Below are 137,909 nucleotides of genomic sequence, written 5' to 3' on the forward strand. Positions count from 1 at the left end.
CTGGTTCTGTGTAAATAGAAACATTGAACTGTACATTTTGCAGCTTCAGTTGTACAGCTTTGCTGAAAAGAAATGGCCACCTCCATTGCCGAGTTTTACAGTAAAAATAAAACGTCCCGCTGTTTGAAGTTTGAACATGAACTATAAATCTACATTTCAGACTGTGTTTAGGATTGCACAATGATAATCATATCAGCCATACAAAAAACATTTCTCACTGAAAATAGCAATTACCTCAGAGAGCCACTGGCTGCTCATAAGCTCTACCCAGCCACGGATCTCTGGATTCCGCAGGTAAACTAATGGGTTTGGTCCATCCAGATTAGCTTAGGTTCATTGAGAAAGTGGACGAAGTTGGTCAATTTCGTTAAGTTTTAGTGCTGCCTGAGAATGCTACCAGGCCGACTGGCATTCCGACAGTAACAAGTGTACCCCTTCGGCATGCACAATGCCAACCTTGACAGGGTCAAGGGAAGGACGCTTAGCGACTGCATGGCTTAAAACACTGGGCCCCCCTGCCCGAAAAAGCACCACTACTACTTTGATTGTACCAATTCACAAAGAGCTCTCAAAGAGGACAACAGACCAACAAGGATAGCAGGGGTCAGAGGAAAAACTATGCCTGTGTGTGTCTGACAAATCTACTCCATCATCTATAATAGAGATGCAGCCCTTTTGGCTTCACATACCCCTGAAAACATCCAAAGAAAACTCAAAACATTTTAAAGTGAAATGACATGGGAAAGCAACACAAGACAAATATAGATAAAATCTAAAATGTGGTTGTGACACAATATAGCCGCAAGGGGGGCATGTCTGGTGGCAGTTTTAAATTCTAAATTCTTCTTTTTGAATCAACAGCAGGGAAGGAGGTATTCTGATCCACAATAAGGCTTCTTTCTCACCTCCCACCCCCACCCCACACAACCCCCATCATTGTCAGAGCCATCTTCCCCGCTGGGCTTGTCTATTGGTACCGTATTGAATGTAAGATCTCAACGGAGAATAAAGACATGTCTCCACAGCCTCAGCACGGACAGTAGAGGAGTCCAGGGAGCACAGGAGAGTGAAGGAAAGAGAGGGAGACAATGAGAGAGAGAGAGAGAGAGAGACAGAGAGATGGGATTCAGAAGAGTTTATGTTTCAACCGTCTGTTGCTTAGTCTCGCTCGCTCGCTCCTCTTCCCTCTCCTCTGTCTCCTCCTTCTCCTCCTGCTCTTCCTCCTCCTCCTCCTCCTCCTCCTCCTCACCCTCCGTGTGTTGCTCCAGCTCTTCTCTGGTGATCATCTCAAAGTCGTTGCCATTGCTGTGCTGTGATCCTTCGTCCTCCCGCCGCTCGCTGTCTGTGTCCGAGTGGCGCTCTGCCCCTGTACCGGACGCTCCCGCCTCCTCCTCCTTGGCTTGATTCTTCTCACCAGGCTCTACCTCCCTGTTCTCCTCATCTTCTTCTTCCTCCTCCTCCTCCTCACCGTCCCTCTTTTCGCCGTCAGACTTCTCGTCACTGTCTGACTTGTGGCCCTTGGCTGAAGCGTCACCATCGTCCTTGTCCTCGGTCTTGTCTGAGCCCTTCTTGGATGCTGCCCGCGGGCCCTTGTACTCGTGCGTGTAGAGGGGCCTGAACGAGTCAATGAAGCCCACGTCGGCAGTCAGGTTGGGGAGGAACCAGAAGTGGTGGCGGCCGCCCGTCACCACCCAGATAAACATGAACAGGATGCAGCGAGCTGGAGGGAAGAAACGACATGAAAAAATGACTACTTTAACGACACATAGCTCAACTGATTTTGTCATTACATCTGTAACCCAGTACAAGAACGGGTGTACCACATTACAGTCCAGTTAATTAATTTATATATATATATATATATATATATATATATAAATATATAGATATCTGAAAATCTCTCTTTTATCTCTGCCAGGACGGAATTATGTTTCCGCCCCTGTCTGTCTGTCATGTAATCTTGGCCACCACTGGACCGGTGAAACTTTGTACGCACAATCCCAGTAGGCCAAGGAATAACAAATGCCATTTCCCTCCGTAGTTTCCTTGTGTTCCGGTTTGAACCGAAAAAAATAAACATTGTATGGCACCTTTAGATGAGACACCTGACACTCAATTAAAATGAGTGCAACAGCAGAAAGCGGTTAGGTTAGGTTAGTTTTTTTCATCAAAAGTAACAATGAACATTTTGTGACATCAAATAGACATAAGCAATTCTAAATTTGGTTTTACTGGGAGTACTTACCAACTGCTAGAAGAAGTATGCTGGCCACGAAGCAGCCTGCTGCCACACTGAGATAGTACACTCCTACACGCATCTCAGCTGGCCAGAGAGGGAACAGGGTGGCTGCTATCACTGCAACTACTGTACAGAAAAAAAACACACACAAAATGGCCTCGTGAATTGGCGAAATCAAATGTGATGATGATTAACAAAACAACCCAGGCCTTTAATTCTTTGTTTGGACATTCCAAACAACTCACCCAATATCAGCCCCATGGCAAACGTTTTGAAATGGACCGGATCGTAAATCCACACGTACACCTGACAAACAGAGAGGAGACACGCATTTAGGCATCTTTTGAGGGCCGTGTTGTTTACGATACACTGCTGGTGACAGGAGCAATGCTTTCTGCTCGCTCACCTCGTTTCCGTCCAGAAAGACCTGGTCCTCGTGGGGCTCCAGTTTAAACTTCTTTTTCGCCTCTTTCTTCTTCTTGGGAGATCCAGGGCTGTCATCCTGTGGAAATAAGTTTGTTCTTTATTTTTTTTATGTTTGAATGAAATAGTTTTAAGTGGTAGGAGACACCATCATATATCTCAAACGAACAGCTGTTCAGGTGGCGAGATATGGCGATGTCACGCTGTGATTCAGTTTCAGCAATCAAAACAAATACTGTTGGAAGTGTGATTACTTACACTACTAAAACTATAAAATGTTACGGTACAGCTGTGCAAAATATGAATCCTAAGTGTGATTACTTTATCTAAGGAATGTAACTTTTCATTGTTACATTCATGAGCATAACTTCTCTGCAAGTACCGTTCTAATCTACTGCGTTGTCACTGCTGCCAGTGACTGATAACGTACGTTCTTCTCTTTTTTCGCATCGACACAGTCTGAATCCTTTTTCTTCTCCTTTTCTTTCTTCCCCTTCTTCTCGTCCTCCTTGCTGCTGTCGCTCTTGGCTTTCTCTTTGTCTTTTTCCTTCTCTTTCTTGATCTCCTTCTCTTCCTTCTCTTTCTTGATCTCCTTCTCTGGCTTCTTCTTCATGACCTTGAGGGCCCGGTGGTAGAACTGCTTCTTCAGGAGTCTGGAAAAGAAAAACACACCTCAGCTCTCGTTTTGTCACTCCTGGAACTTGTTTGCGATATTAGATGCGGAAGGACACACATGGACAAACTGAATGCATGAATCTTGAGCAGAGATTAATCAGAGAACCTTTGATTATGTAATCCATTACATAATTCCATCCATATCTACAGTATATTATATCCAAGAGGTATGGTAGAGGCTGGTAAAGTAAAGTGACTGACCTGTTGCAGTAATCCACTACAGACTCCCTGGTGGTGAAAAGGGCCTCCTCTCCCTTCTTGGCCTTAGCCCACTTCGAGTCCAGCAGACAGTCGACCGCCTTGGAGGCTAGAATACAAAGGCACACATTCATGCATGTTGACTTTAGTAGGGACATCCACAAATATCCTTCTATAAATCCTTAATCCTACTACAAAACTGGGAAAAAGAGTCTGCATCCATTTTCTTGGCCAGTCAATCTGAAATTGCACATGGGTATGGAGAATTGGCAATGGCATAGGCAAGGATTAACAAAGCACATTTCAAACTTTTCTCAAAAGTAAGCCATTTATTAGCATTTCTGACAGGCCTGCACTCTGCACAGAGTGGGGAGGCAGTGGAATGTAGAGCAGCCATCTGGGAAATGGGAATTGGAAGGTCCCGGTTCGATCCTAGGATCCTCCAGGCTTTTGGAAGGTCCCCGGTTCGATCCTAGGATCCTCCAGGCTTTTGTCGCTAGGTTGAGTATTGCTGGACAAGACACCCAACTCATCAAAATGCTCTCCTGTCCCGTGTGCACATTTTGAACACCACTGCTGGGTCAAAGCAGACAAGTAATTACCCCTCAGGGATCACTACCAATTACTTTTTTACCAGCTGCTGTGTAAGCACAGCTGGTCAATGTTCTCTCTTGCGGTGCTTTCACGCACACTTGCTGTAGTTGAGACCTATGTTTCTTATTGGCTGTACTGACAACCTATCGTCCTGATTGGCTGCCTCGTCTCTAGGCAACCACACACTTTTTGCCTCTAGCTGACCTCTCAGCCATGGGATATAAGGCATTATAGAATTGATGTCATCAATTCTTGTTTCTTTTTTCTTTTCAGTCTGCACATCTGCTGGGATATTATGAGTCCTTTCATACTCATAATATCCCCTAAATAAAAACCCTTATATAGTAATCCACCAACTATGTACCTCGGGATGCTCTTTGTCACCTTGGCCTAATCAATCATTACAAGTAAACCATAACACAATGGCAATGAAAAGGTATTGACTCTGCACAGCAGGAATTATTGTATTGATGCTATGTATATTGTTGTGTATGTAAGTAGCTGTGTATATGTATGTTTATATATATGAATATGTGTAGATGAATGTATATATCTAAGGACAACATTAATGTATGCACTGTGTAGGCAGATAGGCCCCATTTACACTGGCAGCCAAATCCAGCCTGAATCAGATCTGAGCCACATCCAGATTGGAATCTGATTTGTCTAAATGAGTCATGTGACCATTTAAACCAATCAGATTTCAATCTTGATGTGGCACAGATCTGATTCAGGCTAGATTTGTCTGCCAGTGTAAATGGGGCCATAGATGTCCCATCAGTCTGCTACACGTGCACCTTCTCCATAGCCCTTTTTCGGATATCGGACAGGACATAAGCAACGGACACTCAAAAGGAGTAGAAAAAAAGAAAAAATGGAAATGATGTGTGCCATGTATGAACTGTATGTCCACCATTCCGAAAATCAAACTGAACTGAACTGATCTGCCTGTTGGCAGTGTTGGCAGTGTTGAAAATATGATGGTCTCAGTAAAACAACTTGATAGACCTGGCACAACCACATTATAACCACATTTGGCATGTTGACACTGTTTTCTTGCACCACAAACCCACAGTTGGTTAAAAATATAGTATACTACAAGGCTTTTGCACTGAACATGCAGCTGCCGGACCTAATACGGCCTTTAAAGCAGCACTGTGCAATATTTTCACAAGGCCTGAAAAGAATATAGACTGTATGTCATTGAGACCGCCGTCCTTTCTAAAGTGTGCCGTTAAAATCTGAGTCTCACTTTATTAGTTCACTACTTGAGTAGGTACACCCATTTTTATCACAGCAATCAGGGTAGTCATGGTAACAGAAATGGAAGAAGCCTTGATAGAGATCTCTCCCTCTCTCTCATCAGCATAGGGCTGTTAACATTCCTCAGAAATTACATTTGAATATTGTTCTTAAAAATTGGCCCGCTCAGAATATCTAATATATTTGATTATTATAAACACACACACACACACACACACACACACACACACACACACACACACACACGCACGCACGCACGCACGCACGCACACGCACACGCACACGCTTTTGATAGTGCAGGCCAAAACGTGAAGTGATCCGTTATAACACCACCATGGAGGCAATTAGAATGTGTATGACACACGGCCACACACAGACGGATGGACAGAAGCAAAAAAACATTGTACAAATCTGAAAGGTGAAAGTGCAGCACTGACCGGTAAAGTAGTCCACTCTGTGGCCCATCATGTTAGTGGACTTGGTGGGGGTGTTGAAGCGGAGGTACTTGGCCACTGCCTTCTCATCCTTGGTGGGCTCACTCACCTCCTGCAGTGGATGAACACACAGATAAGGTTGATTTATCCCATTTTGACCTGAGATCAGATTCTAAAAATGTCTTCTACATCCTGACAGTTTTCTGAAAAAGCTGTTTCTATGTCAGTCGTTCTTCGATTTTTCAAAAATAGCAGACCTACAAGCTCATAGCGCGCCACTCGGTGGCGCGCTATGAGCTTGTAGATCTGCTATTTTTCAATAGCCAAAGCATAACATAATGTTAACACCAAAAGGGGTTCCCGCCCAAAATGGGTTAATTTACAGTGAGAAAAAAAACGCACACACAACAACAACTGCACAATTGTATTTGTGGTTTGTGCAGTGTTCAAAAACAGTCCACAGGTCTTAGTCTGGCTGTTATTTAGCCCACTGACTATGACTCATGCCACGGTTTGTTTGATTTTCAAAGAAGTCACTGAAATGTGTTCATTTCAGTGGTATGAAAATCAACTTGCAGAGACTTCAAACTTGCTTGAAATAGATAATAAAACAAGGCAAAATCACTGCATTCTTACAATTTACAATTTAGGCATTTAGCAGACGCTCTTAATCCAGAGCGACTTACAATAGGCAAGAACCAAAAGCATGGGAATACATCACATATGTAACAAAATGCATTTATCGCGAAACATGCGTAAGCTAAGACCGTGACTAGAACATATCTATATAATGACACTATACATATAAACTATAACTAGAACATATCTATATAATGACACTATACATATAAACTACACATATGTGCTATACTATGCTGTACATATATACTATGAAGTGCTATGACTACATACAATGCACTTATTGTGCTGTCTACATGACATGCTATAAGTCTGTTTCAAATGCTATATAAGTCTAAGAAGTGCTGTCTAAGGGGGTAGGGTAAGTGCTATGGGCCATGATGGAGTCTGAAAAGGTGGGTTTTCAGACTACGGCGGAAGATCGGGAGTGATGCTGCAGTTCTGATTGCAACGGGAAGTGCATTCCACAGTTTTGGGGCCAGAAGGGAGAAGAGTTTGGGACGTGTGGAGCGTTGTCCCGGCGTTTTTAGTGAGGGTACTTCCAGCTTCCCTGCGTTGGCTGATCTGAGTGCGCGGGAGGGTTTGTAGGGTTCAATCATGCTGGCAAGATATGGGGGAGCCATACCTTTGGTTGCTTTAAATGCCAACATCAGAGTTTTGTATTCTGTGCGGGCAGCGACCGGGAGCCAGTGCAGGGAGCGGAGCAGGGGGGAGACATGTGAGAATTTTGGCTGGTTGAAGACCAAGCGAGCTGCGGCATTTTGGATTTGGATTGGATTTGGATTTGGATTGTTCTTAGTTAGTGTTACCAACTAAGAATGCTCATTATCCATGAGGGAATAGGACTGTGGTACTTTTTAAGACACAGGGGAACTTACCACAAACATACTGTACATGCTACAATGTACACAGGACTAGAATGCCGAAATGAGAAACAAACCTAAAGACGGACCATGTGTTTGAGGATTCTTGGGAAATCTGGCAATGTGCTTTCACAAAGACCATTTCATCAGTGTATGTGCTCGTGTTGAGAATCTATTAATAAAAGAATGTATCACCCACATGTTTCAAAATACATTTTGGACTCATAACTAGGGATGTGAACGACTCGTTAAGTTGCTAGTCGCGTGTCAGAGGCATTGACCGATGCAACTTTTAGCGTTTGACTGTCTTTATCTTTACATCTTTACATTTTGACACCTATTTTAACTGAATTTGCATCAAAGGCCTAATGTTTCAAAGCCCTAATGTTTCCCAAAATGAGAGGCATTATTTAAAATAAACTTCACAATTCCTAGTCAATTCCTAGGGGCGACTGTGGCTCAAGAGGTAGAGCAGGTCGTCCAATGATCCATGGGTCGGCGGTTCGAATCCCGGCTCCTCCTGGCTACATGTCGAAGTGTCCTTGGGCAAGACACTGAACCCCAAATTGCTCCCGATGTGCTGGTTGGTACCTTGCATGGCTTCTACCGCAATCGGTGTATGAATGTGTGTGTGAGCACAATCTATGTAAAGCGCCTTGTTTTGTTTTTTTGTCAAGTGTATGCATTTTTATAATGAATTTCTTGTTAGAATAATATGGTATTGCTTAAATGTCGGTGAGAAATTGAGAATACTATATCCTCCACATCTGCATGGGGCTCCACGGTGAACCACCCAATGCTTTAGTCGGAGTGAGTCCTATCTGAATCGGCATGGAGCAGACTCAGTGGGCATGCGTTGACAAACTTGACACGTTGTAAGCTTGTAGATCTGCTATTTTCGCCAAATGTTCCCCCACAATAGGGACACTAGGGTTCATGATGTGGTGATACTGCAGAGGAGTTGCACTTTCCTTCCCGACTTCTGCTGTGATTATGGGAGATACATGGTCTTGATACGTCAGAATTTCAAGTTCTATACTAGGATCCCTACCATTTATCTTTGCTGAAAATAGACAATCTACAAACTCACAACGCATCCTGCCTTGTGAGCTTGTAGATTGGCTATTTTTTGCAGAATGTTCAACCCAGAATAGGGATGCTAAAGTTCAAGTGGCCACATAGTTAATGTGCAATCCAAAGACAAATTAAAACCAGAAAAAGTAACAAAATCGTCGCACTTCCTCCCATAACCTGAAGCTGATTATAAAAACGCCCACTTGAACGGTATAATAACGTATAATATGTGTTCCAGGGTTAAATAAGATCAGCAGACACTTCTGTTGGAGATGGACTAAAGAGTCTCTGATGTGGTTTCCACCAGAGTTGACTTGACACATCTCATTTTTATGGCTTATAAATTCAGTGATTCAACACATTCCGTGAGTAGAGCAGCCAAATCCTCTGCTACCTTTTTATCCGTTTTCAACAATATATGTTCAGTTTTGCTTTTTTGCACGGCCTTGGCTGGTAGTCTGTCTGCCAGAGGCAAGGGGACAGCATGCCAACACAGAGGAGAATGAGAGTATCAGCACAATGAGATCCAACGCCGCTGTCTCCTGCTCAGCTGGCTCTAGCTGCGATGTACTGTACCAGCAACACGAGGAAGGCACGGCCTTCAAATGTCCCTTTGTTTCAAGCACCAGGTTATCGCTATTCACTAAAGCAACTTTGTTATATGAGACCTCCCCGATATGATCTCCCATGGCTGGTGTGGCAGAATGACTTAGCTCTTCTCACTGTAAGACTAGTAACCGACCAAAAAGAAACATCCTCTATGGGAAACTCACTGGCCACACTTTGAGCTTAGCTTCTTGGATTTTGGATGAGGCCTACTTTATTACTGCTAGTAGTACTACTATTATCTACTATATTACTAAATATTTAGCAATAGCATCTGAATAATAACAAATTAAAGTGCCCAAAGAATGAGCCAAGAGTTGCATAACAAATAGGAGTATGCTTTGGGACAGACTGACCACATCCAGGAACAGATAACCTGTTTACATATTGTCACACACACAGTTGGGTCACGGAAACCTTCTATGTCCAAAACAGTTACTTTTCAGAAAAGCTGTCTAATGGATCCAATCGAGTTGTAATTTAGTCACAAAGATCTTGTTAATACTTTTCATTGGTTCAAGATCTATAAAACCACAGACGGACATAAGCACTTTAATTTATTTAAAAAAAAATAGCAGATCTACAAGCTCACAAGTGATGCATCGGCTAGCTATTGTAGATTGGCTATTTTTGATACCTTTGTACTGACACTGTAGTATGACGAATTAGGGTACCGGAAATTCACACAAAAAACATTAAAAGGTTTAAATATGGAGATACAAGGTTTACTGGCAACAACAACTATATGGCCATTAAGAAATAAGATAAGCATCCATGACCATGCTGCTATTATGCAACAGAAAGGTTTCACAGGAATTTTTTATGGTAAACTGTAGTGCAATGCTGGATTGTTGCAACTACTAAACTATGCTCGATAAAGAGTTCCCAGAACTAATTCATGAAATATTTCCATTGCCAAAGAAACAGTGAAAACAGTTTAGCACATGGTTCCTTGTTTATCTAAATACTGTCCGTGACAAAGGAAAACAGTAACTACTGTAAGTGCTGGCGGACTATGGACTCACTCAATCAAGGATGACTCCAATCTATGTTGGCTGCACACAGGTGGTTCCTCAGAAAACCGATACCCCACTTTGAACCATTATACTCAACACAGTCTGAGTTAAGCCAGACAACAATGGATCAAATATCAATTCTTCATCATCATCATCTTTTGTTCTACTTCCTAGTTCTACCACCATCTCTCACGACAGATTCCCTAATCAAGTGATGGCAAAATGTTTTTTGAAAGCTGACGTTATTCTTTGTAGCTTATATCAAAAAAACAAATATCTTTGCTGAAAAAAAGACCATGGCCCACACAGGAAAAGACTTGTAAATTGTCTGCCATTCACAAGACAGAGACAGATCAAGCAAAGGTAGCTAAGCTTATTGCCATTTATTTTCAAATGCTTTCCACTATAGAACCTCTGCTCTTTAAATGTCCCTGACATGGGATTATACTGTACACACACACACTAGACTACACAATGTGCAAACATCGCTCCGGTGTTCTCTCCACTCATAACATAGGCAGTTTGGGGATGTAAATTAAGTTTAGAGCGGATATGGTGAAAGCTGACGCAGCTTAGCAAGCCGATGTTAGTTAGCAACTAAATTAGCCTGGAAAATGTGTGATTTTGTAAGCCAACCGGACAGACTCATGTCACCGACCTAAATATAACGAGAATATAATTACATATTGATTGACGTCGGCGAAACGTGTTCGTGTTCTGCATCTGCACCAGCAACTGTGGAAAACGGCTTACGAAAAAGCTTTGAGAATGAAAATATTGACATCTGTTTCGCCTGGCCAGCTAACGCTAGCTTGTGATTATAGCCATGGTGTTTTCAGTTGTAACTGCTGCCGTGGATGGGAATTTTCCTCTAATAAAGCACACAGCAGTACAGCGTCCATTGTCTGTCTTCGTATTTCCACGAGCGACATTCTGTGAAACAATTGTTTACCTGGATCCGTTTCTTGTGCCTCCTGCGCTCCGCCATGATCCTCCAACTCAGCTCTTCCCAGACACGTAATGCGCCTGCGCAGAGAGCCCGATGAGGAAAGCCTACGTTGTACTTCGTCGTATGCCGGTGTCACGCAGATCAACTCCTGTCTGTCCATTTTAGTCCAGTAATAATGTAATTTGACCTCTAACTAATTGCAAAAAAACCAAACTCAACTGATTTTGCATCTTCAATATATCCTGAATAACAGAAAAAAAGTTGCCTGGAATTGTCTGAGGGGAAAGTGTTGAAAATGGCCTGTACAGTATGGCCACCATTGACATCCTATTATAAGGCAATATTTTCTAAATTTCCTTATGCTTTAAGTAGCATGTGACATATCAAACTATGGGGTTTTCATGATGCTGAATCCATTCCAAGCATTAGTTTTGCGTAAAAACACTAATTGGGCTAAATTTGGCCATAGCAACTTGCCCAAGTGTGCTGACATCATCACAGTTTGGCAAGTTGCTATGGCCAAATTTAGCCCAATGAGTGTTTTTATGCAAAACTAATGCTTGGAATGGATTCAGCATCATGAAAACCCCATAGTTTGATATGTCACATGCTACTTAAAGCATAAGGAAATTTAGAAAATATTGCCTTATAATAGGATGTCAATGTTGGCCATACTGTACAGGCCATTTTCAACACTTTCCCCTCAGACAATTCCAGGCAACTTTTTTTCTGTTATTCAGGATATATTGAAGATGCAAAATCAGTTGAGTTTGTTTTTTTTGCAATTAGTTAGAGGTTGATCCTGTATTTTCCATAGATTTCCTGTACTATTTGGTCCCATTTTTGCTACACCCTCGTACGGGGTTACAATTTAAATATATATTAATTTGGGCCCCAAATTAAATTGTCCCCATTGAACCACAAAAGTGGTTCTCAAATGGACCCCCACATTTTGGTATTTTTTTTGATTGATTGATTGAAATATTTATTAACAGTTTGCAGAATTACAGTACATTTCAAGCACAAACTCAATACAAAGGCCGTTAACTGTGAGTGGACGACCCAATTAAGCATTACACTTGTTTACAAGAGGGTCCACACCATGTTCAATTCATCAAAACATTTGAGAACCACTTTTGTTGTTCGTTTGTTCAAAACAGGCCACGGAAACACCTGCAAAACTTTAGATGTCAGTCAATCTTAGCCAACCACGATAGAATATAAAAACATTGCACATATGTTGATCACATGGACTAATATTTCACATAAGTCGGCCTCCTGGTGGCGCTATAAAAGGCAGATTTGGAAAAATGCAGGGAGACGTTTTTCCTTGGCTCGTGTGCATACAAACTATTGCAGATCGGTGCAGTTATAGACTAGAAAAAGTGCCCCGAGGGGCACAGGTCTCCATTAGGTTGTGGCCTCCTGGTGGTGCTATAGGCCTATTAGGCCAATGTGAAAAGGCTGCCATTTCTTCTTATGCCTTTGATGGCAATTAGCCCTTCACTAAATCCCACCCCAAAAAGCGATTGTCCAATGCCAATCCAAATAGTTTAGCAACGGTTGCTATGCAGGTCAAGCTTTCTTCGCTGCTAACGTGCCTATTGGACAAGGATGGGTTGGGGAGGGACTTAGTGAAGGGCTAATTGGATGATTTGAGGCATTTGGTTCCAAAAATCCACCTGTTGGTGGCGCTATAACAGGCCAATGTGAAAAGGGTGGGATTTGTTCCTCAGCCTTGTAGGAAAGTGTGTGAAAAATGTCACGCAAAATTGCACGCCTGTGTTCATGATTTGAGACTTTTTGTTCAAAACGGGCCAATCCTGCAAATTTATTTGGAAGCCAATGTTAACCAATTAGGATGGCATATGAAATATCGGACAGATCTGTCTTGAGACTGACACATGACTATATAGATACTGTGTAACGATTTGCAGGACTTTTGGACAGAATCTGGAGGAGTAATATCAAAACGTGTTTTACAAAAGTCGGCCTCCTGGTGGCGCTATAAAAGGCAGATGTGAAAAATGCTTGGGGAGTGTGCACAGTTTGGCAGCAACCGGGCCAACGATGATCTTCCTAATACTTTCACCAGTGAGTGACGTCAGCGGGTTAGGGAGCGAACCGCTACTAGACTGCGATGGAGGCGTGCCGTCTCAAGCGAACTTGAGCTGAGCTGACTCAGTTTGCTTGAGCTGACTCGTGCTTGATTGATTGATTGATTGATTGAAAAATGTATTAACAGTTTGCAGAATTACAGTACATTTCAAGCACAAACTCAATACAAAGGCTGTTAACTGTGAGTGGACGACCCAATTAAGCATTACACTTGTTTCCAATAGGGTCCACAATGTTCAATTCATCAAAAACATTTAGAGACGTACAAATAGACACTTCTATATAGACAAAGGACAGAACAGGAATTCATCATAAAGGAGGTAAAAAGGGAAAAGAAACATACAGTGAGGGAAAAAAGGGGTGGGCGGTGGGGGGGATTCACGTTCAGCTCCGTTCATTTGTTTGTTTTCCTTGGAGGAGCTGCGTTGGGTCCCCAAGTCGGCTCCGTGGCCGTACCTTGAGTTGGCTGTGTGGCCGTGACCATCTCTTGTGTTGTCCTTGTGTTGGGTCCCCAAGTCGGCTCAGTGGCCGTACCTTGAGTTGGCTGTGTGGCCGTGACCGTCTCTTGTGTAGTCCTTGCGTTGGGTCCCCAAGTCGGCTCAGTGGCCATACCTTGAGTTGGCTGTGTGGCCGCGACCGTCTCTTGTGTTGTCCTTGCGTCCATGTTTGAGGGATTCCGATTTTACAGGGGCCAGTTTCGAATTGCAGCCGTCCGTAGGTGCCCTTTGAGAGCGGTTTTGAAGGAGTCAAGGGATTCGCATGTCTTAATGACTGTTGGTAGGGCGTTCCACATTTTGGTGGCATAGGAGCGAAAATAATTTAGTCCCTTGTTTGTGCCGAATCTGGGTTGTACATGGTTCGTTGCACTCCCTCTGGTGTTGTGGGTGTGGACTTCGTTAACATTAAGGAAGTATCTAGACAGGTACATGGGTATCTTGGTGGTGTATCGAATCTTGTGGACCAGACCCATTGCAAGATGCTGTACTCTGTCGTCGACCCTAAGCCATTCCAGCCTGTCGAAGTGGGCAGGGGTGAGGTGGGTTCGGGGGGCGAGGTCAAGTAGGAGCCTGACCAATTTGTTTTGGGAAGTCTGGAGCCTGGTTTTAAGGGCCTTTGAGGTGCTGTGGTACCAGGAGGTGCATGCATAGTCAAAGAAACCCTGTACAAGGGCTCCTGTTAAGGTCTTCAAGGTGTTTTTGTCGACCAGCGAGGAGATCCTGTAAAGGAATCTTGTTCTATGGTTGACCTTTTTGATTACGTTGGTGGCCATTTTATCACGGAAAGATTAGCCTCCAGGATGGAACCTAGGTAGGTAATTTCATCTTTACGTGTGATAACATTGTCACCCACTCTAACCAAGAAGCCATTTGCATTGCTGAGATTACTATTAGAGCCAAAGAGAATGGATTCAGTTTTTCCCAGGTGTAAAGATAGTTTGTAATCAGCGAGCCAGGTGCAGATTCTACCGAGTTCCGAGCTGAGGGCCTTTTCAACCTGCAGTTTGTTCCTGTCCGAGACTAGCAGTGCCGAGTCATCTGCGAACAGGAACAAGTTGCAGTCACAAGCTGAAGTCATGTCGTTAACATATATTAGGAACAGTAAAGGCCCTAGTATGCTCCCTTGTGGAACGCCACAGCTCACTGGGAGGGGGGGGGGGGGGGACAGTGTTCCATTCACCTCCACCATCTGTTCTCTCCCATCCAGGTAGGATTGCATCCAGCTCACTGATGTGCTATCGAAACCAATTGCTTTTAGCTTGTTAACCAGTATGGAGTGGTTCACGGTGTCAAAATCCTTTTGGAGGTCCAGCATGACCATGCCGCAGTATTTGCCAGCATCCACCTCATGTTTGATGTGGTCGCTCAAATAGAGAAGGCATGTGTCAGTGGAGTGGGACGTTCTGAAGCCAGATTGGAACTCGTACATTAATTTATTAGTGGCAAGATACTTTTCAACCTGTTCATAGACTATTTTTTCCATCACTTTCGAGATGGAGCTTAGAATAGAAATAGGGTGGTAGTTGCCGGGGTCTAATTTACTCCCTTTCTTGTGCAAGGGGGTTACTTTGGCCAGTTTGAAATCTTGGGGGACCTGTCCCTGTTTGATGGAGAGGTTTACTATGTGGGTGATGATTGGAGCTATAGAGATGGCTGAGTCTTTGAGAAATTTGGAGGGAATATTGTCATGGCCTGTGGCCTTGTGGGGTTGGAGGGCACTCAGTTTCTTAATTACCTCATCAGTTGTTACCATAACTAGTTTAAAATCGTCTTTACAAACACCTAGGTTTCTGTAGAAGGCTGTAATGTGCTCTACACCAAAGAGCCCAGAGTGGGAGGGCAGTTTGTTAACCAGAGTTGTTGCTATGTTTGTAAAGAAGATATTCAAGTAGTTGGCCACCTCAAGCTTGTCAGTGATGAGAGTGTCGTCCGATTTGATGTTTATGTTTGAAAACCTGGTTTTTAGTTTCTGACCGCAGCCTAGTTGATTGTTTAGTAGCTTCCAGAGCTCACAAGGATTGTTTTTGTTTTCCTGTGCTTTATCATTGATGAAGTTACTTTTAGCTGATTTGGTCATGGCAGTTACACTGTTTCTTAGCTTGGTTCGTTGGGTATTTAGGTTGTCCAACTGAGCTTGGCGATTACTGTTGAAGCGATTGGCTAGCTTTGACTTGCATTTTAGAAATTCAGAGCATTTTTTTGTCTCTGGCTTTCATTGCAGTCAGTATGTCCGAATTCATCCATGGTTCCGAGCGGGTTTTGCCCCTGGTGGTTCTCAAAGGAGCCATGTTGTTCAGTACTGATGTAAATTTGGTTCTGAAGCCAAGCCAAGCTTCTTCGAGTATACTCTAAGGTTGCAACCCGATAGTAAGTCAGAATAGTAAATCCTCGTCCTCCCTCCTACATGCGTGTGGTCGATCCAAATTAACACAGCGAGCGCTCCATAACCCACTGACGTCACTCATTGGGAGGAAAAGGCAGGTCGCTTATTTGACAGTAAAATAACTTGTATTGCTTCCATACTCTTTGGTGACAATTTTATGTAATGGGGTGTGCCAGGGAATTAGGAAATAAACCAAAACTCATGTACATTCAGTGTAGACATTAAACATGACATCTGTTACCTGCAAACACACGTACATGATGATCAATGATCCGTGGGTCGGCGGTTCAAATCCAAGCCCCGCCTGTCCACAACACATGTCCAAGACCCAGTGTGCTTGGGCAAGACACTGAACACTACATGTAACGGACCCGCAGTCGAGACTTTTAATGTGAAGGGGCTTTTCTTGGTGGTGTCATATATGCAAAAACATGGAGCCCAAACTGGCCCAATCTTGTCATGATTGGGCCAGCTGCAGAGAATCTGGTGATGGGGAATTAGGCTCAGCTGTGGTGCTGGGGTTTAAATGCTGCCTCAGGTTGAGGAAGGGACACTATGGCAACAGATATGGCAGCAGAGTAACAGAACAGAAGTGTTCAAATGGTTTGTGGACCATGGACCGTCACCGGATGGAAAGGCCTAAGGAAAGGACTCACGGCCAAACTTTATGAAACAAATGGACGCCATGCAATGAAGCACACGCCACTTTAGCACCCAGCTGGAAAGGGGACAAGGTGAATTTCTTTAATGGTTATTTGGTCTGACTGGGTCTTCTTGTGGTTTATTGTCTGAGGTTTATTGTTGTGGTTTTCATATTGCATTTTGATATGGTAGTTTTAAGCTATGCACTGTATGGCTTTTATTGGTTATGTAATTATGGTTTATGGGAATGTTTGTTGCTGATATTAAGATTTTTGATATGTTGTCTATTGATTATTGTCTGATTTATGATACATTTTATGCCTGTTTCTTGTACAGTTCTACGTTGATTACCAATAAAAACTTCAAAATCATCAGTTCAGTCTTCAACCTTTCATGGCCAGCTGGGTCCGCTACACTACACATTGCCTCCAGTGAGTCGTTTTAAGCAAAGCGAGTAGATAACATTAGATAAGACATTTGAATAGACTATAGAGGCTATAGCTGCCTTGAGTGAAATAAAGTATGCTTGTTCACTGGTAGAGTATCAGTTTCACACTGATTAAACAAACTGACAGAGTTGTGTCTTGATGTTATTGTTCATAATTTCATTGAATAAAATAAAGAGCTTCCTTGCAAAATGCTATAGTGATAAAAAAAAAAAGAATAATCGTTATAGTTATACTAGAGCACCTTTCATGCCTAAATGCAGCTCATAGTGTTTTGAAAGAGAATTATACAATATCTAGCCTACACTTAATATTACTAAATATCAAGGAATGCAGGAAGTAAAAAATAATTGTTAGCCGTTTTATAGATTGTTTTGTTTAGGACCACAGTAACTGACAGGCATCCTTACAACACCACCACAAGCGGGAAGAAATTAATATACTTATTTGTTATTACAGTGCAGCATCATGCCTGTTTTCATACAGCACCTACAAACCACTGGTTCGTTTGCGACTTAAAGAAAATGCATGTGGTCTCCGAGGCTATATTGACTCAGACAAAAGCTATGAAAGCACATGTTCATACTAATATAGCTTGATTCCTATGGTTATGGCATTTGGTGAGTTACTTTGGGCCTAAATGTGCACTGTCAAGCTGGATTTATACTTAGTTGCACACCACTGTCACGCACAATGAAGTTGGTTCTCCAGCTTAATCCCACAACATAAAACACCTGCAATTCAGTGAATTATTTAATATATTGGTATTATTTCAAACCAATTACATTAACTGCTTGTTCATGGTGCAAATAGTAGTTCTATTGAGCATTTAAATTATTGGCTCTCCTCCCCTCCTCTCTTCTCTGTCTCTTTCTCCTCCTCTTTCTTCCTGTCCTATCATTTACGTGCACCGTTCAGATATTGTGCACTGTGACACTCTTATCCTACCTGCAAATACTCCCGGGACACGTGCATCATTATCACTGCTTTATCAATAAGACATTTGAATTGAGGCTTCTACAGTAGCTCTCTTGAGTGAATGAACCTCTTTGAAATAAAGTATTATCAGACATGACAGTTGACTGAGTATCGGCTTCATGCACATCAAACAAAAGATAAATGCACCTGACTTGTCTTGATGCTATTGTTTATTAACTTTATTCTTTCAATAAAATGAAGACATTCATTACAAAATGCTATCTTATTATAAAAGGACCGGTCGCTGTCTTTGGACCGGTCATTGTCTTTCTGTATAGGCTACTTCCTTAGCATAGAGCAAGACAGCTGCTCGCTTCGAGAGCCTCCTCACAACGCCACGACGCACGGACAGCCTCACGGAACCTAGCGCCGCGCAGCCCTGTCCTCCAACCTCAATCTGCCCTGCATTGCACATGCCAAACATTCTAACAATCATCTTAATTAAATTAATTTGCGTCAAAAACAACTCATCTCCCCGCAAATCACATGTCACCAGTGTCACCAGTTAAATGCATGTTGGGACAGACACAGACCCCTTGCATTCTCTTTTTTTTGTTATCAAATGTTTTTTATTTAAGACAAAATAGCACAATAAAACATATTAACACCATGAATGAATAAAGAAAACAAAACAAGTAACACGTACAACAGCAAAAGAAAGGAACACAAAAACAAACAACAAACAATCCCACCCACCCCTCCCCCCCGGGACCAAAGATGCCACAAAATGCACACCTGCGTCAAGATTCCTAACACTGTGCAATGGGGGGGAAAAAAAAAATAATAATAATAAGACTAAATCATGTCCTTGACCAAATCTGCAATACCAGACCAAATATTAATGTTTTCCTCTTTCGCTCCGTGTAATCTTGCCGTTGACATTTCCAGATAGATGATATCTAGAAAGGTCAAAGCCCATTGGCGAAATGTCAATGTATGAGGCGGTTTCCAGTGTAGCAACCATCTTCTTTGCGGCCATTACGCCAGGAAAGAAGACACGGATACGGGTATTATTTAATGGCAATTGGGATACATCGTTTAATATGAATAGAGATGGGGAGGGTGTAATGTTAATTTGTAAAATAATCAAAAGATTAGCAGCAACCAAATTCCAAAATGTGAGAACACTCGGACACTCCCAAACCATATGAAAGAATGTACCTATGGTGTTCGAAGTGCAGAAAGTGCAGTTGGGATTATTTAAAATCCTCATAGCACACAATCTACAGGGGGTCAAGTACGTCCGATGAACAAAATTTAGATGAATTTGTTGATGATCCGGATTCCTAGAAGACAGCATAACAATAGACCACACTGTATCCCAGCTCCAATCTGGATCTAGATTTGGTATGTCATTCCTCCATACAGTATCAACAGGCAAGGTCCCATAACTAGATTCTAATAAAAAAGCATACATTATGGAAACAAAACCTCGTGATCTAACATCACAGATAAGTCTATGCAAAGGGTGCATTGCAAGGGGGGTCTGCCATGGAACCCCATAAGTCCTCATGGCAGTTCTCAGTTGTAAATAGAAAAAAAAGAGTTACCAGGCAAGTTAAAAATATCACATACATTCTGAAAAGAACGTAAACCATTGTCATCAAATAAATCACCCAAAGTATGAATCCCCTTGGAACTCCATCTGGGAAAACGAATAGGACGTTCATCCAAAAGCAAACCATCATTGTTGAACACTGGGGAAAACAAATTCCATTTCAAATCAATCTTGCACAATTTTTCAGCCGCTCTCCACACTGTTACTAACTGAGAAACGATTGGTCCAGACCGAACTTTGCATTGATTATTCGATATGTTTGAATAGATCAGATCTCTCAATTCAATAGGATGAACCAAACTCTCCTCAAGCTCTCGCCAACAGACCTCTATAGTTGAGTCGAAATATCTTAAAAGGGGGCGAAGGGTGAAAGCCCAATATAGTATAATTTGAAGTTAAGCAACGAGAGGCCGCCATCAGCCATTAACCCTAGGGAGGACATTCATCTTTATGATTGATACTCAAGCTTGAAGAGAGTTGGGCAATGACGACCATCTGCCTAAATCAAGACAAATTGTTTTTAACAGTAGCTTGAAGAGATGGGAACACATCTATGCCAAGATATTTAAATTTGTTCACTACTGGGATTATGGGTGGCAGAACAGCAGATCTCATCTCCTCATTTAGCAGCAAAAGGGCCAATTAATTTTGTAGCCTGAGATGGCACTGAACTGATCAAAAATTTTAAGAATGTGTGTAATTGACTGTGGAGCATTCTCAATAAACAGCAGGATGTCGTCCGCATATAAAGAAATACGATGTTGTGTGTTGTTAACCGAGATAGGTGTGATCGCTGTGGACTGACGTACTGTCTGCGCCAACGGTTCGAGCGAGAGGGCAAAAAGGAAAAGACTAAGGGGGCAACCTTGCCTCGATGACCTGCCTATCGTGAACAGCGGAGAACAAATCTTGCCTGTTAATACCATCGCTGTTGGATTTGAGTACAATACCTTAATCAACGTGATGAATGTGGGACCAAATCCCATCTTATCTAGCACCGCCCACAAATAAGGCCATTCCAAACGATCAAAAGCCTTCATAGCATCCAGCGACAGCACCGCAGCAGGAGACCGGAGGTCACTAGCTCTGTCAATAATATGCAACAATCGTCTAACATTATCAGTGGCCAATCTGGTACCTATAAAACCTGTCTGGTCACAATGTACCGACCTAGTCATGTAACCCTGCAAACGACGTGCGAGCACCTTAGCAAATATTTTTAGGTCAGCATTCAAAAGTGAGAGCGGCCTGTAGCTCCCACATTCTGTGGGGTCTTTGTTCTTCTTCAACAGCAAAGATATAATGGCTACATTAACATCTCTGGAGAAGGAGCCCCTTTCAATCGCAAACTGAAACATATCATGCATGTGCGGACCCAGATCTTCCCAAAACAGAGAGTATAGTTCAGGTGGTATCCCATCCAAACCCGGTGACTTGCCTTTGCGCTTCCTTTAATTTTGCTCTAGAGATTGGTCTGGCTAAAGCCTCTGCGTCGGCCTCGCTGAGGGTTGGTAACTGAATTTTAGATAGAAAGTCATTACATTTCCCTACATTATGCACAACCTCAGAGGTGTAGAGCTCATTATAAAAATCACGAAACAGGGCATTGACCTCTTTAGGTTCTGTAATCATGGCTCCAGTTGTTGACTTGACACTTACAATATCTGCAAAATGCTCATTAGATTTAAGACGTAGTGCTAGTAGATGGCTAGGTCTTGCACTATTACTATTGCACTATAATAATTTTGTCTTGTACGTTTCATTTGAAACTCCGAACGACGTTTAAGAATGGAGTTAATTTCTTTCTTAACTAGCTCTCTCTGGGTTGCTGTGCGTTCATCAAAGCTATTCTGGAGAGCGGAATCCAACGTGGCAAAGCGAGCCTCTAGTTCAACCAGTTTGGCTGACCTTAACTTTCTCACAGTAGAAGAATAGAGTGTTGAGTTACTTCTGATAAATCCCTTAATTGAATCCCATAAAATTCTGGGGTCATCAACTGAGCCCACATTAATATTTAAGAATCCACGTAACCAGATTGGAATTGCTCTACAAATGGTGTAGGGCCTACTGCGCAATAGTGTGGTATTAAACCACCACCTAGGTGCCCTATCCATCACCTGCAGTAGAGATGCGACACACAACACCGCTTTGTGATCCGAGAGAGACATTGGAAGCAACTCAACTTTGTTTATTTTGTGAAATAAATCCCTGGGGGAAAAGATGTAATCAATCCGAGAGAACGAACCATGCCTTCCAGACAGAAAAGAATAATCTCTAGCTGTGGGATTAATTAATCGCCATATATCAACCATGCCGGTTGAGTCAGCCCAGACACGAAGTTCTGCAGACGTTAGTGCTTGTTTCTGCTGCAGTGGATCTGTCCAAGCCATAGTTCCACGCCGCATTGAAATCAGAACCAACTATGATTTTAAATTCTGTCAAATCCAATAGGGTTTTAGTTAGTAATTTGTAAAATCCTTTGTCCAGAACATTGGGAGCGTAAACAGACACTAAAGCTAGCATTTTACCCCTTAGATTCTCCAACGCACCTCTCCTTTTTCACACTGCCCCCAGGCAGGCATTAAACCTATGCATCAGACCCAAATGGGGAAAACAACTCGGACCCATACTACAGCGTCAGTCGACATAACTTCTTCTTTGGGGAAGCATCGCGGCCAACACGGGGGTTGCGTGGCACAGGCACCTGAATTATTATAAATGCAGGGAATCTGTACGTATGTAATACTTCTGTAATACACGTATCCCTACTACAATTACTGAAGTGGTGCAACTCCGTGTGGGGGTCCCCGGGGGGTCCTTGGGGGTCCCCGGAACATCCATACCACCAGGAACGTGCCCAGGGGGCTGGCCTGGTTGCGAAATGGTCGAGAAATGACAGTTACTGTGTGGGGGTCCCCGGGGGTTCCTGGGGGTCCCTGGGGGTCTCTGGAACATCCAGACCCCCAGGAATGCTGCCAGGGGGCCGGGCCGTTTCCGACGAGCCGCCCCGCGTCCAAAATGGTTGAGAAATGGTGAAAACCAACCAATCTGTTTTCCTACTCGGACAGACCAGCCCAGGGACAGACCCAGGGACACACATAGCTGTGTAATGGAGTGGTGGCACCACTCAAAAAGCAGGAGGGTTCGCCAGGGTCTCATAGCACACAAATGCTCGAATAATTCCACTATTTCCACGAATATTCCTCAGTATTCTGACTTTTTCCCTACTACTAATTCACAACAGCCACTATGGAGTTCGGAAGGAGGGGTTTGCCAGGGTCTCATAGCACACACATGCTCGAAATAATTCCACATTTTCAACAAATATTCCTCAATATTCTGTGCAGTTTTCATGAAACTCCATTATTGCACAATTATTGCACATATCGCTGTGATGCAAAACACATCACATTGTCCATATTCACCGGCCCCTCCCTTTTCACTGCACACACACACACACACACACGCGCACGCATAGAAGGGTGTGGCCAGACAGACAGATACAGAGATCTCCATATATGGGCACAAAAGGGACACAGACAAACAGACTGTTACAATGGGTACTCTGACAACGGGTATACAGTAGCCAAACGATTATTACCATTACATAACAGGGTGGGTCATTCACTCCCAACTTGCATCGTCCTGAGTTGGCCGGTGCCCAGCCAGCGGCACCTGTCTAGCAGTTTAAAATGATGAGCTACACTATCAGAGTGCATCCTCCAGGCTCCTATACACATTTTTAAGATGTCAAATATATTTAATATGACTTTTACTTTCACATGGCTGATTTGGCATATGAAACACACCTCAGGATAATAAAAGCATGTTGTGTGTGTGTGTGTGTGTGTGTGTGTGTGTGTGTGTGTGTGTGTGTGTGTGTGTGTGTGTGTGTGTGTGTGTGTGTGTGTGTGTGTGTGTGTGTGTGTGTGTGTGTGTGTGTGTGTGTGTGTGTGTGTGTGTGTGTGTGTGTGTGTGTGTGTGTGTGTGTGTGTGTGCTAGTTTTCACCAATGTTTGCCCTCAGAATAGGTGAAAAAACAGTCGTTTGCATACCTGCAGAGGTCACAGCCAATTGGAATAGTGGTGATAAAGTTGGACGTGGTGATTGGTTGGTTGAAAGGCCGATAAGGTAGTGTGACTGCACTTAAAACGACTACACTGTCCCACCTGGAGGACAGTCACTGGGAGATCAGTGACCAACATGACTCCGCTCATGTTCCTTCTGCTGTTGTGGGCTGGTGAGTATTCAACCATGGTGACCATGTTCTACTTTATAATGATGATTATGTTTTAAATGTTTCATCTGCAATTATTGATATGTATTTCATGACCAATCGGACTGTGCACACTACACAGCACAGTGTATGTGCCATTGTATCATTGTATTGTATTTCAACGTTTTCAAATCAATACGTACATACAATAATCATACAATCCTCAGCTTCCACATCACCTGACAGTAGCTCTGTTCTCATGCATGAAGTGCATGCATTTCTTTGTCAATATGAGGAAATCAATTGATGGTGGTCTTTGTCATTCTCCTACAGGTGTCACAACAGGCAATGTAGAAAAGAGGATCATTAATGGTGCTGACTGTAAGGTTGATGAACGTCTGTACCATGTACAACTTGAAATGACTGATCCGACGGATCCAACGAACGAATACTTTTGTGGAGGCTCTCTGCTCAGTGATACATGGATTCTAACAGCAGCTCATTGTTGGGAGGATGGATGGTGAGAGGATCACTGTTGATTTTAATATTTATCTACTCTATATTGTTCACAAAAGTTATTGTGAAATTGCTGTATTTGACTTTATATCTTTTAGACATTGGCTATGCAAGACAACTCAATTACATGATACCCTGATCTTGATGTAATAATGATTCTCTCCTGAATATAGAATATATGCATAGAAGGAAGCATGAGGTCAGTCCGCTGCCCTCCCCAGGTTGGCAGAGGAAGTGTAGCGTCCAGGATTACATTAGATAATTGACACTGGGTGAAAAAAATGGGTTGCAAAATCATTAAAAAAAAGAAAAAAAAAGATGTGATGTGTATCTTTTCACTGGATATAGTATTTAATGGAAAATTAAAACCTTCTTATCTTCTATTTTGGCAGGGAGCATAAAGCAATAATAGATGTGCACCCAGGGACAAACCGACAGTCTGAAATAATCAAGGACAAGCACCATCACATCTACAGTCCAAAAGGCCAGCATGACATCATGCTACTGCAGCTACAAAACATCAAAGGGACCCATAAGATTGATCTTCCACAAATCTGCCCTTCAGTTGCCCTTCAGTTGCTCTATGGGTATTCATATCCACTAACCATTGGTGAGATAATTCAGGTAGCCGGCCATGGTTATACTGAACCTAAAACAATTGGAGATAGTAAAAGTGAGTTCTCAATCATCTTCAGATCGTTTTGCAGTTCTAAATACCAGTTTTACTGGTTGAGAATTTTGTATATGTAAAACTAAAATGATCTTTGAAAAGTTACAATATGACTGATTTGAATATACTGAACTGATTATCATTTGAGTCAGTTTTGATGTTATCTGTGAATATAAACTGATTCTGCATGGCTCTCAACAGAAGTTCACGGACCAGGTTCAGAAAGTGACAAACTTCAATGTGCAGACATGAACGTTGTCGACTGTGCAGGACGTAAAGATAAGGCAAAAGACCACAACTTCGATGGAGGATTTGGTGAAACACGTGTGTTCTGTGGCGAAGGCTTTGGTGCCATTCCTGCTGATATATGTCCAGTATGTGTACATGTTAATATACAACTACTACATTAGTTGTTGTTCACCAATAACTGATATACATAATATAACTAATATTTAGTTTATATTTTAATACCTCCAAAGTCCAAACAGGTCTGAGGTTACTGTAAAGTTTTGTTTGGTCATATATTTTAAAGTTGATCTGATCTCTCTCTCTCTCTCTCTCTCTCCCCCGCAGGGTGACTCAGATGGAGCAGTGGTGCATGACAATCAGATTTATGGGGTTATTAAGGGAGGAGATGATGAAACATGCATGCGTGAAGCATTCTTCATTAACGTATGCTATTACAAACAATGGATAGTGGACACCATGAAAAAATAAACATAGCAAAGTTGTAATCTCAACTGACAAGTGTTGGTTTCTCTGCATGATAACCAATAAAAGGATGAGACCTAAGATCTCCCTATAAACATGGTGTATTTTCTTCTTTATACAAATCTTTCCATGGGAAATAGGTAACAAATAAAGAGAGAGTGTGATAATTCTCCAGACAGATGTTCTACAAACATGAATTGTCTGCTGGCTCCATTTGTCAGACTTGCTTGACTGAAATAACCATCTAATAAAGTCAAACAAAGCATATCTTCTGTTTTGAAACGCATACAGTAATTGCCTTGAATTGTCTGCAGTGACTCAGGGGGTAGAGCGGCCAATTGGGAACATTTCGATCCCAGACTCCCCCAGAGTGCCTTGCAGCATGGTTTCCTCTGCCATCGGTGTACGAATGTTTGTGAATTGGTGAATGGAATGCTGGAACATGCTGGACGTCCAAAAGGCATTTGTCACCGTAAATCACTCTATTGATTGACAAGGTAAAAGCAATCGGCTTTGATAGCACATCAGTGAACTGGATGCAATCCTATCTAGAGGGGAGAGAACAGGTAGTGGAGGTGAATGGAACCCTGCGCCCCCTCCCCTTCCAGTGAGCTGTGTGGTGTTCCACAAGGAATCATACTAGGGCGTTTACTGTTCATAATATATGTAAACGACATGATCAGCTTGTGACTCCAATGTGTACTTGTTGTCTTGTTTGTTGATGACTCTGCTCTCCTGGTCTCAGACAAGGACAAATTGCAGGTCAAAAAAGGCCTTAGCTCTAAACTTGGTCAAATGTGCACCTGACTGATGATAACAAACTATCATTACACCTGGGTAAAATTGAATCCATTCTCTTTGGGTCCAAAATAAACCTCTGCGAGGCTGATGGCTTCACAATAAAAGTGAGTGACAATGTCATCACAAGAAAAGAGGAAATTACCTACCACTTTTAGAAGTAAATCTTTCCAGTGACAAAAATGGCAACTAAGTAATAAAAAAAAAGTAATCAAAAAAGATGTTTGTATAGGAGCACTCATCCAATGTCATCTAGTGATAGACATGTTTCTATATTTGGCATCTACGGTACTACTAATGACTAATGTCACCAGGAAGCTGCTACACGGGTGCAGGAGCGCCCCGACGAACAGTGAACACCAACGATTACCCCGCTTCCCTCTCCAAGCTCTCAAGTTATAGGTGCGTCTCCAGCTGAGAATGTAAGCTGTGTTCATCAATGCAGAAGTGGTGAAGCAAGCAATGTGTCCGTTGTGCATCTGTCCCCCCTTCGTTTTTTTCCCTATTCATTTTTATTATTATTGTTTTTAACGTACGTTTCTCTGTCACAACCTCCCGCCCGTTGTTTTCGTTCGTTTCCAACGTTCTTTTGTCGGTTCAATCACTGTGTTTTGGTATATGGCTTTCCTGTTGCTCCAGTTAGCTCATAACATTAGCTGCTGTTGTCACTTCACTCTGTGTTGCGGCCATTGAGTTATAAAGGATAGAATGAGGACTGGGAGCGTCAGCCCCACCTGCCGCTATATACATTTCAATGGAAGTTGCTCAGTGGCGTTTTCAGAGTATGGGTTCAGACTCCCATTGGCTTAGGGGCAGTCAATCATTTTTAGGTTGTGACTAGGTCGCTAAAGCAAAAAGAGCGATGATAGGACAGGTTTCACCTGCAAAAAATGTGTTTCACATAAGTCGGATTCCTGGTAGCCTCGGTACCCAGGCTTTTATTTTTGTTCGCATTCGGCTAAAAAATGAAAGCCTGGGGAAATGCATTGGAAGCTGGCATACTGCCTGGGTACACTTGAACTTCCATGCGCGGCCAAAGGAAGCTGTCTTTTGCGCCAGGTTTTTAGACAGCTGGTGGATGGAAATGAAGCTCCACCCACAAAGCAGATTGCCGCGTCAGCCAGATTCCCGGAAAAGCTTGCCCCAGCGGCATTCTGCCGCGTGGGTGGAGCTTCATTTCCATCCATCTGCTGTCTAAAAAACGCGAAATTACGCAAAAGACAGCTTCTTCTGCATGGAATCATAAGTGTAGACACTGCCATAGGAAGCCCACCTCCTTATATTCTGCTAACCAATAACAGTGCAGAGGCGTGCCGCTACAAATTTGGTGACATCCTTGTTCTCCGCTGTTTTCTACAGACATGCCGTCCGACATGGGTGGCCTGTTAAGACTCACCCGTGGCTCCGACATGCGTGGCTGGTTAAGACAAATGCGTGGCTTCCGCATGTGGTTATGGTTAGGTTAGGGTTGATTATACGTTAGGGTTGGTATGACATTGTTTTCATTGTCTGATTGTCAATGGGAATTTAATGTTTGTGTAAAGACGAAGTTTGTGGACGGACACTAAACGCTGGATATAGGAGGGGCTAGCGCCCCTCAAAAACAGAGAGATGTGTTGGGGTGAGCGGTGAGTCGCTTATCATCACGGCTTCAGTGACATCATGTTGTATTAAGTAAGTAGGTAGCTTCACGTGGCCAGACTCATTGTATTGTCTGTATCTCTTTGGGCATAATATTAATTGACCACGAGCTCTTTAAGAGGATAGGGTGGGGGTTGCAATACCTTCATTCTTGCAATTATCTTGTATACAGATTTATTTGATTGTATAGTAGTTGGTCTCTATACTCTGTAAAACTAAGAAAGAATAACAGAGACAGAGACGGTGACTGCTTAATCAAAGGACCACTTCATCACTTTTCAACTTAACTTCATAGAATTGGTCCTCTCCTCACTAATGTTCATGATAAAATACCACCATTTTGTTCTACTCAGTCTATGTCTCATAGGAGGGCTTATGTGGGCAGTTCAGAAACCCGTCCACCAGTCATCGTTAGGCAGATATTTTTTTAAACAAGATTAAAAAATATATATATTTAGATTTGTATTATCATGAGAACGATGGCTTCCATTATCATATTGCAAACTTTCAGGAATAGAAAGCCTGCAGTTTCAATTAGCTTGGATTCCCCATCAATGATGTCACTGGTGGACGGGTGTCTGAACTGCCCACGGCCCTCCCATGAGACACAGACCGAGTAGAAAAGAATTGTGGCATTTTATCATGAACATGACTGAGGACCAATTATAGGAAGGCAGGTTGAAAAGTGGTGAAGTGGTCCTTTAAGTTAATTTAGGACCTTCTAGCAGTTACCGGTAATTTCGTTTTATTAAACACATTTCTTCCATGTAGCCCATGTTTGTAATGGCATCATCATGCTATTATGCCCGTGGATATACAGAGTGAACTTAACAATGATAAATTAATATAATAATACCTTTTATATAATCACCAACATGAATTATGTTTGTTATTTACAGCTACAGTAGGTAGAGTAGTGGGGCGAGATGGAAAAGGGGCGACCGTACCTGTTACCCCTGCAGTAACGGTCTGTCAACCACAGAGATGTGTTGGGGTGAGCGGTGAGTGACGTGAGTCGCTATCGCGGCATCAGTGACGTCATGTTGTAGTTTTCCAACCACCGCAGACGTGAACGCACACGTCTTATTTGACTGAGGCCCAATCCCAATTGCCTCCCTCAAGCCCTGAGCCCTGAACCCTCATTGACTTTAGTGACATCAGCTGTAAGTGCTGAGGGTGAGAGGCTGCAAGGGCTCCAACTTGTTGTGAAAGAAAAGGGACAGCACTTTGAAGATGAGTCTGCCATTCATGACACTTTGCATCACTTTATAAAAACTGTCCTTATTCACAGCCAGTGCCTACATGCTTGGCCTATTTATACATGTCTATTTTAGTATTTAAGCTGATTGTTTTATTATTAGTTTCATAAATACACTTTCCTGGGGCACGGTGGCACAGTTGGTAGTGCTGTCGCCTCACAGCTAAAAGGTCCTGGGTTCGATTCCCGCTCGGGGCACTGTGGGTGCTGGCGGCGTGTTTCCTCCTCCGCGTCATCAGTGCCCATACCCGAGGCGGGGTTGGCGAAAGGGCCTTTCTGTGTGGAGTTTGCATGTTCTCCCTGTGTCCCCTAGGGTAGGTACCCTCACAAAAAACATGCAGTAATCCTGGTCTCTAAACTACCTCCCCCTGGCCAGCTGGTGCGCCTGATGGAGGGGAAAGGAACTGGTCGGAATAACGTGTTCCTTCCACACGCTAGTCCCTATAGCTACATCCAACCAGGGAAACTCCTTTACCCCTGTCAGGTGTAAAGGAGCAACTTGGACACTCAGGCATGAAGGAAGCATGAGTTCAAGTCCGTTGCTCTCCCCATGTCCCCCATATATGGGGACTAGGTTGGCGGAGGGTGTGTGGACGTGGGCTGAGCCCTCACTGACTTACAGATTTCAAATGGGACATCCCTCAAGCCCTCGCAGACTTCACATGAAAGTCAGTGAGGGCTCATTGAGTCAGCAAGGGAGCGGATTGGGATTGGGCCAAAGTCTGGCTTGACAAAGTCGCTCCTCCTCAGCCTGGCTTGACGTTCATGGAAACCAACCAGGCAGCACTGACTGAACAGACTTTGTCAAACCTGGATTTGTCAATACATCCAGGATGATTTAATTCTGACTTTGCGAAAGGGGCCACCCTGGTCATTTACGACCCGACCCGTCCTGGAATCGTTGCCATCCCATGAGAAGTTGACGTTTACGCTGTTTCAGCTAAGCTATAACTGCAACCTGGATTCGAACATTGCATTCAATCTGTGTGCTAGTGCATTGGAGATGATATCTAAAGCAGCACCCTCTCACTCTAAAAAAAACTTATATAAATTTGCAGACAGTGTCTGTCTGTCCTCCTTCCATTTTCTGGCACTGTGTGTGTGGGTGTGTGAAAGCCAAGGAAGTTTGGTGAAGGCCAAGTCTATGCAGTGTAGGGGCACTGGCTAGAGATCCCATAGCCTGTGGGGCTGTAACCATGAAGACAGATCACTTTGCCCAAACTCCTCTCCGGTCGGTGTAGGGGCCCTGACTAATCTATATCACAGTAAAATCTGAAACTACAACTAAGCCTTTTCAAAAATCAAAAAGCTAAGCTGAAATTGAAAACAAAAAGTAAAAACTAAATCAAATTTAAAACAATATGGTAAAAGCAAAAGCAACCTTGGCATGTGCGTTTGACTGGAGTGGAATGTCCAGACTCTAGACTCAAGTATAGTGGGGGTTTGGGCACATAGTCCATAAAAACTCACTCTTACAGCCGATTTAGCAGGTATGAGTGGACAGGTGTCTAAAACAAACACTTCCCGTTAATAGAAAAAGTCTTTATTTAAAACCCACAACATTAACAAACTTACAAATGTTTCTTTCAAGCTTGTTCATCTTTGATAAGTAGAAAACATATCAAACATTCTTTTCTCAAACATAACTGTCATACAAAAATACTTATCCTTTGTTGAAATTAAACAGTGTACACATCATGCACTACACAGCAAAGAGACACTTAGCAGCTTAAAAGGGTAATTTACCCAAACAGAATTATTTTCTAAATTCCACGCTTGTTCTTGTAAAAAGTCTCTTTGATGAAAAACAAGTCTTTGCAGAGATTTCTCAAAAAGGGATTTCTCCATTGTTTTATATACATTTCAACATTTTACAGCCTCGAAATACAGTATGTATATGTATGCTGTCACATACAATACTAGGCCTATAGTAGTCCTTATATCAAAGCTCAAACAATACATTCCTGTATGAGGAAAAAACAAAACAGCAAACTATTTAAACAACGCCAATTATTAGTATCTCAACAAATGGTGTTTGGAGACTGATCTGCATTGTTTTCATTTTTGCTCCATCGCAGGTGCAGGGAGCAAAGATGACCGAACACGACACGCGTAATTGGGGAACCTAGGCCAGCACAGATAGATTCACGTAGCTCAGGCCGTCTCACTGCTGGCATCTGGAGGGGAGTTGTTATCTGTGTCATGGAGGTTTTCTGTAGATTTGAGAACATCAGCGTCTCTGGGACTCCCCATCGTCTCTTCGCTGTTACAGTTGACAGGCGAGCCGGTCTCAGAGGAGCGCTCCCCGGGCTTCTCAGGGGTCGCCTGTAGGCCGGGATTGGGCAGCGGTATGTTCATCATGTAGAACATACTGCCCATGCGCCTAGACACCTTGAAAAGACGGAACGAGGAAAAAAGATGATACAGGCCTGTAGATAGCAAAGATTGTCTGTCTGTCTGTCTGTCTGTCTGTGTGTGTGTGTAAATGGTGCATTTATATAGCGCCTTTATCCAAGGCGCTTTACATAGATTGTGCATTACATTCACCCATTCACACACACATTCATACACCGATTGCAGCGGAAGCCATGCAAGGTACCAACCAGCACATCAGGAGCAATTTGGGGTTCAGTGTCTTGCCCAAGGACACTTCGACATGTAGACAGGAGGAGCCGGGATTCGAACCACCGACCCATGGATCATTGGACGACCTGCTCTACCTCTTGAGCCACAGTCGCCCCTGTGTGTGTGTGTGTGTGTGTGTGTGTGTGTGTGTGTGTGTGTGTGTGTGTGTGTGTGTGTGTGTGTGTGTGTGTGTGTGTGTGTGTGTGTGTGTGTGTGTGTGTGTGTGTGTGTGTGTGTGTGTGTGTGTGTGTGTGTGTGTGTGTGTGTGTGTGTGTGTGTGTGTGTGTGTGTGTGTGTGTGTGTGTGTGTGTGTGTGTGTGTGTGTGTGTGTGTGTGTGTGTGTGTGTGTGTGTGTGTGTGTGTGTGTGTGTGTGTGTGTGTGTGTGTGAGTGTTTTCATACCTGTGACCGGAGCTTTAGTGCAGGCCCCAGCTTGAGTCCCAAGGTATCCAGTAGATGCTCCTCTGAGAGGAGGGGCAGTGTCTCTCCGTCTATCATGTGGTCCTTGAATGTCTGAGTACAGTCACCGCCATCAGCAAGAGCAGAAAACAAAAAACAAAAACAAAACTATAACTCACGACATGAGCTTAATTTATACTCCATCACACAACGGTACAGTGCACTGAAATGTTCCAATTTAATTTAAATTGACTAAGTTCTTCTCTCGGCACCGTTGTCTAGACACATTTGCGGGGCATACCTGAGCATATTCAGAGCAGGTGGGTATGCTGTTGACAAAGTTGTAAACATCTTCCACTGTCCACTTCCTGACGTCCTCTGAGACGTCCTCCCCATTCAGGAACAGATTAGGTGTGCCTGTTCAAAAACAAAAGATAAACGATTCAATGCACATTTTGACTAAATAACCGATTTTAAAATATATGTATTTGCAGCAAGCCCTATTGTCTTTTGAACGCACCAGGTGGTAGAATGCCATTCCCTGGCCCTGGTAACATGTAAGGCATGCCTGTGAGAGGCCCTCCTGAGGAGGGATACATGAACTTGTCCTGGAAAGCAGAGCACTGGCTCGGCATGTCTTTGTCACCACCGCCGCTGCCGGCCACATCTGAGCAGCCATCTTGACTGCTGACGCACACTTTACGCAGCCCTGGCTCCCCGTCCTTGTAGTTCTTCCTGTTTCCTGCGGAGAGCTCGGACTCCATTTTGGCTTGGTGAAGCATCTTGCAGCTAGCCGACTCGTCTCCCATGTCCCCCTTCACTTCGGCCTCCTTCTCCTCCCCCGAGGCGGCTCCGGGACTCTGTTCCACGCCCTTATCCTCTGACGGGCCCTTCAGGTTGGACACGTGGGCCTCTGCGCTCTTGTGAGAGGCTACTCTCCTGCCAGCCCTGCGGCCCCTCTCCCTATGCAGCGTGCTGATCTGCGGGTAGGGGCTGGCGGACATGAGGAGACTGCTGTTGTGCAGATCCTCCAGGGTGGGGCGGTGGACGAAGACGTCGTGTCCGTCGGGCATTCGCTGGCGACCCCGGAAGGCCATGGCGTTGGCCTGGTACATCTGGCTCTCCATCCCCATCAGTCCCTTCTGGTGGGCGTTCTCCAGCTCCTTCTGATGGAGAATGGCATTCATCTCCATTCTGAAATATACCGTGTGCACAAAAACATGTCTGAGATGTGAATCACAATCACATGCAGGAATGCTCAGATGGACATGACATATAAAGATAATGAGGATATAGCATTGGTGTTCTTTGGATAACTCTCGACACTTGAGAGAAGTAAAGCGTTGGAGTGCCTCTTTGATGGTGTCTCATGGCAATTCAGCCACTCCCAAAACAGAGGTTGGTGCATTAAAAACTGTTATGGGCCATTTCTGGACGAATGGACTTATGAATCTATGTAAAGCGCTTTGGATAAAAGCACCATAAAAATGCACGATTATGTATAAATGTGCCACATCTCTGCATGTCTGTAATCCACGACACGTAAGAGCCGTTCGCCCCACCAACTTCAAATTTGACACACACGTTTCCCAGTGTGCCCGGTGTCGAGTCCGTCGGACCCACGGTTGTCCAGAACCAGCACAAAAGCCTCTGCCCAGGCTCTGGACAGGGCCTAAATCCAGATCATCCCTAAATCTCCATATATGGAGCTGGCCTGTTCTGACATCACAATGATGTTCTGACATCACAATGATGTTCTGACATCACAATGATGCGCAACCTCACCCTTTATTAGCCAATTGATCACCCCGCAACGGGCAATAGTTTATATAAATACATTATTTATTTATTCTGAATGATGAAATAGATTTTGGCTGTTGAACAGTTTTTTTATGGTGTGGCTCTGCAGAAGGCTAGCCATCTATAAGAGTGTCGGTCTATGTTTGTTTGCGTGTGTCTCTGGAGCTAATCTCACACATTTCTTTCACATACGCTTTATACTTTGACATATTTAATTTTATAATGGAAGTCAATGTGGCTCGGACAGGGCTGAAACCTTGTCCAAATGTTTTACGTTGGATTGCCGTCTTGGCATTTGAATAAATAAACTGCAAAACCACAACACTGACCAGGATGAAAGTGAGGGCACTGAATGAACACTGGGGAAAATGCAGCCATCTCTCTGATATTCAGATGTATTCAGCTGTGTATTCAAGCAGTCCTTGCTACATCACTGATGTGAAACAACAGTTCAGCTGCGTGACAGTCCACTTTTTTGGTACAGTACCTGGCGATATTCTGCTTGTGAATGAGCTCCTGTCGCCGGGCAACTGTTTCCATAGGCTCAGAAGGCAAGAAACCATAGCCAGCTGGAAGAGAGACAGTAGAAATGGTCAGATAGAGAAATGATCGGAGGGGTGTGTGTGTGTGTGTGTGTGTGTGTGTGTGTGTGTGTGTGTGTGTGTGTGTGTGTGTGTGTGTGCGTGCGTGCGTGCGTGCGTGCGTGAGTGCGTGCGTGCGTGCGTGCGTGCGTGCGTGCGTGCGTGTTTGTTTGGGTGAGAGAGAGAGAGAGAGCAAGATAGAGAGAGTGCAAGAGAGAGAGAAAGAGAGAGAGAGAGAGAGAGAGAGAGAATGATGATTATATTAATTATTGTGACACAGTTCGTATGTGTTTGAGTTCCCCACTTTATCAATGTTTTGGAGTGATAATTATTATTATGCTCTCCTCTGAGACAACCAGGCAGTTCTCTCAGGATGTGAGCGTGCACTGGTTCCTTTGATTGGTGCCTACCTGCTCCGGGGAAGCTTCTCCCAGGGATACCATGTTGGGGCATGGGTGGACCCAGGTGGGTCCCCATGTGCATCTGTCTGGCCTCAGAAGATACCATCTCATTGGGGTCCCTAAAGAGAGGAATTGGTGGATGTTATAGCCTTATTTACTCTGGTGTCCCTATTTGGGGCAAATTCTCAAAACGTTAAAAATAAAATAGAAAGAAAAACAAAAAAGCATAATAATGCACAGAAATAGCTGGAAGGACCATTGGAAACTTGTCTTTATGTATGACTCTACCTTGTATGACTAGCTATTGAGTTGACTCATAATCTATTGCTGGCATCATCATTAGCCTATATCGAGCTCATACTCTGCCTAGCATAATTCTTGGTAACTATACCTGAAGCAATTCACAAGGAGTTTTCTTTCCCTGAAAAAATGCATTCTGTTTTATATTTGAGGGTGGAGATAAATGCAGACCTGTCCATGAAGCGGGGTTCAAACTGGGTGGGGACCCCCTGTAGTCGCTGTTGTCCCTGGGCCAGGATCTGAGGAGCCATGGCCATCTGGTTTCTCATCATCATCTCTTGTCTCTGCCTCAGCTCTGGAAAACAACACCATCCATTACACATCGTATTGGCAATATACAGTTGGAAACACAGTATCTTATTCCCTGTGAAAGGGTGGGTTTTTAGGTGAATGGGCACATTCTGGGTTTATGGGAATATTTTAGTGTGCAATCCAGGAAAATATGTATTGGATAGTTATGATCATTGTTGTTTCTATATTTACCCCCCTTTTCTCCCCAATTTAGTCGTTATGGCAATTAATTCCTCCCCCCATACATTGTGTTGTCACTGCTGTTGTATCCTACTGACTCACCTGCCAGTAAGGAGCCCCCACCGGTAGAACTACTCCTCCAGCGCAACACTCCCTGCTGACAGATACCACCCTAGCCTGTAGTGACCAATATCACCCTTCCCGCACGGCTTTCGTCCCCCGAACACAGGCCAATTGTGTTCGCATAGACGTAAATCAAATACAAGAACAGCCCCATACAAGAGCGGTTAACGTGAGGTCGGCGGGAAAAAATGAAGGGGGGGCGTGTTTTAAGGCGAGCATTCCGGATACCGTAATACCTCTTATGCAGTGTAATCATATACTGTAGATATGTGTATTTATGACACCACATGCTCTCCTTTATCTCAAGTAAAACATCACTATTGAAGTACACTATTGAAGTACAACTGTTTCTGTACAACAGATTTTTCTTTTTTTTGCCTGCTTTAGACTTGTTCAAACTTATGTACTTATGTACATATTTATGTACATATTTATGTACATATTTTCTTGCAGAAATTCAATTAAATCGAATGACCAGTCAACACCTCCCACAAGATTAGAGGATCACAGCAGAGGATTTCTAGATCACAGCAACCATCCATCCATCCATCCATCCATCCATCCATCCATCCATCCATCCATAACCGCTTATCCGTAGTCGGGTCGCGGGGGCAACAGCTCCACCAAAGAGCTTCAGATTTTCCTCTCCAAAGCAGCGATTCTACTCCGAGTCTCTCTCACGTGACTGAACTTCTCACCCTATCTCTAAGGGAGATGCCAGCCACCCATCGAAGAAAACTCATTTCGGCCGCTTGTATTCACAACCTTATTCTTTTGGTCATGACCCACACTTCATGACCATATAGGTTAGAGTAGGAATGAAGATTGCTCGGTAGACAGAGAGCTTTGCCTTTGGCTCAGCTCTCTTTTCGCCACAACAGTGCGGTACAGCGACTGCAATACCGCCCCTGCTGCTCCGATTCTCCGGCTGATCTCCTTCTCCGTCCTCCCCTCACTCGTGAACAAGACCCTGAGATACTTGAAATCCTTCACCTGGGGTAATGTCTCATTCCCTACACAGCAATCATTTAGTTACTAATTACTAACTGACACTTATCACAGCTGTGTCAAATAATATCTGCAAATATTTGGTAGTACTCTTTTAACGTAACACAGAGGCCTGGATGAATGGCGAGTTAATGTGTTTAACCCTGATAAATTCTGATAAGTCAGATAAGACTTATTTGTATTAACTTACCACTGTATATAGAACTAATCTTTGCACAATGTTTCAAAGGTAAATAAAGATATCATTATAAGACTTCCAAGTTATTTTCTTTTTGTAACAACTGAGAGGAGCCACAGAGACAGAGAGCCTCCATTATGTATTTATTTTCTCAACAGATGTATTCTAAAATGGAATAAAGTTGGATATAGAGCAGGGGTGGGCAACTGGCGGCCCGGGGGCCACATGCGGCCCCCACCCTCACTTAATGTGGCCCTCAGGTTAATGTCAGAATGCTGATATAATATTGGTTTCAGCTGTTTACAATTCCACAACATGCAAACATGACCCGCTTTAATTACTTCAGTCTAAATTAGTAGCTCAATGCTCAACACAAGTATAATTAAAGGCATTTGAAATTACATACAAATTTAAATTTTCAGGATTCCAATTCAAAAAGAGCAAAAAATAATTCAAGATTTCAATTTGAATATAGCAAAAATAGCCGATCTACAAGCTCAAAACGCGTCGCATCAGCTATTTTTGCTACGACAGTAATATATGGCCCTAGGGAGTGAGTGTGGAAATATAGTGGCCCTCTCCATCGTCAAAGTTGCCCACCCCTGATATAGAGCATCACAGTCCCGCCCCCCAACATATTATTTTGGGGGGTCCCCAGATAAAAAACAACAACATTATTTTTTTCTTTTTTTGGCAACTGAATGGCTGGAAAATGGAAATTAAGACTTTACATAGTACACATAGTACATGCATAAACTTTCCTTAATGATTATATCTGGTTTCAGTATTTATATACATATGAATTGTCTCTATAATTAAGGTTACTGTAGCCAAAGACGTTGAGAACCCTTGCAGTAGAAGAATAAATATGTTTAGTAGTAATGGTGAATCCCCTCCATTCCTCACCTCCGGCTGACATACCGTTCACCAGACGGTACCAGTGCTTCTCATCCAGTGATCCCTGTTCTCCAAGCGCTGTCATCTTCCTCAGCTGTTCCCGTGGGGTCATGACAGGACCTATATGACCTCTGGATAAACTCTGTGGAGGTAAAGAAAGAAAAGAAAAGAAAAAAGTTAAATACTGATATATGCTGGCTCAGTCAGAATCAGAATCACTTTATCTGTCATTTTCCTATGTACTTGCATACAAAAGAACATGAAATACCGTTTCTCCTCAGTCACTGGCAGTGCAACATAAAACTTATTTAAAAAAACATGCTGGCTCAGTATACAGTATGTGACTGGATTTAGCATATCTAATGGATGATATTTTAAACATTTTTGAAACTGGAGATGTAGGCTAGAGTCAGTCAGTCAGTCAGACAGTCAGTCAGTCAGTCAGTCAGTCAGTCAGTCAGTCAGTCAGTCAGTCAGTCATCTTTCCCTCCCTAGCAGTGAAATATATAATGAGTTGCAAATCTTCATTCTACCCATCAGGCAAAGACAAAAACACAAAAAAAAATCCATTTACTACCACTAGAGTGCAGTACGGGCCTGTCAGTGCACACTGCATAAATAAGTACACACCTTTCAGTGGCCTACATTTAATATTCCTGATAGGTATAGAATAATATAGGCATCTAGAGTTTGCCTTCAAAAACAAAGAATAAAAAAATGAACTGAAGCCCACAGGGTCTATAATGCCTAATGTATGCCTCATCGTCAGATGTGTTTCAATTTAGGCAGGTATCATTTGGAGATTTAATCTTTGAATATTCTCCCTGTAACATAAAAATCACACCCGTGTGAAGTGAGGGGCGCTAATATATTAAAGTCTAATGTCTAACTCATTTTGATTAGGTGATGTAATGGTGATGTAAAACAAATGTTGCCAACACAAACATTAAATGCCATTAACAATAAAAAAAGAGACAATATGACGTAATGAGGGACAATATGACGTATATTTCCCCTTCATGGCATTTTTAAAACAAACATTGAACTAAAAACAAACATTAAACCTGTATATGTTTATTTATTTATCACAATTCTCATTTATACTGCAAGCTCCATAAAACTGGGCATTTTTACAGACAGCATTGAAAATTATAATAATAAGAAAGGAGTAGCCTGAATTCTTCTGCAATTGGCAACTATATAACACATCAAATCTACCCGGTAGAGAGTTTATACGGTATATATAATACAACAACTTAACTTGTGAACTTCAAATAGTTTCAGACAAATTCCAATAAGGATAGCTGAGATAATTGCCCTTGGTTCAAAAGAAGAAAGACTGAAAGTTGGTTCTCATCTTGATTCCCTTTATATGAAGCCTAAAAACAAATTACACAGAAATATCTGTGTAATTTTTGACTCCTCTGAATTTTAACTCCCAGTCTCCCACAAAGTCTCCTAGTTTGTGGGCCCCCTAGACTTCTTGGGTAATCAGGGAGCAGACAAATCATTATATTTTCTTTTCTTAATACTATTTGTATCTGTTTCATGTGACGCACTTTGAATTGCCTCTGTGTATGAAATGTGAACTAAAACTTTTTATAATTCATCTTTACTGTCATCTTTACTGTGCAGGTGTAAACTTAGAAATGGTAATATTAAATAGGATAAAAAATGGGGTCATCCTCCAGTAATCTGTGTAAATCTTAGTTTATTCGAGTGGCTTAACAGCAACAGCAGTACATTCGATGTAGAAGGCAGGGATGCAGCCATGAAATGTGTTGACGGTGATTAAGAAGAATTGGCAGAAAAACACTTGTTTGTCAGAAGAACAGAGGGACTTTATTCCTCAGAAAAGCAGAGCTCTGAGGACAGTAAGCTGGCCAATATCTCGCACACGCACACACACGCACGCGCACGCACACGCACACGCACGCACGCACACACACACACACACACACACACACACACACACACACACACACACACACACACACACACACACACACACACACACAGTTATTGGCTAAGCCAAGAAGTTCTTGGCTAAGCCAAGAACAGTATGTGATGTGTATTCATAAGCCACAATCGACTTAGACACCTCCAATTAGCCCTCTACACTGCAGAAATCCCATTAGCATATATGATACTGTAAATGACAGCATAATCCAACTCTGCTAATCCGAGTCCAGTGAAACAATGCTTATGAATCGAGAAATATTAAAGTCACATAGACAGACACTTCTGCACAATCTCTATTCTAATCTCAACCTGTGGGCCGGTGACCACTGGTGGGCCGTGAGGGTATTGCAAATGGGCCCCCAAATAATTTCCAAAGAACTAAGATTTTAACCCATTTAGGCCTGAGGCCGATTCTAAAAACGCCTTCAAAAGCCTGACCTAAGTTTTCTGAAAAACTTCAAATATTTATATAGCAGCATAATTTATTTGTAATTTTTTAATACTGTACATACTGTACAGAACCGAAAAATGGGTTCCCGGCCTGAAGGGGTAAAACACCAAAAGGGGTTCCCGCCCAGAATGGGTATAATATTTTGAAGTTATGGAATCTTTTTATTTTCTTTAAAACCTTCTATCTTTGTGATACCAATAAATATGAACTATATATGCATATGCTATGTTAGTTCCATTAATAGGGAGTGTTGGGTGGGATGACTAGGAGGTCCTCTCGGTGGAGGCTCCTCACTGACAGGTGAGCCAGTAGGATACAACAGCAGTGACAAGGCTACAACACACCGAATAGTGTGTGGGGAGGAATGAATTGGCATAATGAATAGAATAACTTTAATGTGCACTGCCATTGGGTCTTTAAAGGCAACCACTGTTTGTTTTATTTACAAAATTAATGTAAGTATTATGTGCTTGCATACGCACCTGATATGATACCAATGCTTACTTGGATTAATTCTTCTGACTGTCCCCTCCCTCATTCATATGTCCCTAAGGTGCTGTGTGCATTACCAAAAGTCCATCATGTTCAGTTAGAATCCCATCTAATCTGAAGGCTGTAATCCCCTGTTAGTCTGCAGCAGTCTGCTAGCAACATCTGCTGACCTAAGTGACCTTCTTGTGGACCCCGCCTGTTAGCATGGTCAACACATACCCAACAACCCACAAGCCCCCCACTGTGCCCCTGCTACCCCCACGATCCTATTAGATAAGTCCTGGCTATACAGCACTTTAAAGGGATGTGTTGGAGGTAATCCTGGCATTTAGAGTTTTACCCCCAGCAAACCTTGCCTGTAAGCATCCTGGACAATACGCCCTGAGTGCTAAGCCTATTAGCCTCCATTAGCCCCAGAGATGTCCTAAAAACACCTTGGGGGGGTACAGCCTGCACACTGACTCTCCGTCTCCTCCCCTCTCAATGTCATGATAGCCAGTGTCAGCAAATAGGAGGATATAATAAATGTGTTGTAATGTCTGTGGCCTTGTAATTCCCAGGTGCATTCTGACCTCTGTGTTTAATGTTCTAATGATATCCCTAACATTCTGACACGCAAACACACATCAACTAGTATTCTAGTAGGTCATATAGCTTCCCCCACTTAAAAACATGAATATAACTAGAGCCAATCTTACAAAACTATCTGTGACACCAAATCGGTGTGTATGATTCGAACACATGACATGGTCATCTTCTAACCTATGATAGTACTGACATGTGTTTTGTAAAAAATATTCATAGAATATCCACGCAAGACTCATAATGAATGCGCTGGGGTGAACTGTCATTCATGAGAGGGGTCAGGTCTGACAAGAGCTCTGGGTGAAGACCAATGTCTGACAGTACTGACAGTCAGTTCACCAAAATAATTTTTGGATTAGGTACAAGTTGGAAAACCCCTAGTGTAGGGACTACAGTAAGAGTTACTAAGAAATGTCAAAGCTTGGAAACAAATCATATCAGTTAGCCAGTGGACGCCCTACTTCTCTTATAGCGCCGTTGCTCAAATCGAACACATGGTCCTTCATTATTGCGACTGCAGGTCGCATTTACTATGAAATTGTGCATTTCTCGTCAGTTGTTTGTTTGGTTGGTCACGCCCCATATATGGCCATGCCGTAACATCACGTGATGTCATCAATATTAATCAGTGCAAGTGGTGCAGTGCAAGTGAAATGTTTGTGGCTGCAAGACTTTTCAAGCTGTTCTCCAGAACTTAATGCATAGATTAATGTGTTGCTTGGATGAGTCTGTGAATAGCATCATCAGTATAAATAACCCTGTCAAAAGTTGCACTCCTCTAGCCTTAGAAGACATTGGCTTAAAAGCCTGAATTTATAACTGTCACAAATGCCTGTCTAACATGTACATTTGGACAGTTTTTATTGGATGTATATTGTATTTTGTGTTTTGTATGTTTTTCTATGGACCCTGAGTCTGCAATAAAGGCATTCATTCATTCATTAATTAATTAAGCCCATATATGGAGATCCCTGGTATCATCAATATTGGCCAGAAACTCTACATCTCACCTCAAACCTCAAACCCTTAGATTTCCATATATGGAGCTGGCCTGTTCTGACATTCCATATGTTGATCCTTCCCCATCCATCCTTCCTCTTCGATGTCACCCTTTTGACTGATACCTGTCCATTTAAACTCTAGACACCCAGGCGCACATGTTGATCTGACGCCCCATTCCAAAGCGCCAGCGCTCGCCCAGCAGTCTGCTGTCACCCAGGCGGATGCGTGCACGCAACCTTAGGTGTCTTACTGGTGGTATAAACTGCATAGAATCTTGTACATTTGTGATGCTATCATAGTGACAAAACCTCACAAGGCGAAAACAATGCCATCCACACCATTGCTGCTGGTATTAAATATATCTGCTATTGCCGTTATATAAACTGTGCATAGTAGTAGTCGTGGCGGAGAGGGTATTCGGCTTGGTGAGCTAAGGGTTGCATCACTGCTTTTTGCAGATGATGTGGTCCTGATGGCACCATCGGTCCAAGGAAAAGCTCTCTGTCTACCGAGCAATCTTCGTTCCTACTCTCACCTATGGTCATGAAATGTGGGTCATGACAGAAAGAATAAGGTCGCGAATACAAGTGGCCGAAATGAGTTGGCTGGCATCTCCCTTAGAGATAGGGTGAGAAGTTCAGTCACACGAGAGAGACTCGGAGTAGAGCCCCTGCTTCTTCGCCTGGAAAGGAGCCAGCTTAGGTGGTTCGGGCATCTGGTTAGGATGCCTCTCGGGGGTCTCCCTAGGGAGGTCCTCGAGGCACGTCCCACTGGGAGGAGACCCCGGGGCAGACCAAGGCGCAGTTGGAGGAAACACATCGACTCACTGGCCTTGGAACGTCTCAGGATCCCCCAGGAGGAAGTCACTAATGTTGCTCTGGAGAGGGAATTCTGGAACACTCTGGTGGAGCTGTTGCCCCCGCGACCCGACTACGGATAAGCGGTTGAAGATGGATGGATGGATGGACAGACATGCATAGTAAATATTATATGTTAGTGTTCAATTGACTTGTGTTCAGAGTAGACACAAGTATAAACTCTACACAGTTGGTAATCCCTGCAAGGTGAGAGGCCTGTCTGAACTTGAAACCTAAATAGTATAATGTGTCAAGCCAAGGCTGGAGTATTAGCCATTCTAATCCCATCAACAAAGCAACATCGTTCATTCAGCTCAATTTTTAGCATACTGTAAACATGACTCCATTGTAAAAGTCAAGGAGAGGTATAAGACATGGACCACTTTGGAAATGTGTGTATATAATGACAAAACTTCTGAGGCATTACAACATTATATTTGAATGAAAACGGTTCTTTGTGAATTTTGGGAGAAAAAACAAAAACAGTTCAACATAAATATCATCAGTATCGAGTCTGGCAGCTCATGTGTCCACAGCAATTATGGGCCATTTACTGTAGTGGCCAAGTACAGGGATTATTTTGCTTGGATTAGTTGTTGCCACTTGCTAATCTCATTACAAGATGAATTAAAGGGGAAAATTGCTGACAGTTTAGTAGAGCCTCAAGGAGGTCATATCAGACAAGACAGAAGCATTGTCTAGACATGCTAATCCCCTGAAAACATATGAATGCAATACCATATTATCCCCGTTATTTTAGGTCATTTTCAAAATATTAATGTTATTTGATTTGATTGCACAGATTTCAGTCACTCCATTAATCGAATAAACCAGATTGAATATTTGTAGCAACCTATGTAGGCTAAAATAGGTATCATATATAGGTTAGGTTAATTTAAGAAAATGTTGTAAAAGTCTAGTTTTAATTATATCTGTATACTGTATATGTCAAGGATGTCATGATAAAGTCATCAGTAGACATTTTATTTTATTTAAAATTTTTAATTTGTAATTCTAGATTTTAAGCATGTACAAGTATAGCAATACACATTAAATGGAATAAATGTAACTAAAGGAAAAATAAATACATAAACTAACCAATCACAAAGATGGATGTAGCAAAAAGTAGCCGTTTTAACTTTTAATCGAACCACGCTCCTATCTTTTACACTCCTACACTTTTTCCATTCATGTGTATTGGGCTGTTAGTTTCAGATATCCATAATTGCGTTCTGGATATCTAAAATCCACATTCTGGATATCTAATTGAATTCTTACTAGGAGAAACTACCATTTCAGATATCTACAATACAATTCTTACTAGGAGAAACTACCATTTAATATATCTACAATGCAATTCTTACTAGGAGAAACTACCATATCAGATATCCAAAATTAAAAGAAAACATTCCAGACATCCATAATTACATTTTGTATATCCAAAAATACATTGTCTAGTATAAACCTCCATCCATCCATCCATCTTCAACCGCTTATCCGTAGTCGGGTCGCAGGGGCAACAGCTCCACCAGAGTGCTCCAGACTTCCCTCTCTGGATATCCAAAATTCATATTATGACTAGTACAAATGTAATTTTGGGTATTTGTTGCATTGTAGATATCTGGAATAGTAGTTTCTCCTAGTAAGAATTAAATGTACAATTTCTACTAGTAAGAATGTTACTATGGATATCTTTAAAGGACCACTTCACCACTTTTCAACCTATCTTCATATAATAGGTCCTCATTAATAATCATGATAAAATTGCACAATTCTTTTCTACTCGGTCTGTGTCTCATAGGAGGGCTGTGGGCAGTTCAGAAACCCGTCCACCAGTGACATCATCGATGGGGAATCCAAGCTAATAGAAACTGTAGGCTTTCTAGTCCTGAAAAGTTGCAATGCGAAAATGGAAGCCATCGTTCTCACGATTATAAAAATCTAAACATTTTTGTAAAAAAAACTTGTTTAAAAAAATCTGCCTAACGATGATGTCACTGGTGGACGGGTTGCTGAACTGCCCACAGCCCTCTTATGAGACACGCGGCCGAGTAGAAAAACATTGTGTCATTTTATCATGATTATTAGTGAGGACCTATTATATGAAGATAGGTTGAAAAGTGGTGAAGTGGTCCTTTAAGTACAATTATTACTAGTGAGAATGCAGTTTTGACTAGGAGAAACTGGAGGGTGGTTCTATTAAAAGTTAAAATGGCTTGCCATAAAAGTGATGTCATTTCTCCTAGGTAGAATGGCGTTAGGGATATCTGAAATGGCAATTTTGGATAGGAAGAATTTCATTGTGGATATCTTAAATTACAGTTTTGGACAGAAGGAATGTCATTGTGGATATCTGAAATGTTAGTTTTGACTAGGAAGAACTGAATTACAGATATCTGGAATACATATCCAGTCTAGCTATTAAATGTTAAAACGGCTTGCCATATTAGGTGAGGGATGCAGAGGGACAGAAGGATGAAGGATGCGTAATTGACTCACCTTCAAGTTCCTATCTGGAAGAAGGGGCTTTGAAAATGAGTTGTCCCAAAGCAGATGAAAGACCAAAGTAAACAAACAAAATCAAATTTCACAGAGCTACTCTCTCTGGGGCTTTTCAGTGAGTTACTTCCTCCTTGACTGACTCCCAAGTGTTTGGCGCTGTTGCTATAGCTAACTGCCTTAACTAAAAAATACCTTTTAAATACTGATTCATTTCATCTCCATTAGCTGGCCTAATCTCTTGCAGTAAGCCCTCCCTTTCCTGACATCACTGTGTGATCTGCCGTCCAACTGTCCGTCTCACCTCACAACCAATGTGTAATTACTGGTTCCAGGACTGGCCCTAAGCGTAGACTGCTAAACCTCTTTCAACGTTTACCTCACTAATCCCTTGTTAGCACTTTAGGCCGTTGTTAAGACACCTAAACGCTTATAGCTTCCTTTTGACGATGGCAAGATGGATGCCCCCCACACAGTTGCAAGTTGCAACCAACCCCTTGTCCCCTCCACACCTTGCCAATTGCCAAATGCAGAGAAGATCCTCCACCATGGTGCTAGTTGTAGAATAAAAAAAATAAGCAGCCTTGTTATTGTTTGAGGCTGCACTGCCAAGGGGTTGAACGAAACATGCTTGGTGGTAATTTGTTAGAAATCTGTCTTGATGCGTTGGCCTGATCATCCTCTCAGTCCTCTTAAGCTGACAGTTTGTTCTGCTCATCAGTCGCTTACACAGCCCATGCAGGCCTGCATGTATTAGTTAACAGCAAGGTGTGCACAATTGGTGGTCCTGTGGGTGTGTTTGTGCTAAACAGCTGAGCAGGAGGACGTGTTTCTGTCTGCCTCCTCCTGAATCTGGATCTGCTGCAAGGCTAAGCAGGCTCAGGGCTCAGAACACTGATGGGCTTCACGTGCACGCACGCACGCACACACGCACGCACGCACACACGCACACACACACACACATGGATGCACATGCATACATGGATTGATTGATTGATTGATTTATTGATTACTTTGTTAGGCAGAAATGTAAACATACAGAGTACAGACAAAAACTTAGTCTAAAAGGACATCACCGAAAGAAATCCTTGCAATCTGGTTTCCATTCAGGTCCTGGGTATTCAATTAATAAAAAATAACAAAATTCAAATCATCATAAAGAATAACAGGTACAGGTTGGGGAAAAAAGGAAGGTGGATAAAGAGGTGGGGGTATAGTCACTTCAGGCTTGTTTTAAAGGACGCCAGTGATTTGCATTGTTTTAAGGAAGGGGTCAGGGCATTCCACAATTGGGTGGCAGTGCAGTAGAAGAATTTACCTATATTGTTTTAAAAGTGGGTGGTACCAGATCGTTGTTCTCTGGAACATGCAGGATCCTCAAGATGGGTACATTATTAGTTATACAGTATGAACTGCATGTTGGTGAACACTTACAAAGAGCATGAACTGTACTGAGAACTGTAGACCTACATACAAGGGGATGTGCACATGTGTCATGTGGACTAATTAGTTGGTTAGTCAAAGCCTAACTATCTTATTATCATGGGCGCTTAGTCGGTGTAATGACATTATCTTATGGCAATGGCAAACATTGCTCTGGTCACTGGCCTCTTTCTTGGACTATGGTGATACCATTTATAGGTTTGCTTGCTCCTCCACCTTGGTCAAACTGGATCAACCCTGTACCATGCTGCACTGAGATTCATAACTAACTCACCTTTCAGAACACATCATTGTTCGTTGTATGCTGCAGGTGGTTGGATCTCTTTGACTTCGCGCAGGCTGCATCATTGGTATATTTTCATTTACAAAGCCATTCTTGGTGATTTCCCCCCTTACATTTCCTCCAAATTTAATTTGGTAAAAAATGGTCTAAACCTCAGATCAAATGTCTGGCTATGGCGTGTAATTCTGTGTAGTACCAGCCTTTAAATCTGAGGGGGTAAAAAGTGTCTTACTTTCTTTGGTCCCTGGTCGTGGAATGACCTGCACGCCAGATTAAAATTGGCCTTGAAAGTTCCCTTGAGAAGTTTCAAAAGGATCATCTTAACTGTACAATCCAACACCTGCACATGTTCGGATGTGTACTAGCCTTTGCATATGCCCATATAATTATTGTTTTTTGGTTCCCGTCCATAAATGTACTTAAGGTCATTGTTAGTGTACTATTTCGGAGTATTGTTGTATATACTGTATTGTATAGGCTTCTGGAGGTATTTTTCATGGATTTATTATTTGGCTGTTGTATAACTTGACATGTACAATGTAGCGTTGAAAGTGTAATTATGTGTTCTGCCGCAGTCTCAATGTGTTTTTTTTTTTTTATGATTTTTTTTGTGGCTTTCGCCTTTATTTTATATTTTTTATAGAGGGACAGACAGTACTCAATGTGTTTTTACTGGTTAAATAAAGGTTAAAAAAAAAGCATGTTGTTCACCCAGTTTACCGTGGGCATATAGTTTGACAATCTGAATATAATAGAATAAAGACACCATGCCATGCTGGCCTGTATAGTGTTTTGAGTACAGCTTGGCTCTATGACACAAGCTCGCCTCTTATCTTTGTGTTTACTGTTTAAGTATGTCTTGATCCCTGCTTCTGGCAGACAACTACTTGACCACCATGCTTAATGTACTTCTCCTGTGAGCTCATCTAATAAGCCTCTGTCACAATTCTTTGACAATTATAACCATGCTCATTGTTGTAAGTTGCATCCTTTGTGCTTTGTCTTTAAAGTACAGGGATGAGGTTCATTTCTGCACCCACAGATGGATAAATGGTATGAACACTATAGCTGATTTTGTAGTTTGTTTATCAGTCCAGGTTAAAAAGTAGGAAGTAGGCCTGGGCCATGGCTCAGTGGTCCAGGTACCTTGGCTGGTAATCCAGTCTGGCAGTGTGCCGCGGGTTCGACTCCCGATCCCGACGGCCTTTACTGCATGTCTTCCCCCATCTCTCTCCCCATTTCCTGTCAGCCTACTGTCTGTCCCTCCATAAAAAATATAAAATAAAGGTGAAAGCCACAAAAAAAAAAAAAAACATTTAAAAGTAGGAAGTAGTACAGCAGGGTAAATCTGTGGCAGGCTGCATTATGATAAGCAACACAGCTGCATCTTATCAAATTAATAATGGGTGTGTATACAAATTAATTATGGGACAGTACAGTGCGGCGCGGGCCGCCGGCATGGTGGTCCGGGCACCCTAGGCTACAATGCAGCAGCGTGTCGCGGGTTCGAGTCACATTAATCCCGACGACCTTCGCTGCGTGTCACTCCCCATCTCTCTCCCCATTTCCTGTCAGTCTACTGTCCTATCAATAAAGGCATAAAAGCCCAAAAATAAATCTCAGTACTGTCTGCACACCCATGGCTCTGGAGTCTGGACACACCTCTATCTTTCAAGTCTATCTGTCTTATTGGTCTTATTTTATTAGCTGCAGTTGCGATGCTTACTAGCCTGATGTGCAGGTTGACAATAGGCATGTTGCTTAATAAAACAACCGTCTTAATTACACACACACTGCAAGTCAGGACTCTTTTTTTCCAAATGCAATAATATAATATAATATAATATAATATAATATAATATAATATAATATAATATAATATAATATAATATAATATAATATAATATAATATAATATAATATAATATAATATAATATAATATAATATAATTCTACCCATAACCTGAAGTGAAAACAAATGACAGAATCAGCCTGCATGGACAGACACCATATTGCCACGTGCAGGGTTCCACCAGAAAAAAAGATGAGTAAGAAATCACCATTTGAGGATTTAGGATTTAAGTGAACAGATTATTTGGACATGTAAACCGCTAATTTAAGAATCTGCTGGGTGTAAGCTTTCTAGAAGGGATTTCTACCCGGCTTGTTTGCACCCAGCATTATGGAGTCTCAGAGAGGCAATGGGATAAGAGCAGGTTTAACCTCAGGAGACAGGTCTGGCTATAAATGCCATGGGACAGTGTGAGCATGCTCACAGATCTGTCATCTAATTATAGTCTGGTCTCAATTCATCATTCCCAGTATTCATTACTGTTGAAATAGGGTTAGAATATACTTTCAACCTGGTAAAAACTAATAGGCTCTATGTACAGTATGCACAGCAGCCATATTGGAAAGAAATCAGACCTCTTCCATAATTACTTCCTTCACAGGTCTTACCAATTAATTCCATGTGTACTGTACACTCTCAGAGTTTGAGAACCACTGTGCTACACTAAATGGATTATAAATTAATATAAATGGTAAGACCTGTGAAGGAAATAAGGAAGTTAAATTATTAATTTATCCCAGAGTCAATCCTATGTTTATAAAATAGTGCATTTCATTCTTTTACATCTGTGGTTGCAATCTGGCAAAAACCTCTGTATATTTCATATTTTTTTCACAAGCTTATTTTATACTTTGTCCTATCGACTCGTATGTGTATAACATAAAAATAATGATCTGAACAGGTGCCAGTTCTCACACACACTCCATCACAAAAGCATTGTAAGTAAACAAGGTACGGAACGAAAGAAAGCAATCAGGTACCGTAACAGGCCACCTTGTCTACAGCACACAACAACATTCAGGTACCGTAACAGGCCACCTTGTCTACAGTACACAACAACATTCAGGTACCGTAACAGGCCACCTTGTCTACAGTACACAACAACATTCAGGTACCGTAACAGGCCACCTTGTCTACAGTACACAACAACATTCAGGTACCGTAACAGGCCACCTTGTCTACAGTACACAACAACATTCAGGTACCGTAACAGGCCACCTTGTCTACAGTACACAACAACATTCAGGTACCGTAACAGGCCACCTTGTCTACAGTACACAACAACATTCAGGTACCGTAACAGGCCACCTTGTCTACAGTACACAACAACATTCAGGTACCGTAACAGGCCACCTTGTCTACAGTACACAACAACATTCAGGTACCGTAACAGGCCACCTTGTCTACAGTACACAACAACATTCAGGTACCGTAACAGGCCACCTTGTCTACAGTACACAACAACATTCAGGTATCGTAACAGGCCACCTTGTCTACAGTACACAACAACATTCAGGTACCGTAACAGGCCACCTTGTCTACAGTACACAACAACATTCAGGTACCGTAACAGGCCACCTTGTCTACAGTACACAACAACATTCAGGTACCGTAACAGGCCACCTTGTCTACAGTACACAACAACATTCAGGTACCGTAACAGGCCACCTTGTCTACAGTACACAACAACATTCAGGTACCGTAACAGGCCACCTTGTCTACAGCACACAACAACATTCAGGTACCGTAACAGGCCACCTTGTCTACAGTACACAACAACATTCAGGTACCGTAACAGGCCACCTTGTCTACAGTACACAACAACATTCAGGTACCGTAACAGGCCACCTTGTCTACAGCACACAACAACATTCAGGTACCGTAACAGGCCACCTTGTCTACAGTACACAACAACATTCAGGTACCGTAACAGGCCACCTTGTCTACAGTACACAACAACATTCAGGTACCGTAACAGGCCACCTTGTCTACAGCACACAACAACATTCAGGTACCGTAACAGGCCACCTTGTCTACAGTACACAACAACATTCAGGTACCGTAACAGGCCACCTTGTCTACAGCACACAGCAACATTCAGGTACCGTAACAGGCCACCTTGTCTACAGTACACAACAACATTCAGGTACCGTAACAGGCCACCTTGTCTACAGCACACAACAACATTCAGGTACCGTAACAGGCCACCTTGTCTACAGTACACAACAACATTCAGGTACCGTAACAGGCCACCTTGTCTACAGCACACAACAACATTCAGGTACCGTAACAGGCCACCTTGTCTACAGTACACAACAACATTCAGGTACCGTAACAGGCCACCTTGTCTACAGTACACAACAACATTCAGGTACCGTAACAGGCCACCTTGTCTACAGTACACAACAACATTCAGGTACCGTAACAGGCCACCTTGTCTACAGTACACAACAACATTCAGGTACCGTAACAGGCCACCTTGTCTACAGTACACAACAACATTCAGGTACCGTAACAGGCCACCTTGTCTACAGTACACAACAACATTCAGGTACCGTAACAGGCCACCTTGTCTACAGTACACAACAACATTCAGGTACCGTAACAGGCCACCTTGTCTACAGTACACAACAACATTCAGGTACCGTAACAGGCCACCTTGTCTACAGCACACAACAACATTCAGGTACCGTAACAGGCCACCTTGTCTACAGTACACAACAACATTCAGGTACCGTAACAGGCCACCTTGTCTACAGTACACAACAACATTCAGGTACCGTAACAGGCCACCTTGTCTACAGCACACAACAACATTCAGGTACCGTAACAGGCCACCTTGTCTACAGTACACAACAACATTCAGGTACCGTAACAGGCCACCTTGTCTACAGTACACAACAACATTCAGGTACCGTAACAGGCCACCCTGTCTACAGTACACAACAACATTCAGGTACCGTAACAGGCCACCTTGTCTACAGTACACAACAACATTCAGGTACCGTAACAGGCCACCTTGTCTACAGTACACAACAACATTCAGGTACCGTAACAGGCCACCTTGTCTACAGTACACAACAACATTCAGGTACCGTAACAGGCCACCTTGTCTACAGTACACAACAACATTCAGGTACCGTAACAGGCCACCTTGTCTACAGTACACAACAACATTCAGGTACCGTAACAGGCCACCCTGTCGACAGCACACAACAACATTCAGGTACCGTAACAGGCCACCTTGTCTACAGTACACAACAACATTCAGGTACCGTAACAGGCCACCCTGTCGACAGCACACAACAACATTCAGGTACCGTAACAGGCCACCTTGTCTACAGTACACAACAACATTCAGGTACCGTAACAGGCCACCTTGTCTACACTAGTACACAACAACATTCAGGTACCGTAACAGGCCACCTTGTCTACAGTACACAACAACATTCAGGTACCGTAACAGGCCACCTTGTCTACAGCACACAACAACATTCAGGTACCGTAACAGGCCACCTTGTCTACAGCACACAACAACATTCAGGTACCGTAACAGGCCACCTTGTCTACAGTACACAACAACATTCAGGTACCGTAACAGGCCACCTTGTCTACAGTACACAACAACATTCAGGTACCGTAACAGGCCACCTTGTCTACACTAGTACACAACAACATTCAGGTACCGTAACAGGCCACCTTGTCTACAGTACACAACAACATTCAGGTACCGTAACAGGCCACCTTGTCTACAGCACACAACAACATTCAGGTACCGTAACAGGCCACCTTGTCTACAGCACACAACAACATTCAGGTACCGTAACAGGCCACCCTGTCTACAGTACACAACAACATTCAGGTACCGTAACAGGCCACCTTGTCTACAGCACACAACAACATTCTGTGTTAACCCATTTTGACCTGAGATCAGATTCTAAAAATGTCTTCTACATCCTGACCGTTTTCTGAAAAAGCTATGTTTCTATGTCCGTCGTTCTTCGATTTTTCAAAAATAGCAGACCTACAAGCTCATAGCGCGCCACTCGGTGGCGCGCTATGAGCTTGTAGATCTGCTATTTTTCAATGGCTAAAGCATAACATAATGCTAACACCAAAAGGGGTTCCCGCCCAAAATGGGTTTTAATTGAACTCTGACAGTATACAAATGGTGACGGGTCAATTTGGTCCATATACTCTCAGAGCTAAATGAACAATAATGATTTTCCTATGTTACCAAAAACTCTGACCACTTCTGAAACCAGTAGGATTCATGGAATACTTTATTATACTGTAGTTGAGGTTCACGTGACTGTCTTTCCAGTCACGTGCAGGGGGCCATGACAGGAAAGACAGATACCACAATAGAGATAAAACAAGTTTGGTAAACAAGATAAATATGATGACTTAGCGTCCTCTATCTATATATTATAAATGAAGGTACTTGGATAAGGCAAGCAAACAGTGGAAGTACAAACAGAGCCAGTACAAACAGTGGTAGTACAAACAGTGCAGTACAAAAAAGACAAATATATCTTTCCGACAATCTGAATATTCTATCCTCAAGATACCACTTGACCACGTACTATGTGACATATATTGCTAAGAGTACAGCATGTGATTATGATGACATAAGGTTCATCTCTGTCTACTCCACTGTACGGGTGTATAAATTTGGTCTGATCTCTCTTTCGGGAGAGAGAACAACATGATTACGGACATATGTGTTTAAAGTACTTCTCCTGTGAGCTCAAACTTTTAACTTGGAAATACTCCATCTGCCTCAACATCCTGACTGATCCATAATTACCTCTCTACAGACTGCGTACGAGTAAGTACAGTCACGCCTACCGTTACCAGTGGTGGAAAAAGTACTCACATTTTTTACATAAGTAAAAGTATAAATACTGCAATATAGACATACTTTGTTACAAGTAGAAGTGTAACAAAATGGTAATGTACTTCAGTAAAAGTACAAAAGTATCGGTATCAAAAAAGTTTTCAAATGTATAATAATCTTTTGAAAATAGCAGATCTACAAGCTCATAATGCGTCGCACCAGATAACCGAAATGTGTATAGGGCTGAAGTGGTTAATGTATGTTTTGTAATAATCTACAAAGCAACTAATGCTGTCAGATATTTGTAGTGGAGTAAAAGTAAAAGTAGAAGTAAAAGTACTGGAAACTGGAAATACTCATGTAAAATTGTACTCAAGTACAGTACTTAAGTAAAATGTACTTTCCACCACTGACTGTCACTTCACCCTACATATTTATGATGCTAATTGTGCTGAATAACAAACCTGCAGTACACTTGAAGTCTGTGTAAATGATTCTCTACAGATTCTTGAGGAAAGATGAAGGCCGTCCATCTCATTACTCTGACAGTTCTGTACCTTCTGGCAGCCAGCAGCGTTCAGGGTTTCGAGTTTGGAAAATGCCCCAATCCCGCAGTTCAGAAGAACTTTGATCTTTCCAAGGTGAATACTGAAATCCTTTTTTTTTTTTTTTTTTTTTAACTTTCTTTTTATTCTTTTCTGTTTTTGTGAACAAGCAAGTTCTCTCGGGCATCACAGTACAATATAATTGTTACATTTCAGCTGTTAACATTCAGAATGCAACGAGTCATCCAGTCCAAATAGATTGAGGTCCTATGCTAAGATGGTGTCAATCTTTTCCACAGTGTTTTCAAACCGAACATTCGCTTTGGCAAAGTCTGTTTTTCACACATTGATATTCTGTTGATTCATTACCATTAATATTTTTATGAATATAATCAGACAAGAAAATAGTCCCAACAATAGCCTTAACTAACATTACAGCAACGACAATAGTATGCCCTTATTAGTATGTCTTCACACAAGTTCAGTCTCACCTATTGTCCTTTCTCACACATACATCCAATGGTCATTCATCAAATATCTATTTCCGTGTATATTATCCGTTTTATCCAGTATTTGTATGATTTACTGAAATCCTTTTTGAAATTTCCCCCAAATGTTTTAATTAGCTTTTGGTACTAGTTGGTGCAGTCTATTGTTGAGACCTACAGATTGGTTCACTGGAGCAGTTTGTAAATAACAGCAATGCAACAATAACTAAAAATACATCCATGCGATGTATTTTTAGTTATTGTTCTATAAGATTTATTCAAACATATAATCATATATGCTGCTTTCTCATAGTCTTGGTGTTGATAATCTATTGTACCTCGTTGATAACAAAGTGCCCACCACCGTGCCATATTTTTCAAGTGTGTACCATATGGCCTTACATAATCTCCATTACCTCTATAGTTCCTGGGTAAGTGGTATGAAATCCAGAGTCTGTCCAATATGTCCCTGATGGGTGAGTGCAGCACTGCCAACTTCAGCATGCAGAGCCCTCAAGTTGTTCTCGTCCAGGGGGAGATGCTGTAAGTAGATGGCTGTTGTTGTTAGACTAAATTTAAGCGTGCAATTTCTAATTGTTTTGATTTACAGTATATATATTCACATAATATTCTTTCATAACTTATGATACACTTTTTAAAACTTCCTTCATAGTCATCATTGTTACTTCATAGTCATCATTGTTGAACAATTCTGTTAATATAGGTTATATGTCAATCCATAACACAAAGCAAAACACATTCAAAGTGTCAATCCCTCACATGCATGTCAAATTTATGTATAGCAGTCAGTGTGTAAATCCACGAAGAACTTAATAAAGTGAATCCTCTAAATCACTTCATAAACACAAGAAATCATGGGATGACTACGACAATTTGCTGTATAGCAAACTCTGGCCCAACAGTTCTGTTGGGCATGGCCCGGCCTAGCCCTAGAATGTCTGTGATGTTACATATATTTCATATATTCCACGAATCACAGCCATAGATCACTCCTATAGGCGCACGGTTAGCGGTGGCAGAACGTAATGTGCTCCGTGCTGCATGTCTACTCACCCAAAAAGGAATTCCTAAGACTTGGAGTCAGATATTGTCCTCTAGTTTCATATCCATGTGAAAGATCTGGCAGAAAACGTGTGTTTAGTCAAATATCTCCACTTTTCACAGACGACATTCACTCCGGGACTGGGCTGAGCCAGGGGCCCGGAATGACAGCTGTACTTCATTTATCAAAACTTCCACTGATCATCACAAACGTCATCACCAACTGACCAGGGAAACACAAATGTTTGGGGCACTCAATTGGCAGGTGGTGTGATTAATTACCAAGCACCTATTGCAACGCACCTGTCAATTGTGTGCCCCAAACATTTGTGTTTCCCTGGTCAATTGGTAACTGTGCGCCTAGGAGTGATATGGCTGTGATTCGTGGAATATATGTAACATCACAGACATTCTAGGGATGCCTAGCCCCTGCTAAATAAATAAAAAGAAGTTCAGCAGGGTCCACCCGCCCTACTGCAATTAACCTTGTTAACCCTGGCATCCCTATTTTGAGCATGTAATTTCCCCAAAATGTCTAAAGATTTCAATATTTTCCAAAGAATTTCACAAGAACTCCATGAAATTAAAAGTTCAGTCAGATAAGTACGAATATATTTTATTATAGAATGAGAATGTGTGCATATTAGGCTATATTTTATCCTGGCATTCATGCTCTGCTACATTTTTCAGCAGGGAGATACAATAACAACCCCCCATGGGGAATAGAACTAATAGCAGAACCCACTGGTGCATGGTGCTGGGGAGGCAGTCAGCTTATTGCCATGTCAGCCTATGACGTATATGGGTCATGTGTAGTACTGTGGTAATAAGCAACCGTATGCACAGCACATAAGCACAGCATGTAACCTCTCGATTATATGACTGAACTGACCTTGCAAGCCACGTATCATTTTTCATTTTCTTCCAAAATTGCTATAGCCTAATAGCAGATCTAGGCTAACAGAACATCAAAGCTATTTTCGCTATTCGTTGTATCACGAAGTAGGCTACATAGGGGTTAAGTAGTTAAGGAAGCAATCTGATGAATAAAACAACTGTCTTTTTTATTCTCTCATTCTCTCTGCACCGGCCCCCCCACGCCGTTTCCTCTCTCTCAGTGTCAATGGAAACATTACAACAATCTCTGTCTCAGCCAGACCCCTAAACCAGTCTGAGCCTGCAAAGATGGAAGTCTCTGTGATGAACCCAGCTGGACATGAAACAGGTGAGGATCGACTGATGAGTCGGCCATTTTGTTTGTTGCCTCAACGTGAAAACTCTAACAAAAAACATACAATACATAAATCAATAAACATCATTGCATCAATAAACCTGACAATACATATCTGTAAATTTCATATGAACACTTTATAGATACAGTAGAGCCATGGTATCTGGAATTAGAGACATAGATGTACTCAGTGTTCTCATGGAATACCAAAACGCTCGCCTCAAAACACAGTCGCCTAAGGTGTACAGCCTGGTACAGGTGGTATTCCTAAACGTAATCAGTAAACTATGCCTAAACGGTTCAACCTAACCTTATACCTAACCTTACCCTCAGTAAAATGGTGCCAAAACCTAACCCTATTCCTAAACTAAACCCAGGTACAACTATGCCTCACCCTAAACGTATTTCTAGGTAAGTAAGTTAAAGATGGAGTGCCGTGATTTTTTTCCACCCTAAAACATGATCATCAGGTATTATTATTATTTAAGGAGGAAGAATTTTTTTTCTCAAAAAAAGTGTACAGTATTTGGTAAAATGTTGTTTTTATGTGGTCATGCCCACCAGTTCATTGAGTATGCCTGGTTTGCCTGGTGGGTGGTGAGCTACCTGAACTGAACCCACAGCTCTTGTTGTATGACAAAGGGGGAGGGGTTAGGGGAGGGGAATGGGGATGTTATTGTGATCACTATTTTTTCATTGGCACATTTGACTGTCAAGGTTTCAGCCTCCAGGAAGAAACCCTAAATACAAAGGGAAGACATCATTGTACATAATAACCACACCAAGGGGTCTAATGAAGTACTGTCACCTCATAAACACATGAAACAAATACAAAAATCATGGCACGCCATCTTTAAGTAAAACAATGTGAGTACTTTTTCCACCACTGCTGACTTGTGCATTCATCTCTTCTGCAGACCTTCCCCAGGTTCTCTACTGGGTGCTGTCCACCGACTATGACTCTTACGCTCTGGTATACAGCTGCATTGAAGCAGGCTTGTTCTACTTGGAGTTTGCCTCGATCATGAGCAGGGCGCCGACACTGTGTGAGGACACTACTACGCGGCTGCGCAACAACCTGAGTGGCCTTGGAGTCAATGTGGCCCAGATGACATTCACCAATCAAAATGATATCTGCTGTCAACGGCTCAGGCTGTGACGTTGTTAGGATTTTGAAACATTAATCGGGGGCTTAGCCCAGTCGAGAAATCTGTTGCAGCAGTGTTAAGTGTATGTGTTTGCGTATAATGACTAATGAGACACACAGAAGATGATGACACGTATGCACTGTCACACACACACACACACACATGCGCGAAGATTAAACAAGTGAAATCGGAAGTGATGACAAATAAACTCCACTGCACTCTGGCGAGGTGCCAACTTGCGCCTTTAACCCTAACCTGGCTGAAAGTCAGCTGATGCGAGGTTACCTCTAGCCTTTTAAATTCTTAAATCATTTAAACATTGTCTTTTTTTTGTCCTATTACTGTCATTTATTTTAAACTTTTCAAACACGAAATGAAATCAATTTTCAAACACTGCCAAGTGTGTTTGAAGTATGAACACATGTGCCACAAGCTAAACGGTTTGCCACCATGCCTGTAGGAAAAGCTCACTGTGTCTTTGTTGATTTTGTTGCAAAATGATCACTGCATAACAAACCATGTACCACTAGAGAACATAACATTTGTGCTAAAAATAAAGACAACAAAACAATAAGATACTGTCTGTTCACTACACCAGGTTGTACTGTACTGTTCTGAAGGAATTTGGAGCAATTACAGTGTATGTACATGACAGCAGGACATGCAGAATGGATAGCAGTGCATGACCTTTACAGAAAAGGTTTAGATGGTTCACTGGTATGTTGTGTGCATGATTTAATCTTCAAATGTTTAAATTTAAACATTTCACTGTGACCTGTGTGTGAAAGCTATAGTAATTCAGGCAACCTGAGATGTCATGAGTTTACACATATGAAAGAATACATAATTCCTACTACTACTATATAATTTATGAGCATTAAAATTATCTCCTATGTCATGTCCTATGTCATGCCCCGGCAGTCAGTTAAAGTTCAGTTGGAGCTGCAGGAATGAAACCATACACAGGCAAATGATGGCAGACAAACTCACACAATAGCGCCCCACTTCCAATAACAGGACATTTTGGTATTGCAGCTGAAATGCCTTTACAGGGAATGTGGCCATAGTGGGTGAGTCAGAGGTGTACTGCAGCAATAATTTATATAATTCATATTCTAATAAGAATTCTCCGATCCTTCCTGTAATTCCAATCAATTCCCAAATCTATTCAAGTTGAAAGTACCATGGATGGAATCATGGAACATATGTATACCAAGTATAAACGTCATACAGTTATTTGTTTTCGAGCTGTGCTGCGAACAAGATCTGCACGCACGCACGCACGCACGCACGCACACACGCACACACACACACACACACACACACACACACACACACACACACACACACACACACACACACACACACACGGTACTGTATCTCCTCTTGATTGGCAGAAATATTGCAACCCTGAAAATATATTTTATTTATTTATTAAAGAGCTTTTTAAACTGGGATTTGCAAATCCATGGCCTAGATTGTTATACTGCCGTCACCACCACTACTACTACTACTACCTATTTTTTAGAAGTTAACGTACGGTAAGCTATTATTTCTTGGAGTAAAACGAGACATGAATGTGAATGTGATGTAACTGTGTCATTTGAACAGGTGCCAGTTCCCATGCACATTCCACTCCTCCATCATGGGCGCCGTCGTCTATATGTAAACAAGGACATGCATGGGGTCAAATGTGATGCAACAGAAGCAGGGGTCTATAAAGGTGCAGAACGTCCAAAAACGCTGAACATCACTTTTACCTACCAGGCAACACTGATTATAGGTATGTACAACTGATTATTTCTCCTTCTCCCTGTGTGTTTTTCTCTATTTTATGTCAATAGTGGGGCGGTGGTGGCTCAGGGGTGGCTGGATGGGAACCGTCTGCAAGGTTCCCAGTTCGAACCCAGGCTCCCCCAGAGTTAGTGTCGAAGTGTCCCTGAGCAAGACACTGAACCCCTAATTGCTCCCGATGTGTAGGTTAGTGCCTTGCATGCTTTCCTCTGCCATCAGGGATATGAATGTGTGTGTAAATGGGTGAATGTAATGCACAATCTATGTGAAGCGCCTTGGATAAAGGTGCTATATAAATGCACCATTTACCATAGTCTTTGTATGAAATTCTCTAAAATGTAGGATTTGTGATACTCTGTATTATTCACTCAGATCATATTTGTGTGTAACAAAATAAACAGATGAACTCATCTACGTTGTTGTCTACAGGCCCTGCTGATAGGATGAAGCCCACCCAGGTGATTTTCCTGACTCTGCTGTGTATTCTGGCAGCCAACGCTCAGGTCTTCAAGCCTGGCAAATGCCCAGAGCCTGCTGTTCAGCAGAACTTTGATACAGCCAGGGTGAATATGGAGATTCTCTGTTTTCCTTTTTTAAGATACATGTTTGGGCTTTTATGCCTTTATTGATAGGACAGTAGGCGGACAGGAAATGGGGAGAGAAAGGATGAGGGGTGATAACCGGTTGTATGGTCAGCGGCGACTCAAGCAGATCTGAACAAACTACAACTTGTTCAGAACCGAGCTGCTAGACTGGCACTTCATTGTTCTACTCGCACAAATATTGAATATATGCATAAACGCCTGTCCTGGTTATCTGTTAAAAACAAACTCCATTGTAGTGTCCTCATGTTTGTTAGAAACATAATTTCTAAACAAACACCAGATTACTTCTTCAAACAGTTATTAAAATCAAGTGACAAACATAATCATAATTCAAGATGGCTGTGTTATGGCTGTGTTATATGACCTCTGCAGTATCTTGGCAAGTGGTTTGAGATCCAGAAGATTCCTAACATATTCCAGAAGGGTCAGTGCTGCACTGCCACCTATAGCCTGCAGAGCCCTGGAGTTGTTGGAGTCCTCAATGCAGAACTGCTGTGAGTAGATATTGTTCAGGAACCCGGAAAGGGAAGACTAGAAGCACATTCAGGTGCTCCTAAAGGGGAATTTAGCATTATAACATTCTGATAATTTGTCTTTTCCTTTTACCTTTAATTGTTATTGTTTATTCAGTGCCGATGGAACCGATAGCATGATATCTGGCACAGCCAAACCCAAAGACCCAGCGGAACCTGCCAAACTAGAAGTCACCTTCTTTCAGTGTAAGGATAATCTCAATACATCACAACCATATTTGGTAAGGTGTTTAGATGGTTTAGGTTTACCAAATCCCAATGTCTAATTTCCTGTTGTGTATTGTATTTTCAATAATACCGGTATACAAAATGCAGAAATGTATTGTACAAAACAGTGAACAAAGCATCCTTTTCTAAGAGGAATATACCACAACATGCTTTTAATTTGTGGTTTACAAATGAGTCTATTCAAACTATGCTGTTTATGCTCTCCCCTCTCCTACAGTCAAAGCCCCATCTCCGTACTGGGTGCTGTCCACCGACTATGACTCTTACTCTCTTATATACAGCTGCAATGACTTTGGCCTGTTCCATGTCGAATTTTCCTGGATGATGAGCAGGGAACCTACACTGCCTGAGGAGACTATTGAAGATCTGCACAGCCTCCTGACTTCCTTTGGAGCCAGTGCGGACAAGATGTCCGTCACCAACCAAGATGAGGCTTACTGTCAGAGCAAGAAACAGTAAACACACTTGGAGAACGAGGGTCAGACCTAGAAGTTTGAGGGGAGACCTTGTAACATCTTGTTGCCAATTCAAACCCCCAGCTGACAGAATCTGGGTGAGGAAATTGAATGACGAAGAACTGACGAAGAACTGTGTTATAAATGTGCCATTGCTCAATAGCACATATACAGTATTAGGTTCCAGTGAGAAATGTTGTAGTGCCCATTGTGTTTTGTACTATAAAAGAGCAAATGGTGCCAAGATAAATAAAGCTTAAAAGTATTATTGACTTTTCATTGTTCTGATTAAATCATCAAACATTTAATATTAGTGCAAGTATTTAGTCTTGTTGCATGCTTGCTCATGTGAATTTAAATGGCATGAACCAATGTAAATTAGTGGACCCTTCTAGTGTGCTTCAATGTATCTTATTGAACGGTAGTGAATAACAAAGACTCTGGTGACCTGTAATGTAATCATGTCAAGACTGTGGTGTACTCGTTTTGTCTTTTTTTTTTGTGTTTGTTTGTTTTTTGTCTGTGCATTGTAATGTCCGTATTGTGGTTCTTGTTGTTTTCCTATGTTATGTTGAAAAAAGAAAAAGGTGTGGTTCTATATACATTGAATTGTGATTGAACAGTTGTGAAATCTCAGAGCCTCAATAAAAATACATTGGAGAAAAGCGCTTCTGTTCTGACTAATCCTCCTAACTCATTGGATCCACAAAACTGTCGGTCAAACCACCTAACTCCACATTAATGGTCAAAAACCTAATTCCACTTGAGCTGTATTTGGGTAAAGTAATAATATAAAGTCACCATACCAACTTTGATGAGGCAGTATTGTGTTGTTCAAAAAACTTTTTTTTTAAAGACATGACTGGTTTCTGAGTGCAACAGTGGTCAAAGGATCCCTCCCTGCTTATAATTATTGCTATCTTTTTAAGCCTGGCCCTAAAGATAGATTGAAAAATATGTGAAACCCAACTTTATGTCCAATGATTTTCCCTTTTAGTACTAAAAGTGGTAAATGCCTTAAATGTATTTTAACAGTATAGTAACTTCTAATGTATATTGTATTAGACATAGACACCACAAAATCTTAGACTCATTAGATAAAGGAGAACATGACACATGCATTTATTTTCTACAGGTTTATTGCATTGTCTAGATTTCACAGACAAGGACAGCACAGTCAGACTCATAAGGCATGCAATACTCACTGCAGCAGGCCTTGTCGTGAATCTGAGTCATTCTGTATCTCAGAGGCCTGTAGGCTGCGAGTATGTGTGTGTGTGTGTGTGTGTGTGTGTTTGTTTACTCGAACATGGGGCGACAGTAAACCTCATCGTGGTTTGTGGTGAGCAGCTTGTCCACGCTGCCTCCGATGGAAGTCAGGATGCTGTGCAGCTCCTCAAGGGTCTCCTCTGGCATGACAGGCTCTCTGTACAGGATCCAGGTGTACTCCGAGTAGAAGGCACCATAGTCCCTGCAGCCGTACACCAGGGAGTGATTGTAGTCGCTGGAAAGCACCCAGTAGGGACCAGCGGGTTGGTCTGGAGGAGATGGGTGATAGTCATGGACTGATTGAATATCTCTGGACTCAAGAGTAGCGTGCAAATGCAAATGCAGCATAGGCGATTGACATTTTCTATGATTAACACACGTTTTGTGAGCTTGTAGATCAGTTATTTAATATTTTTTGAAAAACCTTTGTTTATGAAAAAACATTGAATGATTTAGAAGAATATTGAAAATATTTGCCCATAATGCCCAAAATAGTGACAAAGAGGTTAAAAATGTTCCACACTATCTGCACTGATAATATTTGACAGCTAAATAGTTGCTGTAAATTGAAAATGTTACAGATTGTGGTGCGTGACGCATTTGAGGTCCTTACTTTCAAAGAACCAGACCTCCAGCTTGGCAGGCTCGGATGGGTCAACAACCTGGGCAGTTCCAGTGGCGGTGCTAATGGTTCCATCAGCACTGAGAGCGGTAGAGATTTTAAAAACATATAAGGGAAAGAAAAGATGAAGAACCATAAAACAAAGTGGCTTGGACATTTGACTCCTTTAAAAGCCCTTTTTTATCCATACTTGTGCCATGATGGTTGAAAACATTACTGGAAGCTGAACATGGACAGTACTCACTATTTATGCTAAAGACGACTTGTTGAGGCCATTTTTTGCATGTTGACTCGAGTGATGATAGGTTAAGAATATCCCAGAAAGTGTATTTTACACCACTTAGTCAAGACTCAAGACGTCAAGACGCTTTCTCTGAGCCAAATAATACCTAATAAATGTGTCTTATTGTATCTAACTGCAAACATGACAGATGGTCACGTTTTTCACATAAAGGTCAGTAATTTGTGTGTTAATTGATCAATTTGTGGCTCAAAGAGTGTACAATTGTACAAATGACACTCTCAGAGTTGAATTAAGGTATAGGGCCATATTGTTCTAACTGTAGATGGTACAGTACTCACATCAGCTCACTGTTGAGCACGCCAACAACTGTGGGGCCTTTCAGATGGTACTCGGCAGTGCCACACTCTCCCCGCTGGAAAATGTTGTTCAGCTTCTGGATCTCGTACCACTTACCAATGTACTGGGCATAGCACACAACACAGAAGGTCATGTACAGTATAGGACACTTAAAAAACAAGTGATATTAGCTACAGCATGTTTTAGTAGATGAGATTATTAAAGCTACAATCCAAAAGTAGTTGGAGGTGTCTCCCTCTTCATTTGAGAAATGTAGACCCTGTTGGCCACCTATTGGTTGATAAGGAGTACTGCCTGAAGCTCATACTTCAGCAATATCTCGGATATCTCCCCTGGATAAACTTGTGGAGGTACTCTCCCATGCGGGATACGGTGGTTCAAGCCCCGGGTAGTACACGAAACCTACAGATTGCAGCTTTAAATAGTACAAAAGGACCCCAATGGAAACAAGCCATACGCTTCAAAAATTGAAAACTTTTAAATCCTCTTAGCAGACCTGGTATTGAACTGTACTTTCCTGTGCTTTTTTCTGCAAACTGCTAATAAAGTAGCCCGTTCAATCAATCAAAATTTATTTTACAGTATTCATGTACATTTGAATTAGTAAAGAAATGTTTGTGTTGCTCCGTAGCAGATATCAGATAGTAGCAAACACGAAAACCAAGGGCAGATATATGTAATACAGTATTTCCGTATTCACCCTGGTGGGATCAAAGTTCTGCTGAACAGCAGGCTGGGGGCATTTGCCAGGCTTGAGGACCTGAGCGTTGGCTGCCAGAACACACAGCAGAGTCACAGAAATCACCTGGATGGCCTTCATCTTCTCACAGAACCTGCAGAGAATATCAGAGGTTTTTACTTGTGAAGGCTAAATACAACAGAGCATAATTCATGATGTCGATAATGCAGAAATTATTTCAGACAAAGAATAATAGCTGAGGAAAGAGAGGATTTATATTCATACTTGCTCAGTGAAAATAACATTTAGTTAGCTATCCATTATTGGTTAGCTTGAAAATAACTTATTTTTCAAGATAACCAATATTGTTAGCTTGAAAATGTTAAGGAATATAAGATAAGAGAGAGAGAGACAAACGTAAAAAATAAGAGAGATAGTTGGAGGCCTTTACCTGTATGTGTTCAGGAGAACTACCTGGTTTCAGTGGGGTTCACACAGTTCACTATAAGTATAGGGGTTTGCAGATGACGTCACTGATTGCGTCCCTTCCCTCCTCCTTGTTGACATAATGTTGGTGTGAGAGTTGGCACCTGTTCAAATGGTGTTATTCAAACAATTCCACAGATTAAAGGTTATTGGATCAATCAGGTTATTATTTAGCTCTGTAACAATGCTTGTGACAAACATAAAAGATTTGCATGTGGAATATTATATATCGTTGTTTTTTTGTTTGTTTTGTTTTCACAATTTACTTTCACTTCATATTCTCAGTAGGCTAGGTCTAAATTGAGGTTGCAAAATACAGTAGGCACAGATTTATTCATATTGGACAATCAAATAGTTTTAGTTACTACAATACCAGTAATTCTGAAGATATCTGATGGTACTGTAATGTAAACAGAATAAATGATAAACACAAGAATACAAAAATACAAAGGAAAAATGTGTATTTAAAGGGATATTTCATTTTCAAACATATGGGGTCATTTAATCTACTGTGCACAGACATTTTTCTTTTCTTTGTTTTGTTTTTGGAAAATGAAAACATGAAAATGAAAAGTTAAAAAAAGAGTGTATTAATGGAACCAAATTGATCTGTAAAGGTTCGAAGTGCACTCTCAAAGTTACAGAACCATAAATGTCCACTTACTGTATAGTTCCCAAGCAGCAAAAGGTCATTGGGATTGACCAACACACTGTAAAACTGGATTACCAGCCTATAGGTGCCCAGACGGCTACGCCAGGCCTTCCCAGGCCAGTTTGACCACATGTGGATTGTTGTTAAAGGATAACCACTCACGCTATACAGTACTGTATGTGACGGAAATATACTCTGGCTAGCCACACGTTCCGTTCACCTCAGTTGAGATTTGTTGAAAATAAATCTTACTTAGCGGTATTCTTCATTGTGTGACTGGTTGATTCATTGAATACTTTTAACAATTTGCAAAAAAGAGCACAGGAAAGTACAGTTCAATACAAGGTCTGCTAAGATGATTTTAGGTAGGCTTTGACTTTTACTGGGGCCGGTTTTCGAATAGGCATCCATCTGTATTGCTCTTTGAGAGTGGTCTATGCATATGGCTCTATATGAAAGTGTGGAATGGGCCTCATTATTCTAGCTAAGTAGTTGGAATTCACAAAACAATTGTGATAAATGAGTTTCTCTGATGAATGCTGTAAATGATTTAATAGGTTTTTTACTTAATTGATACACTTCAAGGCTAGCTAAAATAGACTGATAGAACATGTATGAATATGATAAATATGACCACAATTACTACGGTATATGACTTTTACACTTGCACATTCATTCAGACTCTTTACTCTCACTACACCAAGTCCCCGACCTTGTTGGTTGTAGATTATTTAAGATATAATACACAGCATAATACAAATTCACCCAAATTCTCTATTATATTATATTTGTGCATTGTTAATGGTATATCATCCAGGATGTTTTACTCTTGCCTCTATTATTCCAAGAATGTAATACATTTTCATAATCTCTCAAAGAACCAATCCAGCAATCCTTACGGCACAGCATGCTAATTCAATCACTGTATTCTAATATGACCATTTATGTCCCTCAACAGCAGGCACTATTCCCAAGCGATGTGTTCATAAACACACACAACATATCCACACATGTTCACATGACTTAACCTATGCTTGACCCCCATGTGTACACAGGTAGCAGCAGCCTAGATTAAAGGCTGTTTGTAGTAGTACTCTGCTTGTCGTATTTAGCATTAGGTGTCATTCAAAATGTCCATCTCTGCTTTTGTGTGAAAACTTGACCCATGATTAAATATCATCTGTTTTAGGTTTTGTTAAATAACAATTTAGAAATTGTTGTTCACATGTCTTTTTATGAATTAAATGTCTGTCTGGAACAAACCACCTAACAAACCACCTACAAAAAAAATACATCCAGCTCAATATTAGGAGGTTTTTGTCGAAGAGGTTTTTAATACTTTTCATTGGTTCAATATTATTTTATATTGGTTCAACACACAGACGTAAAGGGTGTTCAATAGCACTAATTATTGCAAAAAAAAGAATCCTAAACCTCAAAGGAGTTAGGTGGGTTCTTCCAGACAGCAACGATATCTTTTCTGGTGCCGTTTTCCTGTACTTCTCGGGTTAAGCACTAATTAGTTCAAACACTAATATGTGCTTTCCCACACTTCACACCCGACATATCATACAGTACCTATTATTATTATTATTATTATATGTGGGATGCGCCTGGACCACAAGGCCAACGGGCGCCCCATAGCTTATAATTTAAACCCGCATCAACTTGCACATGGGCAAAAAGATGCCTTTTCCTTTAGCACTTAATTTAATTTGAATTGAATATTCGCTCCCCTGGACAATAGCCAGTGAGGTTGTTGCCGTGGTTTCCCTGTTGGCTAGGAAGCCCATATATATGAATATGCATTAAGTTCACATGGCCCCGTAAGTGTCCATTTTTCCTTTTGTACATTTGTACTGTATGGAGTCAACTCAATCATTTAGTTGGGGACCCCTGGAACCCCCTCAATAACCTCTAGGGGCCCCCAGACCCCACATTAAGAACTAGTGCCCTAGTAGTGAACTCATATAGAAATCACAGATTCCTCCATGTGTGTATGGGAGGTGGAATGACCATTGCTATCAATATTTAATAACAAAGAAAAAGTGGTCAATCTTGTGGTCAATTCTTTCTAAACGGAGCAGGAACCTATGTGACAGTTGACAAAATGTTTTTGTTTTGTCAACTCATTTGTTCACCGGAGACAGTCCAACAGATCTTGGCTCTAAACATTCACTTTCAATCAGGGTTCTGCAATTTGTAGCAATTTAAATAATAACTTTTGTAGACAAACATTTTCTGGAACTGTGCCCAGCGAACACGTCAGAAATCAAGGGACTTTTTTTGTTTTGTTTTTTGTTTTATAACTGGTATGTGGCGCATGACTCCAATTTGCTAATGCTTTACTTCATGTCCTAAATAAGGCCAGCTCTATACAAAGGCGGCAATTGATGACACAGGGAAGCAAAACCTTGCAGAGAGAACTGCTCTGTTAAATATTCAAGTGTTTCTCAAGGAATACACCACATCTTTACCATCGCTCCACATCGGTAAGGTGTACTTTTTGTTGATGTATGTAGAGATTTATGGTAAAATGGTTCAATGATAAATAAATCAGGAAAGCTTTATTTGTCAAAATTGACAGCGTTTCACTTATTAGCCAAGGCACCGTGTGAACTTTGAAACATCTCTTCTAGAAAGCCAGTAGAACTGCCACTCTGAAACATTCTTATTTATTTGGTCTATTCTATTTATTGGTTAGTAAAGATGGCACAAGATGGCACATCTTTGATAATCTCCAGTTGCTACTGCTTCCACACACAAATACCTAATCCATGTTCTATTTTCCTGCAATTCTCACTGGTAAATGTTTTGGAAAGACAACTGCTTGTTTAGCTCAAGCCTGATTTATGCAACAGTATCACATTCTTGTGAAGTTTCACTCAACAAAAATACAGATTTCAACTGCAATAAGTAAAAATATGACACTTTTTTCGCTGAAGAATAATTTATACACCATTGTATGACTATGTATAAATCATTCTTCGGTGACAACAGTTTCACATTTTCACTTAATACAGCTGAAAATGGTTTTAGCTTTACAGTTTGGTGATTGTTTTGTATCCCGTGGGTTCTAATCCTTTCCAGCAGACCAAAGCCCTGTGACTATGAGTCCGTCATTTGCTCTATTACTTCCACTCCTCCTCCCCCTCATCCGTGCCCAGGTGCCACACTGGGGCCCGTGCCCAGAGCCATCTGTTCAAGCTACCTTCAACATTAAACAGGTACCACCTGAGTTACATATAGAATATATTACCCTCGTATACCAATGCTGGGCAGACAGTCATTACGTTGATTCATTTTGTGGATGAAACCTTTTCCAACTTGAATCATAATTGCAAACCAACAAACATTCTTCCAACGGTGGCTTGCAACTTAGAAATACATACTGTAGGCTAAACACAATCAAACCATTCCGATAATTTGTAGATCTTTTTGGTTTGTCATTATAATATTCATTGTTGAATGGTTAGATGGAACATTACATTGATTATTAAAGGTAATGGATGTAGATTTGATTTGGTTCATTAGCAGCATCATAAAGCATAATGATATTTTCTGAATGCTTTTGTATTGCTCTTGTAGTTTATGGGGAGATGGTTTGAAGTTGCAAAACTTCCAGCCCAGTTTGAGAAGGGAAGGTGCATTGAGACCAATTTCACCATGAAGGCAGATAGCACCATTCGAGTGGTCAGCTCTGAAATATTGTGAGTAAAATACTATAATCACTTTTTTACACTTGAGTATTCTTTTAAACCGATGTGAAATTTTAATATACAATATGACAGAAAGGGAGAGTGTCGACGAATTGAAGGCATTGGAGTAACGGAGGACCTGAAGAATCCTGCCAAGCTGGGAATCAGCTACTCCTATGGTGAGCATGACATAATATGCCTAAATATTGATATTGTTGTACAGATAAGTAAAAATCAGGCTTTACATGACGCAAAACACAAAAGGACTTCATCTTCATGTTATGTGCTTTTTGATGAGGATCATGTGATGCACCTTGAGTGCGTTTGTGTACTGTATGTCTGTGTGTGTTGGTTATGGGTAAGTCTTCACAAATCCGTAGCCTATGTTCACCTGTGTTTACATGTGTATCAAACAGTGCTACCCTACTCTCCCTACTGGATCCTGGCTACAGACTATGTCAACACAGCCCTGGTGTACTCCTGCACAGATGTCTTGAGGCTTTTCCACGTCGACTTTGCGTGGATCCTGAGCAGAACACGAACCCTACCGGGTGCCTCCGTCGAGGAAGCCAAAGACGTATTCGTCAAGAACAACATTGACGTGAGCAGAATGGTTTCCAGCAAGCAGCAAGGCTGTGACAGTACCCCGTGGGACAGAGCTCTGTGAGCGAAGGGCAGCACTGGAAAGATGACACAAGATGGCACTGTTGACAGGGATTATTTGGGGAAATATTTTCTGTCGTGTTTTTTAATTACGTTTGACTAACTGTATTACTATCTTGTATTAGTTATTAAAGCATTATTTTTTCATTATAACAGCTGTCAATATTACAGATATTAAGTTACAGTATATGATATAATCTTATTAGGGTTGAGTAATTTGTCTCAAATTGAAAATACACTGCCCCTTATTAGTAAATAAAATCAGCAAAATCCATACCATGTGAGCTTAATTGATTTAAATACTGGTTACTTTCACTGCTGAGGAAACCTCAAAACAAACCAGGGGTTGGTGATGATCAAGCTATTTTACTATAGAGGCCTACTGTACTCACTGTGTACTGTACTGTGTAGCCAACTATTACAAACCATTTTAAAGAGTGACTCAGCCCCATACATTTGTAATAAATGTCCTGATCACAAGAAAATATGAGCCTAGAAACATTCAGCTAATGGACAGACAAAGTATAGAGTCCATGCAATGGACTTTAAGAAAAGTGAATAGTTGTTTTTGCAGTGCAGGGCAGCCATCTGCTCTGATGGTGCTGCATAAATGGAGGTGTTTGCAAAAATAATATCAGTGTTTCCATCATTTGGTAATGTTGCAGAGCCTTGAACTTCATCATTTACTTGTCTGCACTCCTTCAGCCATTGCTTCTGGAATAGTCTTTCCACTTCCACCGAGAAACGCTTAAAATCTTTAGAAGAGGCTCATATTATAAAGTACTGAAGTGGGCTACTGTATGGAGTAGAATTTTGTGGTACTTCACATGTTTACTTTACTACATTTCAGAGGGAAATATTGTACTTTTTACAGTACTTTATTTAGCATATTAAATCACATTTTAGATTCATAAAAATATAAATCAGCAAAATTATAATTATTATATCAGTCTATTCAAATCTATATTACATAATTTTCCCCCCACATTTATCGTAATACCTATTCTACTGAATACATCAATAAGAAATTCACAAGCCCAGCAGTATAAAGTGACACACACACACACACACACACACACACACACACACACACACACACACACACACACACACACACACACACACACACACACACACACACACACACACACACACACACACACAAGAATATAAATAATTGTATTTTACAATTTCTTTGATGGCCTGGGATGTGAATATTCACATTTCATTTGATTCAATTTAATGACTCTTACTTGCTTATTTTATTTAATATAATGTAAAATATCTGATCACTGTCAAAAACATACTAAAAGTTTTATGTAATTTATGTAAAACAAAACAGAAAATTGTGTCTTATCATCAGCACCGCAAGTGGAACTGTATACCGGAACTTCGATTTCTTACCGGGATTGTTTTCATGTAGCACCGTTATTAAATGTTGGATCCCCCCTCTCTGTGTTTTGCCAGCAGCATTGAAGACTTCAATTAATTTAGTGATAATAACCGAACAGACAGAGATTTTATTAATCTATGCCACTAAAGGATCAGTCCAACTCGACCGGAATGATGAAGCCAGCAGTTGATGAAATGTTCCCTGAAGGAGCAGGACCTTACGTGGATCTGGACGAGGTTAGTTTAGTTGTCTGTGTGTCTGACGACGAAGTGTTGTTGGCAAACATTTAGCCGTGGCTCATGACGCTCGATTATGACAGTCATGTTTGTTTCAGGGCTAGCAAACATTGTTAAACACATTTCTTTAAACATACTTGACAGCCAGCTGTGTCAAAATGACACGTAGGCGGCGGCCTGTGTATAATTAGATTGATTGATTGATTGAAGAATTTATTAACAGTTTGCAGAATTACAGTACATTTCAAGCACAAACTCAATACAAAAGGCTGTTAACTGTGAGTGGACGACCCAATTAAGCATTACACTTGTTTCCAACAGGGTCCACCATGTTCAAATCATCAAAACATTTAGAGACGTACAAATAGACACTTCTATAGACAGAACAGGAATTCATCAAAAAAGAATTCATCAAAAAGGAGGTAAAAAGGGAAAAGAAATATATACAGTGAGGGGAAAAAAGGGGGGGGCGGGGGGGGGGGGATTCAGATTTTACGGGGGCCAGTTTCGAATTGCAGCCATCCGTAGGTGCCCTTTGAGAGCGGTTTTGAAGGAGTCAAGGGATTCGCATGTCTTAATGACAGTTGGTAGGGCGTTCCACATTTTGGTGGCATAGGAGCGAAAAGAATTTAGTCCCTTGTTTGTGCCGAATCTGGGTTGTACATGGTTCGTTGCACTCCCTCTGGTGTTGTGGGTGTGGACTTCGTTAACATTAAGGAAGTATCTAGACAGGTACATGGGTATCTTGGTGGTGTATCGAATCTTGTGGACCAGACCCATTGCAAGATGCTGTACTCTGTCGTCGACCCTAAGCCATTCCAGCCTGTCGAAGTGGGCAGGGGTGAGGTGGGTTCGGGGGGCTAGATCAAGTAGGAGCCTGACCAGTTTGTTTTGGGAAGTCTGGAGCCTGGTTTTAAGGGCCTTTGAGGTGCTGTGGTACCAGGAGGTGCATGCATAGTCAAAGAAACCCTGTACAAGGGCTCCTGTTAAGGTCTTCAAGGTGTTTTTGTTGACCAGTGAGGAGATCCTGTAGAGGAATCTTGTTCTATGGTTGACTTTTTTGATTACGTTGGTGGCCATTTTATCACCGGAAAGATTAGCCTCCAGGATGGAACCTAGGTAGGTAATTTCATCTTTACGTAATTTCATCTTTACGAGCCCAGAATAGCTCTGGTCCATAGCTCTAATGCGGCAGCAATAAGGGCATTAAGTGGGATATGGATCAGAGCTAGACCCAGAATGGCTGTGATAAAAATACATTCATACTTGCATCATGTATTCCATAATAGCCGTAGATCTCCACTGCCCTCCTGTGTCGTCGTGTGGGGCGCGCAGCGTGTATTAATTGCTGCGACATTATAGACGGTCCCGACTCCTGGACTCCGGTGGGGCCCGAAATCACTGAACATAATGCATACGCACAGGGAGGGTACAGGTGTGATTAATTACGCGTGGGAGGATGGGTGTTCTGGGTATATGGAATTAATGAAAAGTATGTAATATCAGTCATTCTAGGCAATCTAGGGCTATGAGAGTATATTTATTTCAGAATCTAAGCTATATTTTGTTTAATATTTTATTTTGATTTATCTTTTGTGTTCTTGACTCCTGTACCTCTCCAATGTTACTGCTGTAAGTGCTGTCTGAAATAAGTCTTGTCCAAGGCTATAGTAGCTGCTATGGCACTTGTAGGGGATCAATAACGGCTTATTTTATCTTATCTAGATGATTAGTTTAACTTGTTCTTCATTCTGCATTGCATTTTGGTGTTCTGGCAGGCGGGGGGAAGCAGTGGACTGCTGATGGACTTAGCTGCAAATGAAAAAGCCGTTCATTCTGACTTCTTCAATGGTAAAGCAATGTCATCCTGCAGCTGTAGCTTTTTTTTGATTGATTGAAATATTTATTAACAGTTTGCAGAATTACAGTACATTTCAAGCACAAACTCAATACAAAGACTGTTAAAGGGGCATTCCACTCATTTTCAACATTTTACTATGTCATTAATATACCTTAGAGCTGTTGTGTGGAATAATACAAAAAAGTCCCCCCATTCTGTGTTTCCTAGAACTGGAGATCTGAAAAAAATCATTAACATGGTGAAACACATCTTGATGATGTCATCAAGATGTGTTTCACCATGTTAATGATTTTTTTCATACTTACAGTTCTAGGAAACACAGAATGGTTTTATTATTTATTATTTCCACACAACAGCTCTAAGGTATATTAATGACATAGTAAAATGTTGAAAATGAGTGGAATGCCCCTTTAACTGTGAGTGGACGACCCAATTAAGCATTACACTTGTTTACAAGAGGGTCCACCATGTTCAATTCATCAAAACATTTAGAGACGTACAGATAGACACTACTGTATAGTCAAAGAACAGAACAGGAATTCATCATAAAGGAGGTAAAAAGGGAAAAGAAACATATACAGTGAGGGGAAAAAGGGGGTAACTTGCTATTAACTTTATCAACTTGTTACTAACAAACTCAAATTAAAACATTGAGGTCTCAATTTATGTCCTCAGTAATGTTACCTTTTTATTATAGTAATTTATAGCCTTACCTGTACAGTTTTTAATGTGAAGGACCCCTAAATGAATATGTATTAGTGTACACAATGTATGTATGTACATAATACAAGATTTGTGTTGTTTAAATGTTACATTTGTCAAAAGTTCACGATAGCAGATGCGGCCCGTTGTAAGCTTAGCTGAGCTTGTAGATCAGCTAAAATAGCCTTACTTTTAACTACATGTTGACACTATACTGTATACCAGTAAGACGCCTAATGGCAAGGTCGCGTGCACGCATCCGCCTCGTTGACGGCAGACTGCTGGGCGAGTGCTGGCGCTTTGGCAATGGCATGGGGGGTCAGATCAACATGGAATTAATTCTGTACTGGCCACATATGGTAAATGGTGCATTTTATATAGCGTATCCAATTTACAATTTACAATTTAGGCATTTAGCAGACGCTCTTAATCCAGAGCGATTTACATTAGGCAGGAACAAAAGTATGGGAATACATCACATATATAAAATGCATTTATCAAGAAACATGCGTAAGCTAAGAACGTAACTAGAACATATCTATATAATGACACTATACATTTTAACTATACATATATACTATACTAGTATACATATGTAGGCTACTATGATGTGCTATGACTATATACAATGCAATTATTGTGCTGTCTACATGACATGCTATAAGTCTGTTTCAAATGCTATCTAAGTCTAAAAAGTGCTATCTAAGGGGGTAGGATAAGTGCTATGGGCCATGATGGAGTCTGAAAAGGTGGGTCTTCAGACTACGGCGGTATCCAAGGCGCTTTACATAGATTGTGCATTACATTCACCCATTCACACACACATTCATACACCGATTGTGGCGGAAGCCATGCAAGGTACCAACCAGCACATCGGGAGCAATTTGGGGTTCAGTGTCTTGCCCAAGGACACTTCGACATGTAGCCAGGAGGAGCCGGGATTCGAACCGCCGACCCATGGATCATTGGACGACCTGCTCTACCTCTTGAGCCACAGTCGCCCTATATGGAGTGTGTCTTGAGTGTACAGGGTTTGATGAGGTCAGATCAACATATGGAATGTCAGAATAGGTCAGCTCCATATATGGAGATCTAAGGATGGTAGCGGGGACATTCTCTTGAGTGTACACACTGTACAGGGTTTGATGAGGGCCGGGCCTTAATTTTCAGGCCTGTTGAGAACTCTAGTTTGTTGAGAACTAATAACTTTGGGGCAGGCCCGTCTAGAGTTTGAATGGACAGGTATGAGTCAAAAGGGAGACATCGAAGAGGAAGGATGGATGGGGATGGATCAACATATTGAATGTCAGAACAAGTTCTTCTGACATATATCCATATATGGAGATCTAAGGGTTTGAGGTCAGATGTAGAGTTGCTGGCCAATATTGATGACAACTACAGGGTTCACAATGGGGCTCTATGGGCTAGCAAGTAGACTAATTGCGACAGCAGGTCACATTTACTACTACTGATGATGTTACGTGATGTCACGCGACCTGGGCACCATATATGGGGGCTTTCCCATGGGGATTTTAAGTGATGCACTGACGGACAAAAATTTACGATTTCATAGTAAATGCGACCTGTGGTCGCAATCAACCAATTTTGCTGGGGACCCCCCCGGAACCACCCAAGGGGACTCCACTTTGAGAATCACTGCACTAGTGGATACTGATGGATGCAAATGTAAAGCTGAATTAGATTTCAGATAGGCCACTGGAAGTGATTGTGAATGTTAAACATATTTTCTTAAATGAGAAGTTGTCAGTCAAGTCAGATTGAATCTATTAGCACATGCCTTCTTTTCACTCCTGGGTGTCTAAACACTGGGCTCAGTAACAGCAGGAAATTACTTTACTAGTCTTTTTTTCCCCAACTGCCCCTACCCTCTCTTTTTTTCCTTTTTCCCTCTACTAACCAAGTTTTATAATCAAGTGTGATCTTTGCCCTGAGGTGAAGCTACATCAAACGGTAGCGACTTCTCAGCATACGCCACACAGGTTAAATGTTAACCTCCTCTGCACTGCAGGCAGGATCTGCCTTGTATAAGGCCATTTAAAAAGTAGGCATGTATTTTGTATTATAAAGATGCATGTCGTGCAATGACACATAGATTGATAGTGACGACTAGATAGACAGAAAGACAGACCTTGAAAGTGGTAGTCAGTTTCTAAAGCAATCACATTGAGAATGTAACACGTGTTCAATATGACTGCAAATTTAGCCTTGCCCTGATTGTTCCAGGCAGCTCACTTCAGTATTTTGTTCTATCCTAACCCCTGAGAAGAAAATGAGATGCCAGAAATGGAATTTAAGAATGTCTTCAAAAGAGGCTCTTAAAAACAGAAAAGGTCCCTGCAGAGTGTCTCCCAATAAAAACTTGGAACATGTCACATGCTGTTGTGTCATTCTCAAATTCCAGTCATTTAATGTAGGCAATGTTTTTTGTCTTTAATTTGGCTCAAAATATTGTTTTTCTCTGTGAGTAGTGATTGTCGCCTCTGATTTGTTTTGCAGACCTGTACTCAAGGTTCCAGGGTACACACCCTTCAGTCCATCCATATTTATCAGTATTCTTGTAGCTGGCTGTACACATCACATATCAGGCTCACTCACACTATACTATACTATAATAGTATTATACACAGTATATATCTACTAAATGCCAATATTACTGGTGATAGATAGTACTGTACATGATATATCTAATTCCATGATACTCATGCCTATTTATATCTATAAAAAAAAGGTTCATAACTCGTGCTAGATGAGCTTACCCGGCCAGTACAAGTGCTGAAGGCTAGGCCAGAATTTAAGTGTTATTTATATGCCCATTTTACTGGTGATAGAATGATACTTATAAGCCTTTATTTACTACTAATAGTTCATACATTATGCAAACCCAAATAGTCCAGGACCGTGCAGATGGCCAGACTTCTTTTCAAGTCATTTTCACATCCATGCATGTCGGTACAGTTCTGCCATTCGCCTCTGACCCCACAAACGTACAGGCCAACAGGAAGGACACATGGACAGCGCAGCAAGTGTGTTCCCAGGCCTTTTACTTTTATCACCTCTCGCCCCCTTTTAACCCACCAACCTATTAGGCTGCTTTATGAGAAAATGCCTCCCTTGCAAAACATTTTTTGAGTGGTGCAAACCACTCCAACAACTGGCTTTGTACCCGTGTACCCGTGTTTGTTCGTACCAAAAAAACGAGCATGGTTGCTATGGTTAGTATGTGACGTCACTGACAGTACATACAGTAACTATAACAATAAATGTGTAGTTGCACCACTCAGTTCACATGGGTGTGATTTTTTAAAATATGACCACCGTGGTCATGCTGTATTAAATAACTTCTGTCTAATGATAACAGATGTTTGTTTGTTTTATTTACCATCCGCAGATTTTGAAGACCTGTTCGATGATGATGACATCCTGTGATACAGAGAGAGATGAGCACATCTTCACTGTTTTTTGCGATTATATGTGAACCCATTCACCCAACTCCATGGACTTCTTTTCTGTCTATTTTGTTTTCTTTTGCGAGACATTGCTAGCCTTAATGACATACAATTTCCTTTCATTGGTGTCCTAGTTTCAGGGTTTTAAAACATTCTCAAAAAAGTCTCCAGAAGATCCAGATGTTGTGACATTCTTCAGATCCCAAGAATTCCTCCATATGCACTATGCTAAAATGATGAGCACCTACGCTACGGTGTACATGACTTAAACCACCTCCATGCTGGATTGTAGGTTTCTTGGCGTTGAAGAACACCTGTTAGAGGTGTGCCCCTTTCAAACATAATTATATATGTATGCATAGGATGGGAGAGAGCCTCCAACATATGCTGTCGCCCTTAGACATACTGCAGATGGCATGTGATGAATCGCGGTCGGCAATAATCACTTCAGTATTTGTAATTACATATGTAATGTGTATGTACGGTTTGATGTTCAATTATCTGACATGAACTTAACTCTATCCCTTGACATTGTATATACTTATACACATGATGAATATTGAAGACTTGTCTTACAGTATCACTTGTTTTGTAGATGTGCTATAGGTGATGACAGAAAAAGGAAAAATATAATTCCCAGTGAGTGAAGCCGTTAAGTGTGTGGTATTATATCATTGCTCTTGGGTAGAATAATTGTATCTCCATATATTTCACTTTGGCCCTTCATCATACCAGTGTCACAAAAAAAGGAGTCACTATGCGATGCGTTGAGAGCTTGCAGATTTGCTATTTTTGCTAATTGTTGAAAGTTAAAGTGAAGTATTAACAAGAATTTGTAAATCATATCTACATTGGAACAATTGGAGCACAAGTTCTCATTTACGTTTCCTGAAACTGAAAAGTAACATTTTTTGGACATACAATACAGTAGAGTTTCCAACCGGCCAGAGACTATAGGCTATACAGTACACTACAGTATGTATAGTGATAACACTTATCACTTTGCATGTCCTACATAGGTGATGACAGAAAAATAACAAATTCCCTCTGTGAGAGAAGATGTTAAGTGTGTGTGGTATATTTGATATGCCTGTTCCAGATTATATGCAGATGTGATGATGTGTCAACTGTCAAATAAACTAATGCATAGTGATTGATCAGTGTTTAGGGTGAACCTGGTTGTGCTTCATGCTTTGGCAGAATCATGACAAAAACAAACAATTGAGGTTGATAGATTATATTGTTGTTTTGTTAAGTGTGTGTGTGTGTGTGTGTGTGTGTGTGTGTGTGTGTGTGTGTGTGTGTGTGTGTGTGTGTGTGTGTGTGTGTGTGTGTGTGTGTGTGTGTGTGTGTGTGTGTGGATAAAGCTCTATTTTCTCATACTAGTAATAGATAGATAGGTAATAGATAGGCACTCAGAGATGCCCCCACCCTCCAAACTTTCAAAACCGCCCTCAAGACCCACCTCTTCAACATTGCCTTCCCTAGCTAACCCCTCTCACTGTCTTTCTTTTTAATGTTTTTTAGCTTTTAGTGTTTTTCCTTTTTCTAATAGTTGTTTTTATCTTGCTGTTACCTCTGTAAAGCCACCCCATGTAAAGCGTCTTTGGGTACTCAGAAAAGCGCTATATAAGTTTGAGATATTATTATTATTATTATAGAGTGTTTGTTAGAGATGGGCTACAATCGATATGGCAATATATCGCAATATTTTATTTTGATACTCCAGGCCGTAGTATTGTGATACTAAAAGAAAACCGTTCCCATGCATAGAAACCATTGGTAGATGTCACTGTACTATAGCTAGTTCGCCTACCAGTGATCATCTTAAATATATATATATATATATCAATATGCACAGCATCGCAATATATCGTGATACAATCGTATTGTGATGTGTATTGTATCATGAGGTTCTTGCCAAGAATACCCATCACTAGTGTTTGTTCAGTAACAGTCTCTCCAGCTCTTTAATAAAACAGAAAATACATTTCCAGTCGGGTTGCCAATTTCATCCAATCAGGAGAGAGTATCACTATCAGCTTCAATTTTATAGTGTTCCAATTCTAATTTTGTCTGCTCATTTCTTTGTGTCTTCACTTCCAATTTCACTTGTTTATCCTGTATTGAGTTCTCACTCCTGATTAAATTGGTATCGCGACCTGAAAATGCATTTTCTCTTTATTAAAGAGCAGGAGAGACAGGGAGACCCCAGTTACTGAATAAACATATCACACACCCAAAGCTAGACATGAGAGAATGTTTAGTGCGGAGGGTGACTGGGAAAGGATTTACAAAGGAAACATGGCACACATACTTTACAATTTAGGCATTTAGCACACTCTTAACTCCGTCGTACATCAAATACATAGTCAACTAGGATCATAAGTAAACTAAGAACCTAACATCCTTCTAACAGTAGAATATCTACAATAAAACTAAGTATAAAACAGTATAAACACTATAGAATGCTATGTCTACATAATTGTGCTATCTAAATTATATAAAGACTAAAGCCTTTGCATTTGCCTGCAAGGTCGTCAAGGCTAGGGCAAGTGCTTTTGGCAGTGTTACGGGCTAAGGTGGAGTCTGAAGAGGTGAGTGTTCAGACTACGGCGGAAGATTGGGAATGAGTTATAGTATAGTATATCTGTATAGTTTATATGTATAGTGTCATTATATAGATATGTTCTAGTTACGTTCTTAGCTTACGCATGTTTCAAGATAAATGCATTTTATATATGTGATGTATTCCCATGCTTTTTTGTTCTTGCCTAATGTAAATCGCTCTGGATTAAGAGTCTGCTAAATGCCTAAATTGTAAATTGTAATTGTAAATTGTGAGTTTGCAGTTCTAATTGCAATGGGGAGTTCACACGCACACGCGCGCACACACACACAGACACACACACACACACACACACAGCTGCTACATTATAATAAAAGAGAGACTTGTAATTGTATTTTAGCTTTTAACAACAAATTACTTTATGCAAATGATCCAGCACAATACTATACTAAATAGGCCATCCCCTGAAAACTATCCTTCCTCTGTGTTGCTTGTTAGAATACTACATTTTGACAATAATATGAGAATTTTGGCAGTCATCTAGCCTTTGAGAGAAATGTTCTAATTCCCAAAGCTAAACACAGAGCTGTCTCAGATCATAGGAAATATGTAAATTCAGTTTGAGGGAAAGCATGCCCTTCACATTATTCCCTTTACACTTTTTGGTTTCTGTGGTAAACATGCACTCTGTTTTGTTACAAATTAAACATGATTATTACTCCTCTTGTCTTCATGCACTTGAAGTACAACTTAAGAGGACCAGCAATAGACCATGGTTAAGAAAGTTGTTGTCAGGCATCATCATTTTTTTATGAGCATCTGTTTTTTTTTAATGAGCTATTCTTCCAGTAGTAGCATTTAACCGCTTTATGGGTTCTTAACAGAAATTTCACTTGGCATGGATTTTCCATGCTTAGACATTATCAGGCGTGTCCCTTTCCCCACATTTCTACTGTTGTGTTTGACCAGCAGCAACAAGCCAACATATGTCAACATGAGGAAGAGAGGCACTTGTCTTCTCCAGTGACAGGCCCAGAAATTCTGAAATGTGTAAATTGCAGGGATGGTGGTAGGTTGACTTGAGGCTAAGTTGTCACAAGTCATGTCAGTGAAACACTTATCATGTTGGAGTACAACACAAAGAGAAAAATAAAAAGATTTAAGGAGAAAAAAATAATATATAACTAGAAAAAGTGCCCCTCGGGGCACAGGTCTCCACCAGGCCAGGTCAGGTTGTGGCCTCCTGGTGGCGCTATAATAGGACAATGTGAAAAGGGTGCCATTTGTTCCATTAATGGCAATTGGATGATTTGAGTTTTGCAATAATCCACCTGTTGGTGGCGCTATAACAGGACTATGTGAAAAGGGTGGGATATATTCCTCAGCCTAGTAGGAAAGTCTGTGAAAGATTTCACGTAAACAGCACGCTGCATTCATGATTTGAGGCGTTTTGTTTCAAAAGGGCCAATCCTGCAAACTTTGAAAGCCTATGTTAGTCAATTAGGGTGGAATATGAAATATCGGACAGATCCATCTTGAACACATGACTATAGAGATAGTGTGTAACGATTTGCTGGATTTTTTGACAGAATCTGGAGGAGTAATATAAAAAAATGTGTATTTCAAAAGTCGGCCTCCTGGTGGCGCTATAACAGGCCGTTCTGGACATTTTGGGGCAGAGGTTCATCGTTGGCATCCAGGGAGTGTGTGTGCAAAATTTGGCATCGACCGGGTTAACGGTGCCGGAGATTAGCTGTTCACAGACGGACGGACGGACGGACACACGGACGGACGGACGGACGGACACACGGACGGACGGACGGAGTGCAAAACATACTCTCTCCCCATGCCTTCGGCCTGGTGGAGACAATAATATATATATAGGGAGGGAGAGAGCCTATTATATATATATATATATATATATATATATGCTCTCTCCCTCCCTCTCACTCTCGCAATCCCTCGTGCTGATCATCACTCCTCAGGACATTTTTGAACAAGCAGTAATAATAAGATAAGCTCGGAATATTTTATCTGACCTTTTGCATGTATTAAACAGAGAGTACGAGCTAATGCCATCCGGTAGGAGATATAGAACTCCACGGTGTGTATAATAGATTTAAACACTCGTTTGTTCCTCTGTCAATCAAAATGCTCAATCAGAGATTGCTAAATGGCAGCAACCATAACTGACTAGATGCACTTTGACTAGTTGCACTTTATCAAGGGAATGTGTGCAATATCTCTGTTTTTATGTTCTATAAATTAGAATTAGTTATCTTTTTCTTTTCTTTCTGTGAATGTGTTATTTGTATGCAGCTGTGACTCCAAGACAGATTTCTCCTAATGGAGACAAATAAAGACAACCTTGAACCTTGATCAAGCTCTGGTCTGACGTCACACATAACTTCTCTCCCTTTTCCTTCCTCCCTTCCCCTGTTCCTGTCCCTCTCTCTCTCGCTGATCGAGCGCTGGTCTGATGCCACACACATACCGTTGCCTAACAATGGCAATTAGTACTGACGTCAACCTTTGTATACCGGCAACAACGCTGATTAGAATGACATCTGGAATGATGATGTTGGGACTCTCCATATTTGGGCATAATTTGGACACAGACAACTTTAACTTTGTATATATCGTCTCTGTCGGGTGGAAACCTCATTATGTCCAAAACTGTTACATTTCAGGATTCAAAAGTATCAGATCTACAAGCTCAAAACGTGTCGCTTTGTGCTGTGTTTCGAGCTTTGCATCTGCTACTTTTGATGCTTTGTTGCTGTAGCACGCACGCACGCACGCACGCACGCACGCACGCACGCACGCACGCACACACACACACACACACACACACACACACACACACACACACACACACACACACACACACACACACACACACACACACACACACACACACACACACACACACACACACACACACACACACACACACACACACACACACACACACACACGTCTTTGTATTGTATTGGGAAATGAGTGCACACAAAGTATATAGTAAAAAACGAAACTTGTGTTGTATGTATAGTTGTATTTATCCAAGCTTGTTAGCTTGCTAAAGTATAGTCCTCTGGCTCAGCCTGTGGGAGCAACGTGGCACAGCGTACACAACAGGAGCTGGCAGCATAGTGCTAATGACCCTACCTTATACAGCATTAACGACAGCTGCATGCCTTCATTAGGGGCCTCCATGAGGCCTGCCTCCCTGATGACTCCAGCTGCCTGCCTCCATGTAACAAGGCAGTGGGATGGAAACCCAAATGTTTTCAGGAAAAGTATGCTTTTTGGGAATAGAGGGGGAAAAAAATCAGCTTGTTTTCTCACTAATGTTTATGTATATTTGATGCGCCTCACTCATAATGATACATAATGACCACATCCACTTTGAATGCATTTCATTTAATTTCAATGACATTTTATTATAGTGACAAATCACACATTTTCTCAAAACACTTTATATAGAGCAGTAACACTGCAGAAAAACTGATGCAACCAAAAGTGCATCTAACCACTGGATCAAACGTTGGAGCAGCAGCAGCACTGAAGTGCAGTAATTAAGTACAGCTGTTAGCTCTGAAATGACGACAAGAGAGTAAGGTAGTGAACAGCCTACAGGGTTTAAAATACAGACTGTACTTGTACTGTATGGGTGATGGCAGGTAGAGGACTTCTCACTTTATATTGTAGAAGACAAATGAGATACAAAAAGCAAAACAAAACATTGTGTGTATGTGGTGTCACATCCATCTTCATTTTTGTACCCCATATTTTATTTTATTTATTCATTTATTTATTTTTTACCATTAACCTGCTCCTTTTGGGGGGGGGGGGGGGGGGGGGGGGCATTCTAATTATTAGCTATCATCACTACTTTAATATTAGCAATACCACAGTGTAGAAATACATTGTTACAAATAAAAGTCCTGAATACAAAAAAGTCAAAGTACAAAGGTATGAGGGGGTCATTTACTTTACTACGGTATTTTAACTTTTTTTTACTTTCTTTTTTTAACGGCCATAGCCGTTTTCACAAATGTGATGAGGTCAGCACATTTGGCTGACCTATGGCCGTTTGTAGCCCAAAGAGCCGAATTGCTTGAATTGAATGAATAGTGTTAAACAGCTATAAAATTGCCACAGCCGCAGGTACTACCAAGTAAATTGCTTTGTGGAATTGAACAGTTTAAAGTCAGTCCACACCCACAGTGTGTGATATAGACATTTCACAACAAGCAGTGGCTATTGCCACCTCTCAACATTTACCCCAAATTGCAAACACGCGAAGAAACAAACCATACGCATAAATGGCACTCCGTTTACTCTTCCTGCATCAACAACAGGCTCTCTGCTGCTCACCTCTCCTAATTACAGGACCCCCATTGGTCGGTCGATCATCGGCGCAGGAGCCAATCCCGCAGCGCCAAACAGCATGCCGGAGCCATATGACATGCCTTTTTGTTTTTAATGATCACGGGGCTCCTTAAAAATGTTTCTCTGCCCATCCGTCCCATACAGGGAGGCAGAGAGGTATAGGGTCGACACAGCTCAGACAACTACAGCGCGGTGACTCCCTGCCACTGGCTCCCAGAGGTGTGGTGTCCCTACTCTCTTGAGGTGAACCCAGGAGGTCAATACTTCTGCACCCTTACAGGTATAGTAGGTGATGGATTTATAATAAACCACCTTTTTCCCCCTTTTACAGTTACACAGTTATTAGGTGACCTTGACTTCTTCCAACTGGATTGGATTGAGTCGAGTGATTTTAAAATCACAGAGGATTTGTTTAGGACTATGTGCTCAATCACTGTGCTAGCGGTGATTAATTTACAGCCCAAGCTGGAATGAGAAGGAGTTGAAAGGTTCTGTTGTTGCTGACGTTTAGTTGTAAACAGCAACTACCTGCAACTGGATTATATTTGGAGAAATCCACTGTTTTTTATAGTTATATAAAACTGTAGGTGACAATCTATCCTGTCAGATTACTTTCAGAAGAAAGTTTTTTGCTGTTAAAGCTGTTAAACTTGTTATAATTGTACCTAGGCTGTTGTCACAGTTTTTGCATATCTCAGTAGGCATATAACGATATATTGTATATCGATATATATCGATATTAATCCCGACGATATGAATCGATTCATTGAAATAAAAATTTGTTTTAAATTTCGATTTAAAACATTTTTTGGGGGGCTTTCGTCATATTCCATCATATTCAAGTGCTTTTGGAGAGAAATGATAGTCACTTTCAGTAGTAGAGCACTGTAGAGGGGAGCTGTGTGTGTCTGTGACTGTGCCCAGGTGATGGTCGTTGATACTCATCAAGGAAGGCAATTATGTTTCTGCACTGTCAAAAGTAATGCTACTTTTTTTGCAATGTAGTTAAATAAAAAATCTCAGGAGGGAAGATAAATTATATAAAATTAAAAAAAAAAAAAAAAATCTTTAAAACATATATTTTTTAATATCGTGAAAGATCGTATCGTGAACCTCATATCGTGATACGAATCGTATCGTGAGTTGAGTGAATCGTTACATGCCTTTTCATTAGTTAACCAATTCGTTTTTTAAATAGTGAGCACAGCTTGGGAACCTATATCAACAAGAAAACATTTCCCATAATACTGCATATTACTCTTTTGCTTTTGGCCCCAGGAAGCACACCAAACAGAAGATGGCATGCGCTGGAAGACTGTCGCTTTCCCTGGTCCACACTGGAATTCTGCTAGCTATTGTTTTATTACCAGGTGAGAGACTTTAATGGAATTTACCTGCTTTGAAGCTTTGATGCAGTTCATTACCAAGCCCCACTGCAGGCAACATTAAGCTGTTCCCCTTAATGTTTTAATAAGTGGCACTGGGACCTAATCTATGGCACAGAATGATAAAACAGCCATTACCTCTTATCTTGTTTAAAACAGCTAGGTGACATGTTAGCTTGAGGTGAAGACATGCAGCGCTCAAGTAGATCAAAATCTTTCCTCGTCCTCGGGGAGCCTGCGAGCCTTTTCCTCATTAATAACTGTGAGGGACCACTAGTCTCCACTGCACCAGTAAAATCACTGTGTTCATTTTTCTCTGAGGCCCCTTTTCCACCGGTTGGTTCCCAATGGGAACCGGTTCAGTTCTTTTTGGTTTTTAGTCCATGAGCCAGAGCTCCAAATTTAGAACGTTAATTATGAATTGTATGTGCAAAACCATACCTATATTAGATTTGTATCACCATGAAACTTCCCCAATTGACGAAGATATGATTTATTGTATTACAAATTTTACATTTTTTAATATGCAAATTAGGTATTATGTAGGAAATTATGCAAAATAATCGAAAATATGAAAAAGCTACTACTGTGGAAGGGTTATCAAACTTATCATGTATTAATTTACTTGTATTGAACCTATAAACAATGTAATATAGGTCTAGTTTTCCCACCAATTTTGGAGCTCTGGCTCATGGACTAAGAACCAAAAATAACTGAACCGGTTCCCATAGGGAACCAACCGGTGGAAAAGGGGTCTGTGAGTGTGCAAATGTAACCACATGTACCCCGTAAGGGCATTTGTACACTCTCAGAGTCACAAATGGATAAAACGAACACAGAGGATTTTACTGTGTACAATCAGCTGACATGGCCGTTTCCTCTGTGGTCATAAACTTCAGAAGGAAACCCCTGTTGGTATCGCATTTACTCAACATATGGAAAAGGGGATGTTCACAGAACATGTCCCCCCCTAAACATTTTAACATGCAACAATAATTGCATGTGTGTGTGTGTGTGTGTGTGTGTGTGTGTGTGTGTGTGTGTGTGTGTGTGTGTGTGTGTGTGTACATTAAGCGTTCTTGCCATACTCTTGTGTGGATTGCCCATGCTCTTTGTAGTTTTACAGGTTAACTTCTATTAGTTTCCCTCTGACAGCCATATAAAAACAGGCATGCAGGCTCCCAACTACCTGGTTCAAAGCCTACACCCAAGCAGGGGTTGTTGGGGGGCGTCGGGCTGGAGGCGGGTGTCAATCTGCAGGATGCTGGGGGGGGGGGGGGGGGGGGGGGGGGGCACAGACCCCAGCGCCTGCCTGCCATGCTCGTGCAGGGGCTTATTAGCAGGTCAGCATTTTCCTCCAAGACTGGAGGGAGAAAGCTGCAAACAGACATCTGGTCCTTGTCAGCTCATGTCTATGCCGTTGGCGTTTTCTGTTTTACAGACTTTCTGGGGGCCATTCCGGTGGGACAGCAGGAGGAGGCAGAAGGTGAGGGGTGTCCGTGGGGGACTTGGCACGTTGGCACTTAATACTTATGCAGAAAGTCAAATGTGGTTTATGTGAAAGGTCAAAGACTGTTGTTTGCTGATTCTAAACATACATTCAACCTTCCGATCTACAAAGACATACATGCATGTGGATACACATGCCATTTTAACAACTTAAACCCCAGGGGTCTAGTATAGGGGTTCATGTGGTTAAAAACACTCGTGATTATACTGTGTACTGTACAGTATGTGCACGCATATGTACTGTACTGTATAACAGTTGTTTACTGTACAAATGTACAGAGATAATTTCATGTGAAGTTTTGTGGTCGTTCTCTGCAGTATCTAGAGATGTAAAAGCCGAGGCCATTGGTAACCTGCAGACACTGGTTCGTCACAGAAGGAACATCCCTGGTCTCTCTCCTCTGATCCCTTTCCCAATGCTCACCATCCCCCACCTCAAAAAGCTTCCCGACTTCTGGGGCTGGTACAAATACTTCATGGATACCCACAACCAGGAAGGAGTGAGTGGCATATATTATATCTATACGATTACTTTAATACATCGTCGCTGTCGGGAGGAAACCACCTAACTCATTTTTGAAAAGTATTAAAAAGTGCTTCGGACAAAACCTCTCAACTCCATTGGACCCTCAAACTGTCTGCTAAAGCAACCAACTCCACCAGCTCTCCCCCTCATATGGAAGTAATTGAAAATACTGTATATCAAGTCACAATACCAACTTTAATGAAGCAGTATTGCATTGTTTTCAAAATTTAAGGTTTTCTTAATTTCATGGAAAAATTATATATTTTTCATTTCCTGAAAAATGAACATTAGGTGGTTTCTCCCCAACATATAAAAAAATGTTTGGGCTCCACTCAATAATACAGCCAGGGCACAAATTGTATTTGTAATCCAAGGGCATATTGAGTCCTTTCTTTTAGCATTTTAGCATTGTAATCACAATGCTTCATTCAATGTAACATATTCCACTAGAGCAGAAGCAAAACTTAACGTGGTCCACTAGAGCAGATCCGAAACTTTACATATTCTAAGACAATGCTAAGCTTGTCTTACTTGTGCTCATTTCCAAAAACCTTTTGGGAAAGAAAATATGATCCCCAAAATATAAATACTGTAGGATCTCTGATCTTGTAGTTTCTCTCTTTCTCTCAGATTGAGGACCTGGATCGTCTGTACATGGCCTGGCTGCAGAACAATCACAAGAACGAGGAGAGCCCCTCGTTCAACCCTTACCTCGCCCACCTCAGCGAGATCTACAAGACCTGTGCCAACTCTGACGACCCCGAGTGCATCGCAGAGTCCACTAGCAAGCCCAAGGCGGCGGTGGTGATGCCCGCCGACATCAAGGCTGCCACCGTAAGATACTGCAACCCTTACGTTGACCCCTACTGCCTCTACCCCCTTGCTCACAAGGCTCCTCCTCCACCTCCACCCCCAGCCCCTGAGCCAGAGCCAGCACCGAGACCGGTACCCATCCTCACCCCTTTTCTGCCCATGCCCATGAGGACCGCCACTGGCTACTACTACTACGCCCCCGTCCTAGAGTCCTTCCTGAGCGCCGAGCAGAAGACTGAGCTGCTGAGGATTTGCCAGCCTAAAGATGTCGAGTGTCTGCAGTACCACCTGAGGGCCGCCTATGGCTACCGCCCTGCCCCTGGACCAGCCCCGTCCTACGCCGCCTTGAACTGCAACCCCAAGGACCCCTACTGTAAGCCCATCCTAGTCCAGAAGGGTCAAACCGGCTTCTACCACCTGGTCCATCCCAAATGTGACCCGGCCACTGACCCTCTGTGCGTAGTCAACGTGGCGGCCCCTGCCCCCCTGGCCGGTGAAGATGCCCCGAAAGAGCAGCATTGCAACCCACTTTTTGATGAGGGCTGCAACCCCCTGACTGCCACCAAGCTGTCTGGCCTCACCAAGCCCGTGCTGGAGTACCCAATAAAGAGCGCACCAGCGCCTCCACCAGAACCAGCGGCACCCGCTCCTCTGTTCTGTGATCCTCGCGTCAACCCCTTCTGCATGCTATATGCCGCGGCTGCCCTGCGCAAGCCCCCTCCACCACAGCTGCCTGAGCACCAGGTCTGAATCTGAAGTCTGGCTACTAAAAGACAAATAGTCAATAGTTTTAAATAGCCTAGCATAATTGATTCTTTGAATTGGCGTGTATTAATTGTCTATTGCGTCTTCATCCAGTGTATTAAATAACATAGTGAAATGAAATGGGTGTTGCATAATATTTTGCATGTATTATTATCTCCTGGGTGCAACCTTCTTTTTGCATCAAAGTATTTTTCTTTGTTTTAATACCAAACCCCCCTCCCCCCAATTCAAATCAATCAACAACCAACCAGGTACGCTACAACCTCGGTGTCGCCGGCAAGACCAAGGATGGCCACGACTGCTTTGTGCACTATGATAAGGACTGCACCCCCGTCAAGGCCGACGGCCCCAAAGTCAAGGCCGACATCAAAGCTCCAGCTGCTCCGGCCGTGCCCGCCTGCCATCCGTTTGACTTCAGCTGTGGTAAGCCATCCGCCGTCGAGGCCCCAGCGAAGCCCGCCGGCACAGACGGGATCGTTTTTCCTGATGACCCTCACTGTGACCCTGAGTTCGACTACAACTGCCGCCTGCGTCGCGCAGAGTCCGCGCCGGCAGCCGCCGACGAGCCTGCCGCCGATGAACCGGCCGCCGCTGATGAGCCCGTCCGGCACGCCGCTGCCCCCCCGCGCTTCGAAGACTTCCTCAGGGGCTACATGCGCCAGAGCAGGCATTAAGTACGCAATGTCAAAACAGCTTCCTGTTAACAGATCATTGTTTTTTAATGACTGGTCCGGGGCCTGACAGGGGTCTGAATGGAACATTACGGGTCTGTAACTGAGAGTTCACAAATGGAACCCAATGGACCCTTGTTCCATTCGTACACCCTCTCTGAGTTACAGACCTGTAAAAGGGTCCATTTGGACCCCTGGTGGTCCCCGGACCGTACGTTGAGAACCAGTGACATAGATCATGATATGACTGGAGGACAACGAGCTCGCTCCCCATGTCCTCGCTTCCATCACGGACTCCCGCAAATCCACCAATCACATGACACCAGAATCTGTAATGTGTAATCTGAGCCCACCCACACACCGGGTGGGAGCCCTCCTTTCTCCATGGACTCCAGAAAGCCACCTCTGGACCCACCAGGGATGGGAAAATAAATAACATTTCTGAAACAGCGAGTCCGTTTGGCCCGGAGCGTGTGCCATTATGGTCTGCTGTAAGGAGACAATTGAACAGCAGTTCCTTTAGGTCTTTAAACTCTATGTGAAATACCGGTATGTGCATTAATCGCTTAAACCCTCTAGTGTTAGTGAAATGGACCTGAGTTACAACTGTACTTGTTATGCTGGTATACTCTTCAGTCTTCCCCAAAAATTGTTGATCTACAAGCCCAAAAGCTTGTAGAACTGCTATTTTTGGCTAATGTTCCCCCCAGAATATGGATGCTGGGGTTCAAGTGGTTAAATACTACTATGTATGTTTGTAGAAAAGAGTCTCTGTATAGACGTGTGGTAGATATGTAGGGTTAGTGTGAGTTTGTGTCAATATGCAAGTATTCCATGCTGTTGTACATTGTCTATTTCCTTTTGGGTTATGAAGTTATTCTCTCTCTCTCTCTCTCTCTTTCCCCTCTCTTGTCTATTTAATGTCGTTCTCCAAATGTTTCTGTAACTTTGAAGCTCAAAACACGTAGCCTACTCACTGTTTAATTTTTATAAAATACAAAATAAAAAATACTTGAAAATGTCCTCCATTTTAATTTCAAAACAATGAACCAGTAATAACACCACACATTAAGGTCATAGGTGCTTCATAATACATGATGGACGGAACTAGAGGAAAGGTCATGGAATCAACCACTCAAAAAGTTAGGTTCATGTTCCAGAGAGCAGGAACACACTCTGCCGGTTTCATTGCATTTGGCCCATTCGGCTTTGAGTTAACTTGAACATGGAACATGGAAAATGTGGCCTACAGGTGGTGCTAAAGGAAAGGCCATCAGGTCACCAAACTCAGTAGGGTCCATCCATGGCTGAGAACATTAAAAGCAGGGCAACAGATCATTTTTAAATGCTGGATAGATAATAATGTGGGGAAAAAACAGTACTTAATTTGACATTCCAATAAATGTTGGAAAAGCATGTTTGAACTGTGAAATCTGCCCCTGTGATGTGATGTTGAGGGACGTCCATCCTGGTAAACTCACCTAAACAAATACAAGGATACTTATATCGGCGATATATATTTAATGTAACCTTTTACAGTAGAGGGGCTTCTCTAGAGAGCGTATATCTGGTTTTGAATGCTAGATATTTACAATGTGTATTTTAATTTTTTAGAGGCCAATATTGTACTCAAAGTACTGGCAATACATCTAGCAGCTTCCTCGACTCGTAATGTCGCCTGTTCAAAACTTGTAATTTTAAGTAATTTCCATATAATTATTATACATAATATGTGTGTGTTGTTAAGATATGGACTAGTATTTACATATCAGAAGTTGTCCCTTATCTGTTTGGCCTAAGCGTTATACTAGAGTCTAGTAACTAGACTAGTATACTAGCAAAGGTCACTGGGTCACCAAAATCATGGAAATCCGTGCAATAGATATCTTTGGTGCTATGGAAAGGCCATGGGATCTTTTGGGGGGAGACATGAAGGTGCACAGCATATTCCATGTCAAACTAGCCAGTAGTTTTCATGCTATGTGTGTGAAAACTACTGACAGACTTGAGTGTGGAACATTGTATCTCTACCCATGGGCGACGAAAATCAGAAAAGATTCCAAAAACCCACGATAGAGACTGTCAAAGGTTTGGTGGTCTACTCTATACCGATGATATGGGCTCAGAATACTCATGTGTCCACCAGTTGAATACAATTGAAAAAGGTCTCCAACAGGGCATTTCAACACGAACTGATAACATTTTATATTCTATTTCCCAGAGAAATTAGATAATAAACTCTGGGATAATCATAAATATAATGCCCCCCCCCCCCCTAAAAAATGGTTGAAGGCCATTTTTGGAAAATAACTCTCCACCTGCAGCTGCTGCGGGCTACGAGTCCCCTGTCCTGCATTTCAACTGTCACCAACTCTAGCACACTAGTCACCTCCAGCAGGAGAGAACAACTGCCTTGACTGCAGCTGCTACTGACAGTTATAAAGGCAGGTAATTCACAGCCCGCCCAGCCCAGTAATGACTACCTGAACACAACGTGCTCTTGTGGAAGCCCCATGGAAGTATGCTCCTAATTGTAGGTGTTTTGTAAAGCTATGGCTTCGGCTGAGTTCTCCGGCTCTATATAGGAGTCACAGACTGTCTCCTGCTGCAACTATTTTAGACAAAGTTTACATTCATTTCGAACCCAGTCATATGTGACATATGTGATGTACTGTAACTACAGCATGACGCAACGCATTGTGGAAGCTGAAAAACTGTGAGACAAGCGTAACTGCATGGCATCCCTCTTGACAGGTAGGTGTGTTGTATGAGTAACTAAGACTCGCACTTCTCACTGCATAATAATGTTGTAACGGGCTGTTTCCACAGGGTGGCACCAGTCTCTCAGAGCTCTAAACGGAACTCTTCTAGATTTGTCAGTTGTGTGGATAGCTGGGCTGTCTCAGCACTGTCCACGAAAATAAAAGTGTGTCTCCCCAACTACCCGAATGTCAAAGACCCTTTAATGTCATTCGAAGTTTGACGTGGCTGCTCAGCACTGCTGGGAGGTTTGGAGAGGTGGTACGTGGAGTACAACAGCATGAATAACATCAAATTATTTTCAAAGCAAGTTGATTCATTTACGGCCGAGTCACATGCTGTATTAGCAAGCCAAGAATGACTAATTGAAAGTAACAAAGCCAAACTCTTCAAGGCTGTTTATTTTATTTGACAGAAAAAACTAACAGAACAAATTGAAAAGACAAAAGATCCAGGCATTCAGGACAGAGATAGGTGAAAAGCAAGAATGAAATGTTTGAAATTGAATTTTATCAAAGGTCGTCTCGGAAGAACAGAGATCAAATACTGTGAAGAGGAGAAGAGAGAATGTTTGGAATCAATTTCACGCTTCTGTGAAGAATAATTGCTGTGGATTTTTAACATTATGATGTACTGATAAGCGCCTTTCAGTGTCTCCTGGCGGAACGCATTTAGTCATCTGATTTACCACCGTCGCCTGTTCCATGTTAATTACTAATGATTATCAGTCTGCTGCCTCAAATGCTCCTACAAACTGATCTCATGTCTGATTGATTGACGGAAGAGATTTTTTGATGGACAGACACAGACAGACAAACATATGTTTTGTCATGACAAGAAGTCAGGACCCCCAATGTATTTGGCCGAGGACATCTCAAAATATTTTGTTCCAGGGACCACCAGAAGCAATGATTTGAATTAAAAATGGTTGCGCACGCACACACACACACACACACACACACACACACACACACACACACACACACACACACACACACACACACACACACACACACACACACACACACACACACACACACACACACACACACACACACACACACACACACACACACACACACACACACACACACACAATATATGTGACGTGCTATGAGCTTGTATATCTGCTATTTTTTAATAGCCAAAGTATAAAATATGGCTAAAGGAGTTAAAATCTAAAATTACACGAATGCTTTCCCGGGTTTAATGGGTTAAAAGCATTAGGCTATATCAGTGTTTTGTTTCAATAAAATCAACTTTGATGTCACCCTGATTTACAACCTTGGACACCACTGAATTATCCTGGTTGTATCCTCTCCTCCACACAGCCAGGCTTACAAGACTAAGCGATATCACTGATTAATAACTCCCAGTGAAACACATTTTTCAGCTGCACCACACCAAAATTGAAGTTGGCCAGAAAATGAAATCTGTGCTGGGTCAGAGTGGTGTTTGCTGGCCTGTCAGCCTGAAGATGTCCTTTAGTCAACTAAATACTCTTCACTGCTCTCTGCCAGTGCACTGATAGAGTCTAAAGTAGCAACATGAGGAATGGGCTTTCATTTTCACTGCCACGATTGGCTCCATTGCTTCTTATATGCGAGACAATAAAGGCACACTATATACCACAGCGGTGTAGGGGGTGGTGGTGAGCTGGGGTGGTTCTATCCAAGAGTCTTTAGGGGTCATTATATTTTGATATATCATGAGAGCTGTCGTTGTTAGGGAGATTACGTGAAATGCATGTCCCTGGCAATGTGGAACAATATCTGAAAATGATGTGATGTGCAGTGATTCACAGCAAAATGAGTGTTAATGTAAATCTAACCGAGAGGAGAGTTAAATGAACACGCGTCCCTCCCTATATACTTGGTATACTAAAACTGAGTTGCCTCGGGTCCCCCAGGGCTGTTTTTGGCTAGCCCATCTAAAAGCTCACATGTCAAAAAGCATTGCATCATGAGCTTGTAGATCTTCTATCTTCAGCTAATGTTCACCCCTAGAATAGGAATGTTAGGGACGGGTTAGCTCTTGTCCATAGCTCTAATGTCGTTGCATTTAGAGCTATGTTACCGATGACTTCTGGGGCTCGCATATAAATGCAGACCAGCTTCTCGTCTTTAGCGTAAATAAAAAGAACGTTTTTGCTACTCACCAATAGACCAATTATTTGTTTACAAACATTGGGACTGGGTGCACGGGTGACTGTTTCATGTTAGCCCAAACATTTAGACTCTCGTAGAGGTTTTTTTCGATTCTGACGAATCTCTCAACGAGAGTCTAAACGACGGTCACCAGAGATTTCGACCCAGGACTATTCGACCCGGACCATTCGACCCGCTCTCGACCCGACTTTTCGGACTTTTCGACCCGGACCGCGAGAGAGAGAGACAGAGAGAGACATAGAGAGAGAGAGAGAGACAGAGACATAATAATAATAATATGTACATTGATTTACCAAACAATTATTTTGTTGGTGTTTTTATTTACCAAACAATTACAAAGCTAATGGAGGCTAATGGAGGCTAATGGAGGTGATCAACGATCACATTCCTAAGGCTAGCAGCCTCATCCCCATAGCAGAGTATGACGTTTTTTGCTAGTGGGGTTTTGTGAATAATCACATGAAGTATAAAAGTATGATATATAAGAAAAGTTATAGCTATAATGGTAATGCCTTTATTGATTGTATGCTGTGATTTGAATACACTATATTTTGTCATTCAGTCATAAAGTGACGTTCAGTCTACACATTAGCAGCAGCTCTGTGTTGTCTGACAATTATTCTTGCACTCATTTTATTCTCCCATATAGAACGACACAATGTAACATAGCTCTGTTTACACAATGCTGTACCCCCCTCCAACTGTATATGTTCCCCATCTTAAATCTTGACATGAAGTATAAAAGTATGATATATAAGAAAAGTTATAGCTATAATGGTAATGCCTTTATTGATTGTATGCTGTGATTTGAATACACTATATTTTGTCATTCAGTCATAAAGTGACGTTCAGTCTACACATTAGCAGCAGCTCTGTGTTGTGTGACAATTATTCTTGCACTCATTTTATTCTCCCATATAGAACGACACAATGTAACATAGCTCTGTTTATGGGATGCCTATGCAATGAACGAGTTGGACATCACCCAGCTGCTGGCAGCTGTTGCTGAGGTGAACACGATGCCACACGGGGTCGGACTGGCAAGAGCGGACAGCGAGGTCTAGCCTGGTCTCCTTTCTCTTTTTTATTCCCCCATTTTTTTTGTATATAACTATTTTTGATAACTTGTTTTTCTATGACTGAAACACGATGCCACACGGGGTCGGACTGGCAAGAGCGGACAGCGAGGTCTAGCCTGGTCTCCTTTCTCTTTTTTATTCCCCCATTTTTTTTGTATATAACTATTTTTGATAACTTGTTTTTCTATGACTGAAATAGTGCACATTCAATCAGACTCAGCCTTTTTGTAATATACATTTTATTTCACATTTTTTTGTATATACTACTATTTTTGACTTGAAAACTATGGGATGCCTATGCAATGAACGAGGTGAACACGATGCCACACGGGGTCGGACTGGCAAGAGCGGACAGAGCCTGGTCTCCTTTCTCTTTTTTATTCCCCCATTTTTTTTGTATATAACTATTTTTGATAACTTGTTTTTCTATGACTGAAATAGTGCACATTCAATCAGACTCAGCCTTTTTGTAATATACATTTTATTTCAATTGTTTTTGTATATACTACTATTTTTGACTTGAAATTGTTTTACACTGCCCTGTTTTGTCAAATAAAATAACAGTTACGTTAATTCATTTCACCTCTTGTGTTGTGTTTAATGATGGGGACTACTGTAGATCTGCTACTTTAGGACAAAACAGACAACATTACAATAAGGCATACATTATTATTTCATTTAGAAAAGAAGGTTTACAAAAAAACCTTCTTAAAAAAGTATGCAACTGGGGGAGCATGCATAACTATTTTTGATAACTTGTTTTTCTATGACTGAAATAGTGCACATTCAATCAGACTCAGCCTTTTTGTAATATACATTTTATTTCAATTGTTTTTGTATATACTACTATTTTTGACTTGAAATTGTTTTACACTGCCCTGTTTTGTCAAATAAAATAACAGTTACGTTAATTCATTTCACCTCTTGTGTTGTGTTTAATGATGGGGACTACTGTAGATCTGCTACTTTTCAAATGATTTTAGAGGAGAGAAGGACAAAACAGACAACATTACAATAAGGCATACATTATTATTTCATTTAGAAAAGAAGGTTTACAAAAAAACCTTCTTAAAAAAGTATGCAACTGGGGGAGCATGCTTACAATATTTACTCACCACCGTCACCTTGTACTCTACTACCCTCTAGGGGTTACACCGTTTGTCTGTTTTCTGTATTTATGTTTTGTGTGAGGACTGCGGATGAAAATTAGCATCTTTGCTAATCCCGGTGTATTTACGTTCATGTGACGTTCATTAATATGCTCTGTCCTGTCTAAATAAACAAATAAAGTAAAGTAAAGTAAAGATAATTCGACCCGGTAAAAACGGGTCGAAATCTCTCGAATTTGCGGTTGGTCGAATAGTCCTGGGTCGAAATCTCTGGTGACCTAAACGACGAGGTCCCCTTTAAGAGGGCACGGGTTTACGTGTCTGCCTCAAAATCACTCTTACCTTGTACAAATGCAAAATCTAAAAATAGAAAAAGATTGCCCCACATGTCCGGTGGGTGTGCGGGAAACAATTACTTCCGTAGCGACCGTAGTTTTCAATAAAATAAATATTGTAATCCACTCCGTCCATACTCCTCCATTGTAAATGCGCAACAGAACATTGGCCGCGCCCCTAGTGGCCAGGGTTCTGTTGCGCATTTACAATGGAGAGAAAACCAAGATGGCCGCCAGATTCCGAGACAGAGTATGGACTTTAAGTATGGACGGAGTGGATTAAAATATTTTTTTTATTGAAAACTACGGTCGCTACGGAAGTAATTGTTTCCCGCACACCCACCGGACATGTGGGGCAATCTTTTTCTATTTTTAGATTTTGCATTTGTACAAGGTAAGAGTGATTTTGAGGCAGACACGTAAACCCGTGCCCTCTTACAGGGGACCTCGTCGTTTAGACTCTCGTTGAGAGATTCGTCAGAATCGAAAAAAAAAACCTCTACGAGAGTCTAAATGTTTGGGCTAGTTTCATGTAATCAATTCCCAACAGATCTCCAAACCTGTTGTTTTGGGGAGCGCTGGTTTCAGTCCATTCAACCTCCTCGTGTGTTGGCTAGTGAGGTGGGTGCACCCTAGCCCCGATATGTTCCTTCAGTCCCTACGCTCATTCTGTAGCAACGAGATGAGGTCACGAATCCAAGCCATCCCATTGCATTTCAGAAACGGCGCATGGTTTCCACAATTTACGCTGCTTACCCTTTTCTTAAGATTCTATCCAAAAAGTGAAGGTCTGATAAGGAGCTAAACTAAATTTCATTTAAGAATGGCCAAGTCTTTAAATCACTTGTTTAGTCGGCCTCTTCCTTGTTTTTCAAGGAAGTTGAAAAGCTTTAGCGCCTCCCCGGCGCCTCCCCTGGTCGGATGTGGAATTATTTTTTAACCTGACTTCAGTTCAGTCGACATGCATCCTTTTGAGTGTACAGTAGCTAGAACTTTTCCATTGCATCTTATGAGAGGTGGTGTTCTTGTGCTGTCGGCCTGCATGCTGGTGCTTATCAGTATGACATTGTCTGTAAAGGCCTCTATACAAAGGCGGGTTGTGTCATTAGAAAGCCTTCCTTAGTGGAAGCACTCTGAGCCCCCCACCACACGTATAAAAGGTATTTTTTGGCCATCGGGAAAAAAAAATACTTTTAGTTACTCCACTGCGCCCTCTACCGATATTGCCAAGAGAAAACCTACATAGAGAATATTTTTCCTCCAGTGAAAAAAAATCCCTTTCTGGCCAAAAAGTGCATTTATACGTGTGGTGGGGGGCTCAGAGTACTTCCACTAAGGAAAGTAGGCTTTCTAATGACACAACCCGCCTTTGTATTGGTGAGTAGCAAAAAACGTTATTTTTATTTACGCTAAAGACGAGAGGCTGGTCTGCATTTATGCGAGCCCAGGAAGTCATCGGTAACATAGCTCTAAATGCGCGGCATTAGAGCTATGGACCAGAGCTAGGGACGGGTCCATGTGATTAAATGTGATTTTGGCTCCGCTGCTATCACCTGCTCCTATCGTTTGTGTGTCCTGGGGCATAACTCAAGCACCGCCCAACCAAATGCCCTCAAACTTGGCGTGTGTCACATGTCAACTAAATCTGACCAATGGTTTCTGAGAACCGAAAAACCATGAATGTCTGTATGCCCCCTTTTCCACCGGGGTTGAACCAGTTCAGTTCTATTTTCCAGCCTAATATTGAACCAGTGAGTGTTTCCACGGTTAACCTTAAGAGAAGTCACATAAAGAAAGTGGCTTAATTAAATAAAATTTGCAAGAATTATGCTATAGAAAGTCTAGGTAAAAAAAAAACTATGTTGTCGTTTAATATTTCAACAGAGCCTGCCTCTAATCTCTTTAGGTAAGGTGGGAGCATAATGGAAGAAAGCTGCATCTCCAATTTCTCTGGGCGGTATTATAGTGTTGTGTGTGCATACAGCCAGCCTGCAGTAGAGGATCTAAGGGCTCCTGAAGGCACTTAAAACAACAGGGAGTCTGTGATGTAGGCCAGCCCTTACCCGTTGAGAGCTTTATAAACAAGTACAAGGACTTTAAAATGGACTCTGGAAGACACAGGGAGCCAGTTTAGCCTAAAGACTGGAGTGATGTGTTCTTTCTTTTTTTGTTTTTGTCAGCAGTCTAGCAGCAGAGTTCTGAATAATCATAAACATTTCAGTGGACTTCCTAGACCTGTTGCAACCTATATGTTGTTATACCTTTCACTCCGGGAGCTACCTCTGTGTCTCATTAGTTGTTGCTATAATTGTACGAAAAAAGTACAAAGACATGCACATCCAACCCCAACTTGGGCAGGTGCTGAGCGGTGAGTAGTAGTATGCACAGATAAAGAAAAGAAGGTACTCGCACACTGTGGGCTCCGATGCTTGTGAAGTGCCTTTATTTGCACACAAAAATTCGAGCGCAATGCTCTTCCTCAGACTGCTATAATTGTAGCAACATAATTATTATTTTTATTTCTTTAATTTTTGAATAAGAATTTGAAGCCCTGATGAAGACCGTTACAGGTCGAAACATGGAGTGCCTGGATCTCCCCTTTTTAAAATAAGAATTTTAAGGTTTTCAGAAAAAAAAGGTTTTAGAAGGCGTTTTTAGAATCGGACTCAGGTCTAATGGTTATGAACACCCATAAAATGTGCATTGCAGTAGTCAACCTACAATAAAAACATGAATTTGTTTTCCAGCAAACAAACTCAGAAAGATGTAAGAGTCAAGATCCAATAACAAAACAAAAAAAATCAATACTGACTATAAACAGTGAATATAAGAATGAATATACTGTATGTACAATGGCAACAGGCTTCAACAGATCTGGGTACAGTCTATCAACAGTGAATACAATGGATATACAGTATACAAGTCTATCAACAGTGTACCATCGATGAAAATTTGAGTGTGAATTTTAAGTCTTTCATCAGGTTCTATTGTGCCAGTCAGAGTTAAAGCCAGAGTTTCTATCCAGAAGAACAGCCAGTGCCAGAGACAGGTTGCCAAGTTTTTTTTTAAATTAAAGAGCTCATCCCTTTTTACTTTGGGGCCAACTAATATGATTTCCGTCTTATCCTTATTCAGTTTTAGAAAGTTATTACTCATCCATTTACTGAGTGCAGACAGACAGGTCATTCAGGGAGCCTAACACCTGCTTTGTTTGGTTTTACAGGTACACTATGTTGTGTATTTATTGTCAGCATAGTTATGGAATCTAATATTATGTCCTCTAATGACATCCATCACCTGGCAGGAACAACGAAAACAGCAAAGTCCCAAAGCAGCTATTGTTAACACCAAATGTTATGTCATATTTCTCGGGCACATGTTGTCTAATGAAATAATTTAGTTTACTGTATGTTCGGAACCAATTTAGAACACCTTTCTTATATTGCTCCTATAAACTATTTAATATAGGTATGGTTTTGCCCACTCATTCATAATCAATTCATAATTAACGTTCCAATTTTGGAAGTCTGGCTCATGGACTAAAAACTAGTTCTGAACTGAACCGGTTCCCAACCGGTGGAAAAGGGGTCTCTGAGAGGCCAACCCAGCCCATATATCACTAAATAGTGAGAGCAGTTTCTGTGCTAGGATTAGCTCTGAAGTAGGATCCAACAGGAAGCACGCACATCTCCAGAAATTCTACAGGTGCTGGTCAGAAATATACGTACAATGAAAAGGAAGGGATGTCCGCACACTGTTTCACTGCTCCCAGGAAAATTCTTTATTAGTACAACGTTTCGACCCGTGTGGGTCTTCGTCATACCTGACGAAGACCCACACAAGATTAGCTCTGAAACCTTACATTTGTCCAGAAGTTTGTTCTAATTTCAAAAGTGTTTTATTTGGTTGAAAACAACAAATTTAAGTATCTTGCTTATGAATTAACAGAAGATATGAAGGCACTAGGCAAAACTCCTGTTTCAAGGGATGTACAGCAATAATACTATTTATAGACATGTTTGAAATATTATAGAACACTCAGTTAAAATATTCCTTATACACTTGCTCTGTTTATTCTGGGTGATCCATCGCCATTAAAACACCTCCCCGCACCTAGCTGACTGGATTCATACAGCATTAATGGTGGGCAGGAAAATCATTGTTAAGGAATGGAAGTCTGAGGATTTGCCTCCAGCACATGTATGGTTCACTCAGCTTGGTATTGTGGCTGCTTTGGAGAAATCAGTTAGATAAATATGATTCGAAGTGGAACGTGTTCCTCAGTCATGTTGCAGGTCCTTGATGTGATCCATGGTCAGGCAATGCCCTTTTGATTGTTTACTGTCTTATATTAGTATACATATGATACGGTTGATGATGCTGCGTGTTTGGTCGTGTAAACTAATTTAAACTTTTAATTTGATTTATTTGTATTTTTATTTGTTTATCTTGTCTATCCTTGTTTTATATTATGTTTTTGTGTTCATACATAATATCCATGCATACGTTTTTCTGTTGTAGCTTGTGTTTGTTTTTTTCTGTTTATTTGTAAAAAATCCAAATAAAGTAAGCAAAGCAAAGCAAAGTTCTTTGTTTACCCAGGGAAGTGGACTAAGCTTGAGATGCTTGTTTACAGCCACACCCTGCTTATAGAACATTTCATGGTAGGGGTCCAATGCCTTGCTCAAGGGCACTTCAGCGGTGGTAATTTTAACGTGCCGGTCCGGGGATTCGAACTGGCGACCTTCCGGTATCAAGACCGCTCCACAAACCGTTCGGCCACCGCTGCCCCAAAGTACTGATCATAAAAAAAAGAGGACTCAGTTAAAGGGTATAGAAGGAACAGGATCAAGGCAGGAAATGGAAGATTGGCTCATAACTATAATCCTGCAAGGTTCTGAGTTTGACCGCTTCCCAGACAGCAGCAGCTGAAACAGTGGGTGGCTGGGGACACAACGACCAGTATATTATCCTGGATGGAGGTAAGCTCACATCCACTGATGCTTTGAGCTGTCTGTACCACTCTACAGTATGCAGGATATTGTCATGCTGACGATCGTTAGCCTGGCGTGGCCAGACTCATAGCGAGGATTCACTGACGTTTCCTCCGCGGGGAGGTCGCCATATTATTTTGGGGGGTCCCCAAATTATTTACAAAAAAAAAAATTAAAAAGAAAATTGAAGAATGGAAATTAAGAGTTTCCATAGTACACAGTACATGCATAACCTTTCTTTAATGATTATATCTGGTTTCAGTATTTATTCATGATTTATTTTCTCTATTATTAAGGTTATTGTAGCGGTCAATTTGTATTGGGGTGGGGAGGGGGGCGGGGTTGCGGGACATGGCCAAAACATTTCCGGGGGTCCCCAGCCAAAGACTTTGAGAACCCCTGACTTACAGTATTATGTTGAATACGTTCTCTAGGCGTTATAGGCAAGTGGATTCATGAATAGCATAGGCTTAGAGTCAGCACTGTTGTTATGTGAATGTTGAAATCTCCATTCAAAATTATTCTGTCATATTCAGTGATAATGAGAGCAGTCGGCTCGGAGAATTCAGGGAGAAATAGTGATATGTGCCTCGGAGGCCAGTATATTGTAATAATAAGTACAGTTGGTTCAGCTATAAGCTTGATATTCAAAGGATGAGAACTTGCCCAGGCTGACCTTTCTACAGCTAACATTTTCTGAGTAGCCTAGATAGTGGAAATTCCACCACTTTTTTTCCCCCAGTCTCACCGACTGATAGAAACTCTATTCTGGCAGACATGCTTCAATATCGCAATGCCATTCATACCGAAACAGGTTTCTGTTAAGTGTATAAAATCAAGCTTAAAATTAACCATAAGATCGTTAATTAAACATGATTTGATTGCTAGAGATCTAACATTGAACAGAGCTCGGTTTATGTAACTGATGTAACTATAGTAACATGTACAATTTGTACATCTGGAAGGATGTACTTAATTTGTGAGTCATCCTGATTTCAGTAAAAAAAACAAATCCCATTTTATATTTTGCAATTTAGTTGTTATGCCAATTGCTTCCTCCCCACACACATCTATGTATTATTTGTCACTGCTGTTGTATCCTACTGGCTCACCTGCGTGAGGAGCCCCCACCGGGAGGTCATAGATAGAGCCTTCGTCCTACTCCTCCCGCCCAACACTCCCCCTGACAGGTACCGTCCCAGCCTGTAGGAGTACCCGCCTGGCTTCCCTCCCACAGAACAATTGTGTTCGTATAGACACTCGACAAAGCCAGATGCACCGCGGCGCATTCGAACCCCCAGACTCTGTGGTGGTGGGCAGCTACTTTCAGTTTAGGTTTATTTATTGAAAAAAATACTTTTTCTGAACGCGGCTGTTACACAGCTGGGTTTTATTTCCTTCCTTCTCGGCTCTGAAACCTCCGTCATAAAATCTGAAATCGTTATAGTGAGATTGGGTGAGCTGTGGTATCTCTTCTCACCTTTATCATAAAAGGGGGAAGTATTAATAGCCGTCCACTGACCGGATCAAACTGGCTGTCCCCTTTTTTTAATTCATTAACCACATGGGCACATGGGCTTTCAGATACAATCAGACCTTGAATAACACTGAGCTGCACTGACAGGCTTTGCCATTGATCTGATGCAGCCCAGCGGCCCTGCTGGCGGAGATATAATCCACTGGTAAATCTGGAGATGAGCCTGGTATTTGTTCACCCTTACACACCACAGCACAGGAGAGAGAAGAGGCAGGCAATAAGGAGGCTAAATAGAGTGAAATAATGGGGGGGTCAGGAATTATAGATAAAGAGAGACAATGAAAACAGTGGCATCAATTCAGCACAAGCTAAGGTAATGTAAGGTGGAAAATACCATTTGATCAAGATAGGGACAATACAAGTGGGGGAAACAATATCTTTACCTTCTGAAATCAGTCATTTTGTTGTGATTAGCATTTTTTGCATTTTATATTATTATATTAGTACTATTACATAACTAAAAAAAAGGTTATTGCGGGCAAGAAATGTTCCGAATTCGCCAGTCAGGATGGAATATTACAAATCTGACAGATCCGTGTAGATCATGAGACTATAGAGATAATGTGTACCGATTTGTGTGATGTTTGGACAAAATCTGTAGGAGTAATATCCAACAATGTGTTATGCAAAAATTGGCCTCCTGGTGGCGCTATACAAAGCAGATATGAACTAGAAAAAGTGCTCATCGGGGCACAGTTCTCCACCAGGATAGGAACATTTTTGGTAAAATGTCAAGTGGCATTTCTTCCTTAGCTTAGTGGGAATATGCGTGCACAGTTTCATCGCAATCGGGCGACGTGTTAATGATTTGCGGCATTTTGTACAAAACGGGCCACTCCTGAAAACCAATCTTAGCCAATCAGGGATGGAATATGTGTACTGATTAGTGAGAGATTTGGGTAAAATAATATAAAAAAATGTGTTTTACATTAGTCTGCCACCTGGTAGCACTATAAAAAGCAGTTAAAATGCAGGTCAAAGGTTTTTCCTTGGCCTCTAGGGAGTGTGCATAGAATGTTTTACACAGATTGGTGCAGTTATAGGTAAAAACTAAAAACATGAATGGGCCGGTTATGAGGCCGATGTGAAAAGTTTCAAGTGGCAATTCTTCCTCTGCTTAGTAGGAATGTGCATGCAAAATGTCCCTCAAACTGCACTCTGCGTTCATGATTTGACATTTTGTTCAAAACGATCCTGCAAACTTTCGAAGGCAATCTTAGCCAATGGGGATGGAATATAGGGAAGCGGACAGGTCCGTGTTGATCACATGACTATAAAGATAGTGTATACACCGATTTGCATGATGTATGGATAAAATGTGTGTGTTGAGTAATATAAAGAAATGTGTTTTGCAAAGATCGGTCTCATGGTGGCGCTATAACAGGCCCTTGTGGAAAATGTGGGGCAGAGGTTCATCGTTGGTATCCAGGGAGTGTGTGTGCACAGTTTGGTATCGACCGGGCCAACGGTGCCGGAGATTAGTTGGTAACAGACGGATGGACACACGGACGGACACACGGCCGGAGTGCAAACCATACTCTCCCGATATGCCTTCGGCTGGTGGAGACAAAAATGCAGGGACAGGGTTTGCAATACATAATCTTTGGCACGCCTTCGGCCTGGCAGAGACAATCAATACAGAGAAATATTTTTAACAAGTGAATTTTGACTGGGGAGCCAAGCTATGACAGTTGCCATAGCCAATTGATGCCCCTGAATAATAATAATAATAATAAAAAAGAACAGATGGTAGAGTCAGAGATAAAGACAGAGAGCCAGCAGACAGCCCAGTTGGATGCAGTGGATCACCAACTGAACTCTGTTATTGTTATTCAGGGGGCATTTATTCCTACAGGTCCCGTGGAAGGAGATTTTAGCTGACTTTGTTACAAACGCAACTCACCCCTAAGTCTTGGCCATGGGGAGGCTGCGGGCGAGACCTGGGAGTTGGGAGGGGATTTGTACTCGGGTGCTTGAGTCAGCACAGGCATAGTTTATGCTGACTGTGGCTGAGCAAGGCCTCAGCTCGCCTCATGTACCTCTGGAAGACCAGAGGAATATCATTACCTCCAATCAAACAGGGACCCCATGAATGGCAATGAGTATAAACAGTCTGTGAATAAGTTTACGGAAATTAGCACCCTCCTACACATTCCATACACTCGCCTCACTGCCACGTTGCATGTAGATGTCTGGGAGATGCAGTGTACTGTTCACTTTGCATTCGGCATGTTGCACACTGTTCGCTCATCACAATTTAAAGAAAACAAAATTGGCCTTGATGTGACTACTGCTCTTGCAATGTTTGTATTTTGAAGATTTCCCCCACTATTCTGTATATCTTATACACTAGTTTGGACAAGGATTCCACTAGATAAGATTCAGTAAATATATATTGATTGAATTAGGAACTTGAATTAGGATAGATGTTCCCTCTATTTTAAGTGAACTACAGTCGATTGCACAGGTCTTATTTGCAAGTAAAGGTTATGAAAAAGCGGTGTGTCCGGTGCCGGACCGCGGGCCATGTCATGTACCACCGTTACGCAAGCTTCATTAAAACTTTATAAATATGACAGTGGTCGCACACATACAATCTTATTAGTTTATGTTGTCAATTTTGTTGACTGAACAGTTGACTGAAATTGTTTAGGGCACCAAGCAAATCGTTTTATTTGACGCCGATTCAAACATGTGACCTTGACCAGGTCACATGTACAAATGTAATATGAACCGATAGCACCCTCTGAAACATTAGTGTCATTAAAGCCTGTTCTTTGCCTATGTGTGGAAGGATGTTGTATTCTTTGGATATGGAAATATTTTACATTGAAGGCATGCAATGATGTCAAGGTGGTTCTTTGCCTCTGGGCTTATTTATAATTTACTATATGCCTGCTTTTGACGATGGAACTGGCATTTCCCCAAAGCTTTGCTAGATTACAAGCTTCTGCTATTCTAATATCAGGGGGAGCTCACATGGTCTTAACGTTATTGATTTTCAATATCTTGAGAAATTCTGTGACATTTGTATGAGTGTATTAAGGTATATTTCTCTTTGAGCATGTTCAACCTGGTGTCGCTATTCTGGGCATGTCATTATAGGCGAAGTCATAACATGACAATGAGACATGTTGTGAGCTCCTTTTTTTCTAGTCGTCGTAAGGGCATGTACAGTAAGTGGTTAATAGCTTCTGCACGGTGGAGAAAGCACTCAGACATATTCAATGTTTCACAAGCCAGCATAGTCACATTCTCAGTGTTTATTTAACCCAATTTGTGCCCAAGACGTGTCCAGACGTCCTAGGAATTATGCAGTAAGTGTAAAAAGGACCCAAAATGGACGGGCTGAAGTCCATTCTGGATAATTACAAAGACTGTAGGATTCAATGATATTGACAAGAATTTGGACGCAACTGGAAGCAACACATTTTTATGCACACACACACACACACACACACACACACACACACACACACACACACACACACACACACACACACACACACACACACACACACACACACACACACACACACACACACACACACACACACACACACACACACACACACACACACACACACACACACACACACACACACACACACACTCTCTCTCTCTCTTATTTAAACACATACTATGCAGTATGCACACTGGCACATGACAGTTTGCATATCAATCCTGTTTGGCCGGGGGAGATATTAGGCATTTGGTCTTCAGAAAGAGGCTCTGAGCCACTCTGCTACACTCCCCCCCCTTTGACCCCCCCCAGGAAACCCGTCACGGCACCAATGTAAGGCCTGGCATTTGAACCAGGGTCTCCCATGCGGGAAGAGATACCACCCAAACTAAACATCTTAACCAGTAGCCTGAAGGGGAACCCCCTTTTTGCCGCCGTGCACGCACGCACGCACGCACGCACACACACACACACACACACACACACACACACACACACACACACACACACACACACACACACACACACACACACACACACACACACACACACACACACACACACACACACACACACACACACACACACACACACACACACACACACACACACACACACACACACACTCTTTAGGAATATTTAGAATAGAAAGTGGAACCATGCATACGGCAAAAAATTGTGCTACAAGTCGACTAATGTACATGAGTTTCTTTGTTTTTATTTCTATGGTTACAATATTCTTCACTATTTCTTTGAAATCAACCAAAATTGTACTAGTGTATATAAGATAATAGAAAAAAATCATGAATCTTGAACACACACAGCTGCTGAAATCTCATTTTAAACATCCACTGCAAAGAATATTTCACTCTCGCTTTGAATTTCTCACATCCACAAATGCGTTGACACTTGTCCTTGATATGGGATCGGAGCAGACGTCAGAGGTCATTAGCCACAATACATACACACAGACTTAGACGCAAATCGATTCAGATTGCTGTGTGTGTCAGTGTGTGTGTGTGTGTGTGTGTGTGTGTGTGTGTGTGTCCGTCCGTGTACAGCTCATCTCCGGCAGCGTTGGCCCAGCCGATGCCAAACTGTCCACACACACTCCCTGGATGCCAACGACGAACCTCTGCCCACATTTTTCCACAATGGCTTGTTATAGCACCACCATGAGGCAGTTTTGCAAAACACATTTCTTTACATTACTCGTACACATTTTATCCATACAGCACGCACATCGGTATACACTATCTCTATAGTCATGTCATACACACGGACCTGTCTGCTTCCCCATATTCAATCCCCATTGGCTAAGATTGCCTTCCAAAGTTTGCAGGATTGGTCCATTTGAACAAAATGTCTCAAATCACGAATGCAGAGTGCAATTTTCAGGGATATTTTGCATGCACATTCCCACTAGGCCGAGGAAGAAATGCTACTTGAAAATTTTCACATCAGCCTCATGGTGGCGCTATAACTGGAAGTTAAGTAGTTCAAAGTTATATGGTGACGGGTGCACGGTTCAGGTAGATACAGTCCATAGAAAAGAATACCAGCACTCGCGTTATATCCAATAGGACAGCGGTTCCCAAAGTGGGGACTCATAGCCAGGGGGTACCCGAAATAATTGCCAGATTTTTTTTTTAAAACTTTTTTAACATTAAAAGTATGTTTATCTATTTCATTTCTGCCAAGTTGCGCAATAAACGTATTTTTTGTGTTGTTCATTGTGTTTCTCCCATGTTTGCTTTGGGCCAATAGCTGACATGATTACTAAAACTACAACATAGTCAACCTGTCGTGACCCCAAACAGTAACAGCAGGACGCATGCTGCAGAAACAACAAAAAGACTCAGGACACTTGAAAGGTTTCTGCGGCCGCTTCAGATGAGGGGGTACCTGGAAAAATGTCTACCCCAAAAGGGGTACCTGGTCCAAAAAGGTTTGGGAACCCCTGCAATAGGATTTTCTTTATTTTTCAATTTCCCCCCCCGCAGCAAGCAACACACGGACGTATACGTTTACGCTGAGGAAGGCCTTCGGGCCGAAGCGTCCGTGTATTGCTTGCTGTGGGAGGAAATTGAAAAATAAACAAGAATCCTATTGGATATAACATGAGTGCTGGTATTCTTTTCTATGGACTGGCGCTATAACTGGCCCATTCTTGTTTTTACCAATAACCACACCGATCTGTGTAAAACGTTGTATGCACACTCCCTAGAGGCCAAGGAAAAACCTTTGACCTGAATTGACCTGATCTGCCTTTTTATAGCGCCACCAGGAGGCTGACTTATGTAAAACACATTTCTTGATATTACTCCTTCAGATTTTATCCAAATCTCACACAAATCGGTAAACATGATCTCTAAAGTCGGGTCTGTTTGATTTCTCATATTCCATCCTGACTGGCTAAGATTGGCTTCCAAAGTTTTCAGGAGTGGTAGTGGAGTTTTGTACAAGATGCTGCAAATCATTAACACAGCATCCGATTGCGGTGAAACTGTGCACGCATATTCACACTAGGCTGAGGGAGAAAAAAAACGCTCCTATCCTGGTGGAGGCCTGTGCCCCGAGGGGCACTTTTTCTAGTTTCAACTGGAATGGAACATACCTGTGAATACCGGGCCTGCCAGCACAGTATCTACTGTATATGAAAGGAAAAGCTGAGTGACATTTAACCATGGTGTTGTTCTAGATCTAGAAGAACAACTAAATGCTTGGCTGGTAATGGAAATAGTCAGCGAAACAAAGCACCTGGGAGAAAATGAAAACCAGGATGGGAACAAATAAATAACAGAAATAAAAAACAGACAAAGTTCCATTTCTTCTCTCTTCCCTTTTGTGATCCAAAACACAATTACTGGAGGTCAGTAGTTGGCTGCAGTGGACTGGAAGAGAATGGAGGGCAGAGCCAATATGAGATATCCTTTGAGAAAAGAACGACACAATCTTCACCACACGGAGGACCTCACAAAGCAATCTTGAAGTGTGGTCTTCAATTAACTGAAACCTTGGGAAACAGACCAACCCCCCCCCACCCCACCCCATCTTTTGTTAGATTAAAGCCTGACTTATTCAACACTCAGGAGGTATGAACATATGTCTCTCGCTTTGTGCTTGACAAATGACTATCGCCTCAACACAATATTCAATAATTCATACAAAATCCGATATTCACTCCTCACACTTGCACCGCTTCCAACCCTGCATGTAAGAAAAAACCTAAGAGGGTGTAGAGAAAATGTCTCACCACACTCCTCCTCCGATCCTTTTAGTGAGTTTGTACTGTATCTGGCCGTCAGCGGTGTGTCAGACTGAGTCGGGCTGTAACTAAGTGGTTCCACTGGGACTTGCTTTCCACGTAGCAGGACCAATGCAGCAGCGGCTCTCTTTTGGATATGAGACAATGGAGAGAAACACTCCTGAGAGCTCACTTTGAGTGAATGCCTCTCCACTTTGGTTCTGAGCTTGAACTGTCTTCTCTTGTTCAACACTTTTCATCTCTTTCTGAGAGAGTGGCTTATTATTCAACCTTCTGTTAGAAATCGGTGATTGAGCCCCGGATGGAATTGTCAAGTCAAGTCAAGTCATCTTTATTTATATAGCACATTTTAAAACAAATTGAAGTTGAAGAAACAGAAGTTGACAAAAACAACAACATATAGAACACATGTTTGTGTAGGACAAAGTTTGTGTTTGCACATACACCAAAAGCTGGTGTATGTGCAAGTGTTAAAAATCACACTTGTGTGAAGTGAGGGGCGCTCTTATCATCATACATCACATTCCGTGATCAGCCAATCAAATCATCACAAAAGTCATTCCGGCCAATCACTTTTGGCGTCTTCACTTTTCTGCCCTCACTTTATCTTCAATATAATTATTGCTCAGCCAATGAAATCATCGCTATGGGGTGATCAGCAAGCCAATGTTTGTGTTCACACAAACCCAGAAATCTGGGCATAGGAGGGGCTAGCACTCCTCAAAAAACATTCTGTGGATTTTGCGAAAACATGGACCATTGGCTGATCTCAGATTTTCTCAATTGTGGGGCTGGAGTTAATGTAAGTTTATTCAAAAGAAAACCTCCATATTCTTAACACTTATTATTCCCAGGACGTGTCCACATGTCTTCATATTTACCCCCGTAGGAGGCCCAGGACGTGTGGACACATTTTGACAGCGGCCGTTAGTAGGCAACGCCTTGCTGTTTTGCTGTGCACGCAGCCATTCACTTCCTGGTATACGGGCCCACAAATCTTGCCATTATCTCTGAATCGGTTTTGATCAGAACAGCGATGTTCTGTCTTAATTTCTGACTTCATCATGCATCTCGTTTGGAATACGCTTCTAAAGAGAGATCAGACTTATTACCCCCCAAAACCGGGAGGTAAATGGAAGGCAGGGCTTTCAGGGTGAAATCTGCCTCATCTGCTTGGCACTCTAGCTCCTTTATTCTGAAAAATTCCCAGGCAAAAAAAGTTTTTCAACTGTACAGTGTAAATTTGCAGACAGGGGACCAAGTGCATTGGTTAGGCTGGTGATAGAATTTGGACAACCAAGAAATAATTACTTCAGTTTTGTTTTGAAGTTTATAGCCATCCAGCATTTATAATGTCTTCAAGGCAGTTAAAAAGGTTATTCATAGAACTGAGGTTGTCAGGTGTGTAAATACTGTAAAACTGTGGTGTTGTCAGCATAACAACTTTTGTTTCTTTTTCCCTCCCTGCAAGAGAGGAGCTGTTAAGTATTCTCATTAGTCAATGTATTGTGTGATCTGTTTGTTGTGTATACAGGTATGTGTTGTTTTTGTCAGGTGACAACCTGACTAACATCTACCCATTAAATGTAGACGACAGTTCGCCACTTCATGGGGCCAGTCCAATGGCGGCTCTTTGTCCCTCTTGAGGCTGCATGAACAGCACGCGAGCGCTCGCTTTCTGCCCCCTAAATATCGCCGACGACACAACGGAGACAGCGCACGAAAACGGACGCGAAGCGCGAGATTGGGACACACAAACATACGTTACTAAAATAATAATAATACTATTATGGGGGGGGGCAGAACACAACGGAGACAGCGCTTCTTTCACCTGACATTATATCACTATGTGATTAAGTCTTGTTTGTATCCTGATGACTGCTTGGAACAAAACAAATTTCCTCAAGGACAAATAAAGTATCTATCTATCTATGGTATGGGATGTTGTATTTCTGGAAAATGGAGACAAGAGGAAGCATGTACAAATAAAACAATGGAGACCCTCTAAGACTAACCCTTGAGTGATGCACTCTTCAACTCCGCTAACACTCTGGGCTGTGTAGCTCCATTGAAAGTGTAGCTCCATTGAAAGTGCATGTAGTGTGGGCTGAGGATGATGAACCGTTTCCAATTTTAACATTAAAGGCTCTACTGTGTGTTAAAGATAGGAGGTGAACCACTTTAAAACCGTGCCCCTAAAACCAACCTCGTCCTACAGTCGTTTTAAAGAATGAACCTGGTCAATAGTGTCAGAAGCTGCACTAAGGTCGAGCAGGACTAAAATGAAACAAGAAAAAGACAGATAAACGAATGTTGTGTAATTCGAGCAATGCGGAATCTGTGCTATACACAGGTCTGAAAACAGACCAAAATGTACCAAGCATGTTGAATGTACATGCACATGTATGTATATGCATGAGATGTATATGAAACCTGTGAGAAAACAAGTTTTCTAAAATGTTCATCTTGGAGATGGGTCTGTAATTGTTGTAGATGTTGGGGTGTAGGTCATGCTTTTTAAGCAGACGCATGTTTAAGCCTGGAGGGGAAAAGTTCAGTTATTAAACAGCTGTTTATTATGGCCAGAATAAGAGGACAGATGGTGATGAAAAACGTCCTTGAAAAGGTGTGATGGAATAATATCTGATGGACAGTAGGCGGGTTTTAAAGGAGTAGTTCACACAAACAAATACTTATTTTCTATCAATTACACACTATGAAGCCGAATTCATGGAGATTTCTTTAGTTTAGTTTAGTTTTTTGTCGAATACAAGTCATTTTTTGGTGAACTGCTCCTTTAATCCATTTTGGGCGGGAACCCCTTTTGGTGTTAGCATTATGTTATGCTTTAGCTATTGAAAAATAGCAGATCTACAAGCTCATAGCGCGCCACCGAGTGGCGCGCTACGAGCTTGTAGGTCTGCTATTTTTGAAAAATCGAAGAGCGACTGACATAGAAACATAGCTTTTTCAGAAAACTGTCAGGATGTAGAAGACATTTTTAGAATCTGATCTCAGGTCAATATTAAGTGCGAGTCCACATCCCACCACCGATAGTAGAATTATAGAAAGAGAAATAGAACGAGCAGAATTTAGATTGAGTTGATGGTGTTAAATATCATTTGGGGTATTTGTGTTAATTCAATCGGAATAGTATTCTGTCCTGGCTGTCTAGTTACTGATGATTGGTAAACAAACTATCTCTGAGGAGACCTGTAGCTTGTCTTACAGGCTTGAGTGGTGTCGTTCAACCAGGGAGTAGCAGCTTTACAGTATGTCTGATTGGTTGGTTTCAATGGAGCTACACAGCCCAGAGTGGTAGCGGAGTTGAAGAGTTCAACTAAGGTCCCAGTATCAGTACAGGAGGTGGTTATTTTGCAGACAAACTCAACGTGGTCTTTTCAGGATAATAATAATAATATAGCTTGAATTTGTAATAATAATAATAATAATAATAATAATAATAATAATAATAATAATAATAATAATAATAATTATAATAATAATTATAATAATAATAATAGCTTGAATTTATATAGCGCCTTTCATGAACCCAAGGACGCTTTACAAAGTAATAACCAAACCAAACAAACAAAAAACACAACAAACAAACAACTATATGCCATAGGCCTGAGAGAATAGGTGTCTTTTCAAGGTCTTAAAAGAGTGCAGTGTTGGAGCATAATAAAAGGTCTATCATTACACCCAAGAATTTGTATGAAATTGTGCTTGAATTTTTCATTATGCATATTGCATAACAATAGGATTATTATTATCTTTGTTCATACCATGTTGGTGCAGGCCGCGACTGCCTCAGTTAAATAGAGATACAGTAGAAGATATTAGAGTTGTATAATCTTGCCACACTAATTGAAAGCCGTGTGCCTGTTTATACGTCCGCCTTGTTCGCCTTCTCCTACCAAACCACACCGTTTGCACACATCTCCCCAATGCACCGACAGCATGCCTGTCCAGACATAACGCACTACCTTGCATCCATGCAACTGTCATATTTACTGTACAGTTTGCATTTGCATGAAATACCATGTTATTGCACAACATTCCATGGTGATGCAAATTACATCACATTTTTGGCCACTCCTCTTTCCCCTGCACGCGCACACGCGCGCACACACACACACACACACACACACACACACACACACACACACACACACACACACACACACACACACACACACACACACACACACACACACACACACACACACACACACACACACACACACACACACACACACACACAGTACGGGACAGAATTGTCCAGTCCAGTCCAGTCCAGTCCAGTACAGAACACAGTACAGTACACACACACACACAGTACAGAATTGTACAGTCCAGTCCAGTCCAGTCCAGTCCAGTACAGTCCAGTCCAGTACAGTACAGTCCAGTCCAGTACAGTACAGAACACAGTACAGTACAGAATGCTGCTGATGTCTCACCTATATGCACAAAGTTGTTCTACATACTGTATATCTGGTGATTTTCTAATGCTGCATGTCATGTCTGTTACTTTATCTCTTGCTACTTTAACTGCTCCATTCCATTGCCATTTTGTCTAACCGCGCACCTTGTGTATATTTGACTCTACTCATATCAGGAATATCTGACCGGTTTTCCTTGTTCTTTTTGGGAGCTTAATTGTACAGAAATCATGTAAACCTGTTACATGACTGACAATACTAAAGTAGTTGAAGTTGAAATGGGGGCTATCTTGTTCGATAAACTGTTTGGCATACTTGTATTGCGTGTTCTTGGTTTAAATTTAACCTAGCATAATTGTCTACAGTGCTGACCAGTCTGGAGCTCTAAAGCAGATGTAACAGATGTTCACCAGATGCCACGAAAACATGCTTGGAGGAATTCACTTTCAGTTTAACAGGCTGTTTGGGACATGCCTTCCAGCTTAGCCTCTGGAACTGACTGTGTGCGCGTGTGTGCGTGCGTGCGTGCGTGCGTGCGTGCGTGCGTGCGTGCGTGCGTGCGTGCGTGCGTGAACAAGCATGAACATATACCGGTAATGCATTGTGTGTGCATATCCTTGTGTATGCACAACGTGTATTACAGAATACGCTGGTGAGAAGAACTGAGAAACAACAAAAAGCAAAAACTCTCTGTTTTCATGATTACATTTGGGGTTGAATTTGCAGTCTCAATCAGAATTACATTAATGTAATTCTGATTGAGACTGCAAATGTAACCACATGGACAGGTAGGTTATGTAATCTGAATGACATTAACACTCAGGATTTTACAGTTTATCCCGTTGACTGAGATGGTATTCTCCTCTCTACTCTCTAACCTAAATGGAAGGCAGCTGCAAAGAAGATCGTTATTCAAGATTTAATTTGATGTGAATCCCTGCTGCCTGCATTCATCCTTTCTCAGACATGGAGAGGAGGAAGAAAGTGATGGGTTTCGGAGGCAGTTCTTTTTAAGCCATTGGTGCAATCTTTTGCAGAATAACAACTTCCATGCCTACTTCAAGACAGTCTCTGTGCCTTTTCATACCACCGTCTCGGCATGTGCCTTTTCATCGTGCTGTAAAATTATATGCAAGATTTTATCGTGGCATCTTAAATTCTCTGTTCAAAATGGCATGTTCAAAATTGGCCAGGAAAAGAACAGTGAAAAGGGGAAATTCAAGAGAAATATGGGCTGAAGAAATGCATTCATCCTCTATTCACCTTCCAAAGAGCACTGGCCCCATGTGCCTAAAATTCCAAGAGAGTAGCTCTGGTGAAGAGTGGCAGTTTGAAACTCCACTACAACACAAATCCCAGCTAGTTTGAAGCAACATTTCCTCAAAATTCAGATAGCTACAAAGACTTTATGGCTACAGTGGAGACCTTGTTTGAAAGCAAACAAAAATAGTAAATGACAGGTAACTCAAGAAAATCCCCCTCTCAGACTCTCTAGCAACCGGTAACTGAAATACAGCTTTGCGAGGGGCAACTGACACCACTGATAACATTCAGTTCAAGGGTCTTGTGTACATAACATACCGTAAGAGCAACTTATTTATGGTTTCTTCAGACATTGCAGCAGCATAAGTAATAATAGTAATAGTCTGTTCGGTGGTCCGGCCTGGCAGAGACACACATAAAAAGTCAGTACTCTAATAAGAGGAAATAAAAATACATTCAGTATATATACACAACGTACTGTATATACAACAGCAACGGCTATGTTAGCTGTAGTTATATAGTTTTGTATGGTTTATGATGACCTTACGAAGCCACCTTGTCTTATTGTGTTCTCCAAGTTCTCCTTCTACCGCACGCTAAGATTCAATCGTGTGCCTCTAACACAAGGAAGCTCGTCTTTTTCACTTTCTCCTCTCCCCCTTAAACCCTCTTCCCGTATCCCCCCCCCCCCCCCCCTCATCCCTCTCAGCTGAAGCTTTTGTCACCTACTTTGAAAAGAAGGTTGATGACATCAGAAGCTCCTTTTCCCGTCTTCCCACTAATCAAGTGTCTGACACACCCAATGCTAACCCCAACATATCATGCCTGTCCTCCATCTCTCCTCTCTCTCCCTCTCCAGATGAGGTCCTAAAACTAGTGACCTCCACTCCACCAACCACTTGTCCTCTTGAACCTATCCCTTCCCCAATCTTCCAGAGCAGACCATTGCACCTGATCTGCTCACTTTCATTTACCTCCATCATCAACACATCTGTAACTTGTAGGCTGTGTCCCATGATCTGCCTTCAAGTCAACCAGAGTCATGGTTGACTCAAGATACCAACCCTTAACTCCTCAGACGTCAAGAACTACAGACCGGTATCACTTGACACAGGCCTGTAATAATTACATAACTATAACCATTTCCATAGACAATGCCTTTAAAGCCTTATATGTCCCACTTGGGACAAAGAGGATTAATAGACAACACCCTGGTGACTCAATGGCCAAGAACCTCAAAAGCAACCAAAGGTAGCGACGTCGCATCGCAGACTCTTCTCCCTTCTGGCTCCCAAACTGTGTAACAAACTCCCCATTGCAGTCAGAGCTTTAGAGTCTGACTCACTCCCAATCTTCTACTGTAATCTGAAGATTACACCTTCAGATTACAGTAGAAGACTGTACCTTAGCCTGTAGCACTTAGCACTGACAACCATGCATTCTTATGCAAAGGTTTAAATGTAATTTACATAGCATAGTATTTATTTTAGACAGATGCCAGGTCCATTTGTTGACCTGGCATTTGTATAGTTTCAATGTACAGATTATTATATTTTATATTATACCGTTTATACTGATGCAAGGTTCTTGGTTTACATGTGATCCTACAGTAGATTACTGAGGCAATACACTGTCTTTAGGCATTTGATGTGTTTACCTTGCTTACTCGCTGTGGATTAAGAGCAATAGTAAATGTCTAAATTGTAATATAGAGTGCACATACAGTAACAACTTGGATTCTGGCTCCCCTGCAGCTATTGGGGTTCTGGGATTCAGGGGAAGCTAATTCTTCTAACCACGTGCAAAGAGGGAAAATATTTGTTGCACCAACATTTCATGCCATGCACACATATACAGTACATACTACATAGTCATTAAGACACAAGACACAGGTGGTGATCAATAAGGGCCTTTCTTGGCCCCACCCCTCTCACATGGTTTATATTGTGTTTAGGATCCAAGATGGCCGCAGCACCAGGAGGGGGTGGGGCGGAGTTGAGCGGGTCGACATATGCCCTTACTGGGCTGCATTCAAGACACTTGCCTTGTGTCTGACACCTGACTTGTGTCTGAACACAGCTTTGATGGATGTGTTCTGCCCCCCTCCCCCCCATCAAACAAAATGTTTGGTCAAACCATATGGGCTTCCATTGGAAATGCATTGGAGCGGGCATTATACACAGACACAGGACAGACACAAGACAGGTGTCTTGAATGTGTGAACGCTGCCCAGTAAGACCACCCCCTCCTGGTGCTGCGGAAACTAAAACACAATATAAACAATGGGAGAGAGGTGGGGCCGAGAAAGGCACTTATTAACAATCGATCAAGGAGGTGGTCATTTAACAGTCAATAGAAAATTAAATGTACATTTCGGCCGGTGCCCGGACCACTACACCTAGGCTCAATGTAGCCTGACAGCGTGTCGTGGGTTCGAGTCCCGAAGGCCGTTGCTGCATGCCACTCCCCAGCTCTCTCTCCCCATTTCCTGTCAACATATCAATAAAGGAAAAGCCCCAGAAGAGCTCTTCCAAAAGAAATCAATGCAAATGGCAATTTTCTTCAAGCATAGCATTGTAGTCATACTGTATATACAGAAAAATTGACAGCATGACTTACAGGCATGTTGACAGACTGTTCATAGACCGTGGAGTTAGTTGAATGCTACCTGTCTTGTCATTGCATTTGCCTCACACCCTGATGAAAGCTTTGACTGTCATAAGCAAAACTTTAAAGTCCTTTGCTACATGAAGTATTATGAAAGATTACTTCTTATGATCAAACAAATAAGGATACAACACATTCTTTTGCAGAGTTATTTTTGTACAATTCCTGTTCAGTGCAGCGCAGTATTTAAATTGTTTCTGCTGTCAGGCCTTCAACTGCCGTTGACTGAAATGTTTGCCCTTCCTCCTCCTCTCTGAAAAAGGTCAATGGCATCAGCAAGATTAAGCTTCCCCTCACTTTAAAATAAATAAATATATATACATAAAGGACAACGTGGACCTCTCACCTCAACACGGGACAAAATTCCCTGCAGTATCTGTGGAAGACTGTGTGTCCCAGGGATAGGGCTACGGCGCTTTCGCATGAGGAGCCACGCTAAAAGGAAATAACTGCTTGTGTACTCATCCATCGGATCACTCTGACTTATTTTATGTTTATTTCTATAACTCTTCTAGTCCTCTGGGTGTAATTGTAGCAAAATTCTCTTTTTGGCTGGCTAGCAATACTATTCAGCCACAGCCTTTTTGCAACAAAAAAAAATATGTTAATGATGTTTAGAAGATTTATAACACTTTCCTGGGGTCTTTATGTGTGTAATATATTTTAGCAGTGCCCATGATGTCACAGACACTGGGCTCACTTCCTCTCTGGACTACAATTCCCATAATGCTTTGGTGCACTGCTCCTCCTTGTGGATAGGGGGAGAGCTGTCTTACTGAGACAATTTACAATTTACAATTTAGGCATTTAGCAGACGCTCTTAATCCAGAGCGATTTACATTAAGCAATAACAAAAAGCATGGCATACATCACATATATAAAAAGTAGTTATCATGAATCATAAACTAAGAACGTAACAGTGGAGTATCTATGTTAACTATACATACTATACTATATAATATATTATACATGTGTACTATAAAGTGCTATGACTACATAAAGTGCAATTCTAGAGCTGTCTACGTAACAAGCTATAGGTCTGTTTAAAATACTATCTAAGTCTACATAATGTGCTATCTAAGGGGCTAGGCTAGGGCAAGTGCTACGGGCCATGGTGGAGTCTGAAGAGACAACATTTAGTCCAGGAAGGAACCAGTGTGTGACATCATGGACAATGATAAAATCAAAAATATCTAAAACCACATATTACACACATAAAGACCCCAGGAAAGTGTTCTAAATCTTCTAAACGTCATTAACATACATTTTTTTGCAAAAAGGGTGAAGTGTCCCTTTAAGTTGCTGCTGGGTATCAGACAAGCTCCATCTAAGAGTCTTGATATAATGTTGTTTCCTGGTCCACATATGCTGATTTATTTATTTTTGTTATTTATGGGTCCATTTGGTTCCATTTGAACACATTTAAATTAACACTATGGATTTTACTGTGCACTGTAAGGTCACCGAGGTCCTCCAATCAGTTGCACCGAAGCTGTGGAACAGCCTGCCACTCAACATCGGACGTGCCTTACAATTAAGGCATTTAGCAGAAGCTCCTATCCAGAGAGACTTGCAATAAGCAAGGTAATTACATACACATAATGCAGAGAGACACAGGTAAACCAAGAACCTATACTTTCAACAATATACTGTACTATCAAACATAATAATCTGTACATTGAAACTATATGTCTGCATCATAGTCATCTCTCCATATCTTGGTCAGTCACTAGTATCAATCAGGACTCAAAACTCATATCTTTGCACTAGTGACTAGCATTAGTACATACACTGTACTGTATGTCTCGATTTATTGTTATGTCATGTTGTGTATTGAGTCAATGTTTTATGTCGACTTGTATTATTTTTGCACATTGCTCAACACCTTAACCTTAAATTAAATGTGTCCTCTATTGATGTACTTACTGAGTACCTTCAGTTTGAGTATTAGAAATCAGTGCATATGCCATGCTTGATGTCTGTCCATTTTAATGACAAGGTTGAGGCTTTTTAATTTACAACATACTAAGCCAAATGTGAAAAACAAATGTCCTTGGTATATTAGGAAAACATTAGTAACTTATTTTAGCTTCCATAATTTCGGCATCATCTCCACTGCATTCCTCACATGCATGGGAGTATTCAGCCTTTAGTTCTTGCTCTATTTTCTTCAGTTAAGAAATATCCACTGATTATCCAACTCAAAAAGGTGAACATTATTCCCAGAAGACTGCGAAGAACTGCGATGGTAAACTCACTGGTTACTTCCGTCATCATCTCTGGAGTGGGTGGGACATAAATATGTTTAAAGTATCGGGCAAGGATTTGACATATTTGATTCACAATGGCATTCCACAGCATCTTTTAGATGTGCTTATGTATTTTGGGTTTGATGAGAACTTAAAGTAAGTCTATTCTTGCTAGAAATCCCAAGCAATGTTGCTAGTGCTACTTTATGCATACAAATGAGAAGTTATGCATGTCTGTGATTGGCTAGTATGGGTCTGTCCCGGGATGGTTATCCCATAGCCTAAGAGGGATTTCTCTGCTCTGTTGACCGATTTGAAAAATATTTGAGAAATGGGATCCTTGGCATACTGTCAGCAAGCATGAGTAATATGCCACTGTTCTGACTAGTAACTATGAGAGATTAGCTGCAGCCTGCGGATCACATAAGCACATGATATTATGGATAAGTAACATTATGGTGGTTTTCTGACGAGGACATAGTCTTCATTTTGTCTGCCGTTTGATCTCTTCTCTCCTTAATGTTCTTTGCTATTACCAACAAATTCATACCGTAGCTAAGGTTTCTAGCCGACATTAACTAGCAGACAACATTGGTACAGTTCCTTGCGGAAATGAAAGGTTACAGTTACATTCACAACTTTAACCTTGATTCATCGTTACATGGGGTTGAAATTGAAAATGATGTCCAGTTGCATTTCTTTTTGACAATGTTGCACTAGGCGGGAGGAGCATTTCCTGTGTCTGTCATTGTGAAAGCAGCACTAGCAACATGTCTTTCAGGAAGAAATGTTGAGCAAATAGAATAAAAAATATTTATCAATGCATGCGTGTAACATTATTTCTGCCGCAGATCTTACTGTGTACCAGGCTGTTCAAATGCTGCTGTTATGTTGACTCCAAGCATAGCTGTAATAGCCAAGGGGCCAGTGAGGCTATTCAACGTTGAAGCTCTGGGCCCTAGTGGTAGGAGGAGGGACTACAGGCGGACCCGTGGATTCATGACCGGGAAACCCCGTGCAGCTGTGCTTTAACATTGAGCGCTCGGTTGCACTTCCGCATTTGACCACCAAAATTTGGTGGTCAAATGCGGAAGTAGACGTTCTGAGACGGTACTTCCGGCAGTCTTCCGGGTGCTTCAAAACGCCACTGAGCAACTTCCACTGACATGAATAGCTGGGGGGGCGGAGCTTCGCGCCAGTTCAGTCTCTATCCTTTTATATACTCTATGGTACTAATAGCCTACAGAACGTGACATTTAATTTTATCTTTTGACCAACGTTTTAATTTAAATCCACAGGTCAGAGGTCAACAGAAGTGGACTCTGACCTGAGAATCTGCATGCTATCAATGTGAAATAAATGGACTAACTAAGAACTAGGTGTTTCAACTGGATGGATATAGCAGGACGGAGCAATGCACCCTTCTAAACGACAAGGCTGGCTGCTCAACGCGGGCACTGGCTTGTAGCAGCTTGCTCGGGCATGCCCCACTAGCCTCAAGGCCTGGCGCAACCAAGCACGCCGTCCAAGTTTCATACTGATAGGGAGGGAAGTTGTTATAATCTATTTAGAAATGGGATACTCATACTACTAGAATATTGATATGATTGATTGAAACATAGCTAGCTTAGTTTGACAAGAAGACCCACTGCAAGATGAGAACGTGCAACTGCAATATAATCCTAGTTTTTAGGAAGCTCCAAAAAATAGACGCTTTGCACAGCAGCCATTCTGTTCAACACAGCTGAAGGTAACAACATAAAATGTGAGTGTGTTTCATTTGAGGGGTTGCTGTGTTCCAGCATGGATGATGGCACACAGTCACACCTACAGTGCAACACACCTTCCTACTCCTACTAATAAAGTATATAGTGACAGTAGAGCACAAATGTCTGCCAGGAGGCATGCTCTAATAATGTATGCAGTTCAATTTCTACCTACAGAAATGAAATATAGTATCGTGGCATATTAACAGTTGTACACTGTCTCCATCTTCCTCCCTCTCTCATACACATTCATGTCTATCTCTCCAAGGAAGGGATATAATGTGGGATTCTGATTACATTATCACGGTACAACCAGAGTAGACAGGCCATATGGACACAAATCTTTGGACACGGTACACACTAAAAAATAGTGTGGCATATGTTGTCAACACTAGGACAACCAACAAATATAAAGTTAAAATGTTAGCCTAGTTACTACAGTGCAACATGGGTATGCAATCCTCCCAGCTCCAATGTCTGTAAGATCCCACATGTACTTCTGAACACATTTCTCAGTCATATTTCTCTTTTATCTGCAAAGTCTAATTGTACAATTGTATAATATATATTATCATCAGTCCAAGGTTTTGATTTGAAACATATTAAACTAGAAAAAGTGCCCTTCTGGGCACAGGTCTCCACCAGGAGGATAGGACTGTGTGATTTTTGGCAAAATGTTTAGGAGTAATATAAACATGTTTTTTTGTTTGTTTGTTTTTTGCAACAATTTTCTTCATTTTGTTGAGGAAATGCAGAGCCAGATCACTCATAGCATCTCTGAGGATAGAATTCTGGATGAGCAGGACATGTGCAGCATTTTGAACGAAACAGGCCACTCCTGAAAACCTTGGAAGGCAATGTTAGCCAATCAGTGTAGAATCTGAGAAATCCAACAGACTCGTCTTGATCACATGACTACAGAGATCGTGTGTACCGATTTGCATGAGATTTGGATGAAATCTGTGCCTAACATAAGCAATGTGTTTAGCAGAAATCGGCCTCATGGTGGCGCTATAACCGGCAGATGTGGAGGGATGCAGGGAAAATGTTTTTCCATGGCCTCTAGGGAGTGCGCAGATTGATTATACAGATTGATGCAGTTATAGCTAAAAACAGGAATTGGCCTGTTATAGCGCCACCATGAGGCTGATTTGGAAAATAATGAGTGGCATGTCGTCCTCGGCCTAGTGGAAATGTGCGTGTATAATTTCACGGAAATTGCACACTGTTTTTGTGATTTGTGGCATTTTGTTCGAAACGGACCATTCATGTGAGCTTTGGAAGCCAATATTGGCCAATCAGGATGGAAGATGGGAAATGGTGCAAATCCGTGTTGATCACATGACTATGTAGATAGTGTATACCGAATTGTGTGATGTATGGATAAAATGTGTACGGGTAATCTACAGAAATGTGTTTTGCCTAAATCGGCCTCATGGTGGCGCTATAACAGGCCGTTGAGGAATATTTGGGGCAGAGGTTCATCGTTGGCATCCATGGAGTGTGTGTGCACAGTTTGGCATGGATCGGGCCAACGGTACCGGAGATTAGCTGATAACGGACGGACGGAAGGACGGAAGGACGGACGGACGGACGGACACACACACACACACACGGACGGAGTGCAAAACATACTCTCTCCCCATGCCTTCGGCCTGGTGGAGACAATTATTTAGGTTAGCCTGCTGCCAGTGTGCGAAAGAAATATGACAGAAGTATGACACACACACAGGGCACTAGTTTTGGATCCAAAATGAGAGCGAGTCAGAAGGATCTTACAGGGTTTAAATGATCCAGTTACAACACTTGTTGGTGAAATGGCATTTTGACATCTGAAACGGTAGTCTGTATGTTTCTGAACCAATCAGAAGGTTCCATGCCCTTGGGCTATGGGAAGGCATTAGCCGGAGAAGGCATCTCACGCACGAGGGAGAAAGAGAGGGGCAGTGTTAAGCATGTTTAATTGTTTATGTTACTGCGTTGCTCATTTCTAACCTAAAATATTTTCAGATCATTTATGATTAGCACGAGTAAAGCACCGTCTGTCCGTCATCTTGAGTTAGATAAAGAAAGTAGCAGCCCGAGAGTTTCTCCCTAATTAAAATCAGGTGCTAGTGGAGGAACGTGAGCTATGGGAATCTAACAGGTGAATGAAATCAAGATTCATTCATATTCATAAAGGTCTATCTGTGTCATCACGCAGCACGTTTGGGTTTACACTAGGATGTAATTAAAATGTGTTGGCATCTAATGATGTCCTTAAAGGAGAATTCCATACTAAAAGGCTTTCTTACCTTTCTTTGTAGTTGTTACGTCCCCACCAAAGAGGTCCAGGTGTTATTTTGTGCAAAAGCTCCTTATTGGCTATTTCCCCTACCATAAGCCCTAAATGAATTGCATTGAATGGGAATTGAATGGGGCTATGGGGTGTTGTGCTAATTCGCTTATTTCCATCGCTCAAAATTATATTTTTTTTGTATATATCCTCTCTTCATAATGTAAATAATATCCCAAGCGGCACACTTTACTACTTATTTCGATGGAAATAAGCGAATTAGCACAACACCCCATAGCCCCATTCAATTCCCATTCAATTCAATGCAATTCATTGAGGGCTTATGGTAGGGGAAATAGCCAATAAGGAGTTTTTGCACAAAAAACACCTGGACCTCTTTGGTGGGGACGTAACGACTACAAAGAAAGGTAAGAAAAGCCTTCTAGCATGGAATTCTCCTTTAATATGTCTGTGGGACGAATAAACGCACAAATAACCTAACACACCAATAGCGGAGGAAACCATGCAAGGAACCAACCTGTTCGTTGTGAGCAGTTAGGGATCAGTGTCTTGCTCAAGGACACTTTGACACACAGCCAGGGGGAGCCAGGGGTCAAACCTGGAACCTTCAGATTCCAAGACAGCTGCTCTACCTCCTGAGTCACTGCCGCCCCGTGCATGATGACTGATATAGGAGATTGACAGGTCAGGGCCAAGACAGACAGACAGACAGACACGCAGGCCGAATTAATGTGTTATCTGGTCAAAATGCCATTCTTTCGTTGATACAATTTATTTCATTAGTTTGTCTAACGTATGTGTATGGGAAATGCAATGTATTTCTGTGTAGGTTTAGTGCTAGTCTTATCCTCCTCGCTAATTACCTGTGTATTATTACATATCAAAAAGTATAATTAAATACTGTATAAGGTTTATAAATATTTTGGGAAGATATACCCTTTAAATAATAGAAACGTTTTGTCTGAAATATCTTTGTCACCGTCCTATAGTATTACTAGCAGGCCTAATGTCCAGTGAGTATAAGGCTGACAATACCACGTCCACCTATAGCCATTTCACACAAAAAGGCTATAGGCTATTGTTGAAACAATGTCATCACATGCACCACACATACAACAATGGAGGGAGGGGAGATTTGGTGGAGATTTGCACTCCACTGATCACTCTAATGATCACCCCATTCTAGTTTGTTTGATAAGTGATATTTACAGTTACTGTGTTACGAGGCATATTTCATTTAAGCACGGCTGAGGTGTGCTTTGTTGTGATTTGAGCATGACTGCAAAACCTATTGCGACCGATCACAATGCTTGGCCGGAACTATCCATTGTAGAATTTAAAGACAAATCATCAGTTGTGTGTGGAGTTGAGATTTATGGCAGAAGAGAGACAGAGGGGAGGTATCGGGCAGCCACTTTCTCATTTTTGACAGCAGTGACTTCTCAGCAGAGTGGCATGCGATTAGCACAAGGCCTACCACTATAGTATACAGTAAAGTAGCTGCTTTTACCTTATACTGCCAATTTCATATACCAACTAGACCCCAACTGGCCATATTCACACAGGGCGTACGTTTGCTCTGACGTCATACTTGGGTGATGGGATTTACCCCTGTGTGAATATGGTCAATGTAAGCTATGTATGAGTAAATTAACTTGGTAGGGAATATGGCTTTATCAATGGGATCTGTCAGGTCTTCCACATGTTACAGATGATTTCTGGCCTTTTGTAACCTTTTTATTTATTTGTTTCCTGTATTGCCTGAGTGCCTGATGATGTTATTTATATGCATATGCACACAGACATAAGTCATTTCATGAAAAACGAAAATGAAAAATGTAATAGACAGGATGATGCGAAACCATTAACCATCTGCTGATGCTGGCGGTACAGACAAGATAAATGTATGTGTCTCATTCGGTCGCCAGACCTTCAGATTAGACTACAAACTCCTACCCTCAGCCACCTCCACGCATGCAGGGGAATGCAATGAGTTATTAATGCGTTTTTAATAATGCTGTCGTCTCCCTCCCCGATCACACTCTTCTGCATGGCAGCCTAGAGGAAGAATGATGCAGTCACCTTCCATCCACATTTCATACAGAGCCGTCACTCTGGGTCTGCATCAGGTCAGTCCAACAGAACCCGCTTAATAATTCAAGCCATGGCCGCAGGGCAGGTAGGACTCACCAGTCTTGCGTGCACATATTATGCGTATACACAGTACAGCAGGCCAAGGCCACATTTTTCAGGCCAAGGACCCCTTAACTGAGAGAGAGCTGAAGCAAGGACCCCCACTATATACTTACTGTTTAAACATTTTCATAGATTTCATATAGATGGCTTCATAGACTATTTTGACAGCACAATCATAAGTGACATTTAACCACTTAAACCCATAATAAACTTGACCTTTGGCTATGTACTTCATTTTTCATTTTCCCCCCTCACAGATCTACCGTACAAGTGTGTGTATAAATGTAGATCTATTATTTTTGGCAAATATTCCCCCTCTATCACACTAAGATTTGGCGACCCCCCTGTAATAACTCTGGGACCCCCTTGGAATCACACAAAGAAGAATGTGTGCCGAATGTAGGAGGATCATCAGAAAGCCAAACACACTTCAGTGTGCTAGAATCAGCATTGATCCAAAAATGACCTGACATGGCAACTAAAAGATGAATGAGTTTCTGTGGGACCTAACGAATGTACAAAGAAAACGGTTTAGGTTGAGCTGCTGGTACTGTGTGTATACCTGTGATACATAATGTTACCTATTAGGTTAATACCACTTACAGTAGCTGGAGATCTCTATGTGAGCAATAAGTGCGATATTTTAAGCTCCCATAAGTCATCTCGAAAGGAGCTCTCTGAAAATGGCATAGAGAAAATTCTTATACAGCACACTTGTTACAGAAGTGGAACAAGGACCTACTTCTGACAACCTCAGTGCATGTTAAACCCCATAAGAGCACATACTAATCTCCTTTTATTGCTACGCTAAGAGGGGAGAGCTTCTACATCTACAACACAGCTGAATTAATCACAAGGCTTGAAAGTAGGCTACTCTTCACAGTTGTGTCATGTCTAATGTCTCCACGTCAGGACACTAGTCTCTCCCCAACTGAACTTTACACTTATAAGGCTGTAGAGAAAGGAGACGGAACAGTAAAACACCATTAGTATTGGCATAAAGGTGTGCACGTCTGCATTAAGAGAAGCAGAATGAGCGAGGTACCCTCGCTGGGGGACAAAGTTATTTTAGAAGTCAAACGTTCATAGACACAGCCAGTGTCTATGAATAACCCTGCCAACAGTTCATGTCATACTTTCAGAATGGATGCGATAATTTGAGATTGTTCTTTTTCCCCCCCCCAAGTAAGAGCGTTCACTGTGCAGAGACCTTTCTTTGAACAATACAGACATCTTGAAATGGTATGACAGATTGACAGGTATTCCTGTGGGCGCTATTATACATGGGAGAACTTTGCATATCAAGGAAGCAACCTAATAGTTTGACATTTGGATTAAACTGCAGCCCCCCTTCTTGTTCTCCCTCTCTCTGGAGTAATAGACATACTGTCATTTAAGAGTCCCAGGGGTGTGGAGAGCGAGTTCCATTCTCCCGACTATATCGATTGACTTGACTGCGCCTACCTGATTTACATCGACAAGCACGCTGGGATCCAAATGAAAGTAAGCATGTTTACCAAGAGCAAACCCAGGGGACACGTTGCTCCAGCCTCCTCAGGACAACTGTGAAATAAAATGCTGATTCCACTGGATTTTGTACTCATTAAAGGTCTGTAAGGAGGCTTACTTGGCTAGTTTCTTCCTATACTCCTTTGAGGAAGAGGTCATTAGGAAAAATATTAGATATTCTCCTGTGATTGAATCTAGCCATAGCTTCTTCATAAAACGATGTTAGAGGACATTCTCAAAAGATGGAATAATGCTATCTCATTAGCCATAAGATTAAATGCAGTTACAGTATACTTAACATTGCATTCCAACTGAAGTACCATGCGTTTGTTCTTCTTCGTTAAGCATTGGGCCATGATATTGAGGGAGCTCTAGCACAGCTATATTGGAACAGAAATGTCATCAAAGTGACATTGAGCAACTTGTATGCTCTATAAAATATAATAGTCTAGTTATGTTACAATTTGAATTGAGGTCTAGGTTGACAGGCCAATGGCCCAACATTATTAATAGGTCTCATTACAGCCATTCTGGGTCACACAATGTCACACCTTACGAAGTGTTTTAAAATAACATACACACACACACACACACACACACACACACACACTAAGCTTAAGAGTCTTCAGGTTAAACAGTTGGCACAGAAAGCTATGTGAGGACGTCAATTGTTATCACTCCTTTTTTAAATAATGACTTAGCAGCATTTCAAAGTTGAGACAAGGCCATTTGTTAAGGCCTTGATTTCCATTGATTTTCAGCTAACAAGGAGCCCCAGAGCTCTATACAACATACAGTTATACAAAAGTTGCAAAATGTATAACTGCAGTAGTTTCTTAGGCAAGATCATGTTCAACGAATCATGTTCAACCCAGATTCGGCACAAACAAGGGACTAAATTCTTTTCGCTCCTATGCCACCAAAATGTGGAACGCCCTACCAACAGTCATTAAGACATGCGAATCCCTTGACTCCTCCTCCACCGCTCTCAAAGGGCACCTACGGATGGCTGCAATTCGAAACTGGCCCCCGTAAAATCTGAATCCCCCCCCACCGCCCCCCCCCCCCTTTTCCCCTCACTGTATATGTTTCTTTTCCCTTTTTACCTCCATTATGATGAATTCCTGTACTGTTCTTTGTCTATATAGAAGTGTCTATTTGTACGTCTCTAAATGTTTTGATGAATTGAACATGGTGGACCCTGTTGTAAACAAGTGTAATGCTTAATTGGGTCGTCCACTCACAGTTAACAGCCTTTGTATTGAGTTTGTGCTTGAAATGTACTGTAATTCTGCAAACTGTTAATAACATTTTCAATCAATCAATCAATCAAAATCAAGTTCATCACTCGGATACTTGAATAGCATTTCATGGCAATAATGACTCAGGCTTCACTCTCAGCCATGTGTTAGCACAGAGGATAAAAAAAACAAGGTGAGTCACTGAGTTTGCCAGGTTAATTTCACAGTGTGATAGCGAGCCTCACAACATATGGACAGCCATATTGGGTAGCAAAGGGAGCAGATGGACCAAAACCCCACATAGTCAACTCATATTCCAGTCAAATTACCGTCCTCATCTGAAGAGACCAGATGTCTGGATTTAACAGGCCAACCGGGCCATATTATTTGGATAAGGTGCGGTCAAACAGGAAACAACATTCCTAACCACGCCCAGGGTGAAAGAAAACTTTGAATCCATATGAGATTTACCGAAATGATGGCACATCGCTGGTGTTTGCATTTACCAAAAGTTAAACAATACATTTCAAATGTGTTGTACTTAATCAATTGAAAACCCTACTTGCATATGCTGTTAATGTACATCTACAGTATGACACACACACACACACACACACACACACACACACACACACACACACACACACACACACACACACACACACACACACACACACACTCCGATGATGACTTCTACTGGTGAGTTTTGAGTGTGACTGGTGTGACTGAGAAGTCCAATCCGAGCGCCACATGGTTTATTGCAGTGAGGGCATATGAAGTCATTATTAGTTCTGGTTTTGGCTGCATTGACCATCTTTCTCCCCTGGCGTTTCCTTTCCCTCGCCCCACTCCTCTCTTCTTCAAAACGCTGCACTCCGGTATGGCAGAGCTGCCTCCATAAAGGGCGTTCTGAGGCAGAGCTTTCAAGCTGGGTGTGCTGAATTCCACATTTCTTCAGTGCCGTTTTGAGTTGGTCCTTGTATCTCCGCTTTTGCCCTCCTGCGGATCGCTGGCCATGATGTAACTGACCATAGAGCAGTTGGCGAGGGAAGCCTGATGGTGTGGCCAACCCATCGCAATTGGTGCTGAAGAAAAGTGGCCTCCACAAACAATCAAAATGCATAATATTGAACTTTTGGACAACTGATTATATCGATATTGATACGGCTATTGCAATACCAGTTTCCACAAGTGGGGTTTACCATACAGCGTACACTGGGGACTACAGGTTTACCATACAGCGTAGACTGCATGGGGACTACCATACAGCGTACACTGGGGACTACAGGTTTACCATACAGCGTACACTGGGGACTACGGATAGAAATAAGCATCTCTGCTAAATCCAGTGTATTTACGCTACATTTTTATGCAATGTTTATTAAATATGATCTGTCCCGTCCAAATAAACCAAAAAAGTTAGTACACCTGTTATGCTGGGTGCAGATACAGATTTCTAAAAAAAGAACACCGCTTTGTTATGACCTGATTTATTAGGCCTACTGAACATTACGCTCTGTTTCCGAGAGCTGCATTTAAACAAGTGCAGTATGTCAGATTGCAATAGGCTTTTGTGAGCCTTCTCTCAGAAATATAGTGCTTGTCCACACTATGTATTTGGGGAGAAGTACAACATTTTGGGACATCACATCCTCAGGTGGCTTATTAAATTGGTATTAAATGTCTTGCTCCCTCCTCGCATGACTGAAGCTCAACAGCCATTGCAAATGGCAAAATTTGTTGTCACTTTCAGAGACATGAAATAATTACACACCGTTGTCTCCCGTTATGTGGTAGGTTAACACAAGCTGTTTTCCATTGTGATTGGCACATAATTAATGCGTCATCATATTGGTGCAAATCATTTTCATATCTGTCCAGTACCGATAATGTATTTTTAACCACAAGAATTTTCGAAATTATTACAATAACTTGATCAAAATTTGGATGCTTCAATTCCCGCTCGGGACGCTGTGGGTGCTGGCGGCGTGTTTCCTCCTCCGCGTCATCAGTGCCCATACCCGAGGCGGGGTTGGCGAAAGGGCCTTTCTGTGTGTTTGCATGTTCTCCCTGTGTCCCCTAGGTACCCTCACAAAAAACATGCAGTAACCCTGGTCTCTAAACTGCCTCCCCCTGGCCAGCCGGGGCACCTGATGGATGGGAAAGGAACTGGTTGGAATAACGTGTTCCTTCCACGCGCTACGTCCAAACCAGGGACACTCCCCCCTGTCAGGTGTAAAGGAGCAACTTGGACACTCAGGCATAAAGGAAGCATGAGTTCATGTCCCCCATATATGGGGACTAGGTTGGCGGAGGGTGTGTAGAGCCCAGGATCACATTAGATAATTGACACAGGGGTGAAAAATATGGTTACAAAATCGTGGGATAAAAATTATAAGTGAATTCTTTTCTGGATGCTATGGTTAAAGTGGTTAAGGTCAAGGAATTAATTACTGGCCCATACTAATATGATGACTGGGTGCTAATAAATAACCTCTTCTGGAGTGATACATTTGAATATGAATTCCTATTGGTCAGGAAACGGATGAGGTGACGGGGCTGATGTGATTACGTTGTTGATGTTTGGGGCACTGTGTGATACGAGAGATGATGGAGCCCAAAATCACTGGCTGACCAGAGGGGAGTGCAGTCTAAACAAGACCAGAGGGGGACCAGAGGGGAGTGCAGTCTAAACAAGTCCAGAGGGGGACCAGAGGGGAGTGCAGTCTAAACAAGTCCAGAGGGGAGTGCAGTCTAAACAAGTCCAGAGGGGAGTGCAGTCTAAACAAGTCCAGAGGGGAGTGCAGTCTAAACAAGTCCAGAGGGGAGTGCAGTCTAAACAAGTCCAGAGGGGAGTGCAGTCTAAACAAGTCCAGAGGGGAGTGCAGTCTAAACAAGTCCAGAGGGGAGTGCAGTCTAAACAAGTCCAGAGGGGAGTGCAGTCTAAACAAGTCCAGAGGGGAGTGCAGTCTAAACAAGTCCAGAGGGGAGTGCAGTCTAAACAAGTCCAGGGCTTTAGTTACACTGTGGAACACAACAGATGCAGGGAAATGTCACCATGTAACCGCATTAAAAGGTTATGTACGCGCGCGCACGCGCACACACACACACACACACACACACACACACACACACACACACACACACACACACACACACACACACACACACACACACACACACACACACACACACACACACACACACACACACACACACACACACACACACACACACACACACACACACTATTTTTAAGTAAGCAGCACAAATGGTGCTTTCATGAATCTCCCAGAAACCCAAATTACATATAGTTTGCAGTTACTTCTGTGAGAAATGGCAGCATGTATAAAAGCTGTAATTTTGATTCCATTAAAATGCACCCCCCCCCCCCCCCCATTTCTAAAAGACTGCCACAGCATTGGCCTCGTTATAGCAACACAAAGCTGTGTTGATCTCCATACACACCACTCAACCACTTTCACAACTTCTCTCATCTAAATAGTATGTAATGGCTCCAGTCTGCATACTGTAAGAATCGTGTGCCCCTGCCTCTGTCGTGTTAGAGAAAGGGGGACATCGTAGGCGAGTCAACCGCCCCCTTCTCCATTAACATTGCATTACGTGTCCTGTCTCTCCACTGTATTTATAGCTCCATGGTTTGCCGGTGGGCAGATTTCTGACTCAGATCAAAGTTCAGAACACTTCCAGCCAGTCAGATGTGACTCAGGCCTTCCACCTGCCTACACACACTCCCAACTCCAGCCATACACACACATACTGTTGTAGCCAACCGGTGCCCGCGCACCTGCCCGATTCACCATGGAGAATGTGCCATTTTTTTTCATGCCTACACATTCTCTAGTTTACTTCTCTCTTGCAGAACCAAACCACAGTTGCTCTCATTCAATACAAAGTCTAGGCTAGGTCCAGTGTTTCCCCTATATGCATAATTGTGTGGCGGGCCACCACCCAATTATGACCAGCCACCACAGTGTGATTTTTAGTAAGCGGCTGCAAATAAGCGAAAATAGGGGAATAACCACAAACAAATGCACGTGTGTGCACGGGTCCGACACATGCGCGCGTGCGCACGTGCATGTGTGAAAGCTCCCCCCCACACTATCAGCTTCTGGCTAGGGGAAACACTGAGGTTGTTTAGTTGTCCAACCATTTCCCTCCTGATAAGTCTGGTTTTAGGATAAGCCTACCACAACTATCCCATGTATGCCACTCCCTAAATGTTTGATCTTGCAAGTTTTTTTTTAAAGGATTAATCAATAATCATTATTAGGACTTACTAATCATTATATTTATTTTCAATATTTATAACTAATATATAAAGTGCATCCACCTTGTTTGACTGCGTCTAGTCTTGCTTAGCTTCTTTGGTTCCCATTACTGTCCAGCCTAAGGAATAGACTATTTTCTTCTTTTGTTATTTTTTGGTTTTATTCTGGTTTGTAAGTTTGAAGTTCTTTTCGGGAGGTAGGGCCCTAATGTAACGCCCCACGCGTTACATTAGGGAATCCCAAAAGTCTGTGGACTCTATCCCAATACTATCCTTGCTGCATGAATTGACACCTGACCTGAAGATAAGACAGGACTTAGGGACGATAACCAGCAACCCTCAATGATTGTTTATAGAATTTACAGTATCATGTTCAATATAGGGGCCCTGCATGATACACACAGAAAAATGGTGGTTCTTCAGAGTGAGGTGCAACAGTACTGTGGCACTGCTTTTGATTGATTTAGTTTATTAGTCAGAAATCAGACATTTTTGCAAAAAGAATAACACAAAAAAAGTCCTGGGGACTTGTTTCCATTGTGCTGCCATAGAAAGAACCCCTATATTGATCTTTGGGGTTTCTCTATTGGTTCTTAAGCTTAATTTAACCACTTCTAATGAATTATATATACTGTACATGTAGCATCTTTTGACAAAGGCGCTGTACAGCACCAAGGTGCTATAAAGCATCAAAAGAGGTTCCCTATCATGTCGAGCCAAAGAAACACCATTATTGCTATTTACCACCATTTTTCTTTAGGCAGGTATGTTGTCATGGGGACCATAATTACAAGTGATTGCCAAGCATGGGGGAAAAAAATGAACTACATGCACCCTGTACTAGTACCCAGTCCTCCCCTCCCGGGGTACAAACACATGGCTGGAGCCTGTGGGGAGTCAGATAGTAGGAGCCAGAGTGAGCTGTGTGCCAGCTACTGTTTGACCATCCATACGGTGCTCAGGATACCTGCCAAGGAATTATCATGTGCACAGAGCAGAGGGAAGTGGATGGAGATTAATGGATAAGGCAGTGTTTGGTCATATTTGTCTGGAATGGCTACGGCTCTGTGGCGTGCCAGCATAAGTGAGCATGTATGTGTGTGCACACGCACGTGCGTGTGTTTGTATATGGGTGTGTGTGTAAGCAAAGATGATTGACTAGATCTCTTTTCAACACTTAGCTGGTATCTCTGCCACGGCTGATGTCTTCCTGGATGAATGGATGGCAACTCATCATTCCACCATGGTTCCAAGAATCGCACACCTCTCCTATAGGGGAGAGGGTTTGTGATTGATTAAATTGTACAGAAGTACAATAAAGCAAGCAATGCTAAAAGGATAACACCAAAAAGCATTGGCCATTGTAGTCCTACAGCTATAGTATATGTATTCACTTCATAATCAAGCCATATATAAGAAACATGCAAGACATGCAATATAATACAAATCATCATCAATACCAGGAGCAATACAGAAGGGGGGGTACTCTCTGGTGGCAAGCTATATCTAGGTGCTGTTGTGAATTGCGGACAGGTGTCCTTTTATGGTGGTTTTGAATGCAGATAGGGAGTTTGATGTCTGGTGGTAGGTCGTTTCACATTTTGGTGGCAGAATAGTAGAATGCATTTATAGTACCATGTATGTTTGTGCCAAATTTGGGGGGTCCGAGACCAATCGAGCTCCGGCTGGCATTGTGCCCGTGGGCGTCTCTCACTCTAGTGAAGTAGTTTGACAACTACAAATGGGCACTGAGAATATTGAAGACAAGACA

The 137,909-nt window shown here is 41.8% G+C and overlaps 7 protein-coding genes across 12 annotated transcripts in view; 4 read left to right on the forward strand and 3 right to left on the reverse strand.

The window, feature by feature from the left end:
- sec62 (SEC62 homolog, preprotein translocation factor) overlaps nucleotides 1–11,122 on the reverse strand; it is a 12,954-nt gene extending 1,832 nt beyond the window's left edge. Inside the window, exons 1-8 of the mRNA XM_079529177.1 lie at nucleotides 10,977–11,122; nucleotides 5,830–5,938; nucleotides 3,539–3,644; nucleotides 3,093–3,315; nucleotides 2,646–2,741; nucleotides 2,485–2,545; nucleotides 2,246–2,365; nucleotides 1–1,720 (exon numbers count right to left, since the gene is read on the reverse strand). The exon at nucleotides 1–1,720 is cut by the window's left edge and continues 1,832 nt beyond it. Coding sequence (XP_079385303.1) covers nucleotides 1,137–1,720; nucleotides 2,246–2,365; nucleotides 2,485–2,545; nucleotides 2,646–2,741; nucleotides 3,093–3,315; nucleotides 3,539–3,644; nucleotides 5,830–5,938; nucleotides 10,977–11,012 — 1,335 coding nt within the window. The 5' untranslated portion in view covers nucleotides 11,013–11,122 and the 3' untranslated portion in view covers nucleotides 1–1,136. The remainder of the gene's footprint in view (nucleotides 1,721–2,245; nucleotides 2,366–2,484; nucleotides 2,546–2,645; nucleotides 2,742–3,092; nucleotides 3,316–3,538; nucleotides 3,645–5,829; nucleotides 5,939–10,976) is intronic.
- A 5,340-nt stretch (nucleotides 11,123–16,462) lies between these two features.
- Nucleotides 16,463–25,769, forward strand: LOC306943406 (trypsin-1-like). The gene is made up of 6 exons (XM_079529711.1): nucleotides 16,463–16,705; nucleotides 23,598–23,834; nucleotides 24,144–24,330; nucleotides 24,719–24,999; nucleotides 25,198–25,370; nucleotides 25,570–25,769. The coding sequence occupies exons 2-6, from the start codon at nucleotides 23,798–23,800 to the stop codon at nucleotides 25,711–25,713; spliced, it is 822 nt and encodes a 273-aa protein (XP_079385837.1). The 5' UTR covers nucleotides 16,463–16,705; nucleotides 23,598–23,797; the 3' UTR covers nucleotides 25,714–25,769.
- A 5,162-nt stretch (nucleotides 25,770–30,931) lies between these two features.
- On the reverse strand, nucleotides 30,932–74,179 carry samd7 (sterile alpha motif domain containing 7). Of its 5 annotated transcripts, XM_079530015.1 has the most exons (10): nucleotides 74,106–74,179; nucleotides 55,901–56,025; nucleotides 38,196–38,328; nucleotides 35,681–35,804; nucleotides 35,219–35,328; nucleotides 34,715–34,796; nucleotides 32,948–33,621; nucleotides 32,729–32,844; nucleotides 32,431–32,541; nucleotides 30,932–31,795 (listed from the first exon to the last, which is right to left on the reverse strand). In XM_079530015.1, the coding sequence occupies exons 3-10, from the start codon at nucleotides 38,296–38,298 to the stop codon at nucleotides 31,559–31,561; spliced, it is 1,557 nt and encodes a 518-aa protein (XP_079386141.1). In that variant the 5' UTR covers nucleotides 38,299–38,328; nucleotides 55,901–56,025; nucleotides 74,106–74,179; the 3' UTR covers nucleotides 30,932–31,558. The 5 variants fall into 5 exon arrangements, with proteins under 5 accessions (XP_079386141.1, XP_079386144.1, XP_079386140.1 ...); XM_079530018.1 differs by lacking the exons at nucleotides 55,901–56,025; nucleotides 74,106–74,179 and adding an exon at nucleotides 46,035–46,357 and having other exon boundaries at nucleotides 38,211–38,328; XM_079530014.1 differs by lacking the exons at nucleotides 55,901–56,025; nucleotides 74,106–74,179 and adding an exon at nucleotides 46,035–46,357.
- On the reverse strand, nucleotides 63,840–65,852 carry apoda.2 (apolipoprotein Da, duplicate 2; the record flags this gene model as incomplete). The annotated part of the gene is made up of 4 exons (XM_079529336.1): nucleotides 63,840–64,078; nucleotides 64,423–64,511; nucleotides 65,014–65,135; nucleotides 65,733–65,852. 4 exons carry the CDS (start codon nucleotides 65,850–65,852, stop codon nucleotides 63,840–63,842), a joined length of 570 nt encoding a protein of 189 aa, XP_079385462.1.
- On the forward strand, nucleotides 69,275–71,412 carry apoda.1 (apolipoprotein Da, duplicate 1). 2 transcript variants are annotated; one of them, XM_079530021.1, is made up of 5 exons: nucleotides 69,275–69,341; nucleotides 69,943–70,076; nucleotides 70,438–70,559; nucleotides 70,641–70,726; nucleotides 70,964–71,412. In XM_079530021.1, exons 2-5 carry the CDS (start codon nucleotides 69,960–69,962, stop codon nucleotides 71,212–71,214), a joined length of 576 nt encoding a protein of 191 aa, XP_079386147.1. In that variant the 5' UTR covers nucleotides 69,275–69,341; nucleotides 69,943–69,959; the 3' UTR covers nucleotides 71,215–71,412. The 2 variants fall into 2 exon arrangements, with proteins under 2 accessions (XP_079386147.1, XP_079386148.1); XM_079530022.1 differs by having other exon boundaries at nucleotides 69,302–69,341; nucleotides 69,940–70,076.
- Nucleotides 72,628–80,109, forward strand: cops9 (COP9 signalosome subunit 9). The gene is made up of 3 exons (XM_079530020.1): nucleotides 72,628–72,839; nucleotides 74,618–74,690; nucleotides 78,812–80,109. Exons 1-3 carry the CDS (start codon nucleotides 72,741–72,743, stop codon nucleotides 78,847–78,849), a joined length of 210 nt encoding a protein of 69 aa, XP_079386146.1. The 5' UTR covers nucleotides 72,628–72,740; the 3' UTR covers nucleotides 78,850–80,109.
- Nucleotides 80,110–85,114: 5,005 nt separating this feature from the next.
- Nucleotides 85,115–91,505, forward strand: and2 (actinodin2; the record flags this gene model as incomplete). Its single annotated transcript, XM_079529337.1, has 6 exons — nucleotides 85,115–85,121; nucleotides 85,978–86,052; nucleotides 88,660–88,704; nucleotides 89,046–89,227; nucleotides 89,884–90,810; nucleotides 91,083–91,505. 6 exons carry the CDS (start codon nucleotides 85,115–85,117, stop codon nucleotides 91,503–91,505), a joined length of 1,659 nt encoding a protein of 552 aa, XP_079385463.1.
- Between the last annotated feature and the right edge of the window lie 46,404 nt (nucleotides 91,506–137,909).

The sequence above is a fragment of the Electrona antarctica genome, assembly GCF_951216825.1.
Source record: "Electrona antarctica genome assembly, chromosome: 19".
In the NCBI taxonomy this organism is placed as follows: domain Eukaryota; kingdom Metazoa; phylum Chordata; class Actinopteri; order Myctophiformes; family Myctophidae; genus Electrona; species Electrona antarctica.

Excerpts from the sequence above, each read along its gene's own strand:
- LOC306943406 (XM_079529711.1), top strand. The coding sequence starts at position 23,798 with ATGACTCCGCTCATGTTCCTTCTGCTGTTGTGGGCTG. Across the intron at positions 24,331-24,718 it reads CATTGTTGGGAGGATGGATG|GGAGCATAAAGCAATAATAG; the intron begins GTGAGAGGATCA and ends CTATTTTGGCAG. Across the intron at positions 25,000-25,197 it reads AACAATTGGAGATAGTAAAA|AAGTTCACGGACCAGGTTCA; the intron begins GTGAGTTCTCAA and ends GGCTCTCAACAG.
- samd7 (XM_079530015.1), bottom strand. The coding sequence starts at position 38,298 with ATGACCCCACGGGAACAGCTGAGGAAGATGACAGCGCTTGGAGAACAG. Across the intron at positions 33,622-34,714 it reads CACAAGCAGAATATCGCCAG|AATGGAGATGAATGCCATTC; the intron begins GTACTGTACCAA and ends GGTATATTTCAG. Across the intron at positions 32,845-32,947 it reads GAATGGCATTCTACCACCTG|GCACACCTAATCTGTTCCTG; the intron begins GTGCGTTCAAAA and ends GTTTTTGAACAG.
- apoda.1 (XM_079530021.1), top strand. The coding sequence starts at position 69,960 with ATGAGTCCGTCATTTGCTCTATTACTTCCACTCCTCCTCCCCCTCATC. Across the intron at positions 70,077-70,437 it reads CTACCTTCAACATTAAACAG|TTTATGGGGAGATGGTTTGA; the intron begins GTACCACCTGAG and ends TTGCTCTTGTAG. Across the intron at positions 70,727-70,963 it reads GGGAATCAGCTACTCCTATG|TGCTACCCTACTCTCCCTAC; the intron begins GTGAGCATGACA and ends TGTATCAAACAG.
- cops9 (XM_079530020.1), top strand. The coding sequence starts at position 72,741 with ATGCCACTAAAGGATCAGTCCAACTCGACCGGAATGATGAAGCCAGCA. Across the intron at positions 72,840-74,617 it reads CTTACGTGGATCTGGACGAG|GCGGGGGGAAGCAGTGGACT; the intron begins GTTAGTTTAGTT and ends GTGTTCTGGCAG. Across the intron at positions 74,691-78,811 it reads TCATTCTGACTTCTTCAATG|ATTTTGAAGACCTGTTCGAT; the intron begins GTAAAGCAATGT and ends TACCATCCGCAG.